This window comes from Ascaphus truei, chromosome 3 (assembly GCF_040206685.1).
Source record: "Ascaphus truei isolate aAscTru1 chromosome 3, aAscTru1.hap1, whole genome shotgun sequence".
Classification (NCBI taxonomy): domain Eukaryota; kingdom Metazoa; phylum Chordata; class Amphibia; order Anura; family Ascaphidae; genus Ascaphus; species Ascaphus truei.
In genome coordinates this window covers 337,511,007-337,655,185 of record NC_134485.1, presented here as the reverse complement: position 1 = coordinate 337,655,185, position 144,179 = coordinate 337,511,007, and the positions used below count along the sequence as shown (strand labels likewise).

General features: G+C 42.0%; 2 protein-coding genes and 1 long non-coding RNA gene across 9 annotated transcripts; 2 read left to right on the top strand and 1 right to left on the bottom strand.

The window, feature by feature from the left end:
• Positions 1 to 23,467: 23,467 nt before the first annotated feature.
• On the bottom strand, positions 23,468 to 24,481 carry LOC142491107 (uncharacterized). The gene is made up of 3 exons (XR_012800284.1): positions 24,014 to 24,481; positions 23,856 to 23,922; positions 23,468 to 23,490 (listed from the first exon to the last, which is right to left on the bottom strand). It is a non-coding gene; the product is annotated as an uncharacterized LOC142491107 (long non-coding RNA).
• Positions 24,482 to 37,765: 13,284 nt separating this feature from the next.
• Positions 37,766 to 100,767, top strand: BIN2 (bridging integrator 2). Of its 5 annotated transcripts, XM_075591629.1 has the most exons (13): positions 37,766 to 37,891; positions 64,514 to 64,594; positions 71,915 to 71,969; positions 72,595 to 72,689; positions 75,884 to 75,979; positions 78,910 to 79,017; positions 80,979 to 81,064; positions 83,045 to 83,120; positions 83,578 to 83,660; positions 83,901 to 85,036; positions 86,595 to 86,746; positions 98,487 to 98,582; positions 99,575 to 100,766. In XM_075591629.1, exons 1-13 carry the CDS (start codon positions 37,814 to 37,816, stop codon positions 99,698 to 99,700), a joined length of 2,268 nt encoding a protein of 755 aa, XP_075447744.1. In that variant the 5' UTR covers positions 37,766 to 37,813; the 3' UTR covers positions 99,701 to 100,766. The 5 variants fall into 5 exon arrangements, with proteins under 5 accessions (XP_075447744.1, XP_075447747.1, XP_075447746.1 ...); XM_075591632.1 differs by lacking the exon at positions 78,910 to 79,017 and having other exon boundaries at positions 99,575 to 100,767; XM_075591631.1 differs by lacking the exon at positions 98,487 to 98,582 and having other exon boundaries at positions 99,575 to 100,767.
• Positions 100,768 to 115,116: 14,349 nt separating this feature from the next.
• On the top strand, positions 115,117 to 128,312 carry SMAGP (small cell adhesion glycoprotein). 3 transcript variants are annotated; one of them, XM_075591626.1, is made up of 5 exons: positions 115,123 to 115,253; positions 122,159 to 122,312; positions 125,450 to 125,534; positions 127,191 to 127,268; positions 127,397 to 128,312. In XM_075591626.1, exons 3-5 carry the CDS (start codon positions 125,501 to 125,503, stop codon positions 127,570 to 127,572), a joined length of 288 nt encoding a protein of 95 aa, XP_075447741.1. In that variant the 5' UTR covers positions 115,123 to 115,253; positions 122,159 to 122,312; positions 125,450 to 125,500; the 3' UTR covers positions 127,573 to 128,312. The 3 variants fall into 3 exon arrangements, with proteins under 3 accessions (XP_075447742.1, XP_075447741.1, XP_075447743.1); XM_075591627.1 differs by lacking the exon at positions 122,159 to 122,312 and having other exon boundaries at positions 115,117 to 115,253; XM_075591628.1 differs by lacking the exons at positions 115,123 to 115,253; positions 122,159 to 122,312 and having other exon boundaries at positions 127,159 to 127,268.
• Positions 128,313 to 144,179: the final 15,867 nt, after the last annotated feature.

Sequence of the window (144,179 nt, the reverse complement as noted above, 5' to 3'; positions counted from 1 at the left end):
CCCGGCACCACCCCGGCTGCCCCCCTCGCTCCCCCCGGCACCACGGCTGCCCCCCTCGCTCCCCCCGGCACCACCCCGGCTGCCCCCCTCGCTCCCCTGGCAACCCGGCTCTCTCCCTCCCCCCTCAGAGCCGCTCACAGCCTGCCGCCTCCGCCGAACCCACAGCCGCCGCAGATAGGCATATGGGGGGTTGGGGGGGAGAGGGAGATGCTGCAGGGGGGAGAGATGGAAGTGGGGGGGGAGAGGCTGCTTCTGCTGTAAACGCTGCTTGCGTGAGAGTGTGTGTGAGTGTGACAGTGTGTGTGTGTGTGTGTGTGTGTGTGTGTGTGTGTGTGTGTGTGTGTGTGTGTGTGTGTGTGTGTGTGTGTGTGTGTGTGTGTGTGTGTGTGTGTGTGTGTGTGTGTGTGAGAGAGTGACGGTGTGTGTGTGAGTGTGAGTGTGACAGTGTGTGTGTGAGTGTGAGTGTGACAGTGTGTGTGTTACAGTGTGTGTGTGACAGTGTGACAGTGTGTGAGTGTGAGTGTGTGAGTGTGACAGTTTGTGTGTGTGTGTCAGAGTGTGATGTGAGATGTAGGGGGGGATGTTTAAACCAAAATCATTACAAAATATATACACATTGTTTATTCAAAAGTATGAGTTAATTATTATTTATTACCCCCACTTCTTTACACGTCTATTTTGTGATTTACCCATCGAACATGTTATCCAGATAGGGGTTCCCCAAAATGTAACAAAATACTTAAAGGGTTCCTCCAAACAAAAAAGGTTGGGAATCACTGCTCTATACACACAAACACACACTGCAGCCCCAACCTCTATACACACAAAAACACACTGCAGCCTCTATACACACAAACACAAACTGCAGGGCCTACCTCTGTATACAGAAGCACACACTGCAGCCAGGGTTGCCACCTTCTATTGAAGGCTAACGCGGACACAACATTTTTTTAGATCTATTTATTATATATTTATTTATCTTGCCTTTGGCTGTATCCTCCCCTCCAAATTCCGTCAACATGGCTGCGCGACGTCACGTCATACACATTGCCATAACAACGAGCTGCTCCGTGACGTCACGCGGCATCAAGTTGACATGACAATGGGATGCATTATGGTGACGAGGCATCACGTCATGTCACATTGTCATGGCAACATGTCACCGCCTGACGTTTGTGTCTTGTTGTCATGGCAACGAGGAGGGGGGGCGTGACGTGATGTACATTGTTTTAAAGTGTCCCATTTCATTTTTAAAATCTGGTCACCCTAATTATTACATCAGGTGCACCAACACCGGTCAACAGGCGCTGATCCCGCCTTAGGCGTAACTCTTTGGGGACACTAGCTAAGTGGCCAAAGGACTGAGCCTATACCAATATAGTACTATACATGGACACGGTGTGTGGGGCACGCGGTGAGGGGACGGAGACGTTACTCCTGATGAGAGTGGCCGAGCCACTAAGGTTATATGAGCGTTAGAGAAGCCTTTGCTGTGTGTATTATATAGTATATGCAAGTGATCCAATGCTAGGTAAAAACCATCTCTAAATCCTCATTGAAGCCTTTGCTGTGTGTATTATATAGTATATGCAAGTGATCCAATGCTAGGTAAAAAAACATCTCTAAATCCTCATTGAAGCCTTTGCTGTGTGTATTTAATAGTATAGGCAAGTGATCCAATGCTAGGTAAAAACCATCTCTAAATCCTCATTGAAGCCTTTGCTGTGTGTATTATATAGTATATGCAAGTGATCCAATGCTAGGTAAAAACCATCTCTAAATCCTCATTGAAGCCTTTGCTGTGTGTATTATATAGTATATGCAAGTGATCCAAATGCTAGGTAAAAACCATCTCTAAATCCTCATTGAAGCCTTTGCTGTGTGTATTATATAGTATATGCAAGTGATTCAATGCTAGGTAAAAACCATCTCTAAATCCTCATTGAAGCCTTTGCTGTGTGTATTATATAGTATAGGCAAGTGATCCAATGCTAGGTAAAAACCATCTCTAAATCATCATTGAAGCCTTTGCTGTGTGTATTATATAGTATATGCAAGTGATCCAATGCTAGGTAAAAACCATCTCTAAATCCTCATTGAAGCCTTTGCTGTGTGTATTATATAGTATATGCAAGTGATCCAATGCTAGGTAAAAACCATATTTGAATGCTGTTTTCTGTCTACCCCTAATCAAATTAAGTGTTGCCACCTAGGCAGGGAACACCCTGTGTAGAAAACCATTTGTTTGAATGTGCCTCAGATGTGCTAATTAAGCAGACAGAACCACACTGTCAGGTGACATTTTAGGCCTATATAAACCAAGTCAGAACAGCCTAATGCTGCCTGCAGCCCATCTCCAAGTGGCCCATTATAAGTGGCATGACTACTGAACAACTGAAGTTTAAAAGGAAGGTCAAAAGAAGTGCGGAAGAAGTGGATACCCCATCTGGCCCTAATTCCTGCATTTGAACTACGCTGGAAAGGAGGATATCATCTATACCAGGCTGCATCATTACTGCTGTGATGCTGCTTTTACCATTTATATTTGCTGTGACTTCACTTCTTCTCAAATGATGCACTTCTTTTTACCAGCCTCAGTATGTCTCTAACTCTATTCATATATCTCCATCTCTCCTTCCTTCACCACTTCTCTTTTCACATGAACTCCTTTCTTACAGTACCTGCGTCCTCTGACACCACACAGCTATATCCCCTGCACTAAAAAACACCCTTACAAATCATCCTCACACATCCTCTTTCTATCCATGCTTCTCCTCCTTGCTTCTGGGGATATCTCTCCCAATCCTGGTCCCTGCCTTATTCCTACATGCGCTCGTCCTCGCCTGCCAACTGCAACCTCTACTCCTTCTGGTGTCAACCCCTCCAACCTCATACCCATCCCCTGTCACCCTCCCTCCTCTCTCCCTTTCTCCTGTGCCCTTTGGAATGCTCGCTCCCTTTCTAACAAGTTCCTCTCTGTGCATGACTTCTTTCTCTCTCTGCTCCTATTTGCTATAACTGAGACCTGGCTCACTCAGTCTGACTCTGCTCTGGAAGCTGCCCTCTCCTATGGTGGCCTTTCCTTCTCCCACACTCCGCGCACTGATGGCAGGGGTGGAGGCGTGGGGCTCCTGCTCTCCTCTCTCTGTCGTTACCGAACCCTTCCTATTCCTCCCTCTCTTGCTTTTCCCTCCTTTGAGGCTCACACTGTCCAGATTTTCTCTCCTCTCCCTGTTCATGTGGCGGTCATCTATCGCCCACCTACCTCTACTCATCCCCCTTCTGCCTTTCTCTCTCACTTTGAATCTTGGCTCTCTTTCTTCCTCGCCTCAGACTCCCCTGTTCTTCTCCTTGGGGACTTCAATTGCCACATTGATGACCCCTCTCTCCCTTGGGCTTCCCGCTTTCTTTCTCTAACCTCTTCTTTTGGCCTTCAACAGTGGACTGCAGCCAGCACCCACAAGGATGGCCACTACTTAGACCTGGTTTTCACTAAGAACTTCTCTCTCTCCGATTTCTCCATTTCCCCTTTTCCTCTCTCTGACCATAATCTCATCTCATTCTCTCTATCTCGCTTCTCCCCTTCTCCACCTCCATCTACACCCCGGTTCTGCAGAAACCTGCGCTCTATTCACTTACCTGACTTTGAGTCCACTTTACGCTCCTCCCTCTCCTCTCTCAGCTCTGCTACAGACCCTGAAAACCTGGTCAGGAACTACAACTCTGCCTTGTCCTCCTCTCTTGATCTACATGCCCCACTTTCTCTCTGCTGCACTCGCCCTTCTAACCCAGACCCTGGCTAAATTCCCATACACGCATGCTGCATTCCTCCACTCGTTCCTCTGAACGCTTCTGGAGGAAGTCTCACACTCTCGCAGACTTCCTTCACTACAAATTTATGCTATCCTGTTTCAACTCTGCCCTCTCGCAAGCTTAACAAGCCTACTTTTCTGCACTAATCAACATGCACAAGTCTAACCCACGCCGACTGTTCTCTGTCTTTGATACTCTACTCAAACCACCCTCAGCTGCCTCTCCTTCCTCCATCTCCGCTCAGGACTTAGCTGACTATTTTAAGGAAAAGGTGGAATCCATACGTCAGAACATCCCCTCTGTTTCTTCTTCCCATCCTACACCTCTTCCTAACTCTCCTCCTGCCTTCCTTGACTCTTTTTCCACTGTCTCAGAGGAGGATGTGTCGCTGTTGATCGCCTCTTCTCCCTCTACCACTTGCCCTCTTGACCCCATTCCCTCCCATCTCCTAAAATCTCTTGCTCCTACTATAATCCCTACGCTCACACACATTTTTAACTCCTCCCTCTGCTCTGGAACCTTTCCATCCTCCTTCAAACATGCAACAGTCATACCATTACTCAAAAACAGCAAGCTTGACCCTACCTGTCTTTCTAACTATCGACCTGTCTCCCTCCTGCCTTTTGCCTCTAAACTCCTTGAACGTCTTGTATTCTCTCGCTTGCTCCATTTTCTCAACACCTATTCTCTCCTAGACCCTCTACAATCTGGCTTCCGCACTGCTCACTCCACGGAAACAGCCCTCACTAAAATAACTGACGACCTCCATGCTGCCAAAGACAGAGGTCATTACACTCTGCTCATATTACTCGACCTCTCTGCAGCATTTGATACTGTGGATCACCCTCTTCTCCTTCACATTCTCCATACTCTTGGTATTCGGAACAAAGCTCTATCCTGGATCTCATCCTACCTCTCCCATCGTACTTTCAGTGTCTCTTCTGCTAACACCTCCTCCTCTATTGATCTCTCTGTGGGGGTACCCCAGGGCTCTGTCCTGGGACATCTTCTCTTTTCTCTGTACACACTCTCTCTAGGTGACCTAATAACATCTTTTGGGTTTAAATATCACCTCTATGCTGACGACACACAAATATACTTTTCAACACCCGACCTTACACCTGCTATACAGACCAAAGTTTCTGAATGTCTCTCTGCTATATCATCCTGGATGGCCCTCCGTCGCCTTAAACTCAACATGGCTAAAACAGAGCTCCTCATACTTCCTCCCAAACCTGGCCCTACTACCTCCTTCCACATTACTGTTGGAACTACGATCATTCACCCAGTAGCCCAAGCACGCTGCCAAGGGGTCACACTCGACTCCTCTCTCACATTCGCCCCTCACATTCAAAACATTTCTAAAACTTGTCGCTTTTTCCACCGCAATATAACAAAGATACGCCCTTTCCTCTGTTGCTCGACTGCAAAAACTCTGACTCAGGCCCTCATTCTCTCCCGTCTTGATTACTGTAACCTCCTGCTGTCCGGCCTTCCTGCCTCTCACCTGTCTCCCCTACAATCTATCCTAAATGCTGCTGCCAGAATCACTCTACTCTTTCCTAGATCTGTCTCAGCATCTCCCCTCCTGAAATCCCTCTCCTGGCTTCCAATCAAATCCCGCATCTCACACTCCATTCTTCTCCTCACTTTTAAAGCTTTACACTCTTCTGCCCCTCCTTACATCTCAGCCCTAATTTCTCGCTATGCACCATCCCGACTCTTGTGTTCTGCTCAAGGATGTCTTCTTTCTACCCCCTTTTTATCTAAAGCCCTCTCCCGCCTTAAACCTTTTTCACTGACTGCCCCACACCTCTGGAATGCCCTTCCCCTCAGTACCCGACTAGCACCCTCTCTATCCACCTTTAAGACCCACCTTAAGACACACTTGCTGAAAGAAGCATACGAATAGCACTGTGAACATTCTGAACACATGATACATAAAGCTTGGCCTCCTGCAGACGCACTTACCAGAACTCCCTCCTACTGTCTCTGTACGTTCGCCCTACCTACCAATTAGATTGTAAGCTCCTCGGGGCAGGGACTCCTCTTCCTTAATGTTATGTTTATGTCTAAAGCACTTATTCCCATGATCTGTTATTTATATTATCTGTTATTTATTCGATTACCACATCTGTGAAGCGCTATGTACATTAATGGCGCTATATAAATAAAGACATACAATACAATACAAGTGTGTATGATATGTGTTATTGCTACGTTATATGATAAAGTGATAAGGTACTGTTGCGTTACAGTAAAACTGGTTGCATTCATATGTGTGTTGTTGTATTTCTTGCCCAGGGCAATCTCACATCACGGGTATCCTGGGTAAGTGGAGGCGCTGCACCGAGTGTATGTACATACCCCAGGTTCCCCGTGGTGGAAGCTCAGCTCTCCTTGTTGCCAAACAGGTACCGCACCACACTGAGAAGTAGTCAGATACACCTACCCTCCCCAATCTTACTTAGGGGGGGGGGGAAAGAGGGCTACAACAATTAATCATTTAACTGCTAATTCTCCACCAGTAATAAGACTACTGAGGCATCTGGTTCTCAGATGTCTGGAGTGAGACATATCCCAGGTGTAACCAATTTTATACTGTAGCAGACAAATTATCTAATTTTTAGTGGGAAGCATTCTGGAAACTACCACCCCAAGCAGACAGACATGGATCCAGATGCCCACAATTCCTATGGGATCTTATCACAAAAGGTAATTTTATTTTAAAAAATCTGGATCCCAGACTATAGTACATGGGCATTTTACATAAGTGCATGGAATAGCTGGTATAATTGTCAAAGTTAATTGGTAGAAATAGACGATAATATGAGACAAGACATCGTCATGTTTCATATTGAATGTGACACAGGAAGGGCTATTTCTAGAAAATTGGCAGGTATTTAATTTTTTTTTTATTAAGCTTTCAGGAGCAATGGATTGGTCCAAGTCCTTTATGTTAAGACAGCTATTGAAAGGTTACGCAAAGAGGAAAACAACAGTGGATACAAAGCAGCCAGTTACTACAGAGTTAATTCTCACTATTTTCACAATAATTAATAGAGTTTGTTTTTCAGATTTTGCATGTTTCTTGTTCAAAGCGGCCTTTCCACGTCTTTCTTTGCTGCGAATAAGCAAATTAGTATCGGCAAGTAGATTTCGCCCAGGGGGATTTGTTATTATCGGACTTAGAGGTACAGTAGCTGAAGAGGCAGTATACATATTTACAGTCGCGGCCGCCTTTACTCTAATGCGGCTTTCTCCCCAGGTTTTTTTTTTTAGTTTTCCCGCGCCGCGGGCGCTTTCAATGATAAGCGCCATTAGCGCTTATCTGTTGAAGCGGCCGCTGCGCGGAAAACCGCGTTCAAACAAAAAAAAAGCCCTGCATTTATCCCGGCAAGCTTCAGAATAAGCTCGGCCGCAACAGTATCAGACGCTCCAAAATATTTCAGGAGAGGGGTGTGGTTACAGTTGGGTGCATTACAAGGTAGTGAATTATGTCTAGTATTATCAAGAAGATTTTTTTTTAAATTAGACCTAAGGCACAGGGCCCTATGTTTGTGCATGCAGATGGTTCCTTTTTGACCAAATTCCAAGTATCCAGGTGTTCAGGGCTTGTTTAAAATAATTAGGTATGGCTGAGAATATTGCTCACATTCTTTGCATATAGGTGCAGCAATGGAAGCAGCGTGGCTGGGGCTGAATTAGGCTGTCATTAAAAGAATTGGCCGTTGGGAATCTGATGGCTTCAGGTTGTACGTTTGACCTGATTTGGTACAGAAATAATGAATGTTTACATCTATTTCAGAAAGGAAATGAAAAGCATTTGGATACTGGATCATTCTTTCATCCACTGGGCAGTGGTGATATGAGCGATGAGGAACCGCTCAAGTGGAGAAAAATAGGGTTTGACAAAGAGCAGTATTGGGCACCCAGGTTGGGTTACAGAGGGTTGAGGTGGAGTCAAGTTTTACCAGAGTTGATGTTGAAGTAAGTTACATCTCCTCAAAGTTATATTCATTCATGCAGGGCGTAACCACATAAGTATGTAAACATTGGAGTTAATCAAGAAAATAAACAGGATTTGGCCCATATTTTTGTTGTTTTCCCAGAATTATTGCTAGTATGGTCAGAAATAGTTCCGCATTTTATATGGTTGGTGGAGAAAGTTTGCAAACCATTGGAGCGGTGCATGATGGTCTCTAAACTGGGAGAAGTTCATTTATACAGTAATGTTTTGAGGTTTAATAAAGTGTGCTGTGGCCTTACGACCACCAAAGCTTGTGCATTGTGTGAGTTATTGAGAAAATATATTTGGTTCTAATTTAACGGTAGTGCATAATAGAGTCCACATGAGACTTGAGAAACCTGCATGGTGGTCATATTCAGACATATTGTATATTCCCCTCCCCTCCCCCCCCCCCCCTCTTTTGAGTAGCAGAGAAAGGTGAAAGGAGGGTCAGCTTTCAGTATAAGGTCTTTATAAAAAAAATAACAGCTATATTCCTAAGAATAACAAATATATCTTTGTAACTTTTGCAATCAGACAAATTAAATAATGCTAAGCAATCCACAATTGTGGGGGTACAAAGGTCAGATATTTGTAAGCCCCTCAAAATTATGATTAGCACGGTCAGGACTAATTTCAACACCTGCGACAAACTCACCTGAACACAATAAGGTGGGTCACATTTTACTAGGAGGTACATAAAGAAAGTTAAGAGGTCATTTTTACTCTGAGCCATTTGTGTTTTAAAGAACCTGTCACTTCAACAAGAAACAAAGAAGTCCAGAGCAACATCCAATTTGACAAAAATACACAGTGAAATACCTACATATCTCTTGAGAAGGGGTCATTTAGTTAACCCTTTGGCCAAAGCGTATAAGCCTGCGAACCACATCAAGGCTTGACCAAATTCGCAGGTCCTAACACTAAATTAAAATTCTTATTTACCTCTATAATTAGAGGAAGAATGGTCCTAGCATTGAATCTGTCACAACCAAGTGCATGAAAAGAAAACCTGCTGCTTACTTGGAAAGTGTGGTAATTTTGTGGTAATTTTGGGGGATTTCTTAGAACTTGCTGGGTATCTGTGTGTTTAAGAAACGGTCACCTCATCATAAATAGCAAGAGACTGACGAAGGGGAGGTAAGGACAACCCAAAAGGTGGGCTCATTCAATCTCCAATGCAGGAATCTTTAGGATAAAAAAAAAACATGCATTTGGGATATGAATGTATAATTCAAAAGAGGGAGTGATCTATGTCAAACAAGACACATGAATTCTCGTATTTCCAATTTAAGACCATCTGAGAAAACCTAAATATGCGGTGATGTATATGAGGGATTTCTGCTTGTTTTAATTGTTATTTTATTTAACTGTCTGCATATATTGTACTTTATGTTTCTTGCAACCTTATTTTCTGTAATTAAGCACTACTAGTAATACTTAAGCAAAAGTAATACTACTTTTGTATATTAAATCTAAAATTGAATTATGTATTGTCTTTGAGCCTTAATTGACCTTTGCACGCTTTGAAGAGAGTAACTTCTTTTTCAGACACATTTGCTTCAATAGATGTTTGTGTATTAATTACATATTTATACTATTACAAATACTATTTTTGGTGGTGGCAGCAGTTTAAGGTTACCAGTATGTGTGACGGATTGAGAGACCCTGCAGGGTGAAAATTGGGTCAGCTAGATAGATAGCTGTGTGTATTAACTCTTTTTTCATATACAAGTCACATGCTCACAAGTGTGCAGATCATGACATAAGTATTTGGCTAATCTGCTTCCATTAACACTTACTAATGAGCAGTGTTATCTCTTGGTATACCAGCTCCTGCAATTCAGAATAGGTGGTAAAGGAGATATGTAAAAGTGTTAATTAAATTAAACTAAAAATGATTAAGAAGTGAAGTGGTTGAGGCGCATGCAGAGTGAATGGATGACAAGTGCCTTAGCTCAGCTGCACCTGGCATTTAAGGAAGCCCTATTGACCTGAGAGGACTGAGCCTCTTAAACATCCAGGATGCCTCCTAAACAGTCAAAAAAAAATCCACGCCCGATTTAGCTGCATACGTCAAACAAAAAGAAACTGCACGACTACCGTAGGCCACAGATCATAATTCCAGCTTGGCCTCAGAATCGGGACGGAAATCTGAGCAAGAGGAGTTCAATCAACACTAAACAAAAAAATACATCCAAGATCTATATGGGAGTCTAAAAACTCTCCTGCAACCTGAACTAAAAGAAATAAAAAATATATTTCCACAATAGGTGATAGAAAACTTGGAGAAAAAGTTGGATGAAACAACAAAGTCCCTGAATAAAATTGAAAAAGTCACAGCTCACCTTCAAACCCAGATCACAGATATCACAGATCATCAGGAAGATGCACAAAACAGGGACAGAAGAAATAATCTAAGGCTAAGAGGAATACCAGACTCCATTACAGAGTCTGAGGAGTTTGTCTCAAAATGGCTGACTGCCATGCTTCCAGATCGCATGGAAGCCTCCCTGGAGCTAGACCGCTGTCTTGAGACCAAGACCTCCCTCAGGTGAGTGACCAAGAGACATAATAATTTGCTTTCACTATTTTAAAATAAAAGAAGTGTTTTACCAAACGGTTAGGGGATCAGCAAACCCATCCTTTGAAAACATTTAAATTCAGGTCTTCCAAGATCTATCCCCAGCAACACGCTCCAGACGGAGAAGCCTGAACCCTCTTAACTCTCTTCTGAGAGAAAAGGGAGTACAGATGGGCCTTCCCATTCAGGATGCTGGTAATAAAAGATGGACATACCTATACACCGCCAAGGGCAACAGATCTAGGGGTCAGATGTACTGTACCCTTATTAGTTCATCTTCAAAAATCTACCCTTTCATAGAGTTGTCATCTGGCACAAAAGCAACTCAACTGATAGATGCCTAGAGAGAACTACACCCACAGGATTTTACATTCTTTTCTCACACCCACCAAAGATACTCAAATTAATTACATACCAAGCAACTATCTTAAATCTCCCTGTGACATTGTTGACTACAGGACAGGATATGGACCTGCAAGGCAGAGGTAGGGATTAGTACACCGACCTTGGCCTGGGATCAGATGCATGGGATGCAGGGGTAGTAAGGTCTGGTTCCGAGGTCGAGGCAGGTGGCAGCCATGGGGTAGTCAGGTCCAAACGTGATCCAAGCACAGAGAAGCAAAGGCAGAGCTCAGACAGAACAAGGTACCAAGTACTTTGCACAAGCAAAGTCCAGTAGCAACTGCCTGCTATTTAAAGGCCAGAGGCAGCTGCTGGCAATGAGAACCAAAGAGAGTCTGATTTCCTGAGGGCAAGAATGCCAGGAAGCAAAATGGCTACTGTAGTATCAGTGAGGGTCTGAGGTCATATCCTGTCGGCAGCCATCTTGGATTTTTAGACATATCCCTTATAGTAGCCACCCTTCAGGGTCAAACTCCAGGGCGACCAGATCCTGGTTTCTCTGACTGATGACAGTGCAGTGCCTTAACCAGGGCTGGAGTATGAAAACCCCTTCTAGTCCACCAGATATTGAATTGATCCCCTGGGATAAGAGAGTCAAGTATTTGTCATACCTCATATTCAATTTGACCCTCAACAGGCACCGAATTAGGAGGAGGAGGGTCCTCTGAAAAGTGATTTTTCAGCACAGGTTTCAGGAGGGATACGTGGAACGTGGTGGGAATTTTTAATGAAGAGGGAATTTCCAGCTGATAAGTGACTTCATTGATCTTCCGGGTGATGTTGTAGGGACCAGTGAATCATGGTCCGAGTTTATCAGAAGGTTGGCGTAGATGGATGTTCCGCGTTGAGAGACATACTTTATCCCTGATATAGTATGGGTATGATGGCCTCCCATGTTTATCCGCTGACCTTTTTTGTCTCTCAGTAGCTGAGTGAAGGGTTGCTTGAATCCCCTTCCAAAGGTCCTGCAAGTTCTGTCCCATGGTATCAGCTGCTGGAACAACTGTTGCTGGGGAATGAAGGGGAAGGGTATGGGGATGGTAACCTCATGCTGCGAAAAATGGTGAACAGCCCAGAGAGTCATGAGAGAAACTGTTGCAGACAAATTCTACCAGTGGTAGGAGTTCTGCCCAATTATTCTGATGTTCATTAATGTAAGTTGGGGGTGGTCCCGTGGGGTCCGTCAGCGGAGCACTGCTGTAGTAGATAGTGGGGGCTGCACACCAATTCCAATAAAAACTGCTTTATTAGGTGGTCATCAAAGGTATAGTGGTAACTATACACTCTGACGCATTTCAGGACTGTTGTCCCTTTATCAAAGAGTAACTGCGCGTCTGCTGAGTTCTCCATTATGTAGTATAGCTCCCGCCCCCAACCGTGACGTCACACGCTCTGTTTCTATCGCGTGATTTGATGAGACCTCTCTCCCATTGGATGCCCTGTCGGCCAATCGCGCAAGGCAGGAGTGAATAATTAAGTTGTTAGAATAGCATTGGAGCCACAGACTCTTGCTCCCGCCTCCCTTGGTGACGTCACACACTCTATGGATATCGAGTGTTTGTATAGTATAGCCTGCTTTTAGAATAATGTATAAGCTAATAGAGTATATAATAGGGAAATCTGGGCAAAGCTAAGGAGTATAAGGCACAATGGAGATACTCAGAGTAAAACAAAACACAGAATAAGTGACATTAAAAACATATACTGAACAGATAAATACAGTATAAATTAAAAAGCGCAACGTTTAAAAACATGCTAATGAGATGGAAAATATATATATTGGACATGATGAAATATTAGCTTGTGAACAATACATATCAATTATAGAAGTATTTCATATGGAATATCTTGTATATTCCTACTGATACAGTATCATTCAACTGCTCATTAGGATCAACCCTCTAATGATATTAATCATTTGACTGTTCATATGAACTTGAACCAATTATGTTATTGATCTATTATTGTAGTCAAGAGGGAAACACTGTGATACAATTCAGAGTATATATATGACAGTTTCTATGGCATGTACAAGAAGCAATTCATGAGGTTGAACATATTATTATATATATATATATGTAAAGAGCCATGACCTATTGTATTGTTACAAACATTCTCTCAGATATATCTCTCTGATATATTTTGCCAATATTCTATATACCATAACAACATATGAATAGCGTAGACATATAAAAATAATGATAACCTGTATATCAAATGCTCGTACATTTTACATAACCATTCTAGTTTTTAATCCAAAAAATGTTTGAGTTCCCAGTCTAGATTCGTGCCCCTGGGTGCCAACGTCCCAAGGGCATAAATCCAGAACATTTCTCTCTGATTGAGGAGAGATTCTCTGTCTCCTCCACGTACATGAGGTCTTATGTGTTCAAGCGCGCTAAAAGAGAAATTCTGTAGGGAACCTGATTGGCATTTTGCAAAGTGACGTGCAACAGGGTATCTCACATCCATATTTCTGATAGCTCTAACATGTTCAACAATCCTCTCTTTTAGTGGGCGTATTGTCCTGCCTACGTATGCACTACCACATGTACATCTAAGGAGATATATCACGAATTTTGTATTGCATGTCATCATGGAATTGAGAGTATGAGTTCTCTTTGTGTTCACATTTCGTATGTGTTTAATGGGGGAAGCATGTCGGCACATTCTACAGTCTCCACATCTGAAAAAACCTTTGGTTTTTAATTTACAGTTCTTTTTCATGGGATCAAACAAACTAGGCGACACTTTATTGGCTATTGTTTTCGCCTTCTTAAATACCATCTTTGGCTGGTCTTGTATATATGTCTCTAGATCTTTGTCTAGTTTCAGTATGTCCCAATGTTTTTTCAGAATGGCTCTGATCTGGTTCGCCTGTCTAGAGTATGTGGTAATAAACAACGGTGATCTATCTGTAGATCTTAATTGATTTTGTTTATTTGGTTTTTGTGTTAGAAGTGTCGATCTGTCTATTTTTAGTGCATGATCTAAGGCACTATTGATGTCTACATCCCTATACCCCCTACATCTGAACCTTTCTGATAGTTCTTGCGCTTCGCTCAGAAATGACTCATCTGTCGAACATAGGGCCTCATGCAGTAAGCGTCGATTATGTGAAATCGGCAATCTTACCGATTAGTCATGTTATTGGCGTTTTTTCCTCTCCGTATGCAGTAAGTGCCGAATACATTCAAAATCAACCCGAAAACAAATCCGCCCACTCTCACGATGATTAGCCGATCACACACAGGTGTATCGGCGTGCGTGGCGGGGTGCTGTTAGGTTGCCCAATCACAAATCTTGCTGAATCAGGCGAAACAAGCATGTTTTGGATTGCGCGCCATATTTAAAGGCAACGTGTACTGCTATTCATTCTCTGTGTTGTTGGGAGTGAGAGAGAGAGAGAGACGCACAGAGCTGGCTGTTTGAACATTTGCATATTGACTGAGAGACTTGTTGTGTATTGGGTGAGCTTTGTCCATTGTTGTTTTGTTTACATATTTGTCTTGTTTTATATGTGGAAGTGTTTCGTGTGATTGGCTGTACATTTATTGTCTGTTTTTTGTGAGTGCTGGAAGTATGCCCGCAAAGCGTGGGAAGAGTGATGCTGGTGGGAGTGGGAGTGCTACTCGTGGGAGTACGCGTCGGAGTGAACGTACTGTTCAGGGGAGTGATGTTGCTGAGAGTGAGAGTGGTGTTGCAGGGAGTGGGAGTGCTGGTGCTGCGAGTGGTGTTGCTGGGAGTGGGAGTGCTGTTGCTGGGAGTGGGAGTGCTGTTGCTGGGAGTGGGAGTGCTGGTGCTGGGAGTGGGAGTGCTGTTGCTGGGAGTGGGAGTGCTGGTGCTGGGAGTGCTGGTGCTAGGAGTGTGAGTGCTGGTGCTAGGAGTGGGAGTGCTGGTGCTGGGAGTGCTGCTGGTGGCGCAGTTGCTGATGGGGTGGATGGTGGTGGCGTGCTTGCTGGTGGGCAGCTTTTGGAGGCTCTTCCATTGGAAGAAGGAGAGTCCAGTCAGCACCAGCCAAGCTCTGACCCTAAACCTGCTCGGAAGAAACGTGTGGAGAAGCCACGTAATCCTCGCTTCAATGACCAGGAAAATACAGCTCTTGTCACTGGCATTCTGGAGCACTATGACAGTATATATGGACATTTACTAGGTAAGTGTACATTTACATTTATTATTCAAATACATGTGATCCTAGGTCATCTGAGTTTTGTTCATATGCAAATATGGCTTCACAATATCTTTCTATGTTAATTAGTCTGGAAACACAGCTTTTTATCATGCCTTACAAGGACAACTAAACACAGGCGGTCAATTTGCCATAACTGCATACAATATGAATGCAACCTTGCTTACATGTATAGGTTTAGTAGTGAATGCTCATGTGCTTCACATATTACACATAAAACAGCATGTTTGCTATCTCTTGGAACAGCTAGCAGTGTAGGAAACTGGTGCTTATATTATTATTCATTTACCTCATATATTTTATATGTTTTTCAAGGGCGGACAAGTTCAGCAAGCAGAAAAGAAATGTGGGACACAATAGTCATTGGTGTCAATGCGTGTGGGAATCATGTGAGGGACAAGCGGAATTGTCACAAGAGATTTGATGATATTAGGTCCAAATTGAAAAAGAAAATACAACACCAACGCGTGCATGCTACTGGCACTGGAGGTGGGCCCACACCACAACGTCTCATATTAAGTCCATTGGAGGAGCTGCTTCGGGCAAAATTACTTCCCGTCGTCGTGGAAGGCTTACCTGGTGACCGTGATATAGGAATTTACCCCTCACAATTTCCACAAGGTGAGAAATATTACTGTACTAGGCGTGTCGTTGCTTACAGTTATTTTGCATAGTTACACTGCTTTTTATACTGTCTTCACAATATAAGCATACCTGCATCTATATATGTATATGTCTGATTCTGTATATATATATATCTCAAAATAGACATATATGTTGTAGTCCTACTAAAAGCAGTAACTAATATAGCACGTGCCATTGCGTGCTCATTTACATGTGAATTCCCAAAATGCATTGCTGCAGTGGAAGCAATTGATGGTGGGCGAAGATGGGGAACAACAGGGTAGTACACATGTGTAACACATGTTAATGAGAAATTATTACTAGCTACAGGTACAGAACAGAAATATGTAGAATATTATTGTGTATTTTATTTATTTTACTCCGACAAACATGACATTACTGCCTATTTTAAGCATGCATCAAATATATTGCATGCAACGGCCTACAAACATCACTTGCACTAACACATCTATAGTTGTTAATGAAAAGGTCCATTTTTGATTTAAGTCATATACAGACAGCATAATGAGGCACACGTATCATATTTTATGTCATTGTTTTCATAACTTAAAAACTGCACACGACTATTTAGCTCATCTACCATTGTGTTAAAGCAGCTGCAATTAATATCTCATCACAGCATACACTTCAACAGAGGGGGTGGGGTTCAGCACACACACTAATTACAGCCTCATTTTAGGGGCAACTTAGTTCACACCATTTTCACCTGTTTCAAGTAATTGAAAGGTGTGGCTGATTAGGCTTTTTGGGGAAGGGAAAACCGTTCTTACAACCTCACTAGCACAACTGAAGTTAATCACACTCATTTGAAAGCTTCACTTTAGCTACTAAATGCCCCAACAACTCATTACTTATCAAACCGTACGTCACACATTAGTTCACTCATATCTATAGTTCAACTACTATCAACGACACATTATCACACACTGCATGTGTTGTCTTGTTTAGTCACAGCCACATTCATGTGTGCCACATCTTATATTAATGTACCACACATATCCTCTACCAAAAACAACACTTTTTGCAATATGACCACCTTCATGATAACCATTGTGAATGGTCATCTCATGATAGTTATGTACATTATGATACTGATATCACTACACAACATATGATTTTTATGTAAAAATTTAATGTATTTTTCCTCACGCATTACTGCAGAACCATAGTATGTTGTATGTTAGGGAACTCAAAACTTCTAAGTACACAGGCATGTACATTGTTATTACAACTATTTATGTTCACTTTCACACACACATTTTGGGTTAAGGAAATGATGCTGTTAGATACTCATAAATACAGAACATACAATAACTGTTTGTTCAATATTTACACATGTAAATGTAAAACTTATGTTATTGTTATATATAGTTGCCCCTGAAGGACATGTGTCACCTGAGACTGAACAAGTGTCTTCACCTGGGTCAGCCAGCTCAACACACCTAGAAGGTGAGTGTATCAGTTGGTGGCCATATAATATGTGCTCTTCTATATGTTATGTTGTCATGTTCATTATTTGTTTTGCACATCTTCTTTAAATAGGATTACTTAGTGTCAGTGAAAATGAAGTGTAAGGCAACTTGTATTGTGTTAGTGATGTTAACTATCATGTAGGAGTTTTGAGTTTACAGCAAGTTTTCATTCACTCATATTTCATACTGAGTCCAAACATTATTCTTAAGTCAAGGTAGTTTTTAATGTGAGGTTATAAAACGTATGGAAACATGTTAGTTGTTACTTATGACACAGTACAATTACATAGTAACACAGCAGAGATTAACATGACATTTAATAATTTGTACATTTATTTGTAGAACATGATGAAGAGGATTATGATGATGATGATGATGACGCCACCGCCATACACACACAAATAGAAGCAAGTGACCATGAAGACGTTCCAATTGAAACTGTTTTACCGGCAAATCGTCCAGCAAATACGACATACGATGCAATTGTAGCTTCTGAGGGAAAAATTGTGGAAGCAGAAAATCGTCGCCATTCTGACTTCATGACAGTGCTGGAAAGGATGATTGCACTGCAGGAAGAAACAGTTTCACAATTGGCACATCTCCACAGAGTCTTCATTGAAGTGCCGAAACAGTTGCAAAAAATCAACACCTCATTCGAAGCATTAGTTGTTCAGCAAACACAAGCTAATTACTGGAGAATGACTAATGTACCACAATTCAACACCTCCCAGCCAGGATCTGTTCATGCAGGTCAGTTTTCACCACATTCATCTGATATTCATTCACCAGGCCCAAATGTTACCGGTCAAGTAGCAGACATTGCTGTGCAGGTTCCTGATGACATCCTACCGCTGCCATCTGTACAAATTCAGCAGCAGACACCTACAAAGGAGCCCACAAAAACAAAACACAAGCAGTTACTACTGACCAGTTTTTGGTCAAAAACAACAAAAGACACACATGAAACAGACCAACCATCACTTGTGCAGTGTCTACCAACTTGCTCACAGTCACTACCCAAAAGCCCTGTAGGTGAGTCACTGGCCAAAAGCCCTGTAGGTGAATCGCTGCCCAAAAGCCCTGTAGGTGAATCAGTGCCCAAAAGCCCTGTAGGTGAATCACTGCCCAAAAGCCCTGTAGGTGAATCACTGCCCAAAAGCCCTGTAGGTGAATCACTGCCCAAAAGCCCTGTAGGTGAATCACTGCCCAAAAGCCCTGTAGGTGAATCACTGCCCAAAAGCCCTGTAGGTGAATCACTGCCCAAAAGCCCTGTAGGTGAATCACTGCCCAAAAGCCCTGTAGGTGAATCACTGCCCAAAAAGCCCTGTAGGTGAGTCACTGGCCACAAGCCCCGTAGGTGAACAGTCACTGCCCAAAAGCCCTGTAGGTGAGTCACTGGCCACAAGCCCTGCCCGTGAAGTGCCAGAGGCCAGTCAAAGTGGCTCTGTTGTGCCTAAAGTTGGTGGCAAAAGAAAAAGGAAAATTCAAGAGACAACAAGCAGGCCTGTTACTCGCTCGCAAAAGGAACAAAAAAAATAAATGTTATAATTCAGAAAATATGTCTTTGGCCTTGTTTTGTTGACTTCAGATTATCTAATTACTATTGTATGTATGCTGAAGACTGTGTTGTTTCCAAACTTTCAAGTATGTTCTTGTACACGTGAAGTTTTGGAAATGTGAACACTCCTAATTAATGAATAGTGTTATAAATATTTATGTTTTAATCGTCTGTTCAGTAATGGTCCACCAGGAGCCAGTTGCTAAGTTTAGAGAAGCTGCCATTGACTTAGCAGCAAAACATTGCATTTGGGTGTGTTAATTGATGTAATCATTGCATGTGCATATTATTTTCATGCAATTATAAAAGCACCTATTTAACTGCAAACATCTTTCTTGTACGTGTACAGCAGGATTTTGTGTTAAATATTACTTACCTTTGCTGGCCATTGTAATGTTGTCCTTTAATCATTTATGTGTTCTTGTTTCAAGAACATCTCTGAATTGATACTAATATATATGTAGTATGTATTGATATATGCACACACACACACACAGACACACACTGTGTGTCTGTGTGTGTGTGTGTATATATATAGTGCTATCTAAACTGGTATAGATGTATTTACAAAAAACATACACTTCATGCTTCCTTGTGAAAACACAGTATTTTTATAATACAGGCCTAATGTTTGACAACTATACTAAGTGTGAGCCTCTAACATTATTGGGCGCAAACAAATGTTTATTACTTAATTCACTCATGTTTATCACCATTTAAATAGGTTTCATACAAGGCCTACTTACTGCCATCAATATGTTGTGTGTACTCCAGCAATATTTAAAAAAAAAAAAAAAATATTACTTTTTATATATATATATAATATATATATATATAAAAAAAAAAAAATAATATTTTTTTATATATAATATATATATATATATACATATACACATACACATACACATACACATACACATACACATACACATACACACAATATACATATAGTACAATATACACTTTATATATATATATATATTTATGAGATAGATATATTTATATATATATATAGATACACACGTATTTAAACTCATGCAGACAGGGACTTAACCAGACTTTCAAATACACACAGAAATGTATGTGGGAAAAAAACATTTCATTTTGCAGGTGTGTGTATTTACTGATATGGCTGTCTAAGCACTATTTTCACACACTGCTCTTTGTTATTTTGCAAGAAAACTCAATGTTACTGAATGAAAAGTGTACTAATGTTTTCAAAAACGAGATAAAAAAAGGATACATGTTTGTCCCACATGCGGCTATCACTAACCACAAATGTTCAAGCAATTATAACTAGAAATCCAATTGGCGTTTGAAATAAGGAGTTACAGTTTATACTTTTGTTGACCTTGAAAAGGAAACACAGCAATTTGTTAGCCACTGAGCAGTTTCATTTTGATGAGCAAAGAACAGATACCTGCACACATCTTTTGTGCTACTCTGCAATGGCTGATGAATTGGTGACAATTATGAATCCGAATTTAGGTTATAAATACATGATTTCAGAAGCTATTTTATCAACTTGCGGACATCAAGCAAGCACACGCCAAATCTATGATTTGATTCGAGCAAAATATCCTTATTACCAAAACCGTCGGCATGCGCGCAATTTTAATTCATCAATAAGATTCACTTTATCAACAAATGACTTTTTTGAACGTGTGCAGGATAAGCTAGAACACAACTATGGTTTCTGGAAGATTGCCAAAGAAAAACATTTCACCGTGAAAGAAGGCACATATATTGTGGTTAAAGGCATATTTATTCCTAATGCCAATAGCAATGGATCCGCTACTACTGTTCCGTGTGAATCGATACCTGCTGCAATATCTGCACCCTCCATTCCTGAAACCCACATTGTACATGAACATAACTACTATGATTCTGTACCAAGCCTTTCAGTTGAAAATGCATTGGAATGGGTACCCGAAGAAATGAACATACCTCCCGACCAATTGTTTGAAGAAAGCAGTGGCGATTCCTATGAGCGCTTCATGGAGGAGATGTGTTTCATACTGGATTCAGCGTTTGGGTCAAGCGTGGATGAAAATGCCTTGCATTTCTGGAGTGACCAGTTGCAGGCAGACGAAGAGTTAATTCTAGAAGAATGGTAAATATAACAATCGTTATGCGTTGACTCTGCGTTTACATTTTTTTTTTTTTTCTAACCACCATTTTCCCTTTCAATGCGTGGATACAGCGTAACATAGCAGACTGCATAACATGTAGCGATCACAAACAAATTGTTTCCGAATACAATATAGTAGAACCTGAAAGAGTAGTACACATTGCTGACGGAATAAATATACGTACTTTCCTATCACTTTAAACATATTAGCAAAATTTTACCATAACTCTAACACATACCTGTTTTGTTATCATGCTACATCTACAACATTTAAAAGCGGGTCCACCACGTATGACGTGGGACCCTTGTCATGGCCCAAGGCGTCCTTAAAAAGGATTACGGATGTAAGTCCCGCCCCCAAGCGACGTGCGCGCCTCAAAGCCTATTGGCTGTCATGTTTTGTTATAGTAACGGTAACTGCAGTGTGTCATACAGTGGGGGCGTACACTGGGCGTTAGCCGAATGTTAATTGAGTGGGAGGAGTGTTAGCGTGCGTTTCACGCTGGTTTAACATGACGTCACACGTATTGCATTTGCGCATTGTGTTATCGGCCGTCCTTTCTGTCCAAACACGTCTGTTTAAAAAGAATACAGATGTACTCGTTTAGAACGAATGTAGTTTCGTATTCATTGTATTTGAAATAAAGATTGTATGTTTAATCATATTTTCAACCTGTATTGAACGCACAACGTACGCTTTGTTTTGCGCATGCGCAAACAGTTAGTGCAGCCAAGCCTGAAGTGCGTGCGCACACTAAGATGTGCGCGCACATTTTTCAGTATACAGGCAACGTTCACATCATATACATAGTTATGCCTGCTACAAATTTAAGCAAACATTACATACTGATGTACACTTGTACTTCTAAAATATAAGTGAGTGACGTGTGTATGTACACAATCATATAGAGCTGTGTAACGCGTTGTCACGGATACATATATAGTAAGGTGCCGTCTTTGACCATCATGTGTTTGCTGTATTTCAGAGATGTCGGGGAAGATACAATCGGATCAATGTATGATTTCAGAAGAGTCTACCTTTATATGAGATGATTGTGAGGAGGAGCCACCGACTACTATACTACATATGGAACTAATTTTATATTGCTTGCAGCGCTTATTAACAAACAATTAAAAATGTGATACACTTATGCCTATATTGCATAAGCACTTAATTAACATAATGATGTTGCAAAATAGTGCCTCATGAATTTTTATTGAGTGTTCTTTAATGACTACTATCATTTTATGGCATGGTGTGTTTTATATATAACAACCATTCCCACTCTGCTAACACATTTGTGTATTCTATTGTGTAATGGAACGTATGACTGTCGAAACTATGTAACAATAATAATAATAATAATAATAATAATTATAATATGAGCATGTTCATGTATAGCGCTGCTAGTTGTACACAGCGCTTTACAGACACATTTTTCAGGCTCAGGTCCCTGGCCCGTGGAACTTACAATTTATTTTTGGCCGCCTGAGGCACAGGGAGATAAAGTGATTTGGCCAAGATCACAAGGAGCCGACACCGGGAATTGAACCAGACTCCCCTGCTTCAAACTCTCAGTGCCAGTGTGTGTCTTTACTCACTGAGCCACTCCTTCTCCCAATGTAAAGGACACTTACAACCAACTAGCCCTTTATTGTTAAAAATCTCTTGTTACATGGGTATGTTGATAAAATGGTTTGGGACTGTAGCAATTAATGTTATTGGCCAGATGTTGTGGTCCCCTACAATGCATGATGTTCTGAATATGACATCAACATCATGTAATGAAGTACGTTTCTGTGTATATTTCATTAACCTAACTAACTATAGTTTACTGTGTTTATTAAACTTTCTAAAAATACATCGTATAGTGAATATGATGATATAAGCTACCATAATAAAGCTGGTGTTATCATTTGTCGGTGTTATACATGGATCCTACACAAATTGATTCAGACACAAACAGTTGTCTTAAAAAGTGTGTCTATGCTAATGTGCACGTGATTGACGTTACAATTGTGAGAATACTTGATAATTATCATCATGATAATGATGAAGTGACGTGAATTATAAAGCAAAAATATTACCAACATTGTCATATAGGTAAATTAGAAATGCTAAATGACAGTAACATTTGCAACAAAATAGTGTTTTCTGTTCACAGTTTTACACTTGGTACATGTAGGACACATCCACACACGTGTGACTTATACATACACATGTCACAAATTTAAATTAATGTTGACTATTAATTCCTAGCATTACAAAACACCAACATTGCTAAATATAAGATGTAGTACGCATTGTTGTGATTGCAGGCATTCATGCATGGAGTTTTATGATCAGTCAATTTCATCCGTGATGAATGATCTCCCGTAAGTAAAGAAATAACTACAGTTATCCCCTTGTCTCCAAACACCTCTATATTACATTAATGGAATTTATAAGGAAACATACATAAAATGTGATGAAATGGGAGTAATCATTTTCTAATACAATGCACATGAAAGCTCAAGAGTAGCTAAATGCATATACATGATACAGAAAGTACATATATGTAACATTTGTGTTTAAACCAATATGTTGGGTTTTTACTACAAATAATTATAGGAAGATTGATGTAGGCACATCTTATGAGAGATGTCAGCAAATATACATACCATGATCAGTCATACTGGAGATATACCTATAATGCAAAGGAACAATATATAAATTGCAAACATTGACATGCCATCTTCAGTACCGTAAACAACACAGCAAAGTGTGTATTTGGTGTTAAATGTGCAACACCATGTATATTTCATGACATTCAAAATGTAAATCAGGCTGGTGTACACATCATATGGATGTACATGTTACACTGCCCCAATAACATTGTATGTAAGCATACTAGAAGCATGAATGAGTATGGGCATAATATGTGTATTGTGTTAGCATAAGGAACAACACAATGCTAAAATATTAGTGCTTTGTTACCCCAGTTGTATTCACATACACACAACTAAAGTAAAATTGAAGAGGGATTATATAACCTGTGCAACAATAACATACCGGTGCCACATCCCTTTGTGCACACAGCAGAGAGAAGAAAGGTGTGCAACCCATATTCATCTGTGTCCTACCAGAAGGGTATATAAAAAAACATTATTGTTAAGATAACATAATGTAAGTATAAAAGTATAACTTGGAACATATATGTTTTTACTTACAAGAAAAAAATGAATTGATGAGATTCTGGCGTGTCTGGCCACCACTGGCTGTTTGTTCATTTTCAGCAGCTACATGGGTGGGATGCTCGTCTACCACAGGCTCAGCTAGGTCTGACTGTACATTGTGCCTGAGTGCAACATTGTGCAAAATGCAACAGGCAAGGATAATATCAGACACTTTTTGAGGCTTGTATAGAAGAGCCCCACCAGTTCTGTCCAGACACCTAAATCTGGTCTTGAGTAGGCCAAATGTCCTCTCTATAACAGATCTTGTAGATATATGGGCTGCATTGTACCTCTCCTCTGCTTCAGTTTGAGGGTTTAGCACCGGAGTCAAGAGCCACGGCCTAATTCCGTATCCTGAGTCACCTATAATGAATGTAGCACACATAAGCTGACATTAGTGATCAAATTGTACAATGCCAACATTCCTAAATAAAAATGTGTTTTGTGTTATAACATGTAAATGTGTACTCACCCAGCAGCCAACCATGTTCAAAATGTCCCTCTTCGAACGCATGGAAGACTGAAGAGTTCCTCAGGATGGAGGAATCGTGACTGGAACCAGGGAATTTGGGTACCACATGCATTATCCTCATCGTGGCATCACATACCACCTGTACATTGAGTGAATGGTAGTGCTTACGATTGCGGTACACATGCTCACTCTGACTAGGTGCAATCAAAGCAACATGTGTGCAATCGATTGCACCCAGCACACATGGTATCCCTGCTATATTATAAAAGCCAGTCCTGACTTCCAGCCACTCTGTCGCCTCTGTAGGAAAATGAATATAATTCCTAGCGCGTCTATTGAGTGCATAGAGAAACTGGGTCAAGGCCCGCGAGAATGTAGATTGCGAGACCCCGCCCACTATGCCCACAGTTGTCTGGTATGACGCGGAAGCAAGATAATGTAATGAGCACAGCATTTTAACAAGCCCAGGGACTGCACGACCTCTGGCTGTGAAAAAATCTAAATCTCCCCTTATCTCCTGATAAAGAGCTAAGATTGCTGCTGAACTCAAACGATAGCGACTTACAATCTCCTCCTCACTCATCCCATCTAACAGGGTTCTCTCCCTGTACAGACGCGGACGAGGCACAACTTGTCTCCTCTGTCTTCTCCTCTGATCTCCTGTCCCTCTCCCTGTCCCTCGGCCTGTCCCTCTCCCTGTCCCTGTCGTATCCGCGTCACTGTCCCTGTCACTGTCCCTCGGTGTGTCCCTCCCTTGCCCTATATGATTGTCTTCATCATCAAGCATGTCATAGAAAAGAATGTTCCTCCGTCTCCTAAACAATCTCAACATTTTGAAATGAGTAGCTGTGAATGAGCAGGTAATGGGCGTCCTTTAAATAGGTATGTGATGATGTCAGGTGACATAGTAAAATGCAAGGTTTTACATTAACATAATAAAGTACTTGTGTGGCAAGCTGTGTGCAGTTGTTGTGTGTATTCTGCAGGGAATGATGATATTTGCCAATGATGTGACGTGATGCTTTGTACAAACATTGCTTGCAAATAAATAGTTGCATGTGCAATGCATGTAAAACTTGTGAACGCAAGAGTCAGTCATGTAATGAGACAAAAAGGCTGAGATTGATGTGGGAAAAGTTTTGTGTAACATGTGTAATTAGCCATGTTATTGTGACTTGTTGCCAACAATGAATAGTCGTGTGCATATGCATGCATTTCTGTAATGAGGATAGTTGCTATAGAATGAGTTTACAAGGTGTCCCAATGATGAATTACTGTACATGTGCGTATAAGTTAGGTTGAAGTGCTTGTAATGCAACGGTTATAATGTAAACATGCAATGTGATTGCGCGTCCAATAAGTGACGTCATGAAAATAGGGAGGACCAAACCTAGATGTAAACATGAGAATTTAGATGTACATGAACGTTTAAAGATGCGTGACACATTACAAGCATTGTGTAATGTAAAGGAACATGAATATACGGTGTATGTGTGACATGTGTGACATGTGTAACATCATGTAAACAATTGTCGATCAATTCAGTAAAATGTGTGCTATGATGTGAGGTTCTCCTTTAAGAGTTGAGTATAGTATTTTCCCTTGCCACATCATCACATGATGAGTAATGTGACCCGCAAATGCTGAAAACATGTAAAAGTATAATGTTATGCAAATAATACACGTCAGCCGTGACACAATGCAGGGAATGCCCCCCACACTGTAATACAAATGACGTTTGTATTGTGAGCAATGAAACGTAAACAGTACTATACTGTTATACGTCCCCGCTCCATTGACTCCATTGATGTACAGAAGATTTTTTTTTTCTAAGTGCCGTTCCGGCAGCCTTAGCGATCGTTCTCCCGTCCAAACTGCCAACTTTAGTTGGCGGGAGAAATCGGCCATAACATCTCAATTTCGTAGTGCCGATCAGCCCCGATAAGCTGATTTTTTTTGTTGAATCCAGCCGATTTAAAAAAGTGGCGATCAGTGGCGAAAACAGGCTTATCGGCAGCCGACTGGCCATAACAAAATAATCGGCTCCGAAACCTGGCGAAATCAAGCACTTATCGGCGCTTACTGAATCTCAAACCCAATTTTGGCTATAAAATGGTGATAATTCCCTTATCAACGCTTACTGCATGAGGCCCATAGTCTCCGAAGTCTCAGATATTGCCCTTTCGGAATCCCTCTGATCAGGGGTCTTGGATGTGCACTGTTGGCCATGAGCAGGGAGTTTCTGGAGTTTTCTTTCCTAAACATCCTAGTTTGAATTCTAAGATCTGAATCTATATATAAATGTAGGTCAAGATAGTCAATCTCGCTTTCGTGTATGTTTGAGGTAAATTTAAGATTAAAGACATTGTCGTCCAGATATACAAGGAATTTGTGAAAAGTAGAAGTGTTACCTGACCAAATAATTAATAAGTCGTCTATATAGCGACGATAGTAAATAATATACTGTCTAAATGGGTTAGCATCACCAAAAATAAAAGTGGTTTCCCAAAAACCCATAAACAAGTTGGCATATGAGGGTGCAAAGGATGTCCCCATAGCCGTGCCCTGTGTTTGTAAATAATAAGTGTTGTTAAATAAAAAATAATTGTGTTGTAATAAAAAGATAATTGAATCAAGGATGAAGGTGCTCTGTGCAAGGTGAATATTTGAGTGATTAAGAAAATAACTTATAGCCTTAATGCCCAGTGTGTGATTAATAATGGTGTAAAGGGAGGTCACATCTAGTGTGACCCACCGATAGGAATGTGTCCATGTGATTTCTTGTATATCTGTCAACAAGTCTATAGAATCTCGCAAGAATGACGGTAACCTCTTGACCATAGGTTGCAGGAATTGATCCACGTACCTAGAAAGACCATCTCCCAAAGATCCAATGCTCGATATTATTGGTCTCCCTGGAGGTTTGACCAGAGACTTATGGATCTTTGGGAGATGGTGAAAAATAGGTACTGTGGGAGATTGGTTATAAATAAATTGATATTCTTTTTGTGTTAGGACTCCTAACTCCCTGCCCATTTCCAAGAGTTCTCTTATCTCAATAAGGTATGGAGCTGTGGGGTTTCTTTCTAATTTACAGTATGCCTCTGTATTGCCGAGCTGTCTCAAGGCTTCTTGTAAATAAAGATCTGAATGCATAACCACCACAGCTCCACCCTTATCCGCATTTTTGATGACTATGTCACTCCTTTCCCTAAGTAGATTAAGATTTGATTTCTCAATCTTTGAGAGATTATTGTGTTGTGGTGTAGACAGTTTATAGCCCCTTGCCAATATCTGTAGATCCTTTTCGACCAGTTTTTCAAAGGTTTCAATATGAGCACCTTTATTGAAAAACGGGCAAAAAACTGATTTGTTCTTTAAATTTGTATGTTTACTCTCTACCAGGAAATTGAATTGCTGCTCTACATCAATTGTTGAAGGCTCTCCTGACTCTTGTTCAGTGAGCAGATCATTCATGTCTTGAATTACGGTCAATTCTCTAAAGGACAATTTAGTTGGTACTGTATATAAACAGGGGAAGGGGGCGAATCAAATTCCTCTCTATTAGCCTGTGGAAGAATGTCAGAGTTATTCACAGCCCTGGAAAGAAAGAATTTTTTAAGAGATAATTTTCTAACATATTTTTGTAGATCAATGACAGTGCTGAAGAGGTCAAAATCCTCGCTGAGAGCGAAGTTAAGACCTTTCTCCAGCACTGCCACCTCTCCATCTGTGAGGGGCACCCCTGAGATGTTAATAACATTTGTGAGATTAGCTAATAGTCCCTCTTTCCTCTGGCTTGCGCCACGTCTTTTGGACGAGCGCCTTGTCCTTTTGGATAGTTTTTTGAGTTTTTTGAACTCCTTAAATCATAGGATGTTGTAGTCTCTAGAGAAGACCTCATCTGGCGAGTTTCATAATCAGTATTGTCTCTACGTTTATCGCCTTCATCATCCGTAGAAAAGGATACTGCTGATTGGCGTGTCTCATTATCAGATATATCTGACATACTGGAGGTATCAGTGTTCTTTTTTAGAATTGATTTCTTTGGAGTGGATTTACGTTGGTAGTTGGAACGTTTATCAGAGTTTCTCCTTTGTGTATTGTCCTGTCTATTTGTATATTGTGCAGGTGGTGGTTTTTGCCAACTGTATATCTGATTCCGTTCATAATCAATACGGTCTCTGTCGAACTTTGATTGCTTTTTTAACATGATATCATCCTCTATCTTCTCAATGTCTTTGCTTAACTTGTTATCCATATCGTCAAAGTCAGTCATTCCTCTAAAAGTATGTAAACTCTGTTGTAATTCTTTAATGCTCTTTTTCACTACATTCCTCTCTTGTATTTTAGTTTTTATAATTAGGTCCATCAGTTTCATTGAGCAGTCATCTAGCACTTTGACCCATTCTGCTTCAAATCCCTTGGATGGGAAACCAAAGGAGGGCATTTTTTTAATTCGTAGGCCCCTGGGGATCCTTTTGGAAATCACGTAATTATCTAAAGTTGTGATGTCCCACCAAAGTCTCAAATTTGTTGTTAATGCTCTCTCCAGTTTGGCAAAGTACATTGTAAGGTCTAATGAATCTTCACATATATTTGATATAGTCCCTGTGAAGACATGTGCTGCTCTGCGTTTACGTGCGCTGTTATCTGCACATTTCTGGACAAAGGTGGTGTTCAGTGGAATGTCAGATATAACTTCCTCAATATTGTCTTCCATCTCTAAAACAAACTTCTTAGATGATCCACAAGTATAAAAATATAGTGTGTATACAGGTGTGTTAGCAGCCCCTTGTATTAAATGCAATAATAGTCCATATACAGCGAGCTCCTGATAAGTAAACGTTAGTTGTATGTATGGGAAATAATCCCAATCCTCAGGGCTCAGCTGTATGTGTAAATGACTTGATTGGAGTCTCAATAGGCATATATCTGGTCATGGGAGCATATATTAGGCTGTATGAGGCTCTATATAGTATAAAACAATAATAGGTGTACAGGTATAACTGGAGGACAAATACAGAACTCTATATATACCATAAAGGCACTGTCTACATCCCCAGAAAACCAAAGTACATACCCATAAATGCTTGATGGAGCCTCAATGGAACAGCTGCTCAGACTCAGAGTAGTGCGTGCATCACGCCTGCATCTCAGGTAAGTTGGGGGTGGTCCCGTGGGGTCCGTCGGCGGAGCACTGCTGTAGTAGATAGTGGGGGCTGCACACCAATTCCAATAAAAACTGCTTTATTAGGTGGTCATCAAAGGTATAGTACAAACACTCTGACGCGTTTCAGGACTGTTGTCCCTTTATCAAAGAGTAACTGCGCGTCTGCTGAGTTCTCCATTATGTAGTATAGCTCCCGCCCCCAACCGTGACGTCACACGCTCTGTTTCTATCGCGTGATTTGATGAGACCTCTCTCCCATTGGATGCCCTGTCGGCCAATCGCGCAAGGCAGGAGTGAATAATTAAGTTGTTAGAATAGCATTGGAGCCACAGACTCTTGCTCCCGCCTCCCTTGGTGACGTCACACACTCTATGGATATTGAGTGTTTGTATAGTATAGCCTGCTTTTAGAATAATGTATAAGCTAATAGAGTATATAATAGGGAAATCTGGGCAAAGCTATTCTGATGTTCATTAATGTAACATCTAAGGTATTGTTCCAACGATTGGTTGGTGCGCTCAGTTTGCCCATTGGATTCAGGTTGTAGGCAGATGAAAAGTGAAGGTCAATCCCCACTTGCCTGCAGAACGCCTTCAAAAATTTCGAAATTAATTGGGACCCCATGTCAGAAACGATATGTAAAGGCAATCCATGCAGACAAATATACCTCCTTGGTGATGATGTCTGCCAGCTCAGAAGAAGAGGGAAGCTTTTTAAGGGGTACGAAATTAGCCTGTTTCATAAAACGGTCAATAATAACCAGAATTGTCGTCATACCCGGAGAGGCTGGAAGTTCCACAATAAAGTCCATGGATAGGTGCGTCCAAGGACTAGAGAGTATTGGCAATAGTTGCAGAAGCCCACACAGCAGTGTTTGGGGAACCTTAGTTTGGGCACATACACTGCAGGCTGAGACGAAGTCCTGTACCTCAGTTTATCATTTTGGCCACCACAAAGTTCTCTCAAAAGGTTTGCATGTCTTCCGAACCCTAGGGGGGCCTGCAAGTTTTAATTTGTGTCTCCATCATAGGACATCCTGTCGAAGTGAAGGAAGAACGAAAAGTTTGGATGGAGGAATGGCTATTCTATCAGGCACCTTGTTCTTGGCTTTCTGAATACGATGGAGGATCGTAATTGCTGACACAATTTTAAACGAGGGAATGATGGGACCCTTGTCCATAGAATCGATGTCGTCCGTGGAGAACTTGCGTGACAGAGCATCCGCCTTTATGTTTTTGGAACCCAAGTGGTAGTAGATTATGTAGTTGAAGTGGCTAAAAAAAAAGTGCCCTTCTAGCCTGACAGGTGTTTAGCCTGCGTGCCCCCTGTAGGTAGTCTAAGTTTTTATGGTCTGTAAGTATCGTGACTGGTATGGTGGTTTCCTCAAGAAGATGTCTCCATTCCTGCAGAGCCATTTTGTGCGGTTAGGAGTTCACGATTGCCTACATCGTAATTGTGTTCCAAAGGGGTACATTTCGTGAAAAAAAGGAACACCGATGTAACCGACCCTGAAACTCGCTTCTCTGTGACAGGACTCCAACTGCTCCAACGTCAGAGGAATCCACTTCGACGATAAAACGATGGCGAGGATCGGGGTGTTTCAAGATGGGTGCAGATGAAAAGATCTTCTTAAACTTCAGAAAAGATGCCTGAGCCTGTGGAGACCAGCTTGTGTGATCTGCCTGTTTCTTTGTCATGGGTGTGATGGGTGCAATGATTTTGGAGAAGTCCCGTATGAATCGCCTGTAATAATTCGCGAAGCCCAGGAATCTCTGGATGGCTTTTAGTTCTTTAGGTACTGGCCAATCCAGAACAGCAGCAACCTTGGCATGGTACATTTCTAGGCCCTGGGCAGAGATAATGTATCTGAGAAAAGAAAGGCGGGAGTTCTCGAACTCACACTTCTCGAATTTCGCAAATATGTTTTTATCCAGGGGGCGTTTAAGGACCACCCTCACCTGCTGATGATGTTGTTCCAGAGTTTTAGAATAGATGAGGATATCGTCAAAGTATACAATCACGGAGGAGTCTAACATGTCTCTGAAAATTGCATTCACAAAGAACTGAAAGACTGGGTGCATTGAATAGGCCGAAGGGCATCACCAGATACTCAGTGTCCGTTGCATGGGTTGAAAGCAGTTTTCCACTCGTCACCCTGTCGTATCTTATAAGGTTATAAGCTCATCTTAGATCGAGTTTGGTAAAAACAGTTGCCCCCCGCAGACGGTCAAAAAGTTCAGTGATCAGAGGGAGAGGGTACCGGTTCTTGATAGTAATCTTATTCAAACCCAGGTAATCAATACAAGGCGTTAATGACTCTTCTTTGCCATAAAGAAGAAACCTGCACCAGCAGGAGAACAGGATTTTACAAATGAATTCCAACTTTAGATTCTCATCAATGTATGTCCTCATCGCCTTGATTTCAGGTTCGGAAAGAGGATACGTATGTACACGATGAGGAGTCATCCCAGGAAGAAGGTTGATCGCACAATCAAATGGTCGATACACAGGTAATTCTTAAGTCTGTCCCTTGTGGAAGACCCGCCTCAGGTCAGAGTAAACGGCTGGGAGACGGGGTAATTCCTCCAGTGCAGACATTAGAAGAGTACCCACAGGACGACAGGGTGAAATACATTTGCCATGGCAGGCAGACTCCCAAGTTCTTATCTGTCCCGAAATCTAGTCAATCTGGGGATTATGGGTACGTAGCCAGGGAAGCCCTAGAACCACATTGATGGCTGGGGAATTGATAACGTCCAACTGGATGACTTTGTGGTGCAAAACACTGACCGTAGCTGATTCAAACCGTCTCCTGTGAAACGATCCCCGATCCCAACGGTCTCCCGTCAATGGAGGAGATACCTAGAGGTACGTCCTTTCTCTGAAGAGGAATATTGATCCGTTGAATGAAGGTTTTATCTATAAATATATTGAAGATCCAGAGTCCACGAAGGCCTTCGATATCACAGGGATATTTTTTGCCAGGATAGGCAGATGAGAACCATCAAACGACGAAGATGGAGAGAAGTTGCAGATATCAGAGAAAACTCCCCTACTGGCGGTGGACATTGGTGTTCTCCCAATTTCTTAGGATGGGTACATACCATGTGATCCTTCTCGTCACAGTAGAGACACAACCCCAAGGATCGCCAGTGCTGCTTCTCCCGTTCTGTTAGATGGAAATTGCCCAATTGCATGGGCTCTGTCAATTCTCCTGCAGTTTTAATAGAAGGAGCCTGAAGAGTAGAGTCAGTGGAAGAGACCGGGATCTGTGAGAACGATCCTGCTCCTGACGTCTCTCCCTCATCCGAAGGTCCAGGGATATGCAACGGACGATTAGTCCCTCCAGATCTGCGGGTAGGTCCCTGTATGTCAATTCGTTCTTCAGTCTCTCCTCAATGCCCTGACAGAAAGTAGCCTTCAAAGTACCCTCGTTCCAATTGGTCTCTACTGCCGGGGTCTGAACTCAATGGCATATTGTCCCATGGTGCGAGAGCCCTGTTTTAATTGCAATAGTGTAAATTCAGTGGAAGCCGCATAACCAGGGGTATCAAAAATTGTCCGGAAGGTTGGCATAAAGCGACAGAGTCATCCAACAAAGGGGAACCCTTTTCATAAAGAGGTGACGCCCAAGCTAATCCTTTGTCCGTGGGGAGGGACAAAATATATGCCACTCGAGAGCAGTGGGTAGGGAAGGATGACGGTTGTGTGTAAAACTGCACCTGGCATTGGTTCAGAAATCCTCTGCAAGCCGAGGGGAGTCTACCGTAGCGGACAGGAGTAGGGATTTTGGTTTTTTTTAGGACCACAGATACTGGTGCGACATCATGAGCTGAAGGCGTGGGCATAGATGGAGTCACCCTGGGGGGCTGAGATAACTGCTCAGGGTCTGCAGCATAGAGGAAATTTAGTCCAGTTTCTGATCCAGCATTGCTAGGCGGAAGGCATGGGTTCCCAGAAGCTGGCCCTGATGGGTAATGGCGTTCGCTACCTCTGTGGGGTCCATTGCAAGGCTCATGCAATGTGTGACGTTGCTGACTGCAGGACAAGATACGGACCGAAGGGCAGAGGTAGTGAGTAGTACACCGACCTTGGCTTGTGATCAGAGGCATGGGATGCAGGGGTTGTCGAGTCAAGTTCCGGGGTCGAGGCAGACAAAGGGTAGTCAGGTCCGGTTCTGAGGTCGAGGTAGGCGGCAGGCAAGGGGTAGTCAGGTGCAGTTCTGAGGTCAAGGCAGATGGCAGGCAAGGGGTACTTGGGTCCAAACGAGATTCAAGCACAGACAGGCTAAGGCAGAGCTCAGACAGAACATGGTGCCAAGTACTTTGCAGAACCAAAGTCCAGTAGCAACTGCCTGCTATTTAAAGGCCAGAGGCAGCTGCTGGCAATGAAAACCAAAGAAAGGCTGATTTCCTGAGGGCAGGAATGCCAAGAAGCAAAATTGTCACTGTAGTATCAGTGAGGTGTGAGGTCATATCCTGTCGGCAGCCATCTTAGATTTTCAGACAGATCCCTTATAACCCCATACCAAAATGTATTATATAACCTGGTTGGGTCGGACCATGCCCCGATTGAATGTAGATGTTCTCATCCAAATATAAAGCACCAAGGGGGCCCACTGGAGATTAAATGAATCTCTATTGAAAAACCTAGAAATGTGCTCAAAAATGATTGATGAGCTACTGTAGGGTTCTTTTTTCATGACAACAAGGGAAGTGTACCCTCCCAAACTATGCTCTGGGAGGCTCATAAAGCTGCCATAAGAAGTCTTCTAATAAGTGTAGCACCTTGCTAAAGTTAAATCCCCAAACAGTCAGTCCTGTCCCTGGTGGCAGTGTAGGGGTTAATTCTCACAGGCTCCACTATTTCACAAAGTTGTTACTATTATGTTGCCTTTTAAAGGGCAGTGTTTGGTACTGACTAGTTTCCAGAAGCTCAGCGAAGGGTTACATGATACTGTATGGTGTGATCCCTGTGCAACATATAATCTGTTATTAATCTGCCCAGTAACTGGGGTGGGGTTTTCCAACTACCTAGGTTATATAAGGCAGGGGACCATAATTTCCCCTGCGTCCCCCTGCTGGCTTTTCCCCTCTCCTCACGCCCCCCCCCCCCCTCCCCTCTTACCTTGATACAGACGTCCTGGCATGGCAACGTGACGTCACATGACCCCGTGGTGTCATTTGCCACCACGTTTCCATGGCGATGCTTCACCAGGAGCGTCTGAATCAAGGTAAGGTTTACAGAGGCCCTGCAGCTTCCCGGCATTAATATAAGTGCCTTCGGGAAGCGTTCGGGGGCTCTGTAAACCCTGCGCCCCCCGCAGCGAATCTCGCGCCCCCCACTTTGTGCACGGCTGATATAAGGGATAGAGATGTGTTTTTCACTCAGATTCCAGGAGGTTTTGAGGAGGGGCTCTCACTTGTAAATAGTTCAAAGTAGTAAGTCTTATATTGTTTAATAAGACAGGGAAGTATATTTATAGATAGGTTCCTCTAATCCTAGGGAAACCTCTCAGTACAGGCATCCCAAAAAGGGATGTTGTAACCACACAGAAGATGGGTTCATCTGTAACTAAAGAAATGTGCCTCTTTATGAATGCTGTGATGCATGTGAAGAAGATCATCTGTTAATAAAGCCAATTAAAAGTTCCTGGCACCCTGTTCTATTATTTATACTCCTCATCAAGAGCCAGCATGGATCCTCAGCCCTGAGAAGAACCAGGTAACCACTGAGCAGCCACCTACACCATTTTGCAGACACAAATCCTGTTTAAAGGGACAGACACAGTCGGGACTGTTATATTTTGACTGTATCCTTCTTGCCGGGCGGGGGATTAGGGGTGGACAGAAAGAGAAACTACAAAAAATCTCAAAACTACAAACTAAAATTTCGGAACTAGCCTCATTACATCAATCAGATGGTTTAGAGACCACCCTCAAAAAATGAAATTACACCAGATCAGAACGAAATCTACTACTCACTTCACAGGCAGAGCAGTCCCTAAAGTGGACTACTGTAAATGGAAATTCTATGAGAAATCCAACACACCAGACACCATGCTAGCGACTAAACTAAGAAATAGACAATCCCCTCAAAATATACACTCTATTAGATTGAAGTTGAGCACGTTGATATCCAACCCCAGACTTATATCACAAGAATTTCAGCATTGCTATTCTAAGCTTTACAATGGTAATAAAGTACAACATGGTGACAAAATAAGAAGTCATCTGAACAATTTATTGGCTTCAGCAGACCTTCCCAAATAAAGCAGGGTGGATGGGGATTCTCTAGGATGAGAGATCTACCTGGGAGTTCACTTCACCAACAACTACAATATCCTGTATCGAACAAATTGCCCCAAAATTCTTAAATCCCTTAGAGACGATATTAAAGCTTGGTCGGGATATAATATATCTTAGATTAGTAAAATGATATACGTACCCATCAATCCCTGATCACCAGAATTATCTGGAATTATAAAAAAACAAGACTAAATAGACGAATCCTTACAAGACCAAATACCTCATGGGACCATTTATTGCCCTTATATACAGTACCTTGCCTGATATCCTGTTATAAAGCAGCTCAGCTGAGCCAGTTGGTCCAGTAGCATGTGAGACCAGATCTCAAAAGATGGGTGTCCCTGGAGAACTCAGTAATACACCCAACTGAGCTCAATGAGTTAATTTGGGTTCCCTGTGTAGCTTTAGAATACATTAAAGATACCCTACCCACAATAACCAACTCCCTGAAAAGGGAGGCCACAAAATTCAAATTCTCTCTATCCTCCAAAAAACTCCCTTATGACTCCTCTCCTAAACAATCCGGACTTCATTCCAAGCCTAAAAAACAGACACTTTAAAATCTGGGAACAAGTAGGAATCTAAAGGCTTAGGGATCTAGGCACAGATTTAAAACCTAAACCATTTGAAAAACTCAAATCAGAGAAAGTACTCCCCAACACAGAATTTTTTCGCCACCACCAATTAAGAACGTTTTGCACAAAAACTCACCCAACTCTACCCCTGATACACTTTGAGAAGTTGTGTTTAGCTGATATAGTTACACAAAAGCTTATATCACAAATATATGGTTGTCTGACATTTTAGAAGGCAGATTCATTAAAAAAAAATTGAAATACATGTCGCAATGGGAGGTATTGGATGTAGATATATGGAATTCAAATGTTATCACAGTATCTAAAAGTTCAATATACACTACAATACGGGAGAATGCATACAAGGTGTTGATGAGATGGTACCTCACTACTATGCCCCAAAAGGATGTGGGGCCCAGGCATATGGTGGACATGTCCCCAAGTGTCATCCCTCTGGAGGAAGGTCAGGAACTGGCTTCTGAGGATATTAAGCTTAGATCTACCGTTAGAACCATGGCTTTTCCTACTAAACAGGTCACTCCAAAATATCCCCAGAGCAGAAAAAGCACTGATCTCCCATATGGCAACCGCTACTTGATGCGAACTGGCAGCCATGTGGAAACAGCAAGAGATCCCCCAAATCTCTAAAATCAGAAATAGAATCTGTTTTATTTGCCAGGTGGAAAATTGAACGAGCAAGCTAAACGATTCATGCGCTAAATTCCAGAAAGTTTGGCAGCCTTGGATAGCACAATCTGACTTTCAGGGTGTAAATTCAAGATATGCATTCTTCCTTGGGTAATTTTACATAACTTTGTGGGGAATATTTGCTTGATCACTCTGCTTTTCGAGTCCTCTAAGAGGAACTGTCTAAAAATATTAAATGTACGTTGTCTGAAACCCCTTTACAAGGGAACAAATCTCTTGGGGTCAAAAAAATTATTTCAAATAAGATTCAATATATGCACCGAGCTTTCAGAATATACCACTTGACCTATGCCCTCCCTCTCCGACTTTCCCGATTGTATCCCCATATTATTATTTTCTCCCAAAATGTTTATTTTACATGTATACAAAAAAATCTTTCAATAAAAATTGTTAAAAAATAAATTAAAAAAAGAAGTGAAGTGGTTAATGTCTTGAGAAAACAAAACACTAACCTTCACAGCGGAAGCAGGGTATTCTGGGAGGAGTTGACACTTCTCTCTTTCTCTGCATAAAAACCACAGACTAACATTAAGAAAGCACTTCTGTTAACAAACAGTCATGGCAGAGGCCAAGCAGGGAGGTGCCGGGGTCTTTGCTAAAAATGTCCAGAAGAGATTCAGTCGTGCCCAGGAAAAGGTAATGTGAACCTTTATAAAGTGGTAGGGATGCTATACACAGTTGCGTGAGTTAGAAAAATGTTCGCATAGCAGTTGCCAATGCTGAAATGGTAAGTCTGCTATTGACACTAAGGCAACATGGATTGTCTGATTTTAAGAGTAAGTGGATTTGTATTATTGCTTCTTTTAATAAACAAGGAGAAATAAAAGTCCCAGTGGACTTGGCTAAGGTCAGAAGTGGGACAAATTGTATATGGAGCATATGGTTGGCGGGTTATTTTTATGCTATTAGTTTTAGTAAAAATTTAAATTCCTTCTTAAACATGGGGTTTTCTTTCTTGATTGAAATAATTATTCCCTCCCACAGTCAAACACAGTGCTACTATTTTTCTTAACGAAGCTTCATGGATTTGTCTGTTTCTTTAAGCTCATGTCATTCTCCTTCCTCATTTCTCTGCTTTCAGTACATCTTTCCTCACTAAAACGTACTTGTATTCATAGTCCTGGGCTTCCCTGTAACAAATTACTGAAACTGGCTCTTGTACTCTGGATCTTTCAATGTAAACTAATCTCTGTCTTCTCACTGTTTGTATTCACTACAGATGTGTCACACAGATACTCATCTTTACATTGACACTATACACTGTTTCCTGCATCTCTCCTAACTTGTGCACATTTTCTACCTCCTGTGTATACTGCCACTACTAAAGCCATTCCTTATAGTGAAGCTTTACTTATGCTGACTTGCTGATCCACTGCTGGATGAAGGCCTGCCCAATTACCTGTATCTTCCAGGTACTACAGGTGCACATCTCCTTTCTACATGTTAGTGTAACAATTTATCTTTCATACTCCCATCTTATTTTTGGTCTTCATCTTGGTCTTTTGATATCTTTGGGAATCCAGTCAAGTACCATCTTTGTCCATTGTTGGTGATTTCTCTATGTGATACGTCCATCCCACTGCCATTTTAATTTCTTCACCCTAGTGATGATGTCACTTCCTTTTGTTTGCTCTTGAACCCATTCATTCTTTTTTATGTTTCATTAGGTAATAAAATGATAGGGAGACCTCGCTCTACCGAAATCTTTTCTGATAGTGGAAATGGCTTTTGACCAAATTAATTAGTAGTTCATAAAATGTTACTTTTATTACAACAGAGTACAAATATGTACCATAAAATAAGGTAATAGCACAACTTATTAGGTTTTGCAACACATGGGATTAGTGCGTTAAAGTGTGAATATACTGTAGAACAGTGACGAAAAAGGTTTATCCTCTGGGGGCACGTCTGTCTAACTGCTGGTCTCAGTACATCAGCAGGACATAGTATATGTCATCTGTAGTGACCACAGAATATAATAACCACCTTAGTTGACTGTTTTGAAAAACATGAAATATAGTTATAGTTTATCAAACTAGTGTATCTGCTTTTATACACAGCAAGAGTAGACAAGATTAGAGCAATTAGATTAGCTTGATAAGCTGTTTAACCCATCAGTTATTTGCTTTAAATAGCAAAAGTGCTAGGATACATGCTGTAGGGGAAACAGCTGAGGCTCAGTGAGCAGGGTATCACAGAGGGAACTCAGATGTGTTGCTTAGGTACTTTCAGTTCTGGGAGTCAAATAAAGTATATATACAGTAATAGGAGATTAGTTCTTTAGGGGGCAGCTATAGTTTGCTGTATCCTATTTCCCTAATGAATGCTTAAAGGAGAATATAGGGATGATTGGAGTTCAGAGATATATGTAGAGCTAATTGCATTAGCATACATCCAAATAGTCCCCCCTCCACTTTAGATACCCGGTGGTCAGAGTGGAAATGTATACCTCTAAAAAAAAATGCTTGGTGACCCAGTAAGATGGTCATACAGACAGTGATTATGTTTGAGGTTGGAAATAGCCCCGCGAATGGCAGGCGGGATAAGAATAGATATACAATTGGCATGAATCGTAATGAGCAAAGCCTAATTGGTCGATAATTACCTCCATGAACGTCAGGAGGTGAAGAGGATCATATGGGATATCCGGTGAGTGGAACAGAGGCACGGACAGGCACCGGTGTAGAGATATCGGTGTGTGTCTCTCAACTGGATAGATTGAACGAACCAGCAAATTTATGTGAAGACCTAAACTCTTTATAGCTGCTATTGGTCCTAATACTGAACACTAAGTAAAGGGAAAGTAACGGGAGAGAAGGGGATAGGGTAGGTATGCCCTATCTAACAATCTTTAAGCAAAACCTGAAGTTTTTTAGTTGCAGCAGAAGGTATAATCTAAGGTGGTTAAATAATTTAAAACACCTTTGGGTACATATGAGTGCAGACGGCGAGCTCTGACATCAGAAAAAACCGACGTACATTTTGCAGCTGAAAATAACTTGTTCTGGGGGGCCTCTAGGGGATAAAGTTTTTTTGGCACTGTACTATATTAATACTTTAACGCACTAATCCCACGTGCTGTAAAACCTAATAGGTTGTGCTAATTCCTTATTTTTTGGTACATATTTGTACTGTCATAGGGAAGGATATATTTATGGACTACTAATTAATTTCAAGTCAAATATTTACAAAACTGGTGTGTGCACCATACATAGGATTTCTTTCACGGTGTATCTCTCTGGTACACTCCTACTGTTCATAGGGTAATGCCAAGGATACATCTCTCCATACTTGTTTGAGTTGTATAAAGCTTCTGAATAAATGTGTGTGCGTGCATATAGTATGTGATGGTAAAGGATTCCCATCTTGTTGAACTGCACAGGATGCTAAAAGCAAGATGCCATTTTGTGTAAGAAACACACTATGAGCCCAACGTGTGTGTGTGTGTGTGTGTGTGTGTGTGTGTGTGTGTGTGTGTGTGTGTGTGTGTGTGTGTGTGTGTGTGTGTGTGTGTGTGTGTGTGTGTGTGTGTGTATATATGTGTGTGTGTGTATATATACCAAAACACAAATATAAAGAAAGTCCCAAAACAAGCACTGTAATCAAAATATACAAAAAAAAATATTTATCACGATTTGATAACAAGAAGAGCAGAGAAAATATAAAAAACAAATAAAAAAACAAGCGAGGATCAAAAAACAGCAATAATAACTGACACCACTAAATTATGTGTATATAAAAAAGTAATGCAAATGGAAAGCAAAAAAATATATAAATGCTAAACGGACCTATGCACAGAACATGGGAAGTCCCTATACCCAAAGGATCCCAATGTGAGTAATGAACGTCCGGTCAAAGAAGCAAATGAGGAGTTAAAGTAACAATAATCATGCTAAACAGAATAGAACAAAACTCAACTCAAACAAACAGGAAAAGCTACTAAACTGGCACAAAAATAACTAAGTAACTAAAACCCTATTGCTTTCTCAAAAAGAATACACACAAAACATGGGAGACATGACTAAACCTACAAGCTTCTGATCTGCACATATAGAGCCTGCAGAGAAAATCTCTTGCAGAGAACAGAATAATACCCTAATTAGTAGTGCAGAAAAAAACACTGAAAGGCAGAAAGCCAAATAATGTCCCACATATAATAAAAGTGGTGGAAAATATATTATCCTCCTACATAAAGTGACAGCATGGCCCCAAAAGATCTACCGAGGGGAGCATGAAACACATAAGCCTATGGGGCAGGAGGCAGATAAATTGCAGGATAAATGTCGGAATACACTCCCAGAATAAAGCATCAGTATGCAGGGGTAATAAAAAATGGCAAAGCGAGAGTCAATGGCAACAAATAAAATCCATATGACCAGTGTGTTGTCCAGTCGTCCGCCATGACCACAAGGGATTTTCCGCACAAAGTCCGCAAATGTCCGGTACCACCCGAAAAGCCTCTCTTCTAAAGGTAGGAAGATATAAGTCAGCAGAAGCTGCTGGATCCCCACAAGAAACTTTGTGATATATGATCGTTTTACTATATATTCTCTTAATTTTTGATGCAGTTATGTTTGTGTTTGTATATATATATATATACAGTGGTGTGAAAAAGAAAGTACACCCTCTTTGAATTCCATGGTTTTACATATCAGGACATAATAACAAAAAATGAGGTAAATACTGTACAACCTCAGATGAACAACAACACATGACATATTACTCCGTGTCTGTAATGTTGTCATATATTGTTAACAAATCTACGTAAGTACCAGCACTCACTGTCTAATAGCTAAATGATGAAAACAGTTGTAATGCAGAAAATACATTTAATAATAAAACAAACCAGAAATAAATCAAATGTGTTTGCAGAAACCAGTGTCACAAATGGGCATGTCACAAAGTGAGGGGTGGGGGGGAAAAAAGGAAAAGGGGAAAAAACATGAAACACAAGGAATATACACAAAAACCGGAGAATGGAAAGTATGCTAGGGGGCGACGTTTCGAGGGACTACCTCTTCATCTGGCCCATTCCCCCTGGTCCAAAAGGTCCCAGAGGTACTTCCCTAAGCCTCCCTTCCCCTAAAACTGGTCAAATCAGACACCCCTGAAAATACCTAGCAATCATGTAGTGTAGGCTAAATACAGCTAATAGCAGGGCAGCAAGAATCCACTAAAGTCAATGCCAGTAGTTCAAGTACCACAAGACACTGTTGGCAATAGTATAGTAAAGGCTGAACACAGCTTGCAAAAAAGCAGCTTGCAAATAAGCACCAAGACACTGCGGAGCGGCAGGCCAGAGCTACTACATATAACAGCTGAGACTGCTATTTCATTCCTCAGCACTCCACACGAGCACGAGGAGCAGAGCCACAGAGGGTTTGATCACTGTTTTCATTTGCTATTAACCTTTTATTGACTGTTGTGGACTCCTGGTGCTTATTTGCAAGCTGCTTTTTAGCAAGCTGTGTTCAGCCTTTACTATACTATCTATTTGCACGGGTGTCTGATTTGACCAGTTTTAGGGGAAGGGAGGCTTAGGGAAGTACCTCTGGGACCTTTTGGACCAGGGGGAATGGGCCAGATGAAGAGGTAGTCCCTCGAAACGTCGCCCCCCTAGCATACTTTCCGTTCTCCGTTTTTTGTGTATATTCCTTGTTTCATGTTTTTTCCCCTTTTCCTTCTCCACCCCCCCCACCCCTCACTTTGTGATATGCCCATTTGTGACACTGGTTTCTACAAACACATTTGATTTATTTGTGGTTTGTTTTATTATTGAATGTATTTTCTGCATTACAACTGTTTTCATCATTTAGCTATTAGACAGTGAGTGCTGGTACTTACGTAGATTTGTTAGTACTATACAGGGGAATAAGGGTCCACTTTTGTTCCGTGCACCCTGCAATTGCATAAAATTAACACTATCAGTGTGCTGTCTATCGTCCCCTTTTACCCGTTGTCATATATTGTGTTCATTGTGTCTATTGGCATCATTGTTTTGTTTTAATCTGTTCAGTCACCTAGCCTTCCTTGCTTAATTAATACATTTTCCTGTTTTTTATTGCTACACACGATTGCGCCTTTTTTCTTTCTTTTATATATATATATATATATATATATATATATATATATATACACACACACAACTTGTTTTACTGTAAAAGGCTGGGGTGAGGAGGGGGTGAGTGCTATGCTGCTCTTCTCCATTTTTTTCTGTTCTGTTTTTTAGTTGAAAGTTTAAGTCTTCTGTCATGTAATTTAATCTTTTAACCTGCAATGGAGAGATATGTTTATTATCTCTATGACCACACATGTAATACCTACAGGCATACCCCGCATTACCGTACGCAATGGGCCCAGAGCATGTATGTTGAGCAAAAATGTACTCAAAGTAAAGCACTACCTTTTTTCACTTCGGTAGAGGTCGGGAGCCGGTATTGCTGTTCAGGACGTGTGTGTCCTACTCACAGGCGCATGCGCGAGCTGCCGGTTTCCAATTGGGCGCGGGGAATCAGCGCGTCACACAACTACGGCGGTCTGCAGGGCTGAATACGTGTCCGTACTTGCGAAGCGAGCGTACGGATACCGGGGAATGGTGCTACTGTAAATATGTCCGTACTCGCCAGTGCCCGTAAAGTGAAGGTCCGTATAGCGGGGTATGCGGCCTGTATACACTTTTGTAAGCTATTCATTGCTGGAGCTATAATGTTTTTTCAACTGTCATGTACTTTGACTTATACTGTATTATATATTACAGTACTTACAATCTTTCCTCAACATGTAAGACAAAGTGAATAAACATTTGATAGATTCTCCAAACAGACAAGCTCACAGTTGAAGGTATAAATAATTTAAAAGACACAAATAAAGGAAACCAAAGATTGCATTAAAATTGATATAATTCACATATGCCCTTATCATATGAGCCTTGTTTTGTTTTGTTTTGTTTTTATACATCTGGTGGAATTTTTTTTTAAAACAACTTTGCATCCAAGAGATTTTATAAATAGTTCCTCTTAAAATGCAAAAACTAGATCAGAAATAGTATTTTTTATATATTATATTCTTTATGCAAATGATTTCCAGTACATACAAAACTAGCAAGTAAAGCATGAAGGAGATTTTAAATAGTATCGGAAAATCTCTTATTGTGAAATATTGTACTAGTATCTTTGCTTGTTGTCATCTTTTATTGCATCACTGCTTCTCTTTATTTTTCTTCCAGCATTTTGACATCTAATGTCACTGTAATCGTTACTTGGAACTTTATTGTTTTCACCCAATAACTTTTTGTTGGTGCAATAGTGGTGCCCTTGTGTCCGTCAAGAAGAGCTAGCAGGCAGAGTAAGTTAAATAGGTTAGCAAAATGAGCCTGATTCATATTTGATTTGGGAGAGAACATAAATCCTTGTCCCTAAGTTAATCCCACATGCAGAAAGATTCATTTTTATAATGATTAAACTGGGATGGAGGGCATGAATTAAAGACTTGTTGAGAACATCACTATTGAGAGGTTGGTGAAGACTATTGGTAAATGGAGGTAACAAGTAAGAAGCAATATCCTAGTTGTCATGCAGGAGAAACCATGTTTACACTTATTTTACTCAATGGTGTTCAAAGCTTAAGTACTACAATAGTGCCGATCGGGGCACCATCGCACAGAAACTCCTATTGGGCACTCTTCGATAACCTGTTTGTGGAACTGTTTTCAATGTTATGATACTGCACCGACACACTTTATTCGAGCAAATACCCAGTATGTACCTGGCAGATACCTGGAATGCGCCGCTCCTCACCTCTGACAAGCCCCGTTGCGTTTGCCTTCCCAGCCTGGGTTCATGCCTGGCTGACGGGCGGCTGATCTGTTAAATGATAATGATTAGGATTTAATAGGCTGCAATGCTTCGCATGTCTACCAGATGGCATAAATTCATGAATTGTAATGCAGTATATATATATATACTGTGCAGTATTGCAGCCAGCGGGAATAAAATGCTTCAATCCCTGCCTGGAAAATACCTCAATGCACTCGGGCAGAAAACAGTCACAAACCTCAATACACCCGGGTATACCCGAATTCGTGGGACTAGCCGAGCGCAAATAAAGTGTGTCGCCAGTGTAATAACATCAATTGCTGTGCATATTGGTTTTGCTTTATACAAAAACTTATGAAGCACATATCCATATCAAACAAAATGAAGTATTATCACACTGGGTGCTCTGAGCCAGTGTTCTCCTATACCAGTGGTTTTCAACTTTTTTTGGTTAAGGGGCCTTAGAATTTGATTGTGGGGAACCCTCTCCACCACCCACGCCCCTCATCCCTCCGCTTTCCCCTCTCACACTCGCCCCTCTCTCTGTTCCCCCCTTACACTCTCCTCCTTCCCCTCTCTCCCAACCCTTATACTTTCCCTTCTCCCCTTAGACTCCTTCCCCCATTACACTCTCCCCCTCTCTTGTCCCCTTAGACCCTCTCACATTCCCCCTTACTCTTCCCTTTTCTCTTGTCCCCTTACACTCTCCCCCCTTTCTCCCCTTACACTCCCCCCCCCCCTCTTTTCCCCCCTTACACTCCCCCCCTCTTTTCCCCCTTACACTCTCCCTCTCTCTCTTCCTCCTGTATAAACATGTCCCCCACCCCTACCTTTGGGCAGCACGTCAGTCCGCAGCTCCCTCCTCCTATCAGCCATGACATAAGTTAGACATGTTAGAGTGACATGAGTTAGACATGACTTCCGGCACCGAAAGGAGCAGGATGGATTATACTGTAGTGACAGGACGGCTGCTACTGCTGAGCTAGGGAGCCACCGGGTGACTGCTGCATGGGGTGTCACCAGGCCTGGGACAGCTCAGAGAGTTGTTCCAGCTCTCCCCTCCCCTCCCCCCCGGCGTCCGGTTTCGCAGAACCCCGGTTGAAAATGACCTGTGCTATACACTTATAGGCCCTTAATCTGTAAACTGTGATAGCGCTGATTCAGCGCTATCACACTAAATGCCCCATTGACTTTAGCGGGACTCTCTTGTGCGATAGCTCTGAATTGGTGGTATCACAGTTTATAGAATATGGGCCATAATCTCAACTACAAGGACAAGAACATGGAAAATTCCAATTATACACATTATCCATTTAATGTTTTGATGCAGACAGACACCTTCATCTGGATATCAAAATAAAACACATTAAGATAAACAACCTGAGATTCAAATTAAAATGGCACCAGAAAGCCAACTAGACCAAGCCCCTCTTGATGACAACATACTCAATATAATTAAACGACAAATTCCCTTAATCGCCCATAGACCTACAATAATAAAGAAAGTACATTGAAACTACAATTCTAGCACAAATAACACTAAACTAACACCAAAAAAACCTTTAGGAAACTAGCCAACCAACAACATACAAAAATAAATGATGCAAAAATTACTTCACAGGGTGTGCAGATTTCAAATAAAAATAATTAAAAAAAACATAGTAGCAAATTGTTATCCCCTCAACAAACAGAAACCTACAAATAAAAGTTAACACCCATTCAGGTGCGTTAACCTGTAACAGAACTTAATGAATAACCCCCAACATATCCAAACTGGGTGGTCTGATCATTGAAGATGTTGCCCACAATCTTCAGTACCATGAGAGAAGGCTGCTTCAGAGATAAACTTTTTCGATGTTTATATTAGAGACGCTTACACTGCTTGGCATTAACATATGAAAATGTGTCATGTTTCCGTTCTTTTATTTTTTGTTTTCTATTGCAAAATGTATCAATACAAAAGAAAGATTAAGAAGAAGAAAACACCAAGTGACAGGTTGAGCACAGGTCAGGGGTTTTCTGCTTTCCTTTATTTTTAGATTTTCATTTGTTGCAGAGGGACAAAAAAAATTGGAGGGGGCATTGCTGGCACCGATCCTTTTTTTTTTTAGATCCCAACTAATTATTTTTGTAGGCTCCTGTAAGAGACTTGTGCAGAGGTACAGTATACTCAGGGAGACCGATTTTGGGGGAAATTAAACAGGGCTTTATTTAGCCGATCACTTTAAACAGCAGTTAAGGCAAAACATATATATAAAAGAAACACACCTACTCCATTTAGAGACTAAATAAACAGTCCATACCCTATCTATCTGACTGGATGGATAGGCTTGTTCCCAATCGCAAAAACATAGAACAATTGATCAGGGAGCAATATATATTAAAGTATTATCTGACTGTGCTGGCATCGCTGGTTTCTCTAGGCAAACTTCTGATGCAGGTGTTGCAATCCTACTGCTCCCAGGAAGTCAGTTGTCAGCACACTGCCCTGGTGTGTGCTCAAGACCCTTTCCTCTTTCAGCACAGTTGTGTGCTAAGGAGTCTCTGTGCAGGCTTCTCTGCTCTCCTGTGTCAGGACAATGTGTCTGTGCTAAGGAGTCTCTCTAAGCACTTTCACACAGGAGGCTTTTATACAGCTCTGATTAGCCAGGGGGAGACTGGTTAATTAACTGGCTGCAATTAACTAGCTCCCTGCTGGGTTCCTCAGACCATTAGAGGCAGCTTTATTTAAACAGGAATAAGTCCCTCTTATGGCTCCGTTATGTACTTTTTGTGACATTTATTTTTCTTTGGGGTGTTATTTTCATGAACGTTTTCTTTATGAGTTAGTGTTATTTTCACTAGAATACTAAGAATTTGAAGCCTATTCATGGGTAGTCGTCATCAAGAGGGAATGGGTTTATTTAGTTTTTTTGGTGCCATTTTTAATTGGGATACTAAGCTATATATATATATATTATACTACATGGTAATCTATCCTGATAAAGGTGTCTATGTCTGCACCAAATCACTGATTACACGCAAGTTTTGCCATCAGAATCTGGGATAAAGAGCCACATCCTAATTGGCATCTAAAAAGGGCCATTGTCCATTGTCTTTGTATGTGAGTGACATGTGACTTCACATTTACAGTGTATTGTATTCTCTTTCTTAATAGTGCCAACTACATCAATATAAATTAAGGGGAGTAAAAACAGTGAAGACTCTATCCACATCTCACACAAGTTGAGCAGGCTATTTTAAGTCTGTCATATACTGTACTGTAGCTAACAGTGCACATATCTAGATACAATTTTGGACATGAAAGTAGAACTAGAATTAGAAAAGTGGAGTCTAAGAGGGGATATGAGAACTATATACAAATATATTCGGGGACAATACAAGGAGCTTTCTAAAGAACTATTCGTGCCAAGAGCAGTACAAACGACTCAGGGCCATCCCTTAAGGTTGGAGGAAAGGAGATTTCAACAGCAACAAAGGAAAGGGTTCTATACAGTAAGGGCAGTTAAAATGTGGAATTCATTACCCATGGAGACTGTGATGGCAGATACAATAGATACTGTATCTTCTAAAAAAGGTTGGATATATTTTTATAAAGGAAAGGTATACAGGGATTTAACAAATAAGTAAAAATGGGAAGCATGTTGATACAGGGAGAATCTGATTGCCGTTATTTGGAGTCAGGAAAGAATTTATTTTTCCACTTATTAGACATCATTGGATAATGTTTCACTGGGTTTTTATTGTTTGCCTTCCACTGGATCAATATACAGTAAGTACAAATATAGGATAACGTATCTGTCGCCTAAATATAGCGTAGGTTGAACTTAATGGATGCATGTCTTTTTTCAACCTCATCTACTATGTATCTATGTAACTATATGGTAGTACGGTGGTGATAATTAGCACACCAAAGCAAGAAATAGAAAAGTAGGGTCAGAGGTGCAGGGAACCCGATGGGACCCCTGAGTCCCTTAGTAACAGTGACGCCACAAAAATGGGAGGGAACCCGCACACTCATAGAAAGAGACACTGCAAAATAGGTCAATCAAACCGGATATTTTTACTCAAATATAAATATCAAGACACCATACCAAGTGAATCTATACAAACTGTGAGCTCACAATGATAGCACAGGCTATGAAAACGTAACCATGAAAGCAAAAATACTTAACTTGGGCTCACACAAGTTTGCTGCAAGGTAAGCATAGAAAGAAATGGTGGATCATACTGGGGGAGGCAAGTCAGAAAACAGAGAAGAAAAAATACAAATAAAAATGGGGTAGATACAAAGGGGAGGTGGATGAGGGGTGGGGAAAATACTCAAATACAAGGGAGATAAACAAAGGGAGTCTTTGTCTGCTACAAAGTACTGTAAACACTGATGTGTTAAGGCAGTATAAGTAGTCTTGCATGCTTCTAAAAATGTAGTGTTCTCTTAAATGCAGTGGTTTTAACTTCCTGTGAAACCACACATGCTTTGGTAACAAGCACCAGCAAACTGTTCAATGAAGCAGGAAGTCAGAATTACAGCAGTATGTGTTTTCAAATTTAACTTAATGTTGACCTCTCAGTATTGTTTGGGGTCATATGCACTTAGCTCAAAATAAACTGTGCCTTGGCCATTAAACTGAAATTGTGAACAGCTTCAACATACAGTATCAAAGTCCACTGCCCCTAGAGTATTTTGCCTGTGTTTGCTTCAGTTCGTGCCTGCAGTTTAAGGAGCAATACAATGAGTTAGAGATGATGCACAAAAATGTGTGATAAAAAATGCAAAGACTCAGAAGGCTTATCTGGCACCTCTGTGTCAAATGCAAGAAACTTTGCATACTTTTCAAGGTTTGGGGATAAACATCACCCACCATAAATTATAAATGATCTAAACCCGAGATAAAAAAACCTACAGCCATGGCATCGCTAGCTGTTGCATGGGTCAGAAAGGGGTTGAGATAGGTACAAAATATTTTGCTTCATCAACTCATTAAAAGACAGGAAGGACATTTATTGTGCTGTATTTTGTATTCTTTTCATTCTTAAAAAGAGACTTGGCTCTTTATTGAATTACAAACATGGCTAATACTGTAATACAGCACCCCCTTAATTGAGTGTGTAAATGTAAGTTGCAGACAGTGTGGCAACAAGGTTACCTGTTCTGAAGAGCTTGCGATCAGAGTATAGTGGTGAGACAAAAAAAAACTGGACCCCATTTAGTATACTCCATAAGCTGCCTGCAGGGAAGCAGAGGGGTACAACTGTATAAAACAATAAATGAACAAACCTTATAAACCCTCAATGTTTTACACATGATGAATGATTTTACTGGGTGCCAGGGGAATATAATTGCTGTCAAACTACTTTCTAGCAACAGTCCGTGCTGATTGTAATTTTTTTTGCAATGAAAGTTATTAACTTTAAGAGAGCTCTTCTTGCCTTTTCCAACGCGTTGTTCATTTTTAGAATCCGACGTTTTGTTCAGTAAGCTTTTGAAATATTAAGTGTATGGACAGGGCCAGACATTATCGAGGCCCGAGCAGACAAATAATTTGGCGCCACAACTACTCACCGCCGCAGGTCACCTCGTCATCACCGTCTTCTTGAAGTTTCCTCACTGCTGGGATCTCCACAGGGCACCTCACATGGCGGTGTAAGCCACTGCCATTTTTTAGCGTACGCACATAGGACACTCAGTTTGGCTACAAGGCGCCAGGACACATTTAAAAATTTCCCGCGCACCGTGGGAAATGTAAAAATGTGTCCTGGCTGCTGGCGGCCAAGCTAAGTGTCCTACTGGGCGCACGCACAGGCGTGCTAACAAAGGCATCGGTGCCACCATGTATGTGCCCAGCATGACACTCAGCTTGGCTGCCAGCAGCTGGGACACATTTTAAAATTTCCCTGCGATGCGAAATGGAATGTCCTGGAGCACCTGGCAGGTATCCCCATCTACAAGTGCACCAACAGTAACATGCGGGTGTGGGCAGCACTGTCACACTCACTTTGGGTGGATTGACTCTGTGGACACCATGGTGGTTGGGTGCCCAGGGGCACTTCAGTACTTTGGGGTAAACCCCACTGGGGTGTAGACATGGTGTGGGGGTTACAGCCATGTGAGGCCTGTGTGGTTCTGTTATTATTATTCTTACGTGTTCAGTAAACATGTTATACCATACCAGTGTGTATTTATTATATTGTGTCCTGTGTACAAGTTATTACACACTGCTTCGATCCCTCATGAGGGGAGGCGCTGTCACCAGACGGATCAGGTACACCCCAGGCTCCCAGCAGCGGAGGCTCAGACCTCCTGTGAGCCACAGATGCATCGCCGTTCACACAGCTTCATTGGCTATATGCTAACGGTGGAGGTTTTTTGTTGCCTTTCTCACCCACCATAACTATATATATATATAATATATATATATATATATATATATATATATATATATATATATATATATATATATATATATATATATATATATATAACAGAAGTATATGCCCCATAGTGTAATACAGTTTATTACAATAGCTAAATTGGAGTAACCTTAAAAATACACACTCACAAACAAATGTAGTAAAATTGCAGCAAAAAAAACCTGATCACAGGTGGGGCAACCTGCTTGGCTGTAGTCCCAAAGTCCAACCAGGTCAACAGATAGTCCATCTATCTATATCATATAGTGTAAGTGTGGAGGGGGCTGGGCTCTATGAATTCAAACCCTTTGGCTTGGTCTCGCCAGTAATGCCCTGTTCTGAGGGGATTATTACTGAAACATCAGAGTTTCGATAGGATTCAATGGCAGTGATAAAGCAGAACATGGCAACATATGCCACCATAGAGCACCAGCGGGAGCAATAACCCTGGCTATATCTGTACCTTAAAAATCCAAACCATAGTGCCAAATGTATTAAATGATTGTAACAATCAGGCACTTTACAGTCCATTATCTTGCATCTGCTGTAAATTGTTTTATGGATTAGCAGCTACAGAAGGAGCCAACGGGTCGCGTCGCTGCGGTTCGAACGCTGAAAAGCCGTGGTGCTGGGGGAGGTGTAAGCAGCGACGGCGCTACAGGGGGTCCATTCTTTTGAATGGGGCCCCCCGCTGCCTTGATCCTTTTGGGCCGCCATCAGTGCAGTCACGGGACCAAGTGCCCTCGCGAACCGTAAGTCTAACTACACCTGTAGTTCTAGTATAAGAATAAAGCAGGGAAACAGTATGAAGACAGGCAGCTGTGTTTCAGGAAAACGTGTAATTAGCTGAGTCCCGTATGAGCTGCTGGCATTACCAATACATCATGCCTACAACAGAATTTCATATGTAGTCAACCCCGTGGCAACATTTTTTTAAAATTGTATCTTTATTACATCTTAAATTTAAACAAAAAAAAAAGACATTATCTCAGAGTTCTGATCTGTTGAAGACAGGTGCATTTTGTGAAGACAGTCTGTACACTTCCTCAGGAACACTGCACGCACAAGCTATGCAGGATGTCTACCGATTTAAGCCGAGGTAAAGGACATAAATGTAAATGAAAAACACATTCTGAAGTCAGGTGTGTAATATAAAATAAGCATTAGATTGAAGAAACTGAAATTATCTAAATACTCCTGCACTGTACGAAGACGTTGTATGTATGTATGTATGTATGTATGTATGTCTTTATTTGTATAGCGCCATAAAATGTACATAGCGCTTCACAGTAGTAATACATGTCATATAAATAACAAATATAAATAACAGATCATGGGAATAAGTGCTTCAGACATACTGTAAAAGTAACATTAAGGAAGGAGTCCCTGCTCCGAGGAGCTTACAATCTCATTGGTAGGTAGGGAGAACGTACAGAGACAGTAGGAGGGAATACTAGTAAGTGCGTCTGCAGGGGGCCAAGCTTTATGTGTCATGTGTCCATGATTATCCAGTGCTACTCATATGCTTCTTTAAGCAGATGTGTCTTAAGGTGGGTCTTAAAGGTGGATAGCGAGGGGGCTAGTCGGGTATTGAGGGGAAGGGCATTCCAGAGGTGTGGGGCAGAAAGTGAGAAAGGTTTAAGGCGGGAGAGAGCTTTAGATACAAAGGGGGTAGTAAGAAGACTTCCTTGAGAAGAACGCAAGAGTCGTGATGGTGCATAGCGAGAAATTAGGGCTGAGATGTAATGAGGGGCAGAAGAATGTAAAGCTTTAAAAGTGAGCAGTAGAATTGAGTGTGAGATACGCGATTTAATCGGAAGCCAGGAGAGGGATTTCAGCAGGGGAGACGCTGAGACAGATTTAGGAAAGAGTAGAGTGATTCTGGCAGCAGTGTTTAGGATAGATTGTAGGGGAGACAGGTTAGAGGTAGGAAGGCCGGACAGCAGGAGGTTGCAGTAATCGAGACGTGAGAGAATGAGGGCCTGAGTCAGAGTTTTAGCAGTTGAGTAACAGAGGAAAGGGCGTATCTTTGTGATATTGCGGAGGAAAAAGCGACAAGTTTTAGAAACGTTTTGAATATGAGAGGAGAATGAGAGAGAGGAATCAAGTGTGACCCCTAGGCAGCGTGCTTGGGCTACTGGGTGAATGATCGTATTTCCAATAGCAATGTGGAAGGATGTAGTAGGGCCAGGTTTGGGAGGTAGTATAAGGAGCTCTGTTTTTGCCATGTTAAGTTTCAGTCGGCGGATGGCCATCCAGGATGATATTCCAGAGAGGCATTCAGAAACTTTGGTCTGTATAGCAGGTGTAAGGTCAGGGGTTGAAAGGTAAATTTGTGTGTCATCAGCATAGAGGTGATATTTAAACCCAAAAGATGTGATTAGGTCACCTAGAGAGAGTGTGTAGAGAGAAAAGAGAAGGGGTCCCAGGACAGAGCCCTGGGGTACCCCCACAGAGAGATCAATAGAGGAGGAGGAGGTGTTAGCAAAAGAGACACTGAAGGTACGATGGGAGAGGTAAGAGGAGATCCAGGATAAAGCTTTGTTCCGAATACCAAGAGAATGGAGAATGTGAAGGAGAAGAGGGTGGTCCACGGTGTCGAATGCTGCAGAGAGGTCGAGTAATATGAGCAGAGTGTAATGACCTCTGTCTTTGGCAGCGTGGAGGTCGTCAGTTATTTTAGTGAGGGCTGTTTCAGTAGAGTGAGCAGTGCGGAAGCCAGATTGTAGAGGGTCTAGTACAGAATAGGTGTTGAGAAAGTGTAGCAATCGAGAGAATACAAGACGTTCAAGGAGTTTGGAGGCAAAAGGCAGGAGGGAGACAGGTCGATAGTTAGAAGGACAGGTAGGGTCAAGCTTGCTGTTTTTGAGTAATGGTATAACGGTTGCATGCTTGAAGGATGAAGGAAAGGTACCAGAGTAGAGGGAAGAGTTAAAGATCTGTGTGAGCATAGGGATTATAGAAGGAGCAAGAGGTTTTAGGAGATGGGAGGGAATGGGATCAAGAGGGCAAGTGGTAGAGGGAGAAGAGGAGATCAGCAGTGATACATCCTCCTCCGAGATAGCAGAAAAAGAGTCAAGAAAGACAGGAGGAGATTTGGGAAGCATTGTGGGATGGGAGGAGGCAACAGATGGGATGTTCTGCCGTATGGACTCCACCTTTTTCTTAAAAAAGTCAGCAAAGTCCTGAGGTGAGATGGAGGAAGAAGAGGAGGCAGCTGAGGGTGGTCTGAGTAGAGAGTCAAAGACAGAAAAGAGACGGCGTGGGTTAGACTTGTGTGTGTTGATTAGTGATGAAAAGTAGGTTTGTTTAGCCTGAAAGAGGGCAGAGTTGAAACAGGATAGCATAAATTTGTAGTGAATGAAGTCTGCGAGCGAATGAGATTTCCTCCAGAGGCGTTCAGAGGAACGAGTGGAGGAACGCAGCATGCGTGTGTGGGAGTTTAGCCAGGGTCTGGGGTTAGAAGGGCGAGGACGGCAGAGAGAAAGTGGGGCATGAAGATCAAGAGAGGAAGATAAGGCAGAGTTGTAGTTCCTGACCAGGTTGTCAGGGTCTGAAGCAGAACTGAGAGAGGAGAGGGAGGAGCGTAAAGTGGAATCAAGAGCTGGTAGGTTAATAGAGCGCAGGTTTCTGCAAAAATGAGGGCGAGATGGAGATGGAGATGGGGAGAAGCGAGAGAGAGAAAATGAGATGAGGTGATGGTCGGAGAGAGGAAAAGGGGAAATGGAGAAGTCGGAGAGAGAGAAGTTTTTAGTGAAAACCAGGTCTTAGTAGTGGCCATCCTTGTGGGTGCTGGCTGCAGTCCACTGTTGAAGGCCAAAAGAAGAGGTTAGAGAAAGAAAGCGGGAAGCCCAAGGGAGAGAGGGGTCATCAATGTGGCAGTTGAAGTCCCCAAGGAGAAGAACAGGGGAGTCTGAGGAGAGAAAGAAAGAGAGCCAGGATTCAAAGTGAGAGAGAAAGGCAGAAGGGGGATGAGTAGAGGAAGGTGGGCGATAGATGACCGCCACATGGACCGGGAGAGGAGAGAAGATCTGGACTGTGTGAGCCTCGAAGGAGGGAAAAGCAAGAGAGGGGGGAATAGAAACTGTTCTGTAATGGCAGAGAGAGGAGAGCAGGAGCCCCACGCCTCCACCCCTGCCACCAGGGCGTGGAGTGTGGGAGAAGGAAAGGCCACCATAGGAGAGGGCAGCTTCCAGAGCAGTGTCAGACTGAGTGAGCCAGGTCTCAGTTATAGCAAAGAGAAGCAGGGAGTGAGAGAGAAAGAAGTCATGCACAGAGAGGAACTTGTTAGAGAGGGAGCGAGCATTCCAAAGGGCACAGGAGAAAGGGAGAGAGGAGGGAGGGTGGCAGGGGATGGGTATGAGGTTAGAGGGGTTGACACCAGAAGGAGTAGAAGTTGCATGTGGGAGGCGAGGACGAGAGCAAGTAGAAATAAGGCAGGGACCAGGATTGGGAGAGATATCCCCAGAAGCAAGGAGGAGAAGCATGGACAGAAAGAGAATGTGAGAGGATGATTTGTAGGGGTGTGTTTTAGTGCAGGCGGCATAACTGTGTGGTGACAGAGGGCGCAGGTAAGAGAGGAGTTCATGTGAACTGAGAAGTGGTGAAGTAAGGAGAGATGGCGAAATATGAATAGAGTTAGAGACATGATGAGGCTGGTGGAAGGAAGTGCATAATTTGAGAATAAGTGAGGTTACAGTAAATATAAAAAGTAAAAGTAAAAGTTGTACATTTGAATTAAAGTATTAACAGACACAAGGGGAATAGAATCGGATCGCACTCCGTAGGTTATGTCCCTATAGTAGGTAGTAATTAGTAAAAAGAGAGCATGGTGCAGTAGGGGAAGGTATTAATTCATAGAGTTCATTCAAGTAGAATCAAAAGAATCCCCAGTGGCTGCACTCTATGCGTATGGGCAAAGGGAATATCGGACAACAATGGTCCCCCAGGTAATTTGTCTGGAAATGGCAGTCAAAGTGACCAAAGCGATCAGAAATGTTAAAAACAAAAATAATAAAATGTTATTACAATTATTTCATAGGTGCAATACACGTAAGCGAAAACAGTAGAAAATAATAATAAAGGTAATAACGGTTAAAAGGTCCCCGTAGAGAAGTAAGTAGATAGGGTATTAGTGTCTATCTAAACATCTTACAGGAACATAGTGGTATAGTTTCAGATGTGTATGATAGTCCCCATTAGATCTACTGCGACATATGGTAAAGTAATCAAGAAAAATTAGAGCACACAGAGGGTATTAATCCCCTAGAGCGACTGTACCCTTATTAGTTGTTAAATACACTGCTGGTGACTGATAAATAATATAGCAGGCAAGGAGTTAATACTAAAAACCAAAATAGGAGCGCATGAAAGTGAAACCAAAAGAAACCAGAATTAATACTATATTTTTATCATGAAAAATCAGTCATCATACAAAAAATACACATAAAACAATAATATATTAATAACCTTGTCTAAAATGACACAAATAAATTATACACGAGCCCTAGCCTTGGTGACGTCATTACGCAGCAACGCACGGCCGTGACGACGGTCAGCTTGTGTAGCTGGTGGAGCCCTGCCTGCCACGAGGAGCACAAAGGGGAATTTTCGTGCTTAAGGTCTGTTTTCTCATAACATCTTGCTTTCCTAGCACCTCTCCTTCCCTGTTACAACTAGGGTTGTGCATCTGGGTGTTTACATCCCTCATTCCTTTGTGGCTAGGGCTCGTGTATAATTTATTTGTGTCATTTTAGACAAGGTTATTAATATATTATTGTATTATGTGTATTTTTTGTATGATGAATGATTTTTCATGATAAAAATATATGTATTAATTCTGGTGTAACAGAGTAGTTATGCCTGTTCAGGGAATGTGCCTCTAATCCAGCAGTGTGGTGGTTAAATGCTGGTAGTCAATTATCCAACACCACCTGCCTGATTAGCTTCTTAGAAAAGCCTGTCTTTTGAGACAGGAAGGAGATTGTCCCTTACTCTCACAACTTGTGAGACTGACATGGGGACAGACGTCTTGAGTCTACCAGAAGAGGCTGCTTGCAAAACACAGGGGAAACTTCTAAACCTGAATGCTGACAAAACCCTGAAGAAAAGGTAGCAACCAGGAACAGAGAAGTTTTTCCCTCCAAACCACCAGGAACAGATAAGACTTTCATTTATAAGACTTTTTATATCTGCTCATTTCATGATATATGTTTGGGGCTGGGAGACATGCTTATCTAAAGGGAGTTGTGGACTGCATAGTATTTCCCTAGAAATACTCCCAAGTGAATAGAAGCTTTGTTTACCCCTTGTTTGGATGGTTTCCTGATGTTAAGGAAACAGGCGCAATAAAAGCCTTATTTAATTTCACCATAACCAGTCTCCCTTGCATACCTCTGTGAGCGTTGGCCTACATCTGGTTTCTTTTGGTTTCACTTTCATGCACTCCTATTTTTGTTTTTTGTATTGCTGATTATGCCCCGCTGATCACGGGAGATTGGGAGCTGCGGGGTGACACCGGGTAGCCGTGAGAGGGGGGTCGTTTGGAGAGACAGCACGCTCAATACAATTTTCTACAAGGAGTTAATACTCAAAGAAGTCAAATGCCAAGCATAGTATCATATATAGCACCCTTATTAGAAGTTAAGTATACTGCTGATGACTGATAAGTAATATAGCAGACGCAAAGTTAATGTTCAGACAAGTCAAATTCCACACAGTATTATATACAGTCTATAATGGCGGACCGTAATTTACATGGAAAAAGAAAAAGGAATCAGTATACGAGCCGTGTGTACAAGAGAGAATGTCGCCACTCCGATGACGTCACTGCCTGTGACGTCCTACTCGTCGACGCGCATTTCGCGTGTATGCCACGCTTCTTCAGGGGGGAGGTGTCTAAAACACTGATCGCGTAGGTGAGTATATATACACACTGTGGAGGAGGCGTGATACCTTAGTGACCAATCAAAAAGGCGTCAGTTACAATTGGTGTCCGCTTTGAGTGGGCATATTATTAAGGGACATATTTTTAAAAGGAATACCTATGGCACCAATTATGTGGGTACAAGATAGAATAGTGTTATTCCAAAAGTACCTTAGTTAATAATTTTCTGAAGACATGAATGTATGCTGATATTATTTGTAAGTTTCACATAAGCACTGATGTTAAGGCATAGCATCTACAGTAATGATAGAATGCATTTATCTACGTTGAGGACCCTGATGAGACACTTATATAAATCTATATATAGAGTGTGTTATTGACAAGTGGTAGGATTGAAGACATTGAAATGTATAGTATGTAGGAGCGTCAGAACACTGAGTTGATCTGCCCCAAATGATTCCTGAGACCACGGGAATCGGAGGGTGAAGACATCTAAAGGTAAGAAAAAACATTAAATGTATGTTATTTTTATTTTGCAGATTTTTTCATTGTATTTTTTTTTTTCATTGCCCATTGATTGCCAATGTATTTATGTATGCCCCTTTAGGGCTATACATACAGTTGTGTGAAAAAGAAAGTACACCCTCTTTGAATTATATGGTTTAACATATCAGGACATAATAACAATCATCTGTTCCTCACCAGGTCTTAAAATTATGTAAATACAACCTCAGATGAACAACACAACATATTACACCGTGTCATGATTTATTTAACAAAAATAAAGCCAAAATGGAGAAGCTATGTGTGAAAAACAAAGTACACCCTTACTGCTTCCATAGGAATTAAGTTGCTAAGTAGCAGACAGGTGCTGCTAATCAAATGCCCTTGATTAATTGATCATCAGCAAGTGTGACAACCTCTATAAAAGCTGACGTTTTAGCAGTTTGCTGGTCTGGATTATTCATGTGTGTGTTAACACAATGCCAAGGAGGAAAGACATCAGCACTAATCTTAGAGAAGCAATTGTCGCTGCCCATTAATCTGGGAAGGGTTATAAGGCCATTTCCAAACAATGTATTAAAGTCCATCATTCTACAGTGAGAAAGATTATTCAAAGTGGAAAACAATCAAGACAATTGCCAATCGTCCCAGTAGTGGACGTCCCAGCAAATTCGCCCCAAGGTCAGAACGTGCAATGCTTAGAGAAATTGCAAAAAAAACAAGTTACATCTCAGACTCTACAGGCCTCAGTTAGCATGTTAAATGTTAAAGTTCAAGACAGTACAATTAGAAAAAGACTGAACAAGTATGGTTTGTTTGGAAGGGTTGCCAGGAGAAAGCCTCTTCTCTTTAAAAAGAACATGGCAGCACGGCTTAGGTTTGCAAAGTTGCATCTGAACAAACCACAAGACTTCTGGAACAATGTCCTTTGGACAGAAGAGACCAAAGTGGAGATGTTTGGCCACAATGCACAGCGCCACATTTGGCAAAAACCAAACACAGCATATCAGCACAAACACCTCATACCAACTGTCAAGCACGGTGGTGGAGGGGTGATGATTATACGCTTCCCTTTGCCCACTGGCAAGACCAGCCGTATGTTAAAGACTAGGTTCATAGAACATCGCAGCAAAATTAATGGGAAGAAGATACCGTATTAATTACACACTGAACAGAATACAAACATACTGTGGCCTCATTGAAAATAATGGGGATTGAACAAATGCAAAAATCATTTCTAGGCTCTGAAAAAGATAAATCCTTACTGCAAAGGGAAGCGTTCTGGAATTTACTCTGGACACAGTCTTCCCTAGAGGACTTAATGATTTTTTGTCCCTGAATTGCTTCCTAGATAGCCGTTGATAGGAAAATAGATATGTTTTTTTCACCCACAGAACATCAAATTTTATCATTGCTGCTGCTGTTGATCTCCCCATCATTTTGAGCACCTAGTAAGATTACAGGTAACCTCTTAAGAACAAGAAACAAACGTCGTAAGAAAAATAAATAAGCCTTCCATATTTTAATAGTTTAATGTTTTTCATTCATTGGGATATAGTGGCACTGTATATATTATCTCACTGACGATTCCTTTTCCCTCCCACTATGTGATGACCATACTCCTCATCTACGGTGATCCAAAGGTATGCCTGGATCTGCACCCCCCATACATCCAATTTAGGATACCAGAGGGAAACACAGCAATGCGCTATAATACTGCGGATGCGCGAAGAAACGGACAGACGGCAACAATCAGATGTGAAGAGAGGGGACCGGATCCACCCACGATGACGTCAACCAGTCTCGCGAGATGTCGGGACCAATCAGGAGCCACATGAAGGAAGAACAAATAGAATGACAACAGTGCGACCGGATGATGCGCAATAATAATGCGCATGCGCGAAGCAACAGGCAGAGGACCTGAGCTACCTATGATGACGTCAACCGATCTCGCGAGATGTCGGGACCAATCAGGAGCAACATCAGATGAAGGACCACCATGATGACGTCAGCGCAACCAGATTGTGAATGGACACACCTGTAATGTGGAGGCCTAACGAGTCAGCTGGAGATCAACGTGGGATAATTGGGGCGTGATTATTTTAAGTTTATTCACATATTTATTGGCTATTTATACTGGATCTTTTTCAATTCTCTACATGCCAGTCACTTGAAAAAGTCCTCTTAGAAGGACGAAACGTCGTACTTTGGCGCTGTTATGATACATTAAAAATTATTTTTGGAAATCCGTTTGTGCCCTGGATCATCATTTTTCCACCTCTTTTGTGCCAGCCTTTGGCTGGTGAAAAGAAATGGTGTGCCATTTTTGGGCCTATCGTACGACTTTTTATTCACTGACTTTATGGGTTATAAAAAGCCATTGTAGCGCAATACTGCACTGTTATCACTGCTTTGTGAATAGCAGAGCAGGCATTTGTCGCACTTAAAGGGCATTTATCGCACTTAAAACCACTTATCACTGCTTTATGAATAGGCCCCTAAGGGGCTTGTGCTAATAGCCTTCATAACCCACTTCATAACCTATGAATCAAGCTTTTTTTATCAGTTACCGGCCAAAAAAAGCTACAGTACAGCTATTCAGAAAGCCTCAAAGTGGGCGGCAAAAGCATTTTATCGCCGTTTTTGGCTCTGGTCCAAACTCGCCACCAGGTGTGCCACAATAAGCCCCTTATTTTTGGAAAATCATGCAATTCTAGTAGAGATTTTATCCCAAATCCTCTCGCCAGAAAAAGTTGGCGTGAAGCTGGTGAGAAGGTGGCGAGACAGGGACTTAGAAAAAAAAGCATTTTTCCTGCATCGGATTGAACGCCAATGGTGGGTGTTTAGGCCTTCAATTAAAGAAATAAACAAGCACCTAAACACCACAAGAATAAAAGAACTAAAAAGCGTCAACTACACATGAATAAAATTATTCATACACCAAGACAGCAAAAGAATTGCATAACGGGCCTGTATCTCGGGAATCAGAGGGTCCCCAGACCTGAAATCAATGCGGTTTTGCTCCAAGACCCCCTACTCACGTACACTAGTATTAAAATTGTTAGTAAAACCCTGCGATCGCTGGTGAGGTATGTGCAGGGAGAGGAGACTCTCTTTGTGCAGCTCTCTATGCAGCTGGGCCAGATAGCTGTAGATCGCCCGTGTGAGAACTTTTGAGAGAAGTTATATCACATCGCTGCTCCTCGTAAGTTTTGGTCATTTTGCTATCCCATTGTGACGGTGAGGGGGTAACCAGGCTTTATAATAAAGGTTAAGCTCACTTGGTTGCCCCTGAACTGTGTTTTGGGGGTCCTAGAGTGTCAGCTCTTGGACCCGTGTATTGTGCATGCATTACTGTACCATGTAAAAAAATATGGTTGTGAAAAAAGAGAACAAATAAGTGACTAGCGCTAATGAACAAACTGAAAATATAGTGTGATCTTACACACTAATGGTGAGACCATAAACTTATACATATAAGTGAGGCTGCCTAGAAAAATATATAATGAACCCAAACAGATTACCTATAACACACATACAGAAAAACAAATAATCTGGCGCCAAAAACAACAATGTGATAAATCCAAAGTGAATGATTAGATCTGACCACGTATAAATGTCCAGTCGCGATAAGCTGAGGACCTCCAATGGTATCTTGAAAGTTCTCTCACACTATGTGGGAAAAAACATATACACCAATCATAGTGTACAACTGTAAAACTAAAAAATATTAATAACACTACACAGACAAGACCTAACAAACTAACAAAAAACAAACAATCACAAAACAAAACTGCACCTAATTACTGAGCAAAAAGCTAATTTAATAAAAAATATATGCAAATATAGCACACACACGGGTAAAGGACTGATACAGTATCTGACTGCTCCGGAGGGTCAAAATTGAAATCCTACTTACGACAATCAGGATAAAGATGAGCATTCAAAAAGATATCTGAATCACTGCCGACGGACTCCACACATAGATGGTTACAAGCAGGATCAGCGACGCCGTCATAGATTACACCAGCGTCAGCACCACTGGTCCGTTTGCGGTCAAAGGGCCGCCGCAAACACCCCCGGATCCGGCTCTGCCGCTCTGTCAACTTGTCCTTTACAGACTTTATTTAAATCAGGAAAGTCAGTGTTTCAACCCCAAACTCCCAGTAAGTGTATTTTTTCTTCTGTCTATTGTAATTCAATGTGTGTTTGCCTGTTTCTACAGCATAAATTACAATGTATTTTACTTATTGGCTTTGCTCAGTGATATGATCCCGGTTTTAAATGTGTAAGTACCTGTCCCCCGTGACACGCATGTCTTCAGAGTCTTACTGAATACCGTGATAACTACACTGACAAAACTGACCGCGTAACAGGCCAAGCGAGACATTTTATAAAGGCTACTAGCATAGGCCCCTAAGGCTACTGTGGGGTTTCTCTTTCTTCATTAACTCTGGAAGTCTCTCCACACATTGCAAAAACATGTCAATGATTGTGGGTTGCAATGGTAAATATCTGACAAATGTTTGACCAAAAGATCATTTCTTTGTCCTCCGAAGTCTACTAACATGACAAAAGCATTGGCCATACAATCTATCTCTTAGCAGATGTTTGAATCACCCATGTCTCGAGACATTAGATACTTACTGAAATAACATATGTGGAGGTCTAAACAGAGCACTGGAGCTCCTAAAATCCTTGAAAATACCTAGAAAGTTGTTTCCTTTGTTACAATGGGGGCCAAAATGCCAGCAGGAACAGCTCCAAGTCAGTCACCTCTGTAGGTGCCAAATTTTGGGCAAGGGAAGAGTCTCAATGACACTGATTACAGCCATATACAGTATGAGATATTTGTATCCTATGACTTATATAGTCTCTCCTTTCTTTCCCTCGGAGAGTGAATTTACTAGGAATCTTTTTTGACCCTTCGGGGATCTTTTTTGTATATTTATTACTGTTTTCCTTTATGCACCTCGTCGGGATTTATTGAAACGTTACCAGTACCGGTATTTAGGTTTAGCTGTATGGTTACCATGTAGTGCTTTAGTGCTTTTTAGTGCTTTAGAATAAGGAGACATTTGTGATGGTGAGTAGAGCGGATGACTGCTTTGATGATGCAGTTTTTATTATTATTGATCCATATACTTTTTTTTATATATATTTGTAAATAATAATGTACAAACTGTTTTGCAGGAACTGTTTACACTGCCTACCACTTTAACTTCCAGACGCTGCTTTATGATTAAACCCTGATCACTGCAAATTTGGAATCGTTGCATTCTTTTCATATATGGGAATTGTGTTTTCTTGCAGATTGGTGGTGAATACTTTTTGCCTGTTTTTGCAGAAAGACTAAAAGAAGAACGATCTGTATTGAAATAGCTATTAAATAAACCTCTTTAGTGCTGAAAACACCCACAGTGCATTGACATGTCACTTGATTCAAAACGGATGGAATGGAATAGTAGCATCATTGTTACATGACAAAAAAGAATTCATCAATACCTCATTAGCGCTATTCTACATCACCCCTTTTTTTTCTTCCATCATTGTTACATAATGACATGTTATATAGAACCACTACTGTCATTATCACAGCTTAAAATGGAAATCATTAATCGGATCTTAACTTTTTTCTAGGTTCTTCAAAAACTGGGAAGAACCATTGAGACTAAAGATGAGATGTTTGAGCAATGCGCTTACAATTTCAACCGGCAGCAGGTAATGCAGTAAATCACAGGCAGAGTGACGTATAAAACATATGGCCAAGTGAATGTCTCTGATATGATGCATGTACGTTGGTATATATCATTATCTAACATGCCATCGATACTTCTTCCATGTTCTAAGCTTAACTGTATTTTTGTGTTCAATAGGAACAATGTCACTCACTACATTCGTAGTCCACTTTTTAGGGTTCTCGTAGATCTGGCCCAAAACAGTGGTTTCATAGCAGATAATCTGTTAAAACGATCATTGAGATACCTTTGAATTGCAAACACCATGTCCAGTACTCATCAATGTTTGTTAGAGTGCAGATCTATTTGTGCTGTAAAAGTCCACAAAAGTGGCTGCACTAAACACAAAATGTTCAACAACCAATGGCTCTAATCCATCCAGGACTCCTCCTGTCGCAGAGATCCAGAGGAACTTACTGGACTTCCTCTGGAATGGATGGTGAAGCATTGGGTCTCTGCAGGTGTTGCGTCTCTCCCACTGTGATAAGGCAGACAGGGAGTGGTGTGTATCTGCTCCAAGATACACACATTCATCCTCCAATGCCTGCAGAGATACCTGTTCGCAGATCTGCCTCTGCAATGATGCCAGTGGTATTTTCACCTGCTGCATAATATGGGGTATGACCAGCAACTCTTTAAGATAAAGCCTGAGGGGTTAGGTACTGTAGGAACCTTTTGGTGCTGCCGGCATACTACAGGGATCTACTAAATGGGTGGACTCCACTTGATCCATGTCTGGTTTTGCGCCCCGGTCCTGCTTTTGTTGAAGCTTGCTCTTACTTGGCTGCTCCGGCTATCTTGGTTCCTGGCAACCTCCTTTAAGGCCTCGTTCAGGGTGCCAACTGCAGGACTCGGAGGGAGGGCGTGAGGGAGGCAGTGCTGCAGTTTGCTGGGCGATCTGTGTTTATCCCCCAGCAGACTTTTCAGCGTTGGGGAGGGGGCGGGGTTACACACAGCAGGGTAAGTATCCAAGTTGCAGTCATGAAATCATTCTGAAGAATGATTTCATTGGCTGCCCAGGTCCCTGTGACGCTGCTGCAGCTCCAAAAAACGAAATTTTCGTTTATTGAAACTGTAGTCAGCTTCAACTCCTGGCTTCGGAGACAGGGCGGTTGCTACCCTGACAACCAGTATTCAAATTGAATACTTTGTTTCTCACGGCAGCATGCACGGCAGCACGCACGGCAGCACGCCCTCCCTCCGAAGCCAGCACCCTGAACGGGGCCTAAGGCTGTGCTTCCTACAGGAAGTTGCCGAGCAAAGTTCTTGTTCCTGCTGCAGTCCCATCTTTGTTGCTACATATTCCCTGGCCTTTTTGCCTCTGGAATCCCCCGTTGCCTACCTCAGTCTATGACCCAGACTCTGCACCTTTACCACCTACCTTGAACTCAGCCTGTGACCCCACCTCTGCCATCTGCCTTGATCCTTAGCCTGCAACCCAATTTAACTGTAACTGGACTCTGTCCCTTGGCTCTGGTCGGTGAATATATACCAATTCCTTAACCCTGCAGATCCGCTTCCTGATCTCAGACGAGCACCGTTATATTTTGCTTGGCCCAATAAAATGGACCCTGCTGAGGTAGGGAGGGCCGTTTCTCTCCAAGGACATCTAATCGGAGATCACGAGAAACATCTCATCCAGCAAAAACCAGAACAGGGAGCAAAACCAGACACGGATCCAGACAAATCCTCACACTTAAGGCCTGGAGTCTGATCTCTGTGACAAGGAAAGGAAAGGCGTGGTGGGAGGTGATTTCCTTGCTGAGCGCCTGCTGCTAAATCCGTCAGCAGGGGCTCGAATGTTGGAGTCTCCCAGTATCCACCCTGACTAATCCTGGTGTGAATGACCAATCAGGGATCTTTTGGACAAGAGGCGATGAGACTGGTTAGAGGCAGAGGTGCTCGTGCACCATATGGGTCTGCCCTCTGCCACATGCCGTCTAATCCAGGAGATAAATGACACCATTTCCCCTGGCTCACGCACCTTCATTAAGGGGGTATTGCAGACCGGAGAGCCAGAGCCCACCATTTTTCCCTACCTCTTCGGATCTTTGCATGGAAACTAAACCGCTGCAGCCCCCTCAGCCACTTCCTGGCCCCAACCCCAGTAGGTTGAAGGACATGTCCCCGGTATGTTTCTGTGGTGTAGAATAAAGTCTCAGAATCTTGAATGGTTACTGCAATCTATGATGGGTAAAGCATTCTTCTCTGAATTCATGTACAGTTGTGTGAAAAAGAAAGTACACCCTCTTTGAATTCTATGGTTTTACATATCAGGACATAATAACAATCATCTGTTCCTCAGCAGGTCTTAAAATTAGGTAAATACAACCTCAGATGAACAACAACACAACATATTACACCATGTCATGATTTAACAAAAATAAAGCCAAAATGGAGAAGCCATGTGTGAAAAACTAAGTACACCCTTACTGCTTCCATAGGAATTAAGATGCTAAGTAGCAGACAGGTGCTGCTAATCAAATGCCCTTGATTAATTGATCATCAGCAAGTGTGACCACCTCTATCAAAGCGGAAGTTTTAGCAGTTTGCTGGTCTGGAGCTTTCAGGTGTGTGTTAACAAAATGCCAAGGAGGAAAGACATCAGCAATGATCTTAGAGAAGCAATTGTTGCTGCCCATCAATCTGGGAAGAGTTATAAGGCCATTTCCAAACAATTTAAAGTCCATCATTCTACAGTGAGAAAGATTATTCAACCGTGGAAAACATTCAAGACAGTTGCCAATCTTCCCAGGAGTGGACGTCCCAGCAAATTCACCCCAAGGTCAGACCGTGCAATGCTCAGAGAAATTACAAAGAAAACAAGTTACATCTCAGACTCTACAGGCCTCTGTTAGCATGTTAAATGTTAAAGTTCATGACAGTACAATTAGAAAAAGACTGAACAAGTATGGTTTGTTAGGAAGGGTTGCCAGGAGAAAGCCTATTCTCTCTAAAAAGAACATGGCAGCATGGCTTAGGCTTGCAAAGTTGCATCTGAACAAACCACAAGACTTCTGGAACAATGTCCTTTGGACAGACGAGACAAAGTGGAGATGTTTGGCCATAATGCACAGCGCCACGTTTGGCGAAAACCAAACACAGCATATCAGCCCAAACACCTCATACCAACTGTCAAGCACGGTGTTGGTGGGGTGATGATTTGGGCTTGTATTGCAGCCACTGGACCAGGGTACCTTGCAGTCATTGACTCAACCATGAACTCCTCTGTATACCAAAGTATTCTAGAGTCAAATGTGAGGCCATCTGTCCGACAGCTAAAGCTTGTCCGAAATTGGGTCATGCAACAGGACAATGATCCCAAGCACACCAGCAAATCTACTACAGAATGGCTGAAAAAGAAAAGAATCAAGGTGTTGCAATGGCCCAGTCAAAGTCCAGACCTCAACCTGATTGAAATGCTGTGGCTGGACCTTAAGAGAGCTGTGCATAAACAGATGCCCGCAAACCTCAATGAACTGAAGCAACGTTGTAAAGAAGAGTGGGCCAAAATTCCTCCACAACGATGTGAGAGACTGATAAAGTCATACAGAAAACAATTACTTCAAGTTATTTCTGCTAGAGGTGGTTCTACAAGCTATTGAATCATAATTAGTTTTTCACACATGGCTCCTTAATTTTGGCTTTATTTTTGTTAAATAAATCATGACACGGTGTAATATGTCATGTGTTGTTGTTCATCTGAGGCTGTATTTACCTAATTTTAAGAACTGCTAAGGAACAGATGATTGTTATTATGTCCTGATATGTAAACCCATGGAATTCAAAGAGGGTGTGCTTTCTTTTTCACACAACTGTATGTGAAAAAGAAATATACTTTATTCCCCTTTCACCTACTTTCAGGGTCTGCTATTCTCAGAACCTGCTATAACTAGTTTCTTCTTATCTAACCATAAGGCTTTTTCTACTGGATCCTACTTATCAGTGGAAAAGCCCACCTTCTAACTGTGTGAAACTATACAAAACACTGAAATCTTCTGCCTGCGTACAGAGAGCTTTTGCAGAGGAACAGCTTATGGTTCTGTTCCTACTTGAATAAACAGTCTCTGTATAATGTTCTCCTAAAACAAGGGTGAAGCCTCATTTCATCCACAGTGGCATTTCGAGGAAGAGACTGTACTATCTTGTGCTCCATATAGAGCACTACTTTGCCCTTGTTGCCTGCCCTGATACTATCTAGAGGTGGTGCTACCAGCTCACGCGAACAAGAGAATCTGAGTTTCAGAATCCTCCATGGTGCAATCAGCATGAGAGGCTACTTGGAACAATCACATATTATATTTATTTTAGTTGCGCCAGACTGCAACCCCTCTAAATGCATTTTCCCCGTCCCATGCCACCTATTTATTTTCGGGTGCCCAGTGTCACAGAAGAATAAGCCAGGGGACTTCCTCACCAATTTGCTCTTGGCATTACCCAAGCTGGTTATTTACAAGACCAGGAAGCAGTGTTTGGAAGGGTAAGTCCCAATGAACATTGTGGCATGTTCCGGGCACTAGTGCACTCCTGTATCCAGGCAGACCACACCCACAAAAGAAAAGATTGTTTCCCGGCGCTTACTTAATCCTAATATGTGTAGAATATATATATATAAATAAATATAATGGTGACTTTATAATATAGTGAACTGTGATCAATTAATAAAATTAAATTAAAATTGTGACATATAAACTTCACACCACCCAGTGCATGTGATAATTGAAAAGCGACTCAAAAAACCCCTAGAAAGACTGTTCTTTAGTCTGGTGAATCCAAGTATTCTTCAAATGGTCAGGGGAGCACCAGTGTTCACATCGGAGTCATGGAAAAAACAATAAAAGACAACATGGTGTGGTACAATTTCAACCAGAATGATGTAAGTAAGTGTTAGATATTACACCCACACTTTCCTCCTTCTCTTTCCTCCTTCTTATTAAAGCAGTACAGAGACGCTTCTCTCTCTGATTAGAGCTGTGGATCAAGAACTTCTCACATGGAACCCCTTTTAGTAATAGAATCCTTCCCATCCATTGTATGTATCCAAAAAATAAAGAAATACCAATTGCGCAGTATATCTCAATAATTATATTCAAAGATAGAACATTAAAAGCACATATGGCTGTACACTCACATTTTGTACATTACATCTATTCGTGGTACGAAATACCGACTCCTCTCAGTCAGTGTTTGGCCGGTACACACCCTGTGAAGCTTACTTCCGCGTCTCGGCTCTCATCTACGTCACTTCCGGTTGGGTGAAGTTGAGGGCGGAAGGGCTGTGTAGAGGAATCCCCAGAGGACCAGATTTGCACCGAGCTCATGATTGGACCATATGGAATTAAGTTCCCAATGCCCATAAACAAATTTGCATAGCTCGGGGCAAATCTGGTCCCCATGGCGATGCCACACAGCTGTAAATAATAATCATCAATGAAATAAAAATAGTTATTTTCCAAAATGAACATAATGGACTTCAAAATAAATTCAACTTGCTCCTCAAGTAAAGTTTCATCACTTCTGTATAGATATAGGAGCATTCATATAACAAACTGCCATTTTTTAACAAATGTTTACAGTCAATGTTCATTTCAAATGTATTAACAATATACTTTTTCCCTTGTTGTCTTTTCTAGGAGTATAGAGTAGGAATATTAGATAGAAATATTTGTAGTAAATATGTGATTAGTCAATTATATGACTCTAATTTTTAATTTTTCAATTGTTTGTGTTTTATTAAAATATTGCTATTCATGTACACTTTCATTTAAAAGTATTTCGGACCACTACTATGGATGGAGTAGTGAGTGTAAATTCATTTTCCATTATATAAACTCATTGTCAATTTTCATGTAATAAATTTCAATCGATTGCTTAATTGAGCCAATTAGTACCATCATGCCTATAAATAGTGGGGTGAGGAGTAAAGCAAATTAGATTCCTGAAGAAGTCGTAACGACGAAACGCGTTGAATTAGAGTGCTTTTGTGACGCGAAGTCCTGACAGCCGGGGATTCCTCTACACAGCCCTTCCGCCCTCAACTTCACCCAACCGGAAGTGACGTAGATGAGAGCCGAGACGCGGAAGTAAGCTTCACAGCGTGTGTACCGGCCAAACACTGACTGAGAGGAGTCGGTATTTCGTACCACGAATAGATGTAATGTACAAAATGTGAGTGTACATCCATATGTGCTTTTAATGTTCTATCTTTGAATATAATTATTGAGATATACTGCGCAATTGGTATTTCTTTATTTTTTGGATACATACAATGGATGGGAAGGATTCTATTACTAAAAGGGATTCCATGTGAGAAGTTCCTGATCCACAGCTCTAATCAGAGAGAGAAGCGTCTCTGTACTGCTTTAATAAGAAGGAGGAAAGTGTGGGTGTAATATCTAACACTTACTTACATCATTCTGGTTGAAATTGTACCACACCATGTTGTCTTTTATTGTTTTTTCCATGACTCCGATGTGAACACTGGTGCTCCCCTGACCATTTGAAGAATACTTAGACTACACCCACGCCAAGTGAACTGCAATGGATTCAGCGTATGCCTTCCAGTGGACGTCAGGTGGGATGCTCGGCTCGGTAATCCCCCATTTTGATTCTTTTACTCTTACATTCCTTTTTTGCTGCACATTTATTTTTCAGTGCACTAGTTTTATTTGCTTGTTTGTCTGGTTATTTATTTTCTCATTTGGTTCCAGGACCAATTAGATTGTCCGGCTTTAGAGAAACAGCATTCAGTTTTAACCAGTTAAAATAGGCCTATCAAAGAAGCAGGAAGAGTAAAACAGGGCCATAGAGAGAGTCGTGTTCAGAATGCCTCTTTTGTTGTCAATTTTAGAGCTACTATGTATCTAGCTCAGTGGTTTTCAACTTTTTTTTAGTTAAGGAATCCTATAATTATATTGTGAAATTCTGTGGAACCGCAACTCCCTTTACTAGTGTGTCTGAGATCAGATGCATTTTAAGGAACCCCAACCCTCTCTACTAGCACGTCTGAGATCGGATGCATTGTAAGGAACCTCAACCATCACGAATAGCGTGTCTGAGATCAGATGCATTGTAAATTCTTCTGTGTTTGGTACAATTCTCAAATTACCTGAAAACTGCAGGGAACCCTTTATGGATGCCTGGGGAACCCCTGTTGAAAAACACTAATCTAGCTTAATAAATACCCCAAAAACATTTTCATCAAGTCACTCTTTCTACAATACAGTTGCCTACTAAAGACTCAAATATCCAGGAAGCCAAATACTCAGGAATAGAAAAAAAAAACGTGTCCCCTTTTTTTCAGAATGAAGGGAATAAATTATACAAGGATTTGAAGGCAGTCTTCAGTGCTGTGAAAGGTAGGACAATCCATACCCAAACTGTGTTTTAGTAATGTTACTACCATTTCAAACAAAAACACATCAATTACAAACATTTTAAATCAACAATTAAGTGTCAGAACCCTTTACATTCCATCAAATATAAAAGGCGTTTATAATAAAATAGATAAGAAATTAAAAGTGGCAGGTAATAATTTTGACCTAATATGTAAATAAACGATTAATCAGTAACATTACTTTGGCATTTTGACCCGTACTGTATTTACTAAGCAGTGTTAAGCTATAAGGCACAGTAATGAGCTGTTTGTGCCTTACCACATAGTAAATACAGTATGATTTTAAATGGTGCTATCTGTCATGCCTCCTTTCGAATTCCCATGGAAACCTTTGTTCTATTGTTTGCTGCTCCAGGTATTCCAGACACAACAGAAATGAGTTCACCTATTCTTCATTTAGGGGGTAATAATTTGCTGAAAATAACAGATAATATTAAGTGTTTACCTATACTATCATATATTTTCAATTCTAGGAAGGGTTAATGAAAGAGTAAACAGCACGATCTGCACTGCCCATACTCATGGTGCATTTACTGGTATTTGGAAGAATACCAACAATTTCATGTATCCAATTGTTTTTTTTCCAGCAATGCACGAAAGTTCCAAGAGATTATCAGAAACACTGCAAGAAATTTACAGACCAGAATGGGATGGATATAATGATCTAGAAGCAATTGTAGAGGTAAAGTATTAGAAACCACTTTTTGGTACAACCCAATATATATGATATGTTTTATGTAGGTATTTATTTATATAGTGTGCACAAAGTACACATCACTTTACAAAATACACATTATAGGGAATTTGAAAACAATAAGTGGAACATAAGGAAAGAGAATCCCTGTTCAGCAGAGCTTACAATTGAAGTGGTATGTTGGGCGACTAGCAAATACTGGTGCGATAGCCCTGTCCTTTTTTTGCACACGACTAATGCATTTACCAGGGCAGTTGCTCCCACTAGCGGTGCTGGTTGTGCCCAACTGCAAGTGCCAGCGGGAGCAATAACGGTGGCTACATCTGTACTTAGGCAGAGAGGGTCCCTTTTATATCCACTAAACCGTGTATTTGGTTTGTATCACAACCAGCCTAACAATACGGAATTAGTGACCACGCGCAAAATGATATGTCCAAAAAGATTTATCAGCTGTCTTTGAGTGGCATGTTTAGATTTCTATTTTATTATTAGAAAAACTAAAAATGACATGCCCACCGGGTGCTCATCATCTGCTTGTCACTACAGACACTAGACAAGCATGTCATCTGCTTGTCTGCAGCTTAGCCACATTAAGGTGAATGAAGCATGCCAACACACTCGTGTATTGTATCTATGCTGAATTCCTTGTCCAAATTTTGATCAAGTACTACTAGTGCAGGCAAGACTGTAAAAGGTAAAGCATTACAACAATGTAGCAGGATATATGTGTGTAATGCTTTATCTTTCATAAGTCTTGCATGCACCTAACTATAGAGTTACGCCCACCCAGACCCTGAAATGGGGGGCAGTGGGCAGGGAAGGCGAGAGGCCAATTTATGGGAGGGAAAATTTTCTTATACAGACGAGACCACGACTATTCTAAAGCTTGCCTTAAACTAGCCGGGTTACATTCTGGATATGTGCTGGGCTAGTTTAAGGCAAGTTTAAGGCATTTCTGCATTAACTAATGACCCATAGGATTAACACAGCAAGGGTCCCTGGCAGTCCCATTCAATTTGAATGGGACTGCCAGGGACCCCCGCTGTTAATCTGATGGGCCATTAATCAATGCAGAAATGCTGGGGCTAGTTTAAGGCAAGTTTAAGGCATGTATCCAGAATATACCTGGGTCTTTTTGGCGATTGCCACTGGTTTGTGTTAGAATAGTCGCAGTCTCTGCTGTATACTTCCATATAGATGAGCCTATAGTCCACATGGGAAGATGTAAAGATGGTAGTCTTTAGACAGGAAGCGCCTCACAGGGCTGAGGAAGGATATAAATCACCGACCTGAACCATGAGATTGAGTCCTGAATTGAGAATAGAGTAGTCGGGGTGGTCACAGGGGGTCACAGGCTGGAATCAAGGCTGTGTGGAAACGAACAAGAATGCAGGAGTCTGACAGGAACAAACTGGAACCATGCTCTGACAGCTTCCTAGAGGAAGTCCTGCCCTTTTATAGGCAGGGTGCCAGTAACCCAGATGGCCAATGTAGCTTCAGTGTGGGCACAAGTGAGGAAGGATGCCAGGGAACAACATGGTCGTGGGAACTTGGGTGTGGGCGCTGACTGCACCAAGGCCTCATAGAAAATACCTGTGATCACACCTGAGAAACGTGAAAATCGAAATATTTAAAATATATTCAAATAATTGAGATGAGCATATTTCCCAGGTATCACAGGTGTGTTTGTCAGAGATGGATACTTTTTTCTATTATTAGCATTAATCAATCAATTGGCAATCTGGATGCCGATACAACCAGTCCATTAGGGGTTTGTATAAGGAGTTAGAAGTCAGTTCAATGTAATATTTCTAAAGGCTCGACAATAAATAAGCCAACAAAGCTTTGTTTCAGTGTAAAATGTATTCTGCCTCTCACAAGCAGGGAAATCACAGGATGGAAAAAGTGGTTACAGAGAAATATATGAAAGCAGTCAAACATATACACTACTCGTTGCTATCTGATTATCATCAACATGCATTTGGGCAACAACTCCTAATCAATATTATAATTTCAGTAGTATCACTAGAGTTTATTCTTGTTTTTTCTATGGCCGTGTCCATACTCCTGCCTCTCATGCTGAGGCACGCTCACGCTGTGCCTGGCCAGCACAAGCAGGAGCTTTTGTCTGGCCTGGCTGGTGAGGCAGTGAGCGCGCTTGCAAGGCGGCCGGAAGGCGGGGCGGTACTTGGGACACTCCCCCCCGCTGGCAGCAGTCTCTTCCCCGTCCCATTGGGACACTTCTTCTCTTCCCCCCCCCCCCATGCAACAACTCACCCCGCTCCCGTCCACATCTCTCCCCCTGCTCCACTCACCTCTCCTCATTGGTTGCTTTGGAGGTCACGTGAGCGGACTCAGCGCTCAATCTAAAATGTCACTGTCGGGTGAGAGTCAGCACGCTTCCGCACGCCTGCGGAAGCGTGTGCGAGCCCCTGCTAAAGCCGCTCTCATTGCGGCTGCAGTGGCTCACTGTCGAGCGTCTAAGCGCTGACCATGCCCGTGGCCTGAGACACTAATTGTCTGGTCCAACCAAAATATATTACCCATCTTCTCCTTGCTTTTACCAGCCTCTCAGCTCTGTTCAAAGCCTCATATTTGTTTTCATTCAACTCGTCCTACTGAAAGATATTTCTACAGACGCGAGGGCCCTCTGAAAATGTGAGAATACTAGAGTATAAGCTCTTTTGCAATTAGAAATTATTAATACTGATCTAAAGCAATCACTACAATACTAAAGCACAGCATACACACATATATATACATATATATATATATATATATATATATATATATATGTATATATATATATATATATATATAATATTCAGTATGTGCTGTCAGTCAGTGAACTCTCTCCTATCCCCAGTGTTCGTCTGCTATTTCCCAGTGTGGAAGTATAGAAGTAAATGAGCCTTCTCATCTCTCTCTCTCTCTATCTCTCTCCTGAAATAATGTGATGTTAACCCTATGCAAATTAGGTTAATTACTGACATTTTTTTGCATATATTTACTGTAATGAATAAGGCGTTACAGTGTTATAGATAACGTCATGCTATTATCTGTTTTACACAAAAAACAAGGGTTGAGGTAAATAACAAATCAATTGTGAAAAACCTTAGAAATATCTAGAACAGGCAACTCCATACTACTGTCTTTTTTTATAAGTGGTCTCTCTTTTACAGAATAATGACCTTCTGTGGAATGATTATGAGGAGAAGCTGTCAGACCAGGCTGTGCGAATCATGGACAATTATATGTCTCAATTCCCTGAAATGAAGGTGCAGTCTTAGCCATTCTCTTACTTTTTCTTATGTAATATGTATTATTCTACTGAACCTCTAACTCATTGGTGGGCAACAGGCGGCTTCATCTGCAGACCCCAACCTCTGCCCTCTCTTTCCGGCAGCCTGCAGGTTGGCCCTGGAAGCCCGCTCTCCCTCTGACTGTTGCGGAGAGAGCAGGGAGCTGAGATTCTCCCCGCTCCCTCCAGTCGGCTGTTTTATGACAACATGCCCATGAATAGTGTGCCGCTCCTCTCCTGTGCTCAACACTTGTTCTGAGGGTATGAACAGGAGAGGTGTATTATTAATGAGCGCACTGGCAGTAAGCAGCTTACTGAGAGGGGAAAGGGGGGCAAGGAAGCTCTCGTACCCACCGCTGCCACAACCCTGCTCCTGGTGCAGTGGGAAGAGAGAGGTACAGTCACCAATCTCACCCACTCCCTCCCCATGTCAGTTACTCCTTTCCCATGTCTCCCACACACTCCTCCATGTTACTCACTCTCCCATTGTCACACCCCCCTCAAGTCACTCTCTATCCCCCACGCCTCCCTCAATGTCACCAAATCCCTCTATGTAATCCACCTAATTTTACCTAATCACTCCTTGTCACTTTCTCTTCACCCGCATGTCACTCTCTTTGCCCCCATGTCACCTATTCCCCCCCATGCTATCCATTTCACCCCATATTATCCATTCCTCATGTCACTTGTGCCCTGCATCATTTAGGTTTTATGTTTTAAGATTATGCTATGGTTTCATGTTTTTCCCCCATTTTCGCAGCGTTCCCTGAATGCTATGAGGGCTTTTAATGTACAGTATAAGAAGCTCATCTAGAGGCAAAGGGGTTACACTTACAGTATATTTTCTGATTGGCCCAAGGTTTATGGGAAACAGTGGTAAATCAACTGTATGGTATACCTTGTTTCTCTATATAAACCAGATTTAAATTATGTCACAGTAGTTGGTAATTGTGGTTACATTTTATACTAAGGTTGCAAAACTGAAGCTGAACATCCACCATGACAATTTGTTTGTTAGCTGTCCTAATTATTGACTCTACTGATGCAGTAGGTCAGTGGCGCACAAACTATTTCTGCTGCGCCCCCTCGGCCTCTTCACCTCCGGTGGTTCGGCCCTCCCCCTTACATCGCGTCACATCACGTGACCCGCGGCGTCATTTGATGCGTGTGACATCACGGCACATGCCAATGTGGTGTCATTTGATGCCGCATTGCCATGGACACGAGTCCTGACGCCGGCAGAGACAAGGTACTACGTTTAGAGTTGCAGGGGCCTCACGCGATCCCCCGGCATTTAATGCCTTGGGGGAAGAGTGCGGGGCCCCTGCAACACTGCGCTCCCCCAGAAAAATCTTGCGCACCGCTACAGTAGGCAATGAATAGAGCATTACATATAGAGTAACATAGCTTTCAATCTATCTTGTTGTACTTGGTAAACAGAGATATTAAAGCACCAATCCCTAAAGCTCATTTTTCCTTACACATTTTTTACCCTATTTTGTTGTTGCTTTGCCTTCACGTAACATAGATATAGCGCCCTGTGACATAGCAATGGTCTTAAGACAGATAAAGAATGGTCTTAATGCAGTTTCTGGCATCAAAACACTGCGAGACAGACACTTATTATATACACTGCAGTTTCACGCTTGTACATGTAACCCCCTTTCCCTATGCCTATGGGAATCCACAGGCGATAACGCGTGCTGCTATTACCTGTGAGGCTCACAGAAGGCCAAAGCCTCCGCTTCTGGGGAGCTATATCTCGCGGTGCAGCGCCTCCACCTATGAGGCTCCCAGCGTAGGCGGGATTTACTCCTCATAGGAACCAAAAACACTATCACAACTGGGTATATATATATACATATATATATATATTCTTTACTGGTTCTCCAGTATGGTCAATGCAACAATAACACATGGAAATGCAATAACAATAATAACCATAAGGATAATAACACTGAGGGTAACAATCCCCAAAAGAACTGATGGTGCTCTGGCACCTAGAACCCTGGTGTCCGCAGAACAGACCCACCCCAAAGAGTGAGGTAGCGCTATCCCATGAAGTGTAGGTGCACGTTGGTTCCTTCCTGGTCAATGGTCCTGACCAGGGAACACTTGGTAGCAGAGTTGGATCAGGTCCCATGCAGCGGGGCCTCCAATATAAATCCCCTCACGCCTTACAGGTGGTGGTCATATGCGGTCTCGTCCGAAGGTCGCTGAGTGGACGTCTGTCAGACAGCGTGGTTGCGTGGGTTGCAGTTCTAATTGGGTGGGTCCCTATCTAGGGCCTTCCCTACAATACTGCACTAAATAGTGATCGGGGCCTAACTGGGGCCTAAGGGTAAAGTTCGGGCCTAGTCCAGGGGCTTACTTGCTCCCTGGATGCATCCGTCCTCCTTGCTGGCTCCCTCAGGACTAAAGCTATTCCCCCTGCCCCACTGAGAATATCTGTTACCCAAAATGGCCGCACACTCCTCTTTGGCTGGGACGGCGAATGTGACCTATTCCCACCCCGGGGCTTCTGGGAGTTGTAGTCCCTATTCATTACATGTGGAGCCATTCAAAGATGGCCGCCGCAACTCTCCCTTGGTCCGACGGGGCCTCGAGGATCACTCCGGGGCACCAGCGGGCCGATGCAGGGCAGCTCCTCCGTCCTCTTGGCAGTTAAAGGGGGAACTCGCTACATACAGTATTTGCAACAGGATTCAAATCAGGTTGTTTAAAAAAAAAATTGAGTCCAATTTCTTCCTGGGGAGAAAAAAGAATATATCTCCAACTTGTAGTTAAAACATGATTGCACAAACTACAGAATGGCTAATCTATGTCCAAGGGCAATTTGAGCACTCCATTCTTATTAATATCTCCCCTACTATGTAACCTTGCACTCCCAATATGCAACTTACTCAGGAGAGAATTGCCAAACGTGGGAGAAAAATGGTGGACTATGACAGTGCCAGACATCACCTGGAGGCTCTTCAGAATGCCAAGAAGAAAGAAGAGGCAAAAGTCACCAAGGTAATAGCAGTGCTGATTAACCTTATCTGTTAAGTGTAAGCAGAGAATTCAGAAACGTCTAGTTAAATAGGCATAGACACTCCCATAGAGACATAACTTCCACCCACCCCAAATAAATATAAAAGGGTACATCAGATGTGGGCACAATTGATCTTTATTTACAAACTATTAATAGAAGCAGGTTCCCAGAATAAAGCCCAACATGAAACTTCAAGAGAGAAGGAGCTGGATTCTGAAGTTCCAATAGAGAAGTGGCTTTGGATCTGGACTTTATCTTCAGTTCTTTAAGAATCCTTGAAATAAAATGTTTATTTAAATGGTATTACACACATGTCAGATTACATGCGGTATTCTTGGGTTTCTCAGAACTTTTCAAGAGAAATTGTGGAAGCAGCGGCTCTGAGACACATCTGATGGGACTGTCCCTTACTTAAACTATTTTGGTCGGCTGTTTTAAGAACAATAAATTATATCACCAGCATCTCTGTACCTAAAGATCATTGGACCCCACAGGTAAATAGGGACAGTATACAAAATCACTCCCTTAAAAATCATTAGCATTTTATTTTATTGTCGGTGCACTATCATCTTCATTTTCTTTTAAAGAAACAAGTAACCCCTTCAGTTGAAACCGGGAAGTCTTGAATCTGGGAGGTTATGACTGAAAAAACTAACCAATTTGGGGCGGTTTGGTCTCCATGGGTGAATTATAATAGCAGATAAGGACAATCTTGAACATAGTCAGGAGGGATCCATGCTACTACTGTACATTGTTTACCGTATGAGTACTAAGGTGATATTGTTGCAAAGGGGGTCGAGTTTTAGATTTATAATGGTCTCTCATAAAACTTACCACATGATACCAACTCTTTAAGGTAATTGGTTACACTTCTGTTAATGCATTTTATTGTAGTTTCTAAAATACTCTCTATTTGATTATATTCAATGCATCAATTTTGTTTCTGGATTTGTATTTGTATCGCCTTCAATTATCCTTGTAAAAGCCTTTAGTGAATACAGCACTGCTGTTAACAATTGAGATAAACACTGTCCTGGAACAGGATTGTTTATTTCTGTTCCCCCACTTTGCAGCTCTCGGACTGCCAGCTCCTTATTTCAGTTGCATGCTTCTCTGCTCTGAAAACACACAGTGCCTGTGTAACTGATACATTATTGTTACACATTCCCCTCTCCACACAGCCAGTAGCAGGTTTCCCTAGCAACCTCCCAACCCTCCTAGCTGAGAATGGGTCTACCCACCTCCCCTATCTCTGCTGACAAGTTAGTTTGGTCCTGAGACTATTCCTGTCTCCCATGAATCCCACACTTCGTTTTCCATCCTAGCAGGCTGAGTACTTCTTCTGCTATCATCTCCCTTGCAAGGCAATCTGTTTTTACCTTCCCCCCATAACAAAGCACCTTCATATAGAGAAGCACTCTCTCACAACACAATACCATCTACAAGCACCTTTTGTTTCTGTGACTTCCCCAATAAAGTTAAAGAAAATATAAAGGACTTGGTGTGCTTTCAAAAGGGGACGAGTTGAGCTATCTGGCCTCATTCATATCCTACATATGACCCTGTGGCACCAGTATAAACACATATAATTAAACCTGTTATTTGAGTTGAGCAAACATAGGGCAAGTAACAATATGAAAGATCCCATTTCCATACATACAGTAGGTATGTAAAGGGCTTCCCAAACATTCCTTTATTGTGGACCATTTGTATTTTTATTTAAACATTTTCATCAATACCTTTATTGTATATAATTATAATACATAAATATGTAAATGTAAGGTTAAATATGAATCGGTATTAGGTAGGGACACAAGTACAATGCTGCAGACCAGTGTTCCCGAGCCCACAGTTTGAGAACACACGTTGTACAATATAAAACTCACCATCTACAGATGTACAAACTCACAGCCAGTCATAGTTGTAGTCTCTGTTTTACCAGGCAGAAGAGGAGTTTAATAAAACGCAGATGATCTTTGAAGACTTGAACAAGGAATTGCGAGACGAGCTTCCGGGTTTGTACAGCAGGTACAGTTTAATTTCTCATTTGCTTTAAACTTCCACCCAAAAGCTTCACATGGAAGGCACATCATGCATTCAATTTTCCAGAGGGTCATTAGAAAAAAAATTGGTACAGTATTTCATGGCACTTAAATAAATTCACCTTTTTACCCAATGTACTTTATCGGCAGTGTAAAACATCACAACTCAAATGTACGTTGATTCCCCTATTATACATCGCTGAAGAATTTAAGTAATTTCAGAACTGCCTTCTGGTTTAGCTGGCTTCTAGGTTAGCTATCTTATTGTGACTGGTCCATTTGAAGGACATCTCACATATTTGTCATTAATTACAATAATGCAATAGTATTTTTATTTTTACTTTTTCCACTACACAATATATTATACAGAAAGTGCAGTCATGAAAGGGTAAAAATCTAATTATGTACGTCATGGGCTTTACAGAAAGCTTATAGTTAAAGGAGTATTAAACCAAACTAGAGTGTATAGCTGATGTGTAAATGGAGACTCTCACTAAAATAGGGATTTCCATGCTACTTTATAGTAAAAACATAATCATCGCACACTTATACATACACATTTTCACCCACCTTTCTATTCCTTAGATGGCATCATGCCTGTCAGTCACATAAGGGTCAGTTGTCTTGTTGACTCTACTGGCTAAGGGCCATTCTTGACTTGGCTATTCTTGCTTTTATCTGTTGTCCCAGCTGCTGGTCTCTTTGGTCATTAGCTCTCTCAGCCTTTGGACAATAACCCAATCATCACCAGTAACACACCGCCTACATGGTCTGCTTACAATTCTCTCACAGTCCATGGCTGTTATGTCTTATAGTGTACCGTAACGAGGAGGGTTCTCTTAAACAACAAAAAACAGTTTTTAGGATCCTTTTTCCTAATTAGTTGGATAACATTCTGACAAGGCATAATGCATATCCATTACCTATACCTTATAATGTTTGTGATCTCTCATAGCATGATTCATTGTAGAGAATTACATATTTTAATTCATAAAATAAAACAGGATATTCTTGTTTTGGGGGAGGAGAGAAAGTGAGGTCAGGTTAATGTCTCGTTAAGTCAATAATAATTGTACTGAATGTGTTTAAGCAGCATTACATGTAAGAAAGTTGGGGATCCAGAGGGATGTGCACTGATACATTTTTTTATTGCTTTTTGCTCTTAGACAAGGCTCTATAACACAACCATAAAAACTATGGTTTGACATTTATGGGGTGAGATTGCCAAACTGTGGATTCTATGGATTCTGACTTAAATGAGTTTCATACATTCTCTGGACATGAGAATATCCTGGTGCTATTATTCAGCTCTATAAATTAGCGAATATCATATATTCACCAGTTTAGTAAACCCAAGTGAAAATGTCACACATCTATTGTCATCTTGTTAAAGCAGCAATCCTGTCCATTGTGCATATTGATTTCTACAGAACTCAAGGGGTCCTCCAGAGGTGAAACACATGATTTTTAGCTTTCGGGATCCCCCTGAGTTTATGAGATACTTACAGTTTTAGTTGCATGTTTGCTTCCTTGTATTCAAAGATGGCACCTGCAGTCATCCAACTGGAAGCCCCAACGTCATGCCCCCGATTAAGTTGCAGCTTCCTGTCGGCCTGCAGAACTACGTCCGATTTGGTAGTCATATTGGTAATACAAAAGGATACATTTTTAAAAATAGATAAAACAAAAATAGCAATATGTTTCATTTGTTGGACTCAAAATAGAGTCAAGCAAGGATCTTCATAAATATGTCCCAGTATGTTCTGTGTCCACACTGGATCAACAGGGTCAAACATGCTAAGGATTTTATCTGAATGTGATCATCAATCAGTGTAGCAGTATTCATCATCAAGTACTGTAGAATGATGATAACAATGGACTATATTGCTTGTTTTTTTTATATAACTTTGCCTTTATTCACACTTGTCTTACCTCCCCTTCCTACCGTTTCCTTTGTTTTCTGCAGTCGAATCGGATGCTATGTGACAATTTTCCAAAACATTTCAAATTTGAGAGACATCTTCTACAAAGAGATGAGTAAGGTAAAATGGACCTCTCATGCACTGATTTTTGGGATTAGATGGTAGTAGTGAATATGTTCTTTTCAAATAATCAGCAGCAGAGAGAATAAAATCAATTTAATTTGTCTCAAATACTGTACTGTATAGCACAGAAGGGTTCGTGGAAAGAAAAATGTCTGCAGACTTTATGATTCTGCATCATTTCACTTCTGTTCATTTGTTTATATTGGCCTTTTCAGTGAATTAGCCCTTTCAATTGTTGATTGTGCATAGCAATGACTGTCTCTCTGTGTTGTATCCCAAGGCTAGATAACCAGATGTAAATATCAACATATCTTACCTGGTAAAATATTGTAAATAAAAAAAATAATCAAATGCAGCATAAAACAGACATTTTTTAAAAAACTTTCTGATTTCATTCAAGAAAGTTAAAGTTATCAACCTTTTTGTAATAGGATAATTCTGATCTTTACTGCAGCTGAATCATGAACTGTATGATGTGATGAGCAAACTGGAAAAGCAGCACTCCAACAAAGTCTTTGTCATCAAAGGACTAAAAAGGTATCTGTGTGTGTGTGGTTTTTTTTTGTGTTTTTGTGTGTGTGTGTGTGAGTGTGTGTGTGTATGTATGTATGTGTATATATATATATATATCTCCCCCTGAGAATAACAGCTTTAGAGGGTTCTTGACTGGAAGGCTGTCGGGTTAATAATTGTTTTATGTTCCAACCCGTAACCATCGTGTCATGTGTTACTTGTTGTTTTACAAACATGCCTTTGATTTTTCCATTTCAATAACAGGAATTCTCTGATAATCTCATCCCCCATACGTCGAACAAGCTCCTCTTTAATTACTTCAGAAGACACCATGATCAACGCTCCAAGCAATCAGGGAGAGTCCACTGCTCAAAAGTCTGAGAATAGTTCTGTATCCTCCAATTCCAGTGAAACTCAAGATTCTGGCTCGGTGGATGGAAACTCTTTGAAAATATTATCCCAGGAGCCCACAGAGGTTCTGTGCCAGGGCCCCTTAGAGGATCTGCCTGAGAGACCCTCAGAGGAATCTGTTATGGAGATCTCTGAGAAATCCAATCAGGAGCAAAAACTGGAACCTAGAACCTCAGTGGACTCTACTCAGGGGGACTCTGAGAACCAGCCACTGAGGGACTCCGTGCATTCTACACAGAGGGACTCTGAGGACTCTATGCAGAAGGAATCTGGGCACTCTACACAGAAGGACTCCACACAATTGCCCTCAGGGTACCCGCCACACAGGGAAACAGTGGATTCTACACATAGGGACTCTGGGGAATCTGCACAACGGTTCTTGGACGCTAGACAGAAGGACCCAGGGGACCCTATAGAGCAGCTCTCAGGAGACTGTACAAAACAGACTTCACAGGACTCTACACAAAAGCCCCCAGATGACTCTACACAGAAGGACTCAGAGAATTCCCCACAATGGCCCTCAGGGGACCCATCACAGATGGAATTGGGGTATTCTACACAGATGGACTCTGTGGTATCTACACAACAGCCCTCAGCGGATTCTACACAGAAGGACTCAAGGGACTTGAAACAGAAGGACTCAGAGGACTTGACACTGGTGACTTCTGATGAAACTAGCAGGGGTCACTGTGTCCCTGAGCTCTCATCGGAATCCAAAAATACATCTGAAAGAGACAATAAGGAACTGGAAAATGCTGTGTTTGCCACAGCTAATACTGTACAGACTGAAGTTGACGTAAAAACAGCTATGGAAACATGTGTCAGCAAAAGAACAGCAGAACCTCTCCCTTGGGCTGCACTAAGAACTTGTGCAAATGCAGATGATGAGGGTGGCTCAAGTCAGGATGTAGCCTGCAGACTCCAAATTCATGGAGCAGCTTCTGACACATCAACTGGGAGAGAGCAAATTGATCTTTCTAATGATTTGGGTAAGAAGCATGATAAAATAATTCCTAGAAAGCTTTATTCTTTTTAACGGCTAATGGGTATCTTCAAAGCGCATTAACGCAGTGTTTAGTGCTGTTTTTGACCAGAAAGGCATTGTGTTAACCATACCATCCATTAGTACTAATGATATGCCAAAAGAGGTGTTCCTCCTGACAACGCCTATCAACAGAGGTTCGTTATAATGAATGCAGGGATTTAACGAGACGTTAGTTAGGTCATAGCTAGATGTCACATTACTACCATCATGAGCCTCTCTCTCTTTCTCTCACAAAATCCATATTTCAGGGTCTAGATGGGAGTAACACCACCTTTAAGTAAGAGATACCGTACTTAACACGACATCTTATTTGAAGCCAACACATGGCAGTGCTAATGTAACATGAAGTTCAGCCTATGCTAATGACATACACTGGCCGTTATTTTTTAATATAATAAGCTTTGTGGCTATGCGTTAGCCCAGGGGGCGCAAACGTTTTTTCCCAAAATCCCTTGCTGCGGTGGAAGCACTGTATGCTAGGTGATAATGGTTGAAAGGTAGGGTTGCAGACATGTCTAAGACATGTGAATGTGCTCACAAGTAATATTTTTATATGCTATATGCTATACGGTGGAGGTACTGCTGCAGGCCATGTAATTCTATCTCACGTCACCTGTGATTTTGGACATTTGTTAATAAAATGCCACGCTTCAGTGTTGATAAAGTAGGCAGCCCAGGGACTCCTACCAGATCTCTTTTTTGTTCACCTTAATGCTTATATTGTATACTATGCATGTCGTTTCTCCACAATGTCTATGTCAGGGCTGGTCAACTCCAATCCTCAAGGGCCAACAACAGGTCAGGTTTTAAGGATATCCCTGCTTCAGTAAGTCAACAACTGAGCCACTGATTGAGCCACCTGTTCTGAAGCAGGGATAACCTTAAAACGTGACCTACAGGTGGCCCTTGAGAACAGGAGTTGGCCACTCCTTATCTATGTCATATAGAACAATAACAGTGACACATTATGTATCCTGCTGCAGAACATGTTAATCTCAGTACTTAAGCATTACTATTGCAGAAGCCAAATACTGCTGTCTTTGTGTCAGGATCTATTTCAAGAGCTGCCGGCAAAGGAACATTTAAGTGCACTGTTGAGAAATAATGTGGTCTAAAAAAGAAGCATATACAGTACAGTGCAAAGATGTAGCTCAGATCTTGTAGTAGATGGAATATTCTGCTGCCCTCTCCATGTCCACTTGTCTTACATTGTTCTGGAATACTGTAGGATTGCATGAACTGTGCGCTAATAAAAAAATACATGCTGTCTAAACACTTTGAAGAAAAGACTTAACTCAGGGGTTCTCAACTCCAGTCCTCAAGATCCCCAACAGGTCGGGTTTTCAGGATATGCCAGCTTCAGCACAGTGGTGCAGTCCAAGACTGAGCCACCTACGCTGAAGCTGGGATATCCTGAATACCTGACCTGTTGTGGGATCTTGATGACTGGAGTTGAGAACCTCTGGCTTAACCCTTTACTAAAATATTTCTATTTTATGAAGATACTGGAAACTCACAGCAGCCCTCTGAAAGTAATATGGGAACACGTGATCATCTTTCTGGCACCGCAGACATAGACCAAGACGCAGAAACGGGAAAAGAAGCACCGTTTAATGCTGAAGGCACTACAGAAGAACAACGCCTTTCATCCCAGGTAATAACAAACTCTATGTGATACATTCCATCCCATTTTGGTGTTTACAGTAATAATTAGGAACGTAGGAGCGATATATGGATAACCATGTTTTTTTCTCTTTTACATTAAGGCTGCTTATTATTTCTAGTTATGATACCAGGACTGCCTATCAGATGCTGCAGCAAACATTAAAATTGGCTTTTCTCCCACACCAACCTCCAAAGAAAAACGATATAACTTTTTTACTGGTGCAGAACACAAAAACAAGTTCATTCTGCACTGTTGAACGGACCCTTGGTAGGTTAGCAAAGTATAAATGTTTATACTTAGAAATTATTACAATAATAAATTGTAATTAAACAAAAAAAAAAAAACTAATCTCAATTCACGTCAGTCTTCCTGTGTCACGAGACCAGACTGCTACCTCTGAATTCCTGCAATTAAAATTCAGATACTTACACTGTTTTAGTGTAAATTTAAACAGTTTAACCTCTATTGTAGGCTAAAGCAGTAACATTCTGGACATTACTGAAATCCCTGCTCTCTGATTGGTTGAAATACCGGGCATTATCCATTCAGTAATGCCTGGAATTTTTGGCTGCTTGCAAAGTGTTTATTGCGAGCCAATCAGCTTTTCCTTTTGTCAGAAAAGCTGAGCCAGGGCAGTGGATTGGTCAGGAGGCAGAAACAGCTCTGAGACAGGGCAGGGGATTGTCAGTAAGCAGTAGCAGGCTGTGACTCCTCCCCCTCCCTCCGTGAACAGAGCTGACAGATTCAGTTGAATTGGGGAGGGAGAGAGTAGAGTGTGTGTAGCTGCAAAGTAAGTAAGTGGCTGTCTGCAGTTTGTAGCTGCAGTTTCTGTCTGTCTTGTGTGTGTGTGTGTGTGTGTGTGTGTGTGTGTGTGTGTGTGTGTGTGTGTGTGTGTGTGTGTGTGTCAGTAGCAGCAGCAGTGTGTGTATCAGTGTCAGTGTGTCAGTAGCAGCGTGTTTCAGTGTGTCAGCAGCATCAGTGTGTCAGCACTGTGTTTGTGTGTTAGTAGCAGCAGCAGTGTGTGTGTGTGTGTGTGTGTGTGTGTGTGTGTGTGTGTCAGTGTGTCAGCAGCAGCAGTGTGTGTCAGTGTGTCAGCAGCAGCAGTGTGTGTCAGTGTGTCAGCAGCAGCAGCTGGTCTGTGTGTCAGTATTAGTGTGTGTCAGTGTGTCAGCAGCAGTGTGTGTGTGTGTCAGTGTCAATGTGTCAGCAGCAGCAGTGTGTGTCAGTGTGTCAGCAGCAGCAGTGTGTGTGTCAGTGTCAGCAGCAGCAGCTGGTCTGTGTGTCAGTATTAGTGTGTGTCAGCAGCAGTGTGTGTGTGTGTGTCAGTGTCAATGTGTCAGTAGCAGCAGTGTGTGTGTGTGTGTGTGTGTGTGTGTGTGTGTGTGTGTGTGTGTGTGTGTGTGTGTGTGTGTGTGTGTGTGTGTGTGTGTGTGTGTGTGTGTGTGTGTGTGTGTGTGTGTGTGTGTGTGTGTGTGTGTGAAAAACAAACTTATCAAGCGTGGCGCTCAAAAAATATATCAAATATAACCTATTAAATACAAAATGTATGAAAATTGTGATACTAATACAAACACATATGGATGCTGCTTAAACCCAGTGTGGGGTCATTCTCTCGATCCCGTGAAGAGTGAAGAGTTGAAGATCATCGGGAAGCGCAAGCCATGTAAAACAGAAGAAATATTCTTATGGTGCAATAACTGTAATAAACGTGTGAATAAATATTCAAGGCGCAGTGTGCTAAATACTCACAAGTGTAGAGTGAGTGTTTTTCCCATAAAGGTATCTTTGAATGGCAGCCCATCAAATAGGTAGATCTCAATGGAAAGGTAAATGCTGGAGACCTTAAGTGAATAACATAAGAACGGACATAGTGCAGACTGTATGGAGAATTTTATAAAAAGGTAAGTGTAACAAGATGCACTCACATGGTATTAAAAGAATAAAAGCATTTAGATCACACAGATTGGATCTCAGCAGTGCAACAGATGATCACTCTGCCCCCCCTCCGCCTCGGCGTGCGTGTCACTGGTGCGTCTCACCCAAACCGGAAACCGGAAGTGACGTCATCTGCTCCGATCGTGTGGGAATCTTCACTGGTCAGCGTCACTGTGTGTGTGTGTGTCAGCAGCAGTGTGTGTGTGTCAGTGTGTCAGCAGCAGCAGAGTGTTAGTGTGTCAGCAGCAGCAGCGTGTTAGTGTGTCAGTGTGTCAGCCGCAGCAGCAGCGGGTGTGTCAGCAGCAGTGTGTGTATGTGTGTGTCAGTGTGTCAATGTCAGTGTCAATGTGTCAGCAGCAGCAGGGTGTGTGTGTGTGTGTGTCAGTAGCAGCAGTGTGTGTGTGTCAGTGTGTCAGCAGTGTGTGTATGTGTCAGTAGCAGCAGCAGCGTGTTAGTGTGTCAGCAGCAGCAGCGTGTGTGTGTCAGTGTGCCAGCAGCAGTGTGTGTGTCAGAAGCAGTGTGTGTGTGTCAGTAGCAGCAGTGTGTGTGTGTCAGTGTGTCAGCAGTGTGTGTATGTGTCAGTAGCAGCAGCAGCAGCGTGTTAGTGTGTCAGCAGCAGCAGCGTGTGTGTGTCAGTGTGCCAGCAGCAGTGTGTGTCAGAAGCAGTGTGTGTGTGTCAGTAGCAGCAGTGTGTGTGTCAGTGTGTCAGCAGTGTGTGTATGTGTCAGTAGCAGCAGCAGCAGTGTGTGTGTGTGTGTGTCAGCAGCAGCAGTGTGTGTCAGTGTGTCAGCAGCAGCAGCTTGTGTGTGTGTGTCAGTGTATCAGCAGCAGTGTGTGTCAGTAGCAGTGTGTGCGTGTCAGTGTCAATGTGTCAGCAGCAGCAGTGTGTGTGTCAGTAGCAGCAGTGTGTGTCAGTGTGTCAGCTGCAGTGTGTGTGTCAGTGTGTCAGCAGCAGCAGCGTGTTAGTGTGTCAGCAGCAGCAGCAGCAGTGTGTGTGTCAGCAGCAGTGTGTGTGTGTGTGTGTCAGGAGCAGCTGTGTGTGTGTGTCAGTGTGTCAGCAGCAGCAGTGTGTGTATGTGTGTGTGTGTCAGCAGCAGTGTGTGTGTGTCTCAGCAGCAGCAGTGTTTGTTTGTGTGTAGCAGCAGCAGCAGGGTTTATGGGTGTAGCAGCAGTGTTTGTGTGTGTGTGTGTGTGCATGTGGTGTGCTGTTGTATGTGTGTGTAGCCGCAGCAGCAGAGTTTGTGTGTAGCAGCAGTTTATGTGTGTAGCTGCTGTGTTGTGTGTAGAGCTGCTGTGTGTGTGTGTGTGTGTGTGTAGAGCTGCCGTGTGTGTGTGTGTGTGTGTGTGTGTGTGTGTGTGTGTGTGTGTGTGTGTGTGTGTGTGTGTGTGTACACAGAGGAGGCGGCAGTGTGTGGATACAGATAGCTGCAGTGTAAGTGTATATAGAGGTGGTTTAATGTATTTACCATTTTATTTTAATTTAAAAAAATCTATATAACTACACAAAAGTGTCTATTATTTATGAAAAAAGCCTACATTTAGCCTATAATAGTAATAATCCCCTCAGAACAGGGCATTACTGGCCAATAATGCCCTGGCTGGGTTAAAGTCCCTCGGCTTCGCCTCGGGCCTTCAACTCTTCCAGCCAGGGCATTATTGACCAGTAATGCCCTGTTCTGAGGGGATTATTACTTAATTATATACATATAAAACTGGACATTTTGAGGCCTTGGGGGTTATTTACTAAAGTCCCCAGCTCCAAAACTGGATTTAAAACCAGTGCAAAAAATTGCACCAGATGTATCAAATGGGAAAAACTTCAATCTCTTTCAATAGTATTCCTGTCCTTTGGTGGTACTGGTTGTACCCCAGTTTTGCAGCTAAATGTTAATAAGGGTTTAGACTGCTGTGTTTACCCTTTTTCTATATGTCAAACTGCTTTACATAATGCTGCATTCTAATGTGCAATGTATTAACAGCATTATCTCTTTCCTATTCCCTAATTCAAGTTTGACATATTTTAGCAAACATACTTGAAAGCATGCTACCATGCCAAGCCCCCAACAAGCTGCATTTCTGGTGCTACAGTACATCCGAATTTGTATAGAGAAGAACTTAAAGCAGCAATACAGTTGTAACGGTGTTTCCCCCACCCTCTGGGAGATCCTGCCATTACATGGTGTAAAGTGCTGGCTACCTGCTGGTTCACAGGATGCTGAGTTGTCTGCCGTGGTAGTGGGGACCTCTGGACAGGCTTCTGGGGTACATTACTGGTCTTTATCTCTGTTGGTACAGCGCCTCCATCTGCTGCAGGCTCCAGTAGTGTGAAGGCAATCTCCTGCAGAAGAACTTACTCCACTCCCCCCAGACAGATTGCACACTAGGCAGGAGTACAGTTAACTGGAACCTTGTATTCCTTCTGCATACACAGTAACACAACTGCATCTGCTCAGCACAGTTCAAACAGGTCTCCAACCTCTGGATGATCCCTGGACATACACCCCCAGCCAAGGGCACCAGAGGCAATCCTTACTCTTCCCTAACTCTCTAATAGAGCAAGGGGAAAGGTGTCACCCCACTCCCCAAGGGGAGTGGACAGTAGGAGCCAATGATAGATACACCCCTGTGTGACTACCTGTCTCTCTCAGGGGTACAGACACTGACTACATTTAGGAAGTGCAGCTCCTTCAGTACAGAGGGGGAAGGTACAAGGTCAGATACCAGGATTGGGCAGAACACAGGCCTTGTCCCACCTCCTCCCCCGGCACTGCTTAATGTGGGGAAAACACAGGATTGGTCCTGACACTGCCAGCACTGTTACCAGGGCTTACATGTTAGGCAGACTGGTAGACAAAACCAGGTATGGCTGCACAGGTTTTAATTTTTATTACAAGATTGAAGCAGGGTGTCTCCGGAGCTAAACTGTATTCATTTCAGAAACCTCCCAAAAAAAGCTCCAGCCCACACTGATTGATGGAGAATACGAAAAAGAGACTCGGAATAAGCCACAAATGTAATAGCGATAGAAAATAAACAATAAGTATCACAAATGGAAATGCTTAATGACTGTAAATGCAGAGTATATGGTACTCTAAAACACAAAAGTAGGGGGAGAAAACAGGGAAGGGAAGTGTGAAAAAGGGGGGGGGAGAAAACAAGTAAACATATAAGGACAATGGGGGAGGGTAAGAGGGGCAACGTTTCAGGGTAATGACCCTTTCCTCAGGCCCGTTTAGAGTGCTGTCTATTAGTGTATATATTGTATTCATTTCAGGGCTTCCTGAGATACTTACCTCCGTAAGGGGTGCAGTCAGAGAAACTGTGTGCCTAACATAATGGCGGTGTTTCAATATCCTGTGTCAAGTGGGCCAACAGGAAGCCAGGACGTAATCCAGTGCGGCTTCCTAATGGCCCGCGTGACCGGGACATGTAAACTGAAAACATGTAAACCACCACCCCCTACAGAGGTAAGTATCTTGGAAAGCAGTGCTGACATTAACACCGTTCAACTCCAAAGACTTCCTGCTTCAAATGTGTAACATTTATTTATTTTTAAATAAAAAATGAAACCCATATTGCTGCTTTAATTCTGACTTCTAAATCTCAGGAAGGAGGTTTATACACGGACAGTCAGTCAGTGGGTGGGTGGCAGCTTAAACCAATTAATTACAGTAGTTGTTGTTCTACTGCTTTTATATGCTTTCAATAGGAATATAAAATGACAAATATTTCTGAACATTTTGCATAGTACATGACTATTTGACAACATCTTGGAGCTCAAAAGTCTTGTTCTTAACATATTCGCATATTCTTCTTCTGAAATCTTTCATACTGCCGATAATGATGCAAACAACAGCAATGAGGACTCTGATTTGCCTCACAGGTTCCTGTACAGGGCAAGAGATTCCAGTAAAACTAGTAACACTAGGATTAGACCTATTGTAATATCTGGGGCTCCTCATTCATCACCGCTGGATAAGATAAATATGATACAGAAACTGTGCAGCATTCCAGGTGTTCGGAGTGTTCACAAAAGTTTTGACAAACAACTTTTTAGTTCTTGTAAAGAGGACTTTTATTAAGGTTAACTTATCAGTGCAATCAAACCAGGGCCGACTTGGTCACAGTGACATCGGTGCCTCTTCAGCGAGCCCCGCGGTTACGAAGGCTCCGTACTCTTCCCCGCAACAATGAAGTCGATTGCCAGGGGAGAGCGCGGGACGTCTGTGTCTCTTACTTTGTCCAGCGGCATCCCGTTGTCATGGCGTTGCAAAAGTCCCTGCACCGAGACTCACAAAAGTCCCAGTCGGCCCTGAATCAAACAAACATATCTATAGCACAGTGACATGTTCTGTGCCACCGTGCTTTCCTCCAGGTTATCCTTATCAGACATAGCAACCTGGTTGGGAAAGACTGTTTAGAGCAACTGATAGGATCACAAATGACTAAACAAAAGGCCTATTCTGCTAAATAAAAGGGGAACTTGGTCAGTTTCTATTTTAATATAACCATGCTGCTCCTTTATATGGCCCTGCATTATATTCTGAAGTGAAAATTAAAACATCGGAGGAGCTGTAGGAGCTGTATCAAGGCAGTTTTGTCACAAAAGTGGAGAAACTGCACCAAAATACACTTAATTTTTATTATTATTTATATTTCCCCATAAGCAAATTAGCACCAATGCATTTTCTAGAGTGCTCAGTATTGCAAGAACACAGCAACACAAGTTCCGCTCAACTTCAGAACTGCCAGTAGACTACAATTCAATTGTTACTCACAATTGCCCGACTGCTTCTAAATTATGCCAGTTTTGTCTGAATAATCCACGTCGTGTCTCCGCAAACACACTTCTCAACATAAAGATCTAAGCAGCCTAAAAATCAATATTAGTTGCATATATTTTACAATACAAAGTTTTGATGGCATGCAATTTGCTTGATACAAAAAGAGTTTGCAAACCGTACAATCATATCACAAAAGATGAGTAATAAAAAAACATTATTATGTATTATTTGAAAATATCTATTGCTTGTCTGATTTTACAGTGTCAACCATCAGGGGGGTGGGGGAGTACATTTGTATATGCATTGGGGGAAGGGGTGTATTTTTTTATGCATTGGGGGGAAGGGGGTGTATTTTTATATGTATTGGGGTGGGTGTATTTTTAATATGTTTTGAGGGTGTATTTTTATATGTATTGCGGAGGGGGTGTATTTTTAAATGTATTGCAGGGGGGTGTATTTTTTTATGTATTGGTGAGATTGGGTGTATTTTTATTATGTATTGAGTGGTGGGGTGTATTTTTAATATGTATTGGGGGGTGTAGTTTTAATATGTATTGGGGTGTATTTTTAATATGTATTGTGTGGTGGGTGTATTATTATATGTATTAGGGGTGGGTTTATTTTTAGATGTACAGTATTGGGGGAGTGGGTGTATTTTTATGTTATGGGGGTGTATTTTTAATATGTATTGGGGGTCAGTGTATTTGTATATGATTGGGGGTTGGTGTATTTTTATGTGTGTTGGGGTGTATTTTTATATTAATTGGGGGTTGGTGTATTTTTATATGTGTTGGGGGGTATTTTTATATTAATTGTGGGTTGGGTGTATTTTTCATATGTATTGGGGGTGTATTTTTAAAATGTATGGGGGGTGTATTTTTCATATGTATTGGGGGGGTGTATTTTTATTATGTATTGTAGAGGAGAGTGTATTTTTAAATGTATTGTGGAGGGGGGGCGTATTTTTATATGTATTGGGGTGTCTTTTTATATGTATTGGGGGTGGTGTATTTTTATATGTATTGGGGGGGATTATATGTATTTGGGGTGTGGGGGGTTGTATAAGGGGAGTAGCTATAGCCCGGGCAAAGCCCAGGGGCCGCGCTCTTTGGGGGTCCGCTTTCCCCGCCTGTCGGCAGTGGCAGGCGGGGAGATGAGGGTACGCGGCGGCAGGCCACCGGCGTTGATCAGAAGAGCAGCCGGCAGAAGAGGTAGGAGTTGTACTGAGGCACAGCAGGATAGCTGGAGAGGAGCGCACCCCGGCGGTCTGACCCGGAAGTCTTACTTACGGTGTCTCCTGCCACACTATTATACTGTGTATTTTTGTCATATGGGATGTAGCATTGGGCTTCTCTGTTGCCAAGCCACACCAGACATGGCTACATAGAGAAAAGCAAAATTAATATCTTCCATTATGTTGCTCCCACAGCACAATTATGACAATGCGTTTCTCAAAATTGTCTCTAAAGACTGTTGATCCATTGACGAAGATCTCTTGAATTCAAGCAAAAAGGCATTACTTTTCCAAAGGCACTCCAAGCCCTGTGAAATAACTTTCTATGTGAACTCTTTTGAAAAGTGAATGTACTATAGGTTTGAATAATCAGCAAGTATCCCAGTGCATCAAAATGAACTCCACAATAAATTGCAGACACTGCCCTCTTGTGGCAGGTAGACTGTCTTTGCACAATACCACATGAATTATAGATGTCGACAAATTGCAAGAGGTTAAAACTAGCAGGTCTTCCCATCTATATTCATACACTTGTAACGGTTCGAGGCCCCCCCAATCTCATATTGGCCCCTATGTGCATAATCTGCCCCCAGTTACATCTCAGTGTAGTGTGGTGCACCAGCTGGCTCACAGGACTCCTGAGTCTCCCGCTCGTTGGTAGTGGAGATTTCACCATGAAGGGCGTATGAGGTAGTGCTGAGTTCTACTCACAGTTGGTACAGCGCCTCCATCCCTTCCAGATCCACACGATAGTAGGGAGGAGTTTCTGGAAGAGAACTTCTGGGTGCATCTTTTTGCTGAATAACGCCAGGCTCAAGCAAGAAGGGTCTCTTAATCAAGGGCATCTTTATTTGCATGTTGCATGCCAGACTGCCCATCATAGCGGCCGGTACTTAGCCGCACATCTTGTAGCTGCACTTCATTAGGAAGGTCCCTCCTGACTCTTTAATCAGCCAGGTATAGGCTGCCATCTCTCCCCTAAGGGAGAATACCAGCTGTGCCAGAGCCCTGGACACAGTGGGGTCTGCTTGTCACTCTCTGCAACTACTGACACTTGAGCTGCACAGACTCACAGCTCTTGCACCAGACACCTCAACCAGACATAACACACTAACTTTAGGAAGTGATGCGTAATATAGGTTCCAGAAGACCCACCTCTGAGTCACTAACAGTGGACACAGAGCATGCTGTCACTTCCTTTGCTACATGTCACACATCACAGGGGTTGAGGGCAAACCTCCATGATGACTTCTGGCAACCCTGCCCTCTTACCAGGGATTACTGCACAGAATGAGAGAGATATGTAACACCAATTTTATACATGGCTACAATCTCCCCCCTGGTGCAATCCAACGGCCCCACTTGGACCTAAATTTGCAGAACCTTCCTTCAAGTGGCAACTACAAAACATAAACAATATACATTAGTACACATCATTGTACCTGCAAGTTAAACATACAGTGGATAATATTACAAAAAAAGACATGCTAACTTAGATGGTATACAACCAGGATTACTCCCTTACCCTCTTAAGGTGGCCTGCGCACAGCATGGTCCACTGGGTTTAGAGCAGAAGTACCATAACACTCTGGGTGACATACTGGACACCCACAATCAGCCCATAATTCCGGTCTGGATGATAATGGTTGGAGGGGATCATGCCCATACACTTCCTTAAGCCATCTCTGGGAGATGTAAGCTATCTTTTCTGTCTCATTATACCAATTCTCATCTGATACCTCACAATCCCAATTTTCTATGGAACTATCAGTATCCCAATTCTCCTCCTCATCACTGTTGTCTTCACCAGAACTAAATTCCCTCTCCTCATCAGCGGAACCCATTTCAAACTCAATTTCTCCCTCCCATGGATGGTGGAAATAAAGTAAAGCTTTTAGGCGATTCCTGCAACTCTTGCTGACACTGGAGGCACATAGGGTTTTACCCGGGCAACAGGCACAATATGAACAACATTGGTAGTAACCCCAGAGTCCTGAACGAAACCCACCCCATACCGGTAATCAGTAAGTGGCTTGGGGCCTTCCCATTTACCCAATGGCCCACAGTGACTATGGCGGGGACCCGAAATAGCTGGGGCATGGATAGGGGCAATGGCATGGGCAAAGTGGCTCTGGGCTGTGGCCGGGGCAGCAACAGTGTCTGGGGTAAAGTCCTTGACTTTGGTTAGGTCACGGCCTACTGCCGGGGACAGTGGCTTTTTGGACAGAGCAGGATCACCATTCCTCTTGCTGCCCCGACTCTTCATCGCTTGCCGGTATCTGTCCGAATCTTCCGTGGACAGACTGGGGCTAATCATCGGCGGCGATGGTTGCTTCCGGTCGGCTCCGCAGTGGCCGTCATCATTCTCGCGAGATGAGGCGCCATATTGGGTGGGGTCCCCCACCGGAACTTCTTCCTCCATTTCGACGTCCAGCGCTGGATGTGATGGTTCGCTCCGCAGCTCCGCTTGGGCCTTGGCTGGGCCTTCCTTCTCCGCCGCCTCCATCGGAGCCTGAGGGAGGGAAGAGGGTATCTCACCACTCCGCTGGCTTGAGATGAGGTCCTCTTCTCCTTTCACAATGGGAGTCGCCAGTGCGTAATATATAGGTTCCAGAAGACCCACCTCTTAGTCACTAACAGTGGACACAGAGCATGCTGTCACTTCCTTTGCTACATGTCACACATCACAGGGGTTGAGGGTAAACCTCCATGATGACTTCTGGCAACCCTGCCCTCTTACCAGGGATTACTGCACAGAATGAGAGAGATATGTAACACCAATGTTACACATGGCTACACACTGTATACCGAAATATGCACCCAGCACAGACATGCATTTTGCTACTTAACAACATAGAATCTCAATTAAAAATCATAAAATGCAAATAGAAATATCAAAAACATCTCTCTACTATTTTATATTAAGGGGTTTTTCATTAAACTGCAAGAGTCTTAAATTACTTGTATAGCTCAAACACACCTTTGCACACTACCTGCGAACAAAACTGAACACACCTGATATACCTGGGAAATATTCTAATGTAGATATGCAAAATATATGCAAATGATTTGAATGACCATATTTCCCAAGCATCTCAGGTATGTTGTATTAAGGAGTCTTTGACTCCTGCATAACTATAGGATAATCCATGCATTGTATCAAGTATCACACCACTTAAAGAATCCACTGGTGTTAATCCTCACTCTGCTGCACTCACTGAGACATAGATGCATCTCACCTTGAACTGAATGTCTGAAGAAGACACTCATGTTGGTCCATTGAAAGGTATTACTACAAGTGGAAACTAATCTAGTTACAGTATCTCCATGATGACCAATACAATTACTACTTGGATGGATAGGTTTGAGGTTTCAAAATCTGAACTTCGCAAACTTTCAAGTTTGTTTGCATGTCTGAGTTGAACTTCAGAACAAATTTCCGAATCCGAGCAAAATACAATCCAAAAAAGGCTAATTCTTTTTAGTTTTTGTTAGCTTTCAATAAAGTGGTCGAACTTTTGGGCATTCAAATGTAAAACTTATACACAAAAGTTCAAATTTAAAAAAAAAAAAAATCTCCCAAGTTTTCAAAAAATAAATCCTATTTATTTAGATTTTTTTCCAGTTTTTTTTTTTTTTACAAACCCAAAATGTGAAATATTTTTAGAACCAAAACACCAGTGAAAGTGTCCAGCCTAATTTCTGCAGCTCTGCACCCCAATACTGATTGCACATTTCATGGGAAGCAAGTGACCGTATTAATTCTTCATTACAGGCTCAGGCAAATATGGATTATTCATCTTGCAACAGCCAGCACTTACAATTCAGTGAGGGAAATATTATACTGGTGATTGCTGAACCCGAGCTGCAGGTATGTCGGTGCATAGTCAATCATCAAATGGGGTGCATTTTCACATGCGTATATAACCCTAAGCACTGGGAAATGAGATGGGTATACTTATGTACAGTATATCCACCAAATTTGTACTTGGGGTTACTTAGAATAAGCATTTATAACTTCTTGTTCTGCTTTTACAATGTTAACTTTATTCCAGTTGCAGAATGAGCCCAGAATTAAATGAAAATGTGTTAATTTATCAGTAGACATGTTCAACACAACTATCATTGTAAGAGTCACTCAAATTGTACAATGAGTTTCTAGGCAGTTACATCTTCCTTCTTAGGCCTCAGCCATGTTACTTGCTTGCTGGCGCTCCCGCTCAGCACTGAGCCCCTACAGCCGCAATTAGAGCGGCTTTAGTAGGGGCTCACCTGCGCTTCCGCGCGCTTGCGGAAGCGCAGGTCTTAGGGGAATTTAAAATTCCCCCGCTTGCCGGCGAAACAGGCCGGTCACGTGAGCGGTTCGCCCAATGAGGGCGAATCAGCTCCGTGACGTCACTGGCCCGCCCCCGGCCAGTGACGCGCCCGCCCCCGGCCCGCCCCCTGGCGGCCCGCTGAGAGCACGTGCGGTAAGCAACCGCAAGGCCAGGGAAAGCACCCGCTTTCCCTGAGCCTCAGCGCTCCTCAGCGAGCAAGCAGGGAGCATGGACTCAGCCTAAGATGTAAAACAAGTACTCATCAGGGTTCCATATCTTTGCCAATTTGTTACATATTTTTTGTCTTTTGTGTCCTTTTCTAAACGGATGTTTAAATAATACAGTGGTAAACTCTAACTGTGGTACTGTATATTGAGAGGGTCCACTGAAAAACAGGTAATGTGCCTGTTTTATGGCCCATCTGCAACTACAACTACAGTATGTAGTCCTAGAATCATGGTAAATGAGGTAATCCTCATGACTAATATTTTATATAAAGGAGTCATTCTGTTAATTACTATATTTGTTTTTACCCTTTACTTTTTAGGAAGAAGGGATTTTGATGGGTATCAAGGATCAGGACTGGCAAGAGCATCATTGTGTTCAAGAGAGAGGGCTTTTTCCTCAGCAATCTGTCACGCAGATAGGCACAGACCAAGCCGAAAACCCTTAACAAGTTAAATCTTAGCAACTGCACTTCACATCTTATTGGTCTTTACATCAGCAGGGCACGTTCTACTTTTGTGATCCACTGATCTAGTCAAGAGATGTTCTATTTCCTGCTCTGCTATTGCTCTCTCTCTTCTCCTCCAGCTGCAAAGCAAGTAACCAGATCAAAGAATATAACATGGGTATCAAGCAACCCATAAATCACTGTGTTCTGCTTTTTAATTGTTGACAAGCCCTTCATTTTAATCAAAAAATGCTTTTAGTTTTGAATCATTATTAATACGTATTATTTAATAACGTGATTTTCAGCCACAGATCTTGCTTTGTATTGCTATATTAAAAATAAATAATAACAGCCCTGCTATATTTTTAATTTATATAAAAGCTTGGTATCACAGACACTGAACATTGATCTTCCAAATGTTCCCTTCTCACAATATGGTGGATATTTCTCAAATGAGCAGTGTGTGTACCGTATGTTGCATGCATGTTTCTTTTATATACCTGAATACAGGTAAGTTTTTTAAGATGATATATCACTGATGCTAATCTGTATGCCCCACAATGTATGAATGTGTGCATATTTTTTTAACAATTTAGTCTCAACTATGTATGTAGCATTAAAAAAACAGATATTAGAATACAGGGAAAAATAATACAATAAGCACACCTTACCCCAGAGATCTTACAATGTACGTGGTACAGTATGTTTGGAGACTTACAGACACAGTAGGGGAAGGAGTTGGTGCAATACTCAACCAACATGAAATGTGCTGTTTGACTGTCTACTAGCGAGTTGGTTAAGTACTATTCTAATAACATCACTTATCTTACAAAGCCAGACTTAAAATTTGACAAGTTGAATCAGAAATGATAAAAGTAAGTGCAGTGTGTGTTCTTTTATTGATTGGTGGATTCAATTAATCTATGCGCTCCTGAGAGCTGTAATCATAATCTTACACTCCAAAACATTTGGATGTTTTCTGGTTTAAATAAGGTGTGTTTTGTGTACGGAAAACCACTGGGAGAAAAGGCTTATTGTCTTAACTATGCCTGCAGATATGTCGGCTTTAAAAATAATAATAATAATAATAATTTAAAGAATGATTTCTTATTAAATGTTTGGTATTTTGTATCTATATTTTGCTGAGCCAATACATATAACCACTTTCTAGTGTTCTTGTTTGGGGCCTTATTACTCAAACACAATAATATTTTATGCTACATAAACTATTTTATTTAGCATAAGCAAAGAGATCTGGTGCTCAAGGAAAAACAAACAGAGAATATGTTCGCTTCAACCAAAAAGTATAGAGAAACTAGTACGGTGCACTAAGGGAATACTGAATAGTACAACCAAAGCGAGAGAGACCCTAATTAGGTGCACTCAGAGCTAGTAGTGAAGAGTGGTGATAAGAGGATTTAAAACATAACTTTTAATACCAAAATTAGGGGGAAAAAGGGGGGAGGGGGTTATAATACAATATATATTCAGAACAAAATATTATAAAATAAACGGTCCCTGTGTACAAGGTAAGTAAACTCTTTAATAGCCAGTCTACGATCTGACACAGAGAGGAAACAAAGGCGCAATGTGAAGCTGGATGTCTACACAGTGCGTGCGTGCGTGCGTGCGTCTACACAGTCACGGTGCAAATGCCTGGGGCAAGGATAGTCTCAGGCTGCGATTATAGTTGCGGCGTATGCGCGTCCGAGCAGTTCGCCCTCAGTGGCACAACTGCTCACGTGACACGGCCGTCGCGCGAAAAAACAAATTCAATTATATTTTCAAAATATATTTTCAAAACTCGCGCGCCTCATAGGAGGTACGGCCTTCTGTACGCGGCACGTGGTCACTATAATCGCGACCTTACAGAGAGGGGAGAATACAAGGAGATGGCTATGCATCTTGGCTAGATAACTGCCTATGTATGCCCGTAGTAACGGTAAAATGCCTAAGACCCCTTCCCATACATGCAGGAGTGTATCTAGTCTAGTAGGGAATAATTTCCTCTGGGTGAGTAATGCTATGATTTTCCAGGGAACGCAATAACCACAACTCTGACGAGCCAACCCTTGAGTGAGGAAGGAGTATTAATAGTAAAGAATAGTCCCCTTAGGTAAATATGGCTACAGTGCTCTGTGGTGGACAGAAAACGAAACACACGCTAGAGAGCCAACCCCTTAGATAGGCGCTAGCCGCATGGATGGTCTGAGATGTACATAGACCGGCACCTCATCAGCGCTCTAGACTGCTTTATGGGAGGACCTGGGGAACCGGTAGCTAGTGCAATGAGTGCATGAAACAGGAATATTGCAGAGAAACCTGACACATGGGCTCTCTCTCTCACTTTGGTTTGCTCAAGGAAAAACAACTGACAAATCTCCAGATCAACAAAAAGTATATCTTTGGACAAGACAAAGATGTCACCATATAATGAGTGTCCCCTTTGCATTAAACAACATTAATTCTTTTTTCTTCTTCCTAAGAATATAAAATGCAGAGCGGATTGTTGTACTGTACCTTCATTCTTCATAAAATGAAAAGAAAGCCCAACCTCAGCGCTACACCCCAAGTGCTGTGATACAAAAAGTGTGTGAACTTTTGATAACGTATTAGTCAAAATATATCAATACAAACACAAATTGTAATGCGTATATAAATGTGGGTGTATTTAGTGACCACCTCTAAAGATTGAAGTCCTGCAGCCAGAAGGTCACTAGGATTGTACAGATCCTACGTTGGTCTTTGTAGAGAAAATTGTCCCCCTCAAGCGCTGTTCTTCACAAATCAGTACTCGGTGAAATATGGAAAAAAACAAGAGAAAAGAAAACAGTGTACAGTATAGTATTATACTGTACAATACAGTGCAATCATTCAATGGTTTCTTTGGATAGATTCCCCACCGATTAAACAAGGGGGTGACAGTAGATGATAGAAGTGAAACTGCAGCTGTTAACGACACCAAACATGGGAGATAAACCTTGAGGAAAAGTTTTTAGGGAATAATCCCTAAATGTAAAGGATTTCTAATTCCATCCTTCATGCAGTGCACATAGATACATACATTGAATGTAATCTTATAACTCAATACAAAACTGGTCTTTTAACGTTGTCACCGTTTGAAGGTGAGTGGGTACAATTGTATGGAAGTTGTCTCAATGGTGATATGAGAAAGAGGAAAAAAGCAACATAGTTCAGATCCACAAGATAACTAAAATGTAATAAAACATAAAACGGACACCATGAGTGTCACTCACACATTATTTCATCCTTTAAATGCCTTGTATAACAATTGAACCTGGTTGGAGATTGTCTGGGCATTTAGCCGAGCCCCTCTGGTTTCCAGTCTGTAGACCCTCTGATCAAAATTCCACCAAAGTGTTTCAGCTGATGGTGTCCGCGTGTGACTTGTGCAGCGGAATCTCTTCCTACAGTAGTTCCCCTTCGCTCTGCTCCCACGTGATGATGCCACGCGCGCCATCTGTACTCTTGGCCAGCTGACTTGCAGGGATACTGCCTCTCTCTGCACTCTCTCAGCGCTCTCTCACACGCTGATTCCCAGAGGGTAAGGCAGCAAATGACCACAGAAAATTCAAATGGCAGTATACCGAGGCTCGTAGCAGGCATAGGATGCAAACAACAATCACCCGACGTATTTCGTAAGCGTGGCTTACTTCATCAGGGTTATAGTAATCACATGAGGGAACACTCTTCCTTTTAAAGCTCTTCAATCAAAGATATGGGAATGCACAATCAGCAATCAATGATGATTAACCCTTGAAGTGCCAGAAACAGAACCAATGGCTAGTGTTTTGACTCCAGACTACAATAGGGCTCTAATCTCATTAAAGATGAACAGAGATCACAAAACATTGCTCATACAGTAAATGTAATCCTAAACCACATTAATAATAATGTGGACAGTAGCACTGGTATCATTAACCCAGCTGTGGATTCTATTCCAATAACAGGAGTTAATAAACAATATAATACATAGATACATATTTGAATATACATCGCTTCATAATGCTTAATAGCATCATTTGGAAATATATTATTACCAAGATATAAAACCATATTAGATAAATGGTATGAAGTTGAACAAAAGCAATAAGATATTTATTGGCTGATAGGGCACTTATGCCTGACAGGTCAAATAGTTAAGGATAAATTGTAATGGTATACTTAAGCAGTCTAAAGATATCAACTGGGATATATCTTCATTACAATATTAACACAGCTTGTTAATCACTGTGTGGGTATAGCACAAAAGTAAACCTCATTCTTTAAGAAATGAGCCTTGATCAAAATCTAGATTCAGTCCTAGTGGGGATAATGTTTTTAACTGATATATCCAGAATGATTCCCTTCAGCAGGGTTTAAATACCCAAAGTTGCTAGGCAACCCAGTGCACTAATAGTGTAATTAACTAATCAAGTATGCTTGTATACAGACTAATGCAATAATGAAACTGGTTATAGGTTGGACAAACACAATAAAATGTGACAAAGACAATAGAAATAAATATAAAGATCATTACCATAAAAACATGTTACAAATTGTAGAAACTTGTGAAGTGTATAGAGATTAACCCTAAATGCGAGGAGGGGTTAAAACAACTCTAGTATTGAAGTGAAGTGCAGGAGGACTATTAAATCCCATAGGATTGGGGAGTTCAGAACAAGAAAACCAAAGATTGAGGCTGTGGCTGAGGATATTGGTAATCTAAATTAGAATGCTAGTGTATATGAACTAATTTAAGCTTAAAGGTGCACGGTTTCCCATATTGTAGATCCAAAAGGTTTCACGAATACAGAGGGACTGTAACCTATCTCCTCCTAGTACTGAGGCAGGGATATGTTTCACCATACTATCTGATGTTTGGGCGGGAAGCCAGATTACCAATTGATCTGTATTTTGGGGTGGCAGCAGAGGTATGCATGTATGTATGTATGTATGTATGTCTTTATTTATATAGTATCACTAATGTACATAGCGCTTCGCAGTAGTAATACATGAGAGAATCATATAAATAACAAATAATACAAATAACAGATCATGGGAATAAGTGCTTCAGACATAAAAGTAACATTTCGGAAGAGGAGTCCCTGCTCCGAAGAGCTTACAATCTAATTGGTAGTACAGAGACAGTAGGAGAGCATTCTGATAAGTGTGTCTGCAGGGGGCCAACTTTATGTATGATGTGTATATTACTAGCCACTGTGCTATTCATATGCTTCTTTAAGCAAGTGTGGCTTAAGGTGGGTCTTAAAGGTGGATAGAGAGGGTGCTAGTCATGTATTGAGGGAAAGGGCATTCCAGAGGTGTGGGGCAGTCAGTGAGAAAGGGTTAAGGCGAGAGAGGGCTTTAGATACAAAGGGGGTAGAGAGAAGGCATCCTTGAGCAGTCGGGTGGTGCATAGCGAGAAATTAGGGCTGAGCTGTAGGGTGGGTGCAAAAGAGTGTAAAGCTTTAAAAGTGAGGAGAATTTAGTGTGAGATGCGGGATTTGAAAGGAAGCCAGGAGAGTGATTTCAGCAGGGGAGACGCTGAGGCAGATTTAGGAAGAAGTAGAGTGATTCTGGCAGCAGCGTTTAGGATAGATTATAGGGGAGACAGGTGAGAGGCAGGAAGGCCGGACAGCAGGAGGTTACAGTAACCGAGACGGGAGAGAATGAGGGCCTGAGTCAGAGTTTTAGCAGTGAGCAACAGAGGAAAGGGCGTATCTTTGTAATATTGCGGTGGAAAAAACTACATGTTTTTTTATAAGTTTTGAATGTGAGAGAGAAGTCGAGTGTGACCCCTAGGCAGCGTGCTTGGGCTACTGGGTGAATGATAGTACTTCAAACAGTAATGTGGAAGGTGGTAGTAGGGACAGGTTTGGAAGGAAGTATGAGGAGCTCTGTTTTTGCCATGTTAAGTTTAAGTCGACGCAGGGCCATCCAGAATGATACTGTATCTGCAGATGGCAGATCCCCTACCACAAAACTGGGGAAATAAAGGCTGGTACGATAAAAGAGTACAGTATATGGCCAAGAATTACAAGTGTACAACAGAGTGCTTATCCGGAATCTGGGAACAGGGGCTGCCTGTACATAGAGTGACGCCTGAAAAAGGAAAATAATCTGCATAGGAATCATCTGGTCTGTAACTGTTTCATACGCTCATAATATACATTTTATTTAACTGTGCACGCAACATCTTGTATATAATGTATACCCTGTTCATTTATGTAACTGTACTTGTAACCATGTATTATTTGTTTTACTCTGTGCCCAGGACATACTTGAAAACGAGAGGTAACTCTCAATGTATTACTTCCTGGTAAAATATTTTATAAAATAAAAAAATAAAATAAATTTATTGCCAACAGGTCAGCTTGTGAGCTGCCCTGTACAGGAAGAGATTCCAGGAGTAGATACCCATCCTAAGATAAATTGATCAGTGAAACCGAGGATAGGGTCCTGACAGTATCCCACCGGAAAGTGATGATGAGTCTGATGGGGATGAAGAGTATATATAGCGGAGAAAGGATGTTGGACCACATATTTAAGATTATGGATCAGGAAGAGAGAAGTCCACTATAAAAGGTTTCCCCAATGCAACCAGTAGGGCCAATAAGTGTAGAGAAAGATATCATCCCTGAATTGATCCAGAGGCATTTAACCCTATAAGCCCACTAGAGCGGGATGATGAACTGGAAGATGAGTTAGGTGTAAACCGCTGTGAGTACCACCCTAGTGTAGTGTAAGATGAGCAAAAGCTTCCTGTATCCCATACGCCTCCTAAACAGCAGGGAGGGGTAACAGTGGTACCACAGGTGTACTCAACATGTCCCAGAAAGGAGGTGAGGCCACCCATGGGACTGACATTTGAATCTCCTGAGGTGTCGACAGAATTCCCCATGGTCTGTGTAGCTAAGTGGGTGAACCCCATGGCACTAGACATAGGTGATCCTGGATGGCGTAGAACTATGTGGTGCACTAGTGCTGTGGTCTGTGAGAATTCTATGTGTGTTGGTTTCACTGTACCTATGACATTGCGTACCTAGAGAGGAGGCATTTGTTTGATAATACTGTCAAGTATGAAGATGTTCCTAACAAGATTGATGGGGACATCAACTTCTTTAGCAGGGGGAGGATGTAACCCTGTGCTCAAGCAACACACTCAAACTATTCCCTGTCAGGTTCTTCTCCAGTGTTCCATGGACATGTGACATAGGATCAGCCAATATACAAGGCTGTGGAAGAGGTGGGACTACTGCACCGACACACTTTATTCGAGCAAATACCCAGTATGTACCTGGCAGATACCTGGAATGCGCCGCTCCTCACCTCTGACAAGCCCCGTTGCGTTTGCCTTCCCAGCCTTGGTTCATGCCTGGCTGACGGGCGGCTGATCTGTTAAATGATAATGATTAGGATTTAATAGGCTGCAATGCTTCGCGTGTCTACCAGATGGCATAAATTCATGAATTGTAATGCAGTATATATATATATACTGTGCAGTATTGCAGCCAGCGGGAATAAAATGCTTCAATCCCTGCCTGGAAAATACCTCAATGCACTCGGGCAGAAAACAGTCACAAACCTCAATACACCCGGGTATACCCGAATTCGTGGGACTAGCCGAGCTCGAATAAAGTGTGTCGCCAGTGTATGGATAGAGGACAGTACCCGGGTCAGTAAACGGGACAGTACACGGAAGACACTTTAAAGCTATAGGGTTAAACAGCTGATGGGTTGAAGCTGTTGTGTGTGTGTGTGTGTGTGTGTGTGTGTGTGTGTGTGTGTGTGTGTGTGTGTGTGTGTGTGTGTGTGTGTGTGTGTGTCGACTCACAGGCCAATTGGCAATAACTGGGAACAGAACAAGTAATATGTTCTCACACTCAACACATAGGATGTACAACCAAAACTGTAACAAAAGTCCAAGGGATGTTCTGACATTCAGATGTAAAATATTTACTGATCCACTAAACTATGCTGCAAATAACTAGAGCCTCACAGACTTGTTTATGCATGTGGGAAGAAGATTTGTGTTCCTGATGAACTGGAGACTCTTGCAATGGATCTGTGTAAGGTGCCGGGCTTCCCAGCAGTCGTTCGGCGCTGACCACTTTTCTAAGGCTACAGCCCCGCTGCCTGCGCTGCACGCGCGTCGGCCAGGCTGGCGGCGCGTGCAACCGAGTTCCCCGGTCTGCAGTGAGCTGCAGCTGGAAAGACAGGGGGGGGGGCGTGACTGGAGAGTGACGGGGGCGCAGCAATGACATCCCCCGGCAGGTTCGCCCTCATTGGCTGAACCGCCAGGGGGCATGGCCTAGCGCTCCGTCGCTAGGTCTGATCTCAATTTTCCATCTCCTGGAAAAACGCACCGCACGGCGGCCGCCCCTCGCAGCGGGCCTGGCTCAATTGAGGGGCGGCTTTTGTCCCCGCACCACCCGCCACAGCGGACGCTGCAGTAGCCAGCAGGGACCAAGCCTTAGGTGTCAGGTCCCAGTGCTGAATGGAACGTAGGCTTTTACTTTATCTATAATGTGATAGTTATTATTGCTTAATACAAATAAATACACCTTTGCTTTGGAACTAAGAGTGTGTCACCGAGCGTATCATTTCTTGGGTATGCTGGCCATATCCATGCCTATTTGGAACACTAGTGCAATACAAAGGGGTTGGCATGGCACATGTGAGTGAGATCTGCACGAGTCTGAACGACTTCAGGCTTGATCGAGTGTGACCCGGGGCCAATCTATGTGCCGCTGAGAGAGAGCAGACATTGACTGGAGGGAGAACAGCAGATCCTCACCATACTGTAGATGTCATTAACGTTTTAGGGACAGTTAGAGACTTAAAAGTTAAGATGCGGTAGTCTCCTAGAAGGAACATTTGCCAATATAAAAGGAATCTTTCCCGGGAGAATTGGTTTAGCTCTTCATTTTAATCCTTTCCTTACCCCCCATCTCTGATCTTCAGTAATCGTTGTAAGGACGTTTTTTAAAAATATATATTTAAGTTTTTTTAAACATAATTTGTATTCACATTTCAATGGGTGAGAGCGGAGGTACAAAATATAAAAAAAGGGAAAAGGGGGGGAAAGGGGTGGCAAAGGTACCGCCGTTTACAAACATTTCAACAGAACAGAATGCTATTTATTGTTACTATATATTTCCTGGTACATGGTAACTCGACCTACTAAACTTTTTTTTTAACTGGGCTTTCCAACCACATCACCTTCTGGCATCTCTTATCTGTCATGCCAGGGTTCCCAAACTTTGTGACATTTTTTTATTGTATGTTTAAGACAGGCTGTCAGTCTCTCCATTAACTGGAGCTCGTTAATTCTCCTGACTACTTCTCTTCTGGATGGGCGTAGAATTGTTTTCTAGGCAGCTGAGATGGAGCACCTGGCCACCGTTAATGTGTGTGTTATTAGTTTGCCTATGGGGCGGTTTAACTTTTCAATGGGTATGTGGTCTGATCTAGTGGGGTTTTGATACCCGTCACCTCTTCTATTAGATTTCTTGATCGCTGTGCAGTCACCAAATGTGGACCATATCTCCCATCAAGCCACAGCCTCTCCAATGATGGTCTGAAGTTTTGGGGAATATTTGCTTTAAATCTCTTAAGGGTATGGTACCATCTGTACAAAATGTTATAACTATTTTCTCTAGTAACTGTGCATATAGAAGTTTTTGCTGCATTCTCCCAGCCATCCATATCTTTCCAGTTATCCTGGGAAATCCCTATATGGAGATCTCTTGCCCATTGCTCTTGATATTTGTGATCCGAGGATTCTTCTAGTGTAACCAAAACTCGATAGAGGTTAGATATGAAGCATCTTTGATATGTACTCCATTTCTACACAAATCTTCAAAGCAAGTGGAGTCTGCAAGTTTCTTTCCCATAGATAAATCATATATAAAGTGTCTGACCTGTAGAAACCTGAACAGTTCTGTACATGGAAGATTATATTTCAGATAAAATTCTTCAAATTTCAAGGTCTTGTCTCTACCTATCATATTTCCTGCATCTTTTATATCCTTTTCTCCGTCCAGCTATCAAATATGTTAGTACTGCATCCAGATCCAAAGTTTGGGTTATCGAGTAGAGGGACCAATCTAGAAGGATTCCCAATTAGCTGAAATTTAGCTTGAGTGACCTTCTATGTGTTTAAAGTAAACTTGATGCATCAATATGGTGTTTCTTAATGTTAGCTTTTCCTATCCAGAGTAAAGATGGGAGGCTCAGTGGCTTATTAAGTGAACATTGCAGATCTACTCAGTCAAAAATGTCTGGGTTTGAGTGTCAATAAATAATGTGTCTTAAATTTGTTGACAAATAATATTTTCTAATATTTGGGACCGCCAGACCCCTCTATCCTTTTGGGGTTAGCAGGACATATCTGGCCACTCTTGGTTTTTTATTTTGCCACATGAAATGATCTTGTTCTGGATATCCTTGATAAATGTAAATAGGACTATGATCGGTAATGTCTGGAAGTAATATAGTATTCTGGGGAGCATAGTAATTTTAATTGAGGTGATATGGCCTAGCCATGACATTTGGAATCCATCACAGGTTTGGAGATCTTTTTTAATTTGCCTGAATAATTCTACATAATTACGTTTTAATAAGTTCTAATATTTCTTGGTCAAATTTACACCAAAATATTTTAGTGTGGAATCTCTCCATTTGTAATCAAAATGAAATTTGAGTTCTTTATAGTTATGACCTTACACCTGCTATACAGACCAAAGTTTCTGAATGTCTCTCCGCTATACCATCATGTCAAAAACAGAGCTCCTCATATTTCCTCCAAACCTGGCCCTACTACCTCCTTCTACATTACAGTTCGAAGCACTATCATACACCAAGTAGCACAAGCTCCGTCTCTTTTCTTCTGGTTCCCTTCATTGATCCTTTTGGCGATGTCCTCCGATCCCATTGCTCTCTGTATGTAACGTGTAGCTCACCACAAACGAAGGGCGACCGCGGTGCTGAGGTAGGGAATTGGTTAACGCCAACCCACAGCCACGCGGGCTCGCTTAGGATGTAGAATAGTCGTTCAAGCCAAGTCAGGGTTATAGATTTGAGAGTAGTGTAAGTACTTGCCAGGTCTGGAGTGGAGAGTTGCGGATCGTCAGAGTGCGCAGCCAAGTTCAGGATTGGAGAGTAGTGGATAGTCGGGGTACGTAGCCAGGTTCAGGAAAGGAGAATATCGGATCGTAGGAGTACTTAGCCACGGTCAGGACTGGAGACAGGAGAATGGTCGCTCGTAGCCGGATGAGGAGAGGTGCGGAATCCAAAAGACAAGCAAGTTAGGCAACAAGAGGTTAATCAGCAGGGCAAGGTCACAGGAACTGGAATGCAGCAAGGCACGACGTCACACTAGATTATGCTCAGCAAGGAATGAGAGCAGACTCAAGGTATATAAAGGCAGAGCCTCCAATAGCCAGCCAGGGCGGAACCAGGAAGTAAGGACCGATAGGCTGCTGGTGCACACAGGTGTGCCCTATAATGCAGCCTAATTGGGGATGGGGGCGGTACTGCTCGCGCGCCGACCCACGCGCGTCACGGAGGTCAGGGGGCGGAGCCTGGAGCGCGCCTCACTCCCACGCCGGTTCTGAATGTCCTTAGAGCAAGAGGTGGCGGGAACAATCGCGCGCCGAACCACGCACGTCACAAAGGTCAGGGGGCGGAGCCGAGAGCGAGCGTCACTCCAGCGCTAGTCCTGTCCATCACCAGAGCGGGGGCGGGGCTTGGACCGCGCGTCAGTAGGGAGGCTGGACGAACGCACTCGTCGTGCGTCAGAGCAGGGGGGAGGCCGAATCCACGGATAGGGGATCAGGCCGCGCAAGGTCCGCGCGCGTATTGGGACCACGAGACCGCGCATCCCGAGTGTCCGTCATGGAAGGCTTGTTGAAGTGAGGAGACGGTCTGCGACCGCCAGGATGGCGAATCCTCACACTGTAGTCCCATGGGTCACTGCCCAATACCCAGGCCCCAGGCTGCCAGGAAGGCCCCTGCTTCCTCTGGGAGTCGCATAGTGGCTTTCCTACATTTGTTGATCTCAATCAGACGCAAGGGAAACGCCCATCTGTACCTGACTCCATACTCACTGAGTGCTGCCATTACAGATCATAGTTCCCATCTCCTTACAATAGTTAATCTTGAAAGACCCTGAAAGATCTGAATGCTTGATTCTATATTTCTGAATCCTAAAATTATTCTGTTTTTTTTTGTCTCAAAATAGTGTCGTTTTATCACTATATCTCTGCTCTTTTTTGTATCCTCAAGCTTTGGGCCCAGTGCGCTCTGTCGATCTGTAGCATAGAATCTTGCAGAGATGGGTCAATCACCATAAACAGGCGTTTTAAGTAAAGCTGGAGCTCTTCCTCTGTTACCGCCTCCAGGACGTTTCGAATTCAAAGATTATGTCTCCTCTTCCTATTCCTGAACAGATGACCTACCGCTCGACCTGAATATTAAAAGTGTGATGATTCTTATAAAAGGGTGAAAATGGGGGGGAAATCATATAAACAAAATCCCAAGAAAGGGATCACAGGTCCCCAAGTATATAGCACTCACTAATGTGTATATATATCGGACCTGTTTAGGTCCGGAAATCAAAATATTAGCCATCACAGTAGAGAAATCAAAGATCCCTGATCAGAGGATCTGACACAACAGCTAAAATCTTACTTTAATAAACCGAAGATACACATGAGGTGTGGTTATATATACAGTGAAAAAAAGAATTAAAACTAAGGTGGGAGGGTAGAAAAAAGAAAGGAAGAGAACTTCCTGTAGTAGAGCTCCGGAAAGGTGAAGAAAGCAACAGCAGTGAATAATAAACTGTATGAGTATCAAATCCACAATGTTCAATACAGAAAATGATCCTATGCTATCTCCTATAAAGGGTGTTTGTCCAAAAATATAAATGGGGTATGTCAGGGACGACCGTGATATAGATCAACCCGACCCCCAACTAATTGGATAAAACAATACCCTGGAGCTGGATCCCAAAGAATGTAGATAACGGATAAATCATAGTACTCACTGAAGCTTGATTGAAGAAGTCTGGGTTGGCGTGCAACGGCTCAGCAAACAGCACGAGTAAGGGGGACCCCCAGCCAGGGGAAAACGCCATGCAGTGCTATCGTGGAACTGCCGAAAAATAAGCTAATACTGCTGGATCACTAAGAAATATATTTATTCAATCATCGGAGCATACAAAAATAGCAAGTCCCTCGCGGAGGACCACTCTGACGCGTTTCATGCCCTTACGGCACTTTGTCAAAGAGTGACAAAGTGCCGTAAGGGCATGAAACGCGTCGGAGTGGTCCTCCACGAGGGGCTTGCTATTTTTGTATGCTCCGATGATTGAATAAATATATTTCTTAGTGACCCAGCAGTATAAGCTTATTTTTCGGCAGTTCCACGATAGCAGTGCATGGCGTTTTCCCCCGGCTGGGGGTCCCTCTTACTCGTAAGGTGGGAGGGTCGCTGTGTGATCTAAATAACGTTGTATACAATATAAATAGTCAGCAGCAGGAAATAGGCAAGGAAATCTATATCAAAGCATATATCCAACAGCAAGGTTACTAGTAGTAATCTGTATATTCCGAATAAATATCCGTAATTCAATCATCTAGTGTTCTCAATGTAGTATGTATCCTATAGCCTAGTATAATGGCTAGTATTTATTGTATCAATACAGTATGTGTGACAAAGAGACTAGGCTATCCACAAAGTCCATCATTACCTGATGTAACACCTTGATACCCCAAAAAGTGAAGTTACAGGTATATCGAGTGCACATATACCAATATATATCAATAGGCGGAGTACTTTTCTTAAATATGGAGTTCAGACGTCCCAGTACGAAAAAACTAGGTTGCTTCAAAGACAGCAAAATATCCCAAAATCCATCAACTAAGCATCCAAAATATTCTTCATCCACTACTATATATCCTCAATGCCTTCGGAATACAGCATATTCGTATAAAGGGTTAAATCATATCCATACATAAGCATAATGGCCTTCATCCCTAAGGCATAAGGTTTTTATATAGCCTGTGTGTTAATCACTATCTGGGTAGTCATGTAGTGTGAAGTCAGTGTTAAATGTGACCCATGTGTCTTTAAAGAACTAGGTATGTTTGTTATATAGGTTTCACATAAGATAAAACATAGTGGGTGATAGAAAATCCACCAGTACAGATGATCTACTGTATGTAGATCTACGTATATACTCACTATCATATGTAATACCATATAGTCGTTCCATATAGGTGCTTACAAAGTTACAAAACGGGAAGCAAACTGCAACCATAAGTGCATAATCATAGAGCCATACTGTGTGTGTCATACAGGATCAAAAGGCATTTAGGAACAGTTTTAAATCAAGGTAAACAAGACAATTGAAAGCGGTGATACAAGCTGTTTGCTGACTGTACGGCTCCCGACCTTGAGCACTCGCCTCCGTCACCGTTGTGACATCAATAAAACCTGACACACGTTTCACGTGACTAGCACGTTTTTTCAGGGGAGAAGTATGTATCACTCCCTTAGTGATCATTTAAATACCTTATCAATGTGGGGCCGTGGTTAAGTCCCTGGACCCTTATCAGAGCCTCAACCCTCGGTTGATATCTACCATTCCTTCAGATGGATATCGGTTGCAATACCTTTTAGTACAGGCAGTCCTCGGTTATCCAGCGGAATCCGGTCTGGAAGTAGCGTTGGATAGTGAAACCGTTGTAAAGTGAGTCCCATGTTAATCAGTGGCGGTGAGCGCTGGATAACGCATTCGGGTGTCGAAAAACGGCCCATAGGGTTGCATTGTAAAGCGTTGGATATACCATTCATTGTAAAGTGAAACGTTGGAGAGCGAGGACTTCCTGTATTTTCATTACAAATAATTTACAATTTATTAGCATTATTGCAGAATGGCAGTGTTTCCATCCCCAAACGCAGGACTGAAACGTCAACATTATGTACTGAGCTAAAGTTATTTCTCATTTATACAGTAATTTAGCTGTTAATTTGATTTATTGGTGTACTCTGGTGGTTATTCATGAAACTGTGATAGTACTGATCAGGTAACTCTCGATCACAGAAACTCCCATCCAGGTCAATGGGAGAGATGCTATTCCTATAACATGGTTTCATGGATCATCTTCATTACAAGATTAAGGTCGCGTGGCTTTACCTCTTTGCATGTGTAGCATTCTTTTTCTCATCTTTATTTTTCTCTTTTCCCTTTTCTTCTCTATCTCGCTCATTCTTTTCTCTCCATTATATTTGTCTACCTATCTTCCTCTTTACACCTTTTCTCTTCGCTCCTTTATAGGTTTGGCTCACAGTGTGTTAAATAAATAAATAAAAAAACCCTAGTGACTGTACAGTACATTCCTGCTCTTGTTGTGAAACTGGAAAGGTAAGAACAAGGAAACGCCTTAAACTGCGTGAGCAATAACCTTTGCCACTTAAAAATTCTTACTAACCTAGGAACAGTTCAAGTAGAGCACACACAGCAGCTGCATGTGCTTGTAAGGTAAGTACTAATGTTCTAACTTTAAAGGTTAGTTCTTATGTTCACATAACATGAACATCCTATCTTTGTAGCAGGCTTTGTGTAAGGTCTCCTATTACAAATGGTCACACAGCGTTATAATGGTGGCTTTTAAATCAGTTTCTTGTAGTGCACCCATTAGTGGCATTTTTGTTTTTAACTGGGAATTTCCCAATGTTACCACATTCCAGTAATGTGGCAGGACTGTAAAGCGTGGGGCTGAAGTCTTCGATTCTTTTTTAGGGTTGCTACACGACTTTATTATAATACAATATTGGATGTGTTAAATGAAGAAATGATGCGTCCTCTCCCCTGTTCCTCACTGTTATTGCCTTATGAAGTCACATGCACACATGCCCATTGTTCTCCTTCTCTGGCGTTGCTACTTTTCCTTTTGTATAAGAGCACACAAGCATAATTTCACCCCTCTGTTACATCTGGCTCCGAATAGCAGGGTTAAAGAATGGGGATGTCTCTATGATCCATGCCCACGTAACTTTATCTGTAAATACCAGACACGGGTTATGGTGATTTTTTTTTTACAAAGCAGCCTCAAAGAACATATCACAAATTGTGAACTCCTTGGGAACACTGATAATTGGGCATACTGTATGCAAAAAAAGCATGTATGCCAAACACATTCCTTTTATATTCCATAGGAAGGAGTAGAATCCCTTTATTGCAACATCAGGTACTGTAATAAGATTGCATATTCTTTTATGCTTCCTCCTTATGAGACTAAATAAGACATTCTTAATTATAATTATAATAAAAATCATGGCAGTCTGCACTGTGTTGGTTCTTGGCCAAATATCATAGACACATTCCAAAGCAAAAAGTTGGACTGCTTTATTTCTAATTTTTCCGTCCACAATGCACTGCTGGACTTCCTACGCATGTCGTTTTCTCTAGTGATATAGAATCTGATGAAATTCAAATTATGCTGTGAACAGGTTAAACGAGTGCTGTTTATTGTTGTAAATACTGTATAAAGTGATAGAAAGAAGCGTAGTTCCATTCAATGCATGAAATACGGAGGCATGTCTCGGGACACTTTTCAATATTTAATTATCTTGTATAATATTGCACGGTATACAATATTAATGTAACCTGGTTCAATTAACTTGCAAGCTTTCGGAGAATGCCAGGTCATTCTGCTCATAGAGAATGTCCGGTCCCATGAAAACAGCAGTAGGCAGGATATGGGATACCTCATTTGGACAATTGCTCTTGCAGGGTTCTCTGGCCTTGTGACCACTGCAGCATGAAAGCAAAAGTTAACCCCCCACCCCCAGTGCCCACCTCTGGTTCAATAATGTATCTTTAGAGTTTCGAGCTTCTGTTCTAAGAGAAGGACTTGCCAGTGGGGTCCTTTTCACATCGAAGATGACATGATAGTGGTAATGGAACACTTTATTAAAAGCAGCAATCCCCTCCAAAACCATGGCACTCAAAACTCCAGAGACCCTTCAAATTGCCAAGATATTAACGTTTTTACCGTTGATAGTTCTTGCACGGACACACAAAGATGCAACATCATCTCACAATGACGTCAACGCATTCTATTGACAGCCAGAGTAAGGCTGACCCCAGTGACGATATTGTTTCTCATGGACAAATATTCCTTTAAGTACTGTAGTGATGGGCAAATGTGTCAGCCCGTGATATTTTGGACAACCTTTTCTATTTCCTCGCAAACCCACAAAGGTTCGTTCAAACCTTTTCTTATTCAAAAAAAAACATGTGATAGCATGCAATTCCCCCTTAAGTCATTATTTTGTGCTTTTTTTCAGTGTTTTTTTTGTTTTTACGTTTGTTGAAGTACTTTTATAATTGAGTCACTTTTAAGCAAATTTTCACTTCCGCTTAGCTGAATTTTCGCACAATCAAATAAAAAATATACATATATAGAGTTGACTTTTTTTAGAAGTCAGACAAATTCGTAAAAAGTTGAGCTCCCGAAGAAATGCTGTTTTCGCAGAGCATTCGGGCATTCTACTTGTACGGATATTTCCTAAATGAAATATCTCAGTAATCGGGGGCTCCCCGTAGCCTGGGGGGCTGGGGTTTAGCTTCAGGGGCTCTTTGTTCCAAATATGGTAACAAAAAAAATATTGCTGCTTTAAAGTAATCACCCATACTTTTTATTTTCAATTGTTTGGTCTGGTTTTCATAATGTGCAAAGTAGAAAAAGACGACTGCATACAAGGGATTAACCACTTCCGCGGGACTTTACCGCAATTGTTTGTTTTTTTTGTCTCTCCATAGAGGACTGAATAAACAGCCACAAAATTTCAGGGAGGGGTGGGGGAGGACAAACCTACCCTTTGTCATGTGATAAAAACAGACTCACTGCTCACAGTACTTTTTTATACAACATATACTTCCTCCCCTTTACTTGAATCCGAAAGTAAAATCTTCATGTTCTAATAGAACAACCTCCCTTGGCTTCATGTGCCTTTACTGACACCCGTTTGCAACAAGCTTAACTGTTCCATGTACAGTACCATGAACATATATACATATCCAGCAACTTCATCTAAGCTGGGGTCATTTTAACATATCTTTGTATTATTGTATAAAGTCTAAAACATTTACAAAAATTGGAAAATGGAAGATTGGAAAATGGAAGATAGATGCAAACTTTGGCCAGGTCCCCAGGGTAGGCTGCGTCGCGCGCGCCCATACACCACAGCACAGTCCTCTATGGTGCAGGCCCCACTGGCCGTGTGTGTGGGCGCGCAAAGCGCGATGATGCGTACGCTGGCAGGGAAGACAAGAATTTTGTCTTTCCTTGCCTCAACGCGATCACGTGGTCGCCCGGCAGCCAATCATGGAAGGGCAGATATGCCCCTTCATGGCCCCACCCCCCGCGCATCCCATGGCTCCCAACAGAGCACAGATCGCGGCTTTTATCTGTGCACGCGCTGCCAGGTGCACGTGCAACAGTAACCACTGGGGCCATAGCCTAAGAACCACTTTTAAGCTGCCATGTAGCATTCACTAATATTATAATGCTTGTTTTACCATCCTGATAGTAAACTGAAACAACTGGAGACGTTTATGCTGCTTTTTAGACCATCAGTATCAGTCAAAAGCAATTCATACTCCTATTGATTGCAGGTTTTCATAACCATAACATACTGTATTATGTGTATTTTATCTAAAAGTGACATCATTTGTACTATTGTTGTGCACCCGCTCTCTAAATGAGTCATATTTGCAACTGATATAATGGATATTTGCCACAATTATTTATGTTCATTGTTTAGCAGAAATGTGCTTAGCAAATAGACATAAATCAAACAAGTCACAAACACAAGTGATGTTAGCATTTACTTTTATAAATTAACTTCCTATCCCCCTTATTATTGATTACTTAACTATATTCTCCATAAAATTAATTTACCTATTATGTTATGCTACCAGTGGTACATGCTGCTGCCATTCAATAAAATACCACCTTATAAAATACCACCCAGGACATACTTGAAAACGAGAGGTAACTCTCAATGCATTACTTCCTGGTAAAATATTTTATAAATAAATAAATAAATAATAATTCACAATACTGTACATAAATCAGTTAAACTCTTTACTGGATGTCAAAGGACTTGATTTACTTTTTTTTTTTTTTTACATAAGTACAGTGAGTAAAACTGGTGCAGTCTATAAAAAAAATACACTTTTCTTGATACATAACAATAGTCTAAGAAGATAATTCAATATAGTCCGAAGCAATCGGTCACAGAGTTTACACCGCTCTGCCCCAATCATCTTTTGTTTTCTAATGTTATTGTAAAAAAAAAACGTTGTGATTTGAGATTCAACTTAACGAAGATATCTGTGAGGTTGTAAAAAGGTCTGTGTGCTATACTTTCCAATTTAAACAATACTCGTGTTGGTCCATTCAAAGGTGTCACAAATGATGACAATTCTACCAACCTGCAGGATCGATGCGGCTCCTTAAACTGAGACTTTATGTTGAAACATAATGGGATTCGAGAGGAAATCTGTGGAGGAACATGATCACTGAAGTAGGGCTAACACATTTTGAGATGAGGAAAGAATATGCCGGAAACTCAACAGAAATGTGGCATTTTATAATTGGTGATTAATTCAGTTTTGTAAACATCACCTACATCTAAAGATGTTCAATCTAGGTTTTGCAGCCAGTAGACGTTGATTAGGTTTTGTAGCCAGTAGACTTTGATGAAGAGCTTTAAGCAGCATCTAAGGCAGGGGTGCGCAAACTGGGTGATGCACCCCTTGAGATTCTCTGGGGCGGGGATTGCGTTTAGGGGCCCCGCTCTCTTCTCCAAAGCATTTAAATTAAACACCTGGCCTCTGTTACTCACTTACCTGGTCTCCAGCGGCTACTGGCGACACATCGCCATGGCAACACGGCGTGGGGTCACATGATGTTGTGACATCATAAGACGCCGGAGAACAGGTAAGTTGGGGGGGGGGGGGGGGGGAGAGGGCCCGCGACCAGACAGGTGGATCACAGACTGAAAAGTTTGGGCACCCCTGATTTAAGGCATTGCAATCACATCACCATTTATAACACAGAATAATTCTTATTTTTATCAGAGTTCTCCAGTGTGGAGATAATATATATATTTTACATTTTCTGAAAAAAATTATTTACTGGAATAACAATGTTAAAAAAGGAATATGATCTCTGTAATTAAACCCTTTGGGGCCTATTTACTAAGATTTTATTTCTAAAAAAAAAATGGGTGCGTCAAAATGTCAGTGATAATACAAGTAATACAAACCTTTAAAAAATGTGTATCCTATATGCGAAGACTTCATACATATGACGTCAACTTTCTTGTTTAAAACGATTTGTAATGCAGTCCACATGTTGAAAACCTAAATACAATTTAAATTAAAACATAATTATGTGTACTTTTATTTAGAACTAGTAAATACCAATTATTATTATAAAATATTCATAAAAGCCATACTGTGAAAATAATACTGTTTTTATTTAACCTATACAATGAAACATCTGTTCTGCGTCAGAAAAAAAAGAAAAAAAGGTGATGTGAAATAGCGCTAATGGGAATTTAAACAATTGACCCTACTCTGAGGGTGAGCCCTATGGTAGAAAGGCAGCCTGGTGACAAACTGACAGTACAATCAGAATAGACAGCATATAACAAAAAAGAGATACCGGCGCCTAATGAGTCCAAAAAGATGGAATCCTGGATATCCAGTAGAAATAGTTCCAGTCCCAAGATGATCAACAGTCTCTAAATCTTTGGGTTCTCATCTGAGAACCCAAAGATTTAGAGACTGTTGATCATCTTGGGACTGGAACTATTTCTACTGGATATCCAGGATTCCATCTTATCTGTTCTGCGTCAAATACATTTTTGGGTTGATACATAGCGCTAACACTATTAAGTCTTTTTAGAGTTTCTAATGCCCTTAATTGATTTTGTTGCACACAGAAACATTTTTTTTAGTACATATAATTTACATCTGATTTAAAGTCCATTTCTATGCTTCAAAACAAATGAAAAAAAATCCCTTTAAGGCCTCGCTCAGACAGGGCGCGTTGAGACATGCGCACGTCTGTCGCAAATTTGGGTTGTTCGGTGGGAGTTTTCAAACTAAAAACTCCACCGGCAGCAAAGTGCAGCGTTGTCGCTGCGACGTTCTGCCATCACAACCCAAATTGACATTTTGGGCTACAGTCGCGTGACGCGAGCTGGTTCAGCCAATCAAGGCGAACCAGCTCCGTGACGTGTACGTTATGCCCCCGCCACGTCCCCAAACGCCGCGACCCAACTCCTGCAGTTTGAGCAGAAATCACTGGGCTGCAGGAGCGCGCGGCGGAGGAAAGTATGCGGGCGTAGCGCCCTGTCTGAGCGCAGCCTAATGCTGCTGGCGTAGAAGGTTAGCTTTTGAGGTTGGTACATAGGCACACAGAAGCACAATTGAAATTGCGTTTGACATGTGCAAATGTGCGAAAATAAATATTAAACTGTTGGCTTGGGGTTTCTAGACCAAATTACTCACAATGTAATGCAGGTTGCAATACCTTTTAAGATGGGGGGCCACCTGCTACTTTGACCTTCGATAACACCATAAAGGATTAAACATTAGAATGTGACAAAAAAGGTTCATGTAGCTATGTTGGAGTAAAATTATAAAGTCCAGACATGTTAAGTTATAAACCATTTTTAAAGTCATAATACCGTCCATTTATTATTTTATATTTTTAAAAGGCCCCAACAAAAATGATTTTTAACTAAATGTATAATTACTGGCGGATTGCACAGTGCTTCTGCTCAGATGAAAATAAAGAAACCAAAAGACAATATAAAAAAATGTTTGGTCTTGGACTGGCTTTTTGGGTCAGCATGCAACAGAGGGCAGTCCTGCACCCTGATCATCATGTGAGTATGAAACACACGAGACCAACACACGAGACCAACACACGAGACCAACACACGAGACCAACACACGAGACCAACACACGAGACCAACACACGAGACCAACACACTCCCCATGACACCTACATATAACTATGTCCCCCTACTTCTTAAACCCAATTTGTTCAAATGAATCCGTCTAATCCTGGTGTATTGTTAGATCTCTAATATGGACAATGGAGATTTGGAAAAGCAGAACTGAATTCCAGTCCCATGATGGCAGGCTGGCAATTATCCATCCCCACTGAGTTTCGCAATATGGTCAGAATCACCCCATTAAATCTTCACTATACTTCAGGCTATAATGTGCACATTTTACATCATTCTGGGTCCCTGCGCTCTAAATGCCAACAGTGAATGCGGGATAGGCGCATGTGCATTGTTTGTTAATAAGATTCATAGGAACACCACTTGGCTATAGTTCTCCTTCCTTTCAGGAACTTGATATTGCACGATCTGGCCAGGAAGGGGTTAAGTTTTGGGCGTGGCAGCCAGCGAGAGCTGCTGATTAGAACCAGTACTGCACCTGTAGCCAGCAGCACGCACCCTGCATACATCAGCTGCACCTGAGGCAGCACTGACAGGAACACGGTGAGTCCCAGGGTTAGGTATGGGAGCAGCGTGTGCTGCCTGAAGGAGATGATTATGCGTATGGAGGGTAGCACTGCTTCCAAGTGTCTAACCACAAACCTGCCCCGAGTCTGTGACTTACATCCTGCGGGGGGGGGGGGGGGGGGGGGGAGGAAACATGCGAGCATGTTGTGGCGTTGCAAAGCCATACAAAGCTGGTTGCATGGCTCTTATCAAACCCGTTTTCTGTGCATGTTTGTGTAGTTCTTGTTTTTTTTTAGTTCTTGTCTAGATGGAGATGTTAGGAGCTCTGCAAGCGCGTGTGCCAAAGGAGTTTGTTTTGAGAGCCATGAATACTTGCCAAGACCTTTCAGTGACTGGAGCTGCCTAGGTGTAGCCCTCTTGTCTCTTCTGACCTGGATTTGCTCACGTGGTTGCTCTGTGTGTGAGTTTATTTAGCATACATAAATATAAAGGGGCTGTTTGCATGTGCAAAACTGCCCTGGTTTCAGCCGTGTACGATCTCTCCAGGGAGCCGGCGCAGAACAATACTGCCACTTTTAAGGGGTAGGGAGTTGGATGGAAAAAATAAGAGCCAGACTTTACAATCAGGAATCAAATTGCAGGCAGTGTGTTTTGGGCTGTGCATTAGATTATCACTTCCATCTAGACTAGTATTGTCCAAGCTTTCTATCAAGCCTTTAATAAACCAGAAAAATGTGTCAATGTGGCACCTGCCATTTTGTCTTACTATGGATGCATTAAGGCTGTGTTCATACAGGGGCACACTGAGCGATCGTGTCCGCACACTGAGCGATCGTGTCGCCGCCCCCCCCCCCCCACCCCCCCAAACGCAGCGACCCAACTCCTGCAGTTTGAGTATAGATTGCTGGACTGCAGGAGCGCACAGCAGAGGCGCGTGGACGTAGCAGCCAGCCTGAGCTCTGCCTAAGGCCTCGGACATGGTCAGCGCTTACGCTCGGCACTTAGCCCCTGAAGCCGCAATGAGAGCGGCTTTAGCAGGGGCTCGCTTGCGGAAGCGCCTTAGCTAAATTTAAAATTTTTGCGCTTGCCGGAGCGCAGTGCCGGAGCGCAGTGCCGGTCACGTGAGCGGTTTGCCCAATGAGGGCTAACCAACTCCGTGACGTCACTGGCCCGCCCCCGGACGGCGCGTAGTCTAAGGCCAGGGAAAGCACCCGCTTTCCCTCAGCCTCCGCGCGCCTCAGCACGCAATTAGTAACCATGGACGCAGCCTAAGGCACGTGGCTTTACATCTGACCGTTTTTTTGGGGGGTGGAGGGGGGCGCTGATGTCTGTTTACCTTCCAGGCAGTCCACTTTATTGCCTCCCTTGGGCCGAGTTCAGGGTGGCTGCTACGGATGCGAGCGTCCGTGCGCGCCTCCCCCGCGTGCTCCTGCAGCCCAGCGATCTGTGTTCAGGCTTCAGGAGTCGGGTTGTTGTGTTTGGGGGTGGGGCGAATGTGTCACGGAGCTAGTTCGCTGAACCAGCTCACGTGATGCGACTACAGCCCCAAATATCATTTCTGGTTGTAGCGCCAAAATGTAGCTGCGTCAACGGTGCACTTTTGGCGCCGGTGGAGTTTTCAGTTTGAACACTCCCACTGATCAACCTGAAATCCGACAGACGGGCGCACGGTAGCACGGCCGTCGCGTAGCAGCCACCCGGAACAGGCCTTATTTAGCTGACAATGATTTTGTCCCAGATTACTAGGCATGTTTGGGTTCTGGTAAACAAAGTCTCTGATTTATTCTGTTGGGTTAAAGCTGAACAAGTGTTATACAGTATACTTGGCCCTCCAGGTAAATAGTCTCGACTTTTTTTTTTTTTTTTTGGACTGTATTGTAGCTTTCATGTGAAGAGGGGAAGTATATATATATATATATATATATATATATATATATATATATATATATATATATATATATATATATATATATAATTATTATTAATGTTTCCTTTTAAAGGAAATCTAAACAAGCAATGTAGCGTCTCTCAGTGTGAAAATATGTTGGTGGAATAATTGCGCTGCTTTCTGGACCCAGTGCATTTGATGGTTTGCAGCTCACTTGGCTGATAAAGTGTTGTGTTAATGTTTGGGATGTTAGAAAATTTGTATTAAGGAAATTACTGTAACTCTGCTACCTTACACTTCATTGTGAACTGTCACATAACCCTCCAATTTTACCATTTAGTAAGTGCTGTACTAGTTTCTGACAGTGGCTGAAGCTTGTTAAATAAATCAATCTCCCAGCTGCTCTTATCTGCATATCAGCTGGATTGGGGGCCTTTAAGACCCCTTCTATTTCAGTATAAGGATGTACACTTTAGGGGGAGGAAGAGAGGGTTGTTTTTGCATGAGTTAAATTGGATATTTTTGTGTCTCCAGAGGGGTAACTTGCCTGGCAACTCCTCTATGCAGGCATACCCCGCATTAACGTACGCAATGGGATCGGAGCATGTATGTAAAGCGAAAATGTACTTAAAGTGAAGCACTGCCTTTTTTCCACTTATCGATGCATGTACTGTACTTCCATCATATACGTGCATAACTGATGTAAAAAACACATTTGTAACAGGCTCTATAGTCTCCCCGCCTGCGCACAGTTTTGGTACAGGTAGGGAGCTGGTATTGCTGTTCAGGACGTGCTGACAGGCGCATGCGCGAGCTGCTGTTTGCCTATTGGGTGATATGTCCTTACTCGTGAGTGTCCTTAAACCGGGGTATGCCTGTATAACCAGTGACATGGCAAAAAAAAGTGTACAGGAGGGCCCCGGATATACGGCGGGTTCCGTTCCAGGGGCCTGCCGTATAGTGAAAATCACCGGAAAGCGGATCCGGCGGTTTTCAGGTGTTTGCTTGCACAAATCGGCATTTTTGCATTATGCGCGACCTATGGTCTACGCATGCGCGATTTAAGATCCAAGATGGTGGCCCCCTTCTCGGTGCCGCCGAGAAGCGGGCCCTGCTGTACCTATTTTTATGCTCAGAGTGCTGTCTGGTCTGAATGTGTGAGTCTCTATATACCTCTCCCTCATCACCATTTCATAAGGATAGCTGTGTAACGTAACAAGACAATGGTGTCTTATTTTAATGTAGGTTATGCTTGCCTTTTTGAATATATTTTCTCTTCATGCAGTTTGACTACTAAAGCAAAAAAGGGTGAAATATTTGTGTGCAAACCTACACTATGGACTTTGGACCTACACCAAACTCTGGGGCAGGTAAGATCTGTTGGTCTCAAGAGCATTTGGATTGTGTGCAAGTCTTCATGTGTAACCCCAAATCGCCTATTTCTGTGTACTTGGATGCATGCACTGTACTGCAATCGTCATATACTGTACGTGCATAACTGATGTAAATAACGCATTTATAACAGGCTCTATAGTCTCCCCGCTTGTGCAAGCTTCGGTACAGGTAGGTAGCCGGTATTGCTGTTCAGGGCGTGCTGACAGGCGCATGCGCGAGCTGCCGTTTGCCTAATGGGCGATATGTCCTTACTCGTGAGTGTCCTTAAACAGGGGTATGCCTGTACTGTGCAAAACTAAATATAGATTAAGAAAAAAATGTTTAAAAAAAATCCGGGTTGCTTCAGTTTTACTGAAATGCAACCTTGGCCTGCTTTATGACACAAACGGATCATCCTAAATGCCACTTGGATTCCCCTTCTGGGTGCAAAAGCTCCAGCTCTGAATTGTTGCAGCCCTCTCTCTGAGTGTAACAATGTCCTGGCAACTTGACATTGTGATGTGACTTAGGGTCCTGTTCTCATTTAATACATATTAATATAATGTATTTCAAATAGGAGAGGCTAGCTAAATTAGATTTCTTTACATTAGAAAAGAGGCGATATGATAACTAAACATGAGAAGGATGTTGGTCCAGGGAGAAATCAGATTGACAATTGTTGGGAGTCGGGAAGGAATTTATTTTTCCCCTTAAGAGATCATTGGATAATGTGTCACTGGGATTTTTGTTTGCCTTCCTCTGTATTAATATACTGTAAGTACCGATATAGTATTAAGTACCAGTCTAAATTTAGCATAGGTTGAACTTGATGTACGCATGTCTTTTTCCAATCTCATCTGCTATGTAACTAGGACTAATTGTAGTAAAGTGTAAATGTAATACCATAAACTGTTATAAAAAACGAATGTTCTTATTAGGAATTTCATATATAATTATTTTTTTAGGGGGGTGGGGGGCGAGTAACTGTGTCCCTCAACACTCTAACAGTGTGTCTGAGATCGGATGCATTGCAAATTCTCCTGTATTTGGTACAGTCTTCAAATTACTTGTCAATTACAGGGAACACTTTAGGAATGCCTAGGAACCCAATGTTGAAAAACACTGTCCTAAATAGTATGGAGTTAAAGCTGCAGTTCAAGCTTTCGTGGGTGGTGGTGTGTGGTTTTGTTTTTTATTTTATTTTTTATTTTTTATATATAAACCTTCAATAGTTTCATGTGGGCAATCTCTACTTGCCTAAAGAACTGCATAGCTGCCGGTCAATTCGTTCTCCGTCTATTGATCGGCGAAGTTTGGCGACATCTTTAGATATGGGAAATGTAAATGGTTGCTTTAGGAACAAACATGCTTGTTAAAATAGAATACAAGAAAAATGGTCTTTCAAAGTTGTGTTTTGTTTTTTTTAACAGACAATGCTGAAAGTATTTTTTCTTGCTACAGAACTGATTTATTAAAAAAAACACATGCAGGATATTGCTTGAACTGCAGCTTTAAGTGGTCTTCTGGCTGGTAAGGTAAAAGTCCCTCTTACTGTAAATTGTTAAGATATTTGCCAAAATGAATATGTGGGTTTTTTTCTTCCCCTGGGCTGTTTCATAGTTGTGACGTCTATTTTGTTTCCTGTTTTGAAGTACTTACTCCACCTCCCATGAAGGAAACCACCAACTCCTCATCTGATATGGAAGGCTTTGATATTGCGGTCATTGCAGGTAATAACAAATCGCATGTTAAGGTGTTTTGACATAGCGCATTGCACAAAGTGTTTGACTCAGTACATTGATTTCCTTTTATTTATTTATAAAAAAAATTTAATACACCCAACGCCTTTCTCTTTTAGGGGTAATTTCTGCTGTTTTCATAACTCTATTAATTGTCCTGGTGGTGATAACAGTCTACCTATACAAACACAAAGGCAGCTACCGTACCAACGAAAATCCAGATGAGGAGGCAAGCAAATCGTTACAGATGGAGAACAGTGCCTCCTGCCAGGAAAAGCAGGAATATTACTTGTAATATGCGGAAGCTGTGGTGACTGATCCAGGACGGGTCATGGACTTCTATTTATTTGTATTTTTTTTTTTTTGAGGGAGGTTCTCGGTAGACTACGGCCAACGTGGTCAAAGATTTGATGCAACGAGCTGGAGTGAACCAGGAAAGGCTATACTGTACTGTATGTTGTAAATATGTCTGCCTCTCTTCAGAATTGTTGGGGCTGCTACAATTTCTTAACTTTAATAGAGAAGAGGTCAATGCTAAAAATCTATTTTATGACACTGCACTGCAACCAAGCTTTTTCTTTAGAGTATTGTTCAAGTAACTTCTTTCAACTGCAAACTATACATATACATTCCTGATTTGGGATTTTAAATTGTTTACCACAAAAAAGTGCAGATACCAAGTGCTCCAATGGGTGGAGGGTCTTCTCTTGATGTACTGTTTCCCATTTTGCTGCATGGATATGACATGCTACGCGTAGGATGGCTTTGCTCCTCGCTTGTGCCACTTGTGTGACAGTACTAGGTACAATTAATATCTTGTCAGGTTTGGTAGGGCTTTAGAGCACACTAATCATTGGCTTCTAAAACATTGCAGGTGTCTTTAATTGTAATGTAGTGCTACTGTACATCAGTTGTGCAGTGCACATATTTGGTGACTGTTGCATAGCTCATGCAGAGTGCATAGTAATAAGGGGATTGAGGCATTCTGAGGGAACCACCTTTGTCAGTTATAAATAAAGTTGTTTTTTAAATTAATGTGGCAATAACCTTCTTTTTTTTTTTAGCCTTTTAAAATATTTTTGGCTAATACAAAATCCTTAAACAATATAAACCGGTTGAGGACAGCTGGATCCAATCCGTTGATGTAATGCCATACTTTACGAAGGTATGTTCATCTTTCGTTTCTTCACCAAAGTAGAAGGGCCATGACATTAATCTTGGTTATTCCTGTTTAAGTATGGTGTTATTAAATACCAAAACTTCTGCTGGTTAACATTAATATAATTGTCTGCTCTGCAATACTCTAGTGCACTCTGTGCTTTAAAATAAAGCTAACCTTTGTGTTCCATGCCTGTACCTACCTCAAACATAGAAGGCATGAGCAGCCCTGGAAGTGAGAACCTGATCTAAGAACTCTTCAATATAGGGAATAGAAGCATGCCAATGAAAGCTGGACTTTAGACAAGTATTAAATTACATGAAAGTTTATAATAAAAAAAAAAGTTTCATACATTCCATAAAGTTCTGTCATGGTGAACCCCGCTTCAGCTAAATAATAAGTGTGGAGGGGTAAGGTGCTAGTGGGTGACGTAGTAGGTAAACGGCAAAGAAGCAAGAACCCACTGATGGCACTTGATACCCCCAGTAAAGTAATATGATAATATTAAAAATAATCTTTAATGCCAAACTGATTAAAATGATGAGTGTTTAAAATACAACAAATGACACACTCATCCTAGGGTTAATATATATGTGTATGTGACACTCCGGGTTAACGTAATAGAGGAACAATTTGAGGTGTATTAGATCAAACGTTCCCAGAGAACTGATATGCAGTATTCCCTAAATGTGGTGGTTGGGTATAGGCAAAGGGTGGGGAGGGGCTGCAAAAAACCTGTCTTGGGTATCAGACAAGTACCAAGGTGATGTGTGGGTGGATAATATGAGGCAGATAGTGATGCCTCTGTATAAGGCAATAGATCTATGCACAATTGTCTGTGTGCTCTCACCTTACATGTACTGTACTGCTCCAGTAATAGGTAATAAATCGTACATACCACTTATTATTTTCCCATATATAGTCACCTATAAACAGCTAATACACTCCTGATGCTAAAGAGCTAGCTATCATACACAGAGCATAAGTACAGTGGCTAATAAATCCCTATAGACGGTGTGGCTGTAAGTATGCCTGTGCACATATTCATGAATGTGCTGCCACAGTCAGGGATGCTAATACCACTAAATCAAACTGTGTATCGGGAGAAAGAGCCAGCCCTACCCTCACCATGAGCTGCCGTGTCACCACATAAACTCCTGCCCAGTATCGAAGGGAGTACACGCGCTCAGTCTGACAGCTAATTGCTCTGCAACTTGGAAGGCTGCCACGTCAATACTGACTGCGCACGTGACGGATGCCGACGCGCACATTTCGCGATTGAAACGCTTTCTCAAGGCTTGGTATGTGGGGGCATTCCATATGCTGATCTTGGCACCATATGCTGATCTTGGCAATGAGGAATGTTGTGAATAACTTGAACATTAAAAAAAAAAAGTGTGTGTGTTGCCCCTTACAGTACCTCCAGTGATGGGTGGGGGAGAGCAGCCAGGTTCTATGGAGCCGCTGGAGCTCTGCAGCTGGCCCGGTTTGTGTGTGGGGGCCGCCATCTTGGTGATTGCGCAGGTGCAATCGAAGGTGCGGCCGCCATACTACGTGGCTCTGCAAGGGACTGCTTAGTTGCCATCAAGTTCAACCTATGCTAAATTTAGACAACAGATACTTTATCCTATATCTATACTTGCTTATTAATCCAGAGGAAGGCAAACAAAAAACCCAAGTGATATCATTAGATGATATATCTCATAAGGGGAAAAATAAATTCCTTCCTGACTCCAAGAATTGGCAATCGGATTAATCCCTGGAGCAACATCCTTCTCATGTTTACTTATTTGGTATATCCCTGTATATTTTTCCTTTCTAAAAAGATGTCCAACTTTTTTTTTTTTTAACAAATCTATTGTATCTGCCATCAGTCTCCATGGGTAATGAATTCCATATTTTAACTGTCCTTACTGTAAAGAACCCTTTCCTTTGTTGCTGGTGAAGTCTCCTTTCCGCCAACCTTAAGGGATGGCCCAGAGTCCTTTATACTGCCCGTGGGATGAATAGTCCTTTTTGAAAGCTCCTTGTATTGTCCCTGAATATATTTGTATTGCATTATTGTACATGTCCCAGGAGAGGAGTGCAGGAAAGATAGTTTGGTGCGAAGAGAGCTGCGCGCCAGTGGAGCAGAGTAGGTAATGTGCAGTGCTTCCCTGGACTAGGCCTAGTGTTGCCAGTAGGCCCTGAGCCCCTTCTACTGTGTGCTGCGGGGAAGGCCCCCAGATAGGGATGCTTCCCCTTGGCGCACAGTAGCAGTACTACACTGGTGACCGGACAGACGCCATGTGATCTGGGACCAGACACGGGCCACACCATAGTCTTTACGGGAGACACTCCTGCTGGAGCTCCCCCACCAGGCGGATCAACACCGTAAGGCGAGGGTATTTTGCAGACCCCGCGTTGTCGGATCACGTTGCGGCCCTGCTAATCCCGGATCCCCATCATACTATGGTTGTAGCCAGGTAGGTACCTACCGTGCACCATCAACACAAGGGGGGGAGGGGTAATGCTACCTCACATTTGCGTGAGCCTGCTCTGTGGCTATCGGGTGGCAGGTGCCCAGTGCACCCTCAGTACTTTGGGGGACTTACTCTTGGTGTGGAGCATTGTTATCGTTATGTCAATTGTTTTTTCCTACTGTAATTGGTTCCTGGGAGGGGTTATCCCTCATCAGGTGGAGGCGCTGTACTGAAAGGGCGAGGGCCCACCCCAGGCTCCCAGTGGCAGAAGATTAGGCCTCCTGTCAGCCAAACGAGTAATTGGCATGCGTAGTTCCCTTAGTCATAGGGAAGTGTCCGTCCTACTCAAGTCTTAAATGGGCAAGCCAGTACAACCAACCTCACACTTGAGACCCACAAGGTCCAAACAGTCAGTGAGTGGGTTCACTGGCTTAGCATCTCATCACAGGCTATGTTTAAAACCAAGCATTGGCTTAAGGGTTCCATGCAATAATGGACTTAAGACAAAAGGTGGCACTGTGAATTTGCATGTAATTTCTCAGAATCCCTTGCAGCAGTGGAAGTACTGTATGCTAGGTGATAATGGCGAAAAGCAGGGTTACAGACCTGTGAGCACATTCAAATGTGTTAGACAAGTAATATTTTTTATATCAGATATATACACGTACGTGTGTCTTAAGATTAACTTGTAAAGTGATAGATTTTGGGCATATACAACAATAATTGTAAACTATTGCCAATGTTGCAATAAAGAAATGTATCTGTTTGCTCCATATATGAACGCAGCCTTTCACAGTATACAGCTGAGCGAGGACTTACCTCGGCATCTGCAGTTCTCTCGCGGCTGCATCCACGTATGGCTTTCAATTTGAGCGCAGAGGAGGGTCACATAACATCTACTGCACAATGCAATAGAATGGAATTTTGTTTATAGAGTCGTGTGTTTATAGTGTCAGATTCCTCACACCAACCCTGTGGTGTAGCAGCTAGAGAATTCCTACTAGCATGTGAAGGGTCATGGGTTCGATTCCTGCATGGTATAATTTATACATTTTATTTTTAGCGGCTCGCGCTGTAACGGGATGAGCTGTAATTCCATATTGTAGCTTTCTTTTCTATGTGAGCTTGCTCAGCAGTCTCCAACATTTTGCCTTAAGAGGACTGACAAACAAATTGGAGCACCGGTCCATACAATAAGAGGCTGCCATTTTAAACCTGCTACCGTATGTATAAATACATTGTAACCCAATAGCTTTACACTCACTCAACCCCCCCACCTCCTCAATCACCTCCTCATTCACTCCTTCCTCTTCTACACTAAGAATCTTACCTGGGGGGAGGAGGGCTGCTTGATTTGGTACTGATGGTGTTGGAAGCTGCAGTGCAGAGCACGGATGGCCACGTGGACAGAAGTTCAGCCCAACTCTGATGCCAACCGAGGTAAATAGGAAGGCATATGACAGCTATCCTCTGCGGACCACTTAAAAGTCTGTGGTGTTGCTAGGAGACCACTGATCTAACCCAGGGGCGCGCAAACTTTTTGCTGCCCTCCTCTCTTCCCCCCTCGGTGCCTGCTGTCCTTCTTGGTGCGCCCCCCTTCTTACGTGACCCATGGTGTCGTTTGACGTCACGTTACCGTGGCAATCGTGATGTCACATGACCCCGCGGTGTCAAATGATGCCATGGTAATGTGTCCTGGAGCCGGCTGAAACTCGGTAAGTAGAGGCCTTGGGCGGTCCCCTGGCATTTAATTGCCTGTGCGAAGAGCATGGGACCTCTGCAACTGCGTGCGCCCCCCAGTTTGCGCACCGCTACTCTAACCCATCTATTAGTTTCACAATGATTTGGAAAAGACTTTTAAAAATTTGGATTTTTAAATGTGACCATGTTTCATTGAGCTGTTTGTTCCCCTATAAATAGATGTGGCAATAGGCTCTGTATACGGTATATACAAAATTAGACCGAAGACACAAAATTGCATCAATTCAAATACATGGTTATGGGATAGAAGACAAATTGGGCTTAATTGTGTTAACTAAGCAGTTTCTGTTTTTTATTTTGTAAGTGTAGGATATTTATCATAGATGCCCTGCTGCAAAACTAGAAAAGTAATAACTTTAATAAAGATTCATCACGGTGTCTAAAAATACCTAGACAACACATTTTATTTTCATGTAATACGGCTGCCATAAGCTTTATACTTATTTACTTTTGAAAGGATAAAAAAAGGTCAATTTTAATATAGATATCACTTGTATATTAAAATAAAACAAGCTGAGATTTTCCCAATGTTTGTGGCATCGGTTATATCAAAGTTTTCAGCCTGATCACAACTTTACAAATTGTGCGTGTATAAGCCTGTCACGGGAGACCAGGACTTTTAGCACTTATATACCGGGATCATTCATTAGGCAATACAAGGTAGTTACAAAAAAGACACAGCGCACAACGCTCATAGTGCAATTACAAAATTATATTAACATGAACAAATTATTGGGTGAGTATTGTGCGTACATCAGTGCAGTTAAAACAAGCAGTTTCGGGATATGTTACCCAACGCCTCAAATGACTGGAACAGATGTCCTCACAGGGGTAGAATTGCTGATGGCTCTGCGGCAGGATTTCAGTAGGGCAGATGGAAAGCCTCTGTGCGTCCTTGCTCCCCAGAGCATTAGTTGAACGGGAGCTGCTGGCCCATACAGTGTTTGTTCTGAGCTGAACACCAGCTGATTACTCTCACTCCTCTCCGTGTGCAGCACTTCCTAGTGGATGACGTCACCGCTGGGAGTCGCCGATTTCACCGTTCAGTCTATCAGCTCGCGCAGTAAAGTACTAGTTGAAAGGTAGAGCTGTTAGCAAGAATGTCCTACGCGTTTCGAAAACCGCAGTTTTCTTCATCAGGGACTGTATGGGCCAGCAGCTCCCGTTCAACTAATGCTCTGGGGAGCAAGGACGCACAGAGGCTTTCCATCTGCCCTACTGAAATCCTGCCGCAGAGCCATCAGCAATTCTACCCCTGTGAGGACATCTGTTCCAGTCATTTGAGGCGTTGGGTAACATATCCCGAAACTGCTTGTTTTAACTGCACTGATGTACGCACAATACTCACCCAATAATTTGTTCATGTTAATATAATTTTGTAATTGCACTATGAGTGTTGTGCGCTGTGTCTTTTTTGTATTTATCTGTTAGCTCCAGGGGGTTCCTGAGCCCCCCCTTCCATCACAGCTGCAGACGCTCTGATCAAGGTCACGTAATTAATCATTTAATTACTTTATCACTATATCTCACGTTTATTTATTAGCTGCGCACTTTAATCTCTTGTTCACAATACAAGGTAGTGGAATAAAATTAGGTCTATTCGGGTAAACCCACGTACACAATGAATATACAAAATACAGAGGAAACACACACTTACTGGGGGCCTGGGGGTGAAAACTAGGCTCAAATAGGTGCAGGGCGCCTGCTTCGAAAGGTTTACCCTGATCGGGAAATCCCTCCCGGCTTCCTAGTCCTCATTTCGGCTAGAACTCCTAGCCGCGACCGCTACGATCTGAAACGAGAACTTGGACTTCGCCCCTGACTTAGCCTCAATTAGGCAGGCTTCCTTAGCTCCAAAAATGAAGCCGGTTGCTCTGCTATTTGCAACAGAGCAACTTTGAAAAGCCAGCCTTTGCATCACCAGCCAAAGACACAGGATCACCCGGCTCTCTGACTGGGCCATCTCCTTACATACCTTCCACTGTTCTATCTTCAGCATGGAAGTAGGAGGAGCGACCAATCGGAGCGTGGGAATTCCCTCCCACTAGCCAAAAGGAATAGGGGCTCGTCCTTTGGCTGACATCAGAAGAGGAGGCGTGCCAAGTCAGCTTGAAAACCGGGTGGGCAGGAAATATGAATTAGCCAATGGGAAATGCACCTACGAGCTGTATTTCTCCCGGCTAACTCATTGCAACCCGCTGGGTAGGCTCTGGCAGACTCAAAAGGTGTCCCCACAACGTATTCTTTGGACTGGCAATTCGCCCTTCCTCACCTACCAAATGTTTTTTGTCACCTTTGGTGCCGGGATAGGAGGGAGAATGTCCAATGTGGATTCTCCCTCCTTTGAACTCCGGTGTCTGTCCAGACGTCCCGGCACCATTGTGGATGCCCCGGGCTAACTGAATAGACATTTATAGTAAATGCGCAAAACATGATGATAAAACATTTTAATACATAGTATAACATGGGGAGACCCATACCTGTGAGGGAAATTAGTCTGGGATATCTGGGCTCGAAAACCAGGAGTCTGGGGGACATTGGGAAGGCCCGGTGTAATTCAACAAGTGTACCGGCAAATCATGCCTGCATGCCGGGGAGAATTAGGGGACTACCGGTATCTTTGGCCGAACTCCTGCAAACAAAACAACTGCATTTCTACCCAAATATCGCACCTAAAACTTACTCAGGAAGTTTCATGAATCTATGGCACAGGGAACATGAAAAGTGGAAAAGCGGGGGACACTTTAACTTTTGCATGTTAGCACCGTAAGACAGGGGCCATGTAATATAAGTAGCTGCCAGGGACCCACGGTTTTCGGGGGTAACCAGATAGGCTTAACCTTAATTGTACAGTATAGCCTGGCTACCCCTTACCGTCACAACGTACATATAAATTAGCATTGCGTGTCGTTGGCCTCCAATGCTAGTGAGTGGAGTCTTTCCCATTGTTTAAAACACTCTAAAGCCAATGTAAAAGAACGGGGTTAATGCATAGATTTTATTCCTCAAAGCTAGAAATATTCCAGAGAGAAATTATATTGTTTTAGAGCATTAAATGTTACATGGATAAAGTACTCTTATATGGTTTTAATGCTGTAGAAAAGGAGAGCAATTCAATCTCTGTGGCGTTCACCTGGCTTGTACAATGAAATATGAGTGTAACCTATGAATTAATGCTGTGCTTATGCAGTGATCTATACTGCCAAGTTCTTTTAAACACATGCACTGCTAATGTGGTTTGTACCAGTTACTGGTTGTTTCTTCAATGTATTGAAAAGGGCAATTAATTCCATACTGAAAACACCTCCAAATGAAATTGTCTCATCTTATATGGCGCACAGTTTCACACGCGTTGAACCAAGGCATAAGGTAAATTACTTGGTGAGGTTCCCTCCTGCGGCTTCAAATCCTCCCATGATCAATACATAGAGCAGGGGAGCACAATCCTTTTTTTTTTTTTTTCCCTGCCCCCCCCTGCTGGTTGTCCTGCTCTCTGCTCGCCCCCCTCCTTATTTCCTCCTTACCGTGGTTCTCGACGTCATGTTGCCATAGCAACGCGATGTCACATGACCGCGGTGCCATGGCGACGCGTCTCCAGACGCCGACTGAACCACGGTAAGTAAGGTTTACAGAGGCCTTCGCCGCTTCCCCGGTGCTTAATTTAAGTGCCTTCGGGAAGCGCGCGGGGCCTCTGTAAACCCTGCGCCCCACGCAGTTAATCTTGCGCCCCCCAGTTTGCGCACCGCTGACTTGGAGAACAAAAACAAGGAGTGCAATGAAGGGACTGGTAAATGTAAAAGTCGTTTATATAGAGAAGTAGCAAAATATTAAAAACTCACATCACGTATAGGATACTTAGGCACACCCGCTGTAAACATCACAACAAAACGCAGTGCCTGACTGGTAACGGTCTGACCTCATAGCAAGGAAAGGCCCGCAGACGAGCACAGCAGCTGAGTAAGGCATAGGGTCCTTGCTAAACGGCAGCCAAATGGAGGCACCAGTGGTGACGTAGCAGAGGGAGGGTGAGACGGCCTCTACACGTTTCATCAGGGGGAGTGTCATTTTATCTGCATGATGTACTATCATTCATAAAATGATGCCTTGCCACCATGCTAATCAATTATAAGAGCCTCTTGCTGTGCTTGTATTAAAACCAGATACCAGCAGGGAGCTTTCTGGCTCAAGAACCCTTCATCCTGTTTTTAGCACTTATCCACATATTGTATTGGACTTGCCTGAATTGTGAAGTATTTCCCGTGATGCGGTGCATACCAGTCAAGAACATGGGTTGTTGCAGAATTTCAAAGTGGAAACTGCATTTGCCCAAAGCAAGGAAATAAAACCGCAGGAACGAGGCTGCACATCGCTGTTGTATTCTTGCCTGCCACATTTGCAGTTACATATTCATACTAAAGGTACTTTTAAAATGACAAATCTCTCCCAAGTTTGAAGTATACAAAGCACCAGAGCTTGAAATTACCTAGTGATGGTTTTTTACTGTCTCTACTTAAAATCATATGCAGCTTGAAATAAATTACTTGAGTGCTAGATATTTTATCGGCTGGAAACTTTAGCAGCACATTTAGTGATTTGATGTCCATCAATCTCATCCAGGTAACTAGGAAAGCGCAGTACAGGAGATGAATGAATTTTACAAAATTAATAATTCGTGTAAGGGCCCCATGTAGGGACTTAAAGCAGCAATACATTAAAAATCCGATGTGATTTTATTTTATTTTTTTAAATAAACCAGTTGTGTAATATGAAATAATACTGCATTTTTGTCTCCCCTGATTATTAATGTATTAAGATTTCTTAAATTGATATAGCAACCAATTAACAAAGCACAGCACTTCCTCTTTTGAAATAGGCAGCCATACTGTGAGCCCGGGAAAGCAAAATCTTCGCCGATCTGAACACGCATCTGTCGGCAGGTTGGGTAATTTAATGTCTTTCAAAAAGGTAGGCAAATGCTGCATCTAATTAAAAAAAAATAATGCAAACTGTATTGCGACTTGAACTCATGTTTGTGTATTCATAACCAGTACCTTAACCGTATTGTGCCACTCCCCTCCCTGTTACTTTGGTGCTGATAGACAAGCTCAATTTTGGACTACATTTATTTCGGGGGTGATCAGTATCGTCGTACATTAAAGTAGGTGAATGGTTTAAAAAGTAAGTAGATACAATATTTCCAAATGTTACTCAGGATAAAAAGTTGAGTATTGTAGTGATTTTAAATCATGGCAAATCTTAAAGCTGCAGTTCAGTCTTTTTTCTTTTCTTTTTTTTTTTTTAAATGTATTTTTTTACTTCAATTGTTTCATGTGTGCAATCTCTAATTACCTAAAGAACTGTACAGCTGCAGGTCAATTCATTCTCCATGTATTGATAGGCGAAATTTGGTGACATAATTAGTGAAGGTATCTGTTTTTCTTCTGCTTCTGTCTCTCAATGGAAGCTCATGAATATTCATGAGCACTCCTGCACTGACATGTGCAAGAGGGAGGGCAGGGCTGACAAAGGGGTGTGCCAGGGCTTGTGACAGGACATGAAGGGGCAGTGCCTTACAAATGGCTGTTAAAATAGAATACAAGAAAATTGGTCTTTCAAAGTTGTTTTTTTTTAAACAGAAAATGCTAAAAGTATTTTTTCTTACTACAGAACTGATTTATTAAAAAAAACACACATGCAGGATATTGACTGAACTGCAGCTTTAAATTGTTGGCAGCCACTGTTCTACTGCCCCCTGCAGCCAGCTTATATTAACAGCTAAATAACTGCAAAAGTAAACAAGGATAATAAAAACTTTACATATTAGAATATTACCCCTAAAAAATGTATTGAGAAAAAAAGACATGAAATCCTAATAATAAATGGAAAAAATCGGAATTTAAATGTCTAAATATGATTTCTGAACTTATATAGTTAAATAGGGGTTGATACGTAGTATATAAGGTTGAAAAAAAAAGTCATGTCCATGAAGTTCAACCTATGTTAAATTTAGACGACCGATACTTCTATATTTGTGTTTTACAGTATATTGATCCAGAGGAAGACAAACAAAAAACCCTAATGAAACATGTATGTATATCTTTATTTATATGGCACCTTCAGCTGTACGCAGGGTTGCCACCTTCGACTGAAGGCCAACCTGGAGATTTATTTATTTTTTAAATATAGCACATACCTTTGGCAACTTCCCCCTGCAACTCAGTTCAATATGGCTGCCCGGCGTCAAATAACAGTGGGACTCTACGTGACGTTACGCGGCGTCAAGTTGCCGTGTCACCGCATGACGTCACGTAGCGTCCTATTGTCATGGTAACATGCTGTTACGTCACGTGGCATTGCTGTTGGCATGGCAACGCAGCGCCATTTGACGCCGCACAGCCATATTGCCAGTAGTTGCAGGGGGAGATGCCGGAAGACATTGTCGCCGCCTTCCCAGGTTGCCACCACCTGGAGTAGAAAAAATTAACAGTGTAGGAGCTCAAAAGAGTGTAGACAAAGGTGCCAAGCAGGGCAAAGTCAATATGAAAGCATTTAAATGGAGTTGACACCGGGTATATAAAGTCGGGTAGGACTGTGATAAGGAGCAAGGTAAGTGACTAATAACGCAAGAGAGGGCTGTTAACGGGAGAATGGAAAGGTACTCACTCAATCCCTGACCCTGGCTGGCCGCCCGGTGTGGAGTCCACGCGACTCACAAGATCACCGCTCTGCTTTCCTCCTTCCAGCTCCAGTCCTGCATAGATGCGTCTCCCTCTGTGTTTGCGGCTGCTTCCGCTTCCGGTGGTGAACACTGATCCTCGCAGCAGTGACTGAGAAGGTAAAGGATTCGTGGTCCATCCGCTCCAGAGAAAATAAGGTAAGAACTCACCAGCAAAAAGGGGTTAAAAACTAATTTATTGGGCTACATAAAAACAAAAAATAGACAGTGACAAACTCTCCCACGCGTTTCACGCCCACTATGGCGCTTTCTCAAGGAGTACTGGGTAAGGGGAGGTCCTGGGTATTTAACATACTCCCCGTCATGCAAAACAGCTGATGTAAATAAACACTTGTAAATAAACACTGATGTAAATAAACACATAGTGGGCGTGAAACGCGTGGGAGAGTTTGTCACTGTCTATTTTTTGTTTTTATGTAGCCCAATAAATTAGTTTTTAACCCCATTTTGCTGGTGAGTTCTTACCTTATTTTCTCTGGAGCGGATGGACCACGAATCCTTTACCTTCTCAGTCACTGCTGCGAGGATCAGTGTTCACCACCGGAAGCGGAAGCAGCCGCAAACACAGAGGGAGACGCATCTATGCAGGACTGGAGCTGGAAGGAGGAAAGCAGAGCGGTGATCTTGTGAGTCGCGTGGACTCCACACCGGGCGATCAGCCAGGGTCAGGGATTGAGTGAGTACCTTTCCATTCTCCCGTTAACAGCCCTCTCTTGCGTTATTAGTCACTTACCTTGCTCCTTATCACAGTCCTACCCGACTTTATATACCCGGTGTCAACTCCATTTAAATGCTTTCATATTGACTTTGCCCTGCTTGGCACCTTTGTCTACACTCTTGAGCTCCTACACGGTTAATTTTTTCTATCCCAGACTTTATACCGTTGCCTGCTCAGAGTGCAAGGCATTATTGACTTATTTTTTGAACTCACCAGCATTAGACCTTGTCACAGGTCTTTTTAATTTCATTTTTTCAGCACGTTATAATTTTTCTACATTTTTTCAATTTATTACACAGTTTCTTTTTCTGTTTCAATTTATTTTTCTTTTTTTCTCTACCTCATACCTGGCAGCTATATTGATATAATGGAGGTTCAAATGTCAGATCCTAGTCCTGTTGCAGCCATGCCCTTACACTTTGCTTTTAATTACTCAGACCACACTGCTAGGTCTAAAAAGGCAGGCTCAGTGTTTGACAAGGATTGTGCCCTTGTCTGTGAAGCAACAGAGGACCTGAAGCCCCATTTTTTCAGACTAGAAAATTACATCACGCAAGATATAAGACTGTGGTGGGACTTGATCTCTCTTGAGAATTATGTAAAAGATAAAAGAATACCACGTGGCTTAAGAATTAAAAAAGCACCCTCTTTTGGTTTTGACGACAGGGAATTCGAGGCACAGTGGATTAAAATCCTAGACCACTGCTCTTTCAAGCTCATTGAACTTATAATACAACGTAAGCTTAAAGAAAAGTCCATTGCAGAGAAGCAAGTTAAAGAACTCCAAAAAAAACTTCTTGCATTTACTGATATTGACAAATTTAATGAAATGGATGCTAAATTAGCACAACGTGTCAACACCATAGAGAATGGCATCATGTTGGCCAAACAAAACAAATATGAACGTGATAAGGCGGATTATCTCAAAAACCAAATATACATGTGGCAGAGACCTAAGAGGCCTAAATCATCTAATAAAGGCAATAACCCTACAAACACAAATAAAAAACAGGAACAAGGGAATAAGTCTAATAAACCCACGAAGTCTATCCTTAGAAAAACCTCACATACCAGTTACCAATTAGGCAAGAGCTTTGAGTCTGACCTGTCTGATAATGATTTTGTGGGCCCAAGTGTTTCCTTTTCAGAGAACGAGTCAGCAGTATCCTCAGCAGATGAAAAAAGCAATCCTGTACCTCAACCAAAGATCACGAAACCACCGTCAAAAAACGAAGAAGGCGACGGAGAAGATCCAGATATCAACTGGTGGTCAGCTCCGTCAAAGAAAATGAGGTACCAGAATTAGAAGACACTAATGTGATTAACATCTCTCAATACTCACTAAGTAAATCAGAAATAGAAATTCTTGATCTGGGATTAACATTTGCACCCACTAAGAACTTTGACTTGTTCTCTACAATTGTGGACCTTTACAAGTTCACGAGAAAATTATCTTTAAAAAGATTTTTTAGACAAAAAGAATGTCAAACTGATTCAAGGGGACCTTCAAACCTAATAACCTCTGATAACAATCAGTCCACTACAATGCCTATTTTTGACATTAATGCCCATCTGTCATTTAAAGAACAGTGCCATCTACAGGACCTCTCAGAGCTATTCAGGGAACAAGAGACTATCTGTGAGGATTCTTTACAGAACTTTCTAGGAAGAAAAGACTCTGGTCTGAAAAGACAGTCCACGTTTTGTCCCAATTTCCTTAGAGGCCATGCCATAGATACTTTTCAAACATCAGTTCAGAGAGATCTGAAACTCTTATCACAAGGCATATCTACAATGGGTACTACTAGACAAACCACTGCCAATCTTACCCCTGCTCAGCGTGATGCATTAAGAAATATACAAAGTAACAACACCATCATTATCAAAAAAGCTGACAAAGGAGGAGCGGTAGTGGTAGTCGACTATGACTATTACATTAAAGAAGCCTTACGCCAGCTAAGCGATGCGGATTCATATGTTTTATTAAAATCTGACCCCACACTTGCCTTCGGACGTGAGCTTGATGAACTTTTGGATTTAGGAAGAATACTTCAGGTTTTGTCAACCACTGAGTTCGAATTCCTGAGGTGTAAATGTCCCGTTATCCCAATTTTTCATCATCTACCTAAAATTCATAAGTCTCTCTTGGCTCCACCGGGGAGACCCATTGTGTCTAGCATAGGCTCTCTAGGTGAGAACCTCTCAATATATGTCGATCACTATTTACAGCCATTGGTCTCTGCCCTCCCCTCGCATCTTCTTGATACATCTCATGTACTCTCCATATTTTCAGATTTCACCTGGGCACCTCAATACTTATGGGTCACACTAGATGTGACCTCACTTTATACCAGCATTGCACACACACATGGCCTTAATTCTGCACGTTTCTTTCTGGAAACCCAATCAGATTTATCACCAGCACATATCACTTTTTTATTAAATAGTATTTCTTTTCTTTTGACACACAACTATTTCATGTTTGCAGGGAATTTTTATCTCCAAACGCGTGGCACAGCAATGGGAACATGCTTTGCCCCATCATATGCCAACCTTTTTATGGGTTGGTGGGAACAGTGCCACGTGTTTGGAGATGGGAACCCCTTCAGACATCTTATAGTCACGTATCACCGTTATATTGATGATTTGATTTTAGTATGGAAAGGCACTATCACTCAATTGCACGCCTTTATTTCACACCTTAATAAAAATCCCTTCAATCTTTCATTCACTGCCCAGCACCATCACCATCACATCTCTTACCTCGATCTCTGTCTTTATGTTGATCTTAATATGAGAGTACATACTGATATCTACAGAAAGCCCAATGCTCGTAACACCATATTACATGCCAAAAGCTCTCATGATAAGAATCTTTTCAGAGGCATACCTCGGGGCCAATTCCTACGCCTTCGTAGGAACTGTTCGAGCATTGAGGACTTTGAAATTAGATCACTTGAGATGATTGAGAGATTCGAGGCGAGGGGTTATGATCCGGTTATTCTCCAGGAGGCCTATCTTAGTGCAAAGATGGAGCCAAGAGAGAACCTTATAGTTAAACGGGGAGCAGTCTCCTCTACTAAACTCAAAAAGAATACATCTCTTACTAAAACTAATGACAATCTCCCACCGTTCTTCATTACCAGGTTTAGCAACCAATCATATGACATCAAAAAAATCATTAAGAAATACTGGCCCATACTAGGTACTGACCCTCTTCTTAAAGACATGGTGACCCATGATCCTCGTGTGGTCTTTCAAAGATCTCAAACAATGGCCAATTTGATTTCTCCTAGTGTGCCTAGATTAATTTCTAAACCCAAGGAATTATTTCCAAACTTGGTTGGTTGCTACCCCTGCCACCATTGTAAGATATGTAAATATCTTTTGAAGACTAAAACATTTTCAGGGTCTGATAACACGAGAGTGTTCAAGATTTTGTCATGTATCACTTGTAACACTGACCATGTGATCTATATGCTCATGTGTGGTTGCAATAAACGGTATGTGGGATTAACCACGCGACCGCTAAAGCAACGCATACTTGAGCATATGAGATTAATTCTCAGGAGAGACAAACTGCACCCGGTCTCTAATCACTTTGACATATGTCAAAAGGGAAGTCTGTTGAACTTTAGATGTGTTGCACTGGAGTCTGTTAAAATGCATTACAGAGGTGGTGATAGAGCCAATTTGCTTCACAGACGTGAGGCATTTTGGATATTTACACTCAACACCTTAGCACCCAATGGGTTAAATATCGACTGGGACCTGAAGAGTTTCCTTTAAGGATATACTATAGTAATATACTTAATTGGCACATATAATGTGCTTCAAAAGGTTTTACTTTATTAATGTATCACCTTTATCCCACCATTTATATCCCCCCTCTAGTCGTGCATGTGAGCAGACTCCAGTATCACTCTGTATTCTTTATCGGTTGCCAGGGTGACTTACTACTATTTTTTGAAATTCCTTTATGATGTTTTAACATACTAGAGACTCAGATGGTTCAACTATTATACGTCCACTTACCTATTTATTGCAATATTATTTCTATTGCAAT

What these genes read in the sequence shown, in the direction of transcription:
- BIN2 (XM_075591629.1), top strand. Translation starts at nt 37,814, where the DNA reads ATGGCAGAGGCCAAGCAGGGAGGTGCCGGGGTCTTTGCTAAAAATGTC. An exon ending in AAGAGGCAAAAGTCACCAAG is followed by an intron (nt 79,018 to 80,978) that starts GTAATAGCAGTG and finishes CTGTTTTACCAG; the next exon opens with GCAGAAGAGGAGTTTAATAA. An exon ending in TGATCTTTCTAATGATTTGG is followed by an intron (nt 85,037 to 86,594) that starts GTAAGAAGCATG and finishes TATTTTATGAAG; the next exon opens with ATACTGGAAACTCACAGCAG.
- SMAGP (XM_075591627.1), top strand. Translation starts at nt 125,501, where the DNA reads ATGGACTTTGGACCTACACCAAACTCTGGGGCAG. An exon ending in TACACCAAACTCTGGGGCAG is followed by an intron (nt 125,535 to 127,190) that starts GTAAGATCTGTT and finishes CCTGTTTTGAAG; the next exon opens with TACTTACTCCACCTCCCATG. An exon ending in TGATATTGCGGTCATTGCAG is followed by an intron (nt 127,269 to 127,396) that starts GTAATAACAAAT and finishes TTTCTCTTTTAG; the next exon opens with GGGTAATTTCTGCTGTTTTC.